The following is a 144179-nucleotide window of genomic DNA, read 5'->3' as shown; positions in this document are numbered from 1 at the left end:
CTTGTGCTGAGTTCCTGGGCTGGTGAGGGATTTTCCACATGCCAGTGCAAGATGGGTAAGAATAGGGTTCCCTCTGCACAAGGGGCCTATTAGCTATGGTGTCTTCTCTATACAAGTATCAATATTCTAGGGCCAAGTTCACAGAACTCTGATCATCTCACCCCCCCCAGGACTTCGGCTGTTAGTTCAGGTTCACTTTCCTGTTACAGATTTCCTCTTCTTTCCTGTCATCTGCTGTGTTTTGCTTCTCCTTGTTCTATTTCTTATTTAGTATGTCTACATTGGAGTGGGGGGGAGGTGGGGCAAGGAGTATGACAGGAAGTCTGAGTGCTGGTTTTATTTTGTTTTTTAGGGTAATATCTCCAATTTTCTCAATTGCTGGTTTTGTTTCTATTTCCTTATTCAATCACCTGAAACTTTTCTTCCTTTTCTCTCTTTCTCTCTTCCTCCCACACTCCCTTTCTTTTTTCTATCCTTCTGTAACACAGTTTGGTGCCCTTCTAGATGGGCACAGGAGTAGAAAGCTGATTAGGATCCAGTTCCTTCTTTTTGCCATTGTGTGTGATGATAACAAGGCTCATGCAAAAAGAGAAAAGGGCTCTTTTGCCTTTAGACACGAACTTTTTCTTGTATTACCATTACTCTCTGATCATCGTCAAGATTCACTGCACACCTATTTGATTCATGGCTAATGTATGCCAGGCATTTTACTAGGCACTTGGGAAACAATGTTAGATGAGTAAGTGTGATTCTGTTCTCATAAACCTTTCTGTTTAACATGAGAAATATATTGAAAACAAACAAACAAACAAAAAAACGTATGCCCCAAATACTTAGAAATCTCAGTGCTTGGCAAGAAAATGTGGAATGATGGTCAGAGACTCACAGTGCATGAGTAGAAACCACTGGGCAGGTGTTCATGGTCAATAAGGATGGTGACAGAGGCCTCTGTGAACCCTCAGAGGGCCCAGTTAAGAGAAGAACCAGGAAGGTCATCTCTACATCTTGATTTGATGGATTTGTGGAGGTTTATCCACTTGCATCATTCTTTTCTCATTGAAACAGTGAATCTGTGGTTAAAAAGCATTCTAAATATAACCCAGTGCCTCGTACATAGGGGCTTGTAGACTGGTGTCCTAAAACACTGGCTCGAAGCAGAGTGCCAGTGGGGATGACAAGAGTGTGAAACTGTGCTCTCCAAATCCCCTCCCTCCCTTCCTTAATTCTTTCCTTCTTTCCTTCACACCCATCCTCTCTTTCTTCCTTTCCTTTTCCCTGGCTTTGTTTTCATAGAGCAAGATCCCAGGAAAGTAGGGGAAGGAAGGGCATTTGCAGAGTTCCCACCTTCTTTTGGGCTCAACAATAGGAAACTCCGAAGGGAGCCGCCTGCCCCAGAGCCTCACAGAGTGACTTTGGTCCCGGTTCCCTGGCCTTTGTCCTGTCTCACCCTTTCTCCTCTGGTTGTTGATCGTTCATTCATTTATCATTCATACCTAGACTATCCCCCAAAAGAATGAGAAGCAGTTTCTTTTCTTATTCAATTTTCCTTCCAACTATTTTCCTTTTCCGTCTTCTTCTTCTGTTCCTAATCATTTCCCTTCCGGCAGGACAATGTCAAGATAATTAAAGGATGCTGGGTCCTGAGCATTTCACTAAAATTGCCTTCTACACAATACAACTCCCCGTATATTCAATGAGATTGCGTGAGAAAATAACTCATCGCATGGCTCAGCTGTTTCAGGGTTCAGATGCAATTTGGCTATCCATCCAAAAGTTGGGATTTTTAATAATAGCTTTTACAAACCACTTGGGTATTCAAAAGTTTAATACATAACAAACAATAAAAATCATACTTGGAAATATGGAAGAGTAGAAATGCTCCAAAATACTCATGTTTGTGTAGAATCTGTGCTCCCTTGGATTTGGTATTGAAATTTGAGAAACACATTTTAAATTCCATTAAGCATATCATGTTTACTTACATTAGTTGTTGTCAAAACACGATTTTGAGAAAATTTGAATTTTTCGTAGTTTCAGTAGCTCACATGTTTCCTTTGCTCTGTGCTGAGTTGGAAAGTCGGACACAGTTTTAACATCTTTTAGGCAAGGAGGGATGGTGGGCTTTGTCGGTTGTTTGGGAGAGGATCAGGAGCAGTAGAAAGAAAGTTGGCCTGGTATCAATTCTAGCCCTTCCCCTGACTGTTACAGTTACTATGAGAAAATGCTTCTCCTGCAGTGGTTATGCAGCCTCTGTTTCCCCATCTGTGAAATGGGAATAACACCTTCCTCAAATTTTGTATTGTTTTGATGATTAAAATAAAATGTTTTCAATTTGCAGATTCCACCTAAGAACCTTCACTCCTGGCATTTAACAAACCTGTGATCTGTGCCAAATACTAGTAGAGGGAGACAGGTGTGTAATGAAGTCTAATATATATATCAATGTAATACACTATCATATAATATTTTCTTATTTATATCTCCGGTTATCCCTTAATATTCCACAATCCCTTTGGTATTGTTGTGCTAGGTTGCCAAGCTTTTTCATTCATTCTTTCATTTTTTTCAACACTTATTGGTTGAACAATGTTATATGTTGGATACTACTTTAGGCAAGACCAAGATCCCTGCCCTTGTTACATTTTCTGTCTAGCAGAGAAGGGAGGCTTGGGAGATGCAAGACCAAATTGCATAGAGGACCATTGTCTGACTTTCCTGAAAGCACGGTGCACCAGGGAAAAGGGAAAGAGATAAAGCCTTTGGAAGAAGCTAGAGAAGAATAGGAAGATAGTTCCCCAGACTAGGAGGGGTTCAGAGTGGCATGGCCTTGGGGTGTGTTGGCTGTCTTTTTTGGTTTCCTGATGTCACTCGAGAAAGACGGTGAGAACTCAGGGTGGAGGTAGTTAGGTTCTGAACACTGGATTCCTCAAGCTTCTCAGAGTCTTGTGTCCCCAGTGTGACCAGAAGCAGCCAAAAAATTCTTTCCAAAGGGACACATCAGTTGGGCCATTTTGCCTTTCATGGGTAAACTGAAAGCCAAACAGTGGTGGGGGCTCTTCCATGATCCTTGGGTGGGAGAGAAAGAAGACCAGCAATAGATTTCTTCCCTGGCCAGTTCTTTGGGTTAAATTCCACTTAGTTCTAAGAAAAAGGAAAGACAAGTAACCTTTGTTGCCTAGCAGATTTATGATTGTGAGTTCATGCAGCACTAAGAGTGTCAATGACTTGTCTGTGGTCACACAGAGGAAAAGGGTCAGAGGTGAGGCAGGAAGGCACATTTTCTCATTCCAGGACAACACATTTCCTCTGCAACATTGTCTTATGAGATCATATAAGGTTTTGTTAATGGGAAACCACATAGCATATGGAAGCAATAGGATTTCAGGACTGATTCAAAATATTTAAAGATACAATGTAACCACAGTTCAGCCCTCAATTGTTAAAGAAAATAGATAGTTCTTTCTGCTTTAGGCAGAACTTTCCAGGGTTTCTCCTGGATTCAGCACATTCTGATAGAGAGAACAGAGAGGGACAATGCCCTTTATTCTACTGCATTAGCTGTATTTTAGAAGAAAGGCAATGACTGGAAATCTCAGGCATTCCATAATCAGGTTCTCTGCATGAAATTATAGGAAAGAGACCATTAGTGCACCAGCTACAGGTAGTCACAATTAGGGGAGATGGGACAACTTCACAGTAATAATATTTTCCACGTTTATAGTACTTGGCCATGTCCAAAGGTATTGCAAGAGAGTGCTTCTCCTGCAGTGGCTACGCATCTAGGTTCGAATTCTTTTCATGAATAGTAGGAGTCAGTACAGCACATTTCCCCCACCCTGCTGAGCATCTACTGGCTGAAGCTACACTTGTGAAAACCTTCACCTATCCCTATGCCTCTCAGAAGTGCTGCTACAAATCCTCTAGCTCTGTCCCCTGCTGAATTCTTGCTGCCAATGCCTTTTGAGGAACCCCGAAGGTCATCTCAATAAATACTGTTAGGCTTAAGATTTCATGTGAATAAGTAAACCCCAAGGGGTGCACAGCAAGTCAGTATAGTGTCTAATACTCACGGTTTCACTGCCATTCGTTGCTTACTTCGTTCCAAAGCAGCGAGGTCTTGTTCAAACAACGTATGTGAATGTGGAAAAGCCAGAACTCTATAGGAATTTGGTCTACTCGTCATCAGTAAACAGAAAACAAGGGTGGCCCTCAGGAAAAGTGGTCTCTGTCCTTACCCTTTATGTTGGGTGTCACAGGAAACTAACAGCAAAAACACCTGCACACCTTCTAGGAGTTTATAATCGAAAACAGATGAGTAGGCGGTGAATGGGGAAGAGGTACCTTTTCTCCAGGGAGCTTTTGGAAAATCACCTCCTTCACAAAGTTTTCCTGAACCAATTACAAATAAAGAGATATTTTTCTACTTCCAATCTACCATTTTATTCTAATGAGCTTTTTTTTTTCATTACGTGGAAATTTCTTGCACTAATACTTTTACAAATTGGAAGTAGGCAATTTGTTTTCAGTGTGCAAGTCCTTATGTATCACCATCTCCAAGATCAGATCAAGAATCCTGCTTGCTTCCCTTCGCAGAACTTCTGCAGCAGCTGCTTTGCTGGAGCGGCAATCCAGCAGACCAGGGAGATGTGCTGGGGCAATGTTTGGAGATTTTGCCATTGTCCCCCATTCTTGCTTCACTCCCGCTGCCCTGCCCATTACTCTCTCGGCTTCAAGAAACACCGTCACTCTGTACTCCCTGACTTGAAATCTTCCTCCCCTGCCTCATTACTCTTAGCCTACGTCATTCCTGTTGGATCTCTGAAGTCAAATCTTTTAGGATGCTTTTGGCTACAAATAACAGAAGATACAACTGTCGTAAGTAAGAGTGTCGTAAGTAAGAGTGTCGTAAGTAAGAGTGATATTTTCTTGTCGGCCGAACAGGGAGCTCAGAGGCAGGGGGGTTTCAGCGCAACACTGAGAACCCAGCTTCTTCTTGCCCTACTGTTCTGACGTCCTCAGGTTGTGGACCTGGTCCCAGCACAGCTCTTGCAGATCAAGGTAACATGGGCAGACAGAAATATCCAATGCATAAGATAGAGGGCCCCTGCTTATATCCCTCTTTCAGGGGCAAGATAAATCTTCTAACCACACTCCTACCCCAGCAGACTTCCAAGGGCAAGGGTTGTGTCATATGTCTGAGCCCAAACCCACCACAACAACTGGACGGAGCTCACGATGATTGACTTCCCTTGAGAAAAAGATCGTGTTCCCTCTGAATCCTGAAGGACAAGGCAGGTGGAAGTTGAACACTATTTGACTTTCTCTTTGACAGAAAGATGATGGCAGGGGAGACTGGTGGTGGGGTAGACCGCTCAGTCCACGAGCCAAGAACCTCATCAGAGCATGAGTGCGGCATGCCGTCCCCTTTTCAGACTTTATTTTGCTGGAGAGACTGCCCTCCCCTTCAGTCAGCCCCGACTCAACAGACACTACATCAGTAGTCTCTCCTCTAAAAAGAAAATTCAACAGTTTCTGACACCACCTGTGATAAGGGAGAGTCAGGGGGATCTTGGATAATTATTCAATTCTAACATTGTAGAAATACCTGGAAATAGAAATGAAAAACTGTCTTTTCGGTAAAGTCCCTTAAACTTTAAGTCACACTCGTACACAGCATAATAGTATATTTATTATGCTCACAAGTTTCCAGGATCTCTCCGGGCTGCTCAGGGTGGTAAAAGGACACCCTGCGGAGAAAGGGTGGCAGGACACCGAGTTCGACCCCATGGGCAGCAGGAAGAGTGTGTCTTCAAAGATTACCTTCAGCATCATTAATTCTGATTTTAGGATCACTCCCATTCAGCCCCCCTCCCCCCTGCTGTCTGAGCTGCTCAGGTATCCGTGTGTCAGAACGGCCCGTAGCTCACTCTCCACAACCATGGGATCTAGAGCCGTGCTCTGATGGTGCAGACGTTACTTGAGTCAGCATGTTGGTGAAAAAACTGACAACAGAGGCCAATGGTCAACTCTGGAGTTGGGATAACGGAGAAACATGCATAGACAGGGCTGCTGGTAGAAGAAAAGAGGGCACTTTAAGGAAAGAGGTAGTGGAATGTGTAGACTTAGGAATCAGCTCTTGGACTTTTCCCCAAAAGCCTATCTTGTGCTCTGAAATAAGACAGTGCTGATGACCAAGTGGCGCATGGGAGCCCTCCAGGGGCTTTGTGCTGTCCAAGTGCCTCTGATGCTGACCTCAGGAGCGGAAGACCTGAGGACCTAAGACAAGGCATCCTGAACAACTCAGCAAGCTATTAGAGAATCACTCTTGGTAGGCGTGCCTAGAGGGTCGCCCTAGGATGTGAGTGGGGGGGAGGGGATGAGAATGGCCCCTGTGGCTTAGCTCCCTTAGGAGCACACGTGGGGAAGCTGGGTCCGTCGTCATACAGTGATCTTTTTGCAATTTCTTTTATCTGAAACCTCACATAGCTTTTGAAGATGTAAATTTGTAAAACGTCATGCTTTATGTATTGCATTTTTGGCATCTACTTTAGTTTTTAAGAATGGATGTTGTCTAATTATGCAGGGGAGCTCTGGATGAGGAAATATACTAAGTGTGCATTAAGTAGACAACTTTAAAAAATGGCACTTGTGCTAAGAAGTGTATTTTCTGGCAAGCAACTAATTTATAATGGTCATAGATAAATGCATTAGTGTATGAAATGCTTGTCTTTATTTATTGATTTGAAGGGGCAGTATTATATTTTTAAATATGTCTTCTTGATTGGGTCTGTTTTCCATCTTTTGCAAAGTTGCTCATATTTTATATCTGTTGACATTCGCTGCACTTAAATGTTGGAAAATGGAGGCAATTTTACAGTAAAAAAATCACCATTAATATGACTCACCCCTTGCTTTCTGGCATCAGGTAAATAGTTGAGAGCAAAACTGCAACTGTGTCATTTTCTCTCACCGCTTCCTGTGTACCCTGTGTTCTTTTAAGTGTGCACATCAGAGGTAGGGAGAACGAGATTAAATGAGCAAATTTACTGCACTCAAAGTGCATAATCCACTACCCTAGATCTTTCTGAGCCAATTTAATTTTTAGCTTTATTCTTGGCCTAATGCAATGTTTTAGTTCATTGCGCTTTTTGGATGTGCAGAAGCAAAGATAATGTGTTACACTACATTCATTTAATGTTTCATCAGGCTTTTTTGGTGTATCTACCTTTTGGTTATTTTAAAATGTTTCATCCTTATCACTGCAGTCATGAAATGCAGCTTCATTAACTGACTGCGGGGCGGTTCCGTGGAGCAGCCTGACGGAAGACGAGGCTCGGCCTCAGCCATCAGCGCCGGGAGGCCTGTCTGCCCAGCAGGTTCGTCCTGCCACCAGCTCCATGGATATCTCCACGCAAAAGAGCAAGTATATTTCTGACTGAGCCTAGAAATTTTACTGGAGGCCCTCCAGACGCAAGACCCGGACAAAGACCCCCTAAAACTCACGTGGGATTTGTGTTCAATGCTAAATGACATCGGGTAGCTTTTCTCCAATAATGGTAACCCTGCGGATACAGTCGGAACGATAGTGTCTCGTGTGTCTCTGCTGCCTTTTGTGTTCATCAGTGCTTGCACACGTAGCCCTTGCTGGTATCCCTCCAAGGGCTGGATGGGCAGCGGGAGAGGCAGCCTTGTGAGCCAAAGCTTGTGCCAAGCACAGACCCGCCCAGAGCTGGATTCTACCCAGGCCGGAGGCAGCCTGCTCTCTCTGAGCCCACACAGGGCAAGCTGCTTGTCACCATCAAAGGTGGTGGAGAAAATTCTCCCGCTTGCTCAGGAACACACCTGGCTAAGCGCTTCTCTGGCCAGAAGAGGTGGTGGGAAGAGACCTAGGGCCTCGTTTCGGTCATTTATTCCGTGTGACATATTTCGCAGCGCAAGATAAGACATTCATTGCCCAGAAAAGCTCAGCAGTTCACAATCAGTAAAAACAAGGGTGTCCAGCTGTAAATGACAATCACGGCACCATGTTTGTCGGATATTAAATGAGCAATGCTGTAAACCAAGGGTTCTGATTGGCTTGGAGGTGTAAGCAAGCCCACTGGAGACACACTTCCCTGTTTAGCACAGCAGCAATAAATAGGGCTCTAGGAGCGGAATGTAAAGATCCACAGGAGCCACAGCCCTCTGCGGTGGGAAGTCCCCCACGGGCTTTACACAGTGGGCACAAAGGAGAGGAAGGGTCTGTAGGAGAGTCCCCTCAGCCCAGGTCTGAGCCCGTCAGAGGAGATCGGAGCCATCAGATGTACTTTGTGTCAGACAGAGCTGTTTCTGCCTGACTGAATCCGAAAATAAACACCTTTGCTCTCTATCATTACTGTTTCATTAACACCTTGGCCAAGTACTTTGGCCAAAGAGACTGGATTTCAGTGTGATGCTAAATTATTCCAGGCCGGTGTGTAGCAGGCCTTGATAATTTCATATCCGCAGTCCCTGTCTCCCAGCCGACATATCCAGGTCCGTCCACACACAACCGTGAATAAGCACTTACAAATTGGAGAGTGTGCACAAAAAAAGAAAGGAGGGAAGAAAAAAAAAAAAGAAGAAGAAGAAGAAGAACCCGGGAAAGCTATTTAGGGCACCATTCCCATCGGGTTTTTCTGCAAAGCAGTTTAACTGTAGTTAGTAAGTGCTCAGTGTAATCTAATAAAAGGCATTTTGCAATATTAAGCAAAAAACATCTGGTACCCAGAATTCCCTGATCATTTTTAACTAGATGCAATATCTCTCTCTTTCTCTTTCTCTTACAGACATGTGAAAAATAGCCTAATAAGGATCCTTGTGGTAAAATCAGATGGAAAACGGGGAGGAAGAGTTCTACCGTCTCCAGCAGCTCATTTGAAGCAGCCCCTGCGAGTTCCACGAGGATAATCAGTGCTGGCCCAGTGCCGCCGGATTATTTTGTATATTCATGAAGCTGCTCATCAGCCGTCAGGAGAATGTGCAGTAATCCTTGGATGAAATAAGGCCAATCAGTGGAATAATGAGGAAGGTAATATCTCCCAAGAGGCCTGGAGTGGGTTTTCATCAAACCCGGCTGTAACTCTCCAACTATTTGCTTTACAAATGCAGCCTTTGATCTTTGATTTGGGGAGAAGAGGGGGAGAGACAGCCATGCTGCCGCACTGTCCGGCTTGCGAGGATAACAAGCTTGCTCTGGAGGAGGACGAGTGGGGAGAACCTGGCTTTTAAGCATCCGTCAGTTCTTGTTAACTAAAACCTCATAGCCTTTTTCCTTACTGTGCCCTGAAATATATTCACTTAGCAGGTCAATTGGCAAGACGCTTTTTTCTTTTCCTAAATCCTCTGTATACTTGTATATGCGGACCGCAAGCTTTCTCGAATCACGAGGCCTGGGGCTGTGGAAACACGGATCTGCTCCGTTTTTTGCCAGAAAGCAATGAAGACCTGCTAGTGAGCGTGGAGAACCATGCCAGAGCTGGGAGAGCCCTAGTGAGTTACACGGGAGGTAGCTCCATTGTTTCGATCGAATTTACTTCATCTTCATCAAGCCAGAAAAGCAAAACTAAAACCACGCAGTGGTGTGAGGGAAATAAACCCCGTAAGGCATTCGTACAGTTTTCCTCTTCAAGACGAGCCAGCCCAGGCAGCAAGGCCAGTAAGCCGCACGCGTCATTGGCCCTGTGTGTGTGTGTGTGTGTGCGTGTGTGTGTGTGTCTGCAGGTTGCCTAGATGTCTCCCACAGATCTCCCGCAAGTCTGGCGACAGAGACATCCTTCTGGTTAGACCAGGGGACGCGTGTGATGGAAAGAGAGTGCCTGATCAGCGTGATCACCATTGTTTCTCTTCTTCTCTCCCCACACCCTCCCTTCTTACTGGGATTCCTGGCCCGTCTCCCTGAAAGTCACCGTGCCTCTCTTGCTACACGCAGACACGGTATACCTCCTCCCACCTTGCAAAAATAAGTTACATTCTTTCCTGTCTTTACGCAGCAATCGAAATAATGATGGCTCGTCTTGGTTGAAGAGACCGGTTAGTTGAATATTGAACACCAGGATTGTAATGCACCTCTGAGTGGTGGAGAAGAAAAGAGACGTCCCTTTCTGATCTGCCTCATTCGACAAATGCATACCCGTTTATCCGCCACACAAAATGTAGGCATCATCCCTCTATCAAACAGAAAATGCCTGGCCACACTCGGTCCTAGCACACGTCTGCTGTTAGGCTTCCCTGGATGGAGAGCCGCAGACATGTACATTTTCAGTAGAGTTCTTAATGAGGAAGATTCTGTTTAAAGTTTATTCTGGATTATTAAGTCTGAAGAATTTCTGTTAAACAAGCTAGTAGCATACCTTGATTATATGTAAAGTAAATCTGATTTCTTAAAAATACATTGTAAATTTTTGCATAGTCTATCATGAAAAACGTTTTATTAATAAGGATTGCTATTAAAAAGAAAGGTAATATATGGGCTCTCCCTAATATGAAAAAAACTAATAAGAAATTGAGGAAAATTTCAGTATATTAAAAGCACTTCTTTGAAAATTAAGTATAATGAGGTGTACAATAAACAAGGTCAAACAAGTTAATTTGAAACGATGAAATGAGGTGAAAAGGAATTAAAGGAGGTTGCTGGAACAGATTTACTCACTTACTGTATGATGATGTCGTTAACGAATGCTCAGACCACATTATGAGCAATTGACATTACCAGCAGCAGAGATGGTCTTTGGACAGGAGAGATTTCCTATTGCTCTCCTCAATGGGTTTATTAATTGTATTCCTGAGCACCTTGGAACAAGGCAGGAGGATTTCCATGAAGAATTTGAAGCCATATTGCCTTTGAAGCCTGGCCTTTCAGGAAGAGGTGACTTCAGGATCTTGCTTTGGATTCCACTGGACTGGGCTTTAGAATGGGACTATTTTAGAAAATGTGAAAGGGCTAAATTGACATTTGATTCGCCCTATTCTGGGATTTTAAACTGTGATGTAAATTAGCTCGAAGCCCGTCTTTCTTCCATTTTCTCTTTTCAAAATGTAATACCGTTAAATGACAGAGATTAATTACTAAAGTAATTATGGTTAGAAAGCAAAGGGACAGTCGTATGAGGCCGTCTTTCTAGAGATGACCAAGTCTTCCTTGACGATTATGCTTCCTTCCCGCAACGATTGTTCTGTGTGGCCAAGTCCGGCACCACAAGGGCACATGGGTGTCGCCTGCTCCCGGGCAGGGGGTACTAGGAGATGATCCCGCGGGGGGGGGGCAGCCTCCCTTCCAGGCGCTCACCTAGGTCTTCCACTTACGGGCAGGCAGCGCCCCCCACCCCCGGTCACCGCCTGTTCTCTGCTCCCTTTGCAGGTCTGGGCTGGGCAGGGCGGACTCTCGGTGTCTCTGGGTCAAGTCCACCCTGAGGTCTTTCTGTCCCTTCCCCCTTTGAGGCTCTCAGGGCAGGAGGACCCCGGGGGGGAGGGCAGGGGATGGGGGCCCCGAGTCCTGCTCTGGGCCCGGCCCAGACGCCGCGCGCGGATCGGCAGCGGCTGACCCGTTTCCCCATGAATCCGAGTGCGACCCCGTGAGATGACCCGAGGAAGAGGCCCCCAGATGACCGACGGATGGTCTCGCGGGTCTCAAGACGCACTGGGCCACCTCGGACCGGGTCCTCTTCGTCGTCTGGGAGCGTCACGGCGGCCGCTGCCCGGGTCGGGGGCCACGCGCGGTCATCGCCGGCCGGAGCGCAGCGGCCGGGGCACCGGCCCGTCCAAGGGGTCCGCCGAGCTGCGCGGCCGCCGCGCCCAGCAGCCCCAGGAGCGCAGGCGGGAGGACCTGCGGGGCCGCGACCCGGACCGGACCGGAGCCGGGCTGGGCCCTCCCGAAGCTGCGGGGCTCGCGGCCTCCCTCCCCCGGCCGCGCTGCCTCCTGGGCCCGCGTGTCCTTCCGGCGGCGCCGGGACCCCCGAGGGCACCCCCTTCGCGACCGCGGCCTGCGGTGGCGCACGCGGGGAGGGCGCGGGAGGCCGGGGCGCGGCGCGGGAGCGCGGCCGAGTCGGGTCGGGCTGCGCCGCCGCCTTCCAGGTGTGGCGCGGCCGTGATTTCATCCGTGAACCATAATCAACTTCCTTAATGAAACCCGTAATTAACATATTATAATTGTGGTAAAGATGATTTTGACAGAAATCATTTTCCATATCTAATACTATGCTAATTTAATCTGTTCCTTACTCCCCGACATGACCTTTAGTGATTAAGTTTCGCGGCAGAATTGTTTTTTTTTTTTTGGATGGATTGATTTATCCACAGTGGTTGAGACCCCTCTCTCGGCACGGCTGTCACTTCTTGCTCCCTTTCAAGGTGTCCCACGGACATCCATGTGCACTGTTCAGGTGCACGGGGAAAGTCGACCTCTAAGTAAGAAGGAAGGGCCGTCGTCTTCCTATGACTCCCAGAAAGCTCATTATCAGCTGACGGATACTTGCAAGGTAATGGCCAGGTGAGCCAAAATCAAAATACTGTATTTCCCCTAAACACTTGACTTATGTTAATTTGAATCCCATGGGTATGGCAAATGTAATTAGTGTAATTAAAATAAGTAAATTCATCAAACTATTTCATTATCCAAGGTAGAATCAAAAGACATAAATACAAATAATGTATTCATGTTGGACCAGAGTTTTCAAATTTATGCTGTGTTTAATGTGCTGCCTTTCAACATAGTTATATTATCTCAAAACTGTCTTAAATGAATCATTTTATAATGACATAGAATATACATGATAACTAAAGAGAAGTGGCTGAAATTTCTTCATTTTTGACATCGTGAAATAGATTTGGATCTTAAAGGGATATAAGTGGCTTAACGAGGATTTAGAACATGCAGAAAGCATGAGACCTATGGCACTTTAGGCAAGTGTTTCTTAAATATTTTCACTTCAACGCATAGTAGGAGAGATGCTGTGAGTTTCACCCAAAACACATATATAAGAAATCCATAAAGAATTAACTAACAGGACATGCTCTGACCTATTCTATTCTATTCTACTCTATTCCATTCCATTCTTCTATTGGTACCTTATCCTAGTCTGTCCTATCTCATTCCATTAAAAAAATGCAGTCAAAGCAAGTAAGTGCATTTAACTATTTTATGAGTCATTCCAGATTATAATCAAAGTCACTGGCTGAAGCAATCAAGTTCCATCATTACCTTCTTCTGGCTTTTGCACACAATTCTGTTACACGTGACTCCGTTCTGGTTGGTTCCTCCAAAGATGATTGAAGGATGTGCATACCCGATTTTGTCACACTTAGGAGGTTATACTCAGAATGCATGGATGAGAAGCTTTTAATTTGGTTCAACTTCATCAGTGCTCACAGGTCTGGATGGTGACAAGTCATTCACATTACTTCCTGCCTTACTTTGCTCTTGTGCGAAATGGACTTAAAATGATAAAATTTGTATGCCATCCTTTTGAGTCATAGCTAAAGAGAGCTACCATTAAAAGAATCAGTTGGATATGCTCAAAATGGGAAAGGAAAACACTTGGAAACTTGAAGTTGTTAATAGTTGCCAAACTTGCTTCATCTACACCATAATTTGGGGGAGCACCAAGAAGTGGTTGAAATAGTTGTGTTAGATGTTCATTGCATTGGCTTTTGCTTATAGAAATTGTACACAAGCTACATTTAGTACCTGAGCTGGTCTACACATACGGAAGATCATCAGCAATTTGGTCAGCCATTTTTAGCTCATTTATGTAACCCTCCTGAAAGTGGAAAACTATATGCTGTTTAATTTTAGACAAAAGGAGTATCTGCAAGTACCTTAAAAAGTGTATCAAAAATTGCAGTTGCAAGTTTGTCTTCTGACTCCCTGTCAGACAAATCGGTGACATTTGGCAGTTCTAAGAACTTGAACTCTCTGACTTCTGTGTAAAGAGAAAGAAGTGAGAATGGCCATGAAAATTGGCCCTTACGAAGGTGGGATTGTATATACCCCATGTATAACCTCCACTCAGGTAGTATTTTTCCCTTTAGTATACAGGGTTGTCAGCTTAGAAGTGTTTCACAGACTTAGGTAGACTTCTACCCTTTAGAACCATGTCCTCGTGGTCTGACCAGTTACGAATGCACACTGTCTGTTTTCATTTTTATTTTAAAAAGAAGTCAAGATTGGATTTAAATAGATCCAAGTTGGAAGATTGGTCTGACAATCTCATCCTTTTCCCCTTAGTTTTGTTGAGAGATAATGGACATATCTCATATATATTCAATAAAAAAAAAAAAAAAGAAAAAAATTCTCCCTGTGATTAGAGCTCTTTGGATCTACTCCTTGAAGAACATTCCTGTACATAGCACATCAGGGTTCCTATAGTCATGTTCTACAGCACATGTCTAGGACTTATTTTTCTAATAACTGTGATTTTGTATTTTTTGACTGTCTTCCTTCCATTCTCCCCCCCCCAACTCATAAGTTGCCTCTTGTAACCACAAACCTGACCTAATTTTCTGATTTCTAAAAAACTAGATTCCGTGCATAAGTGACATCATACAGTAATTGTCTTTCTCTGGCTGACTGGTTTCACTTAGCATAATGCCTTCGAGGTCCAGACCTGTTGCCACAAATAGTAGGATTTCCTCATTAATTTTTTTCTGACTGAATAAGATTCAATTGTATATGTGTACCACAACTTCTTTATCCGTTCATCTATCCATGGACTCTCAGGTTGTTTCCGCGTCTTGGCTATTGTAAATAATTCTTCTTTGAACATGAGGGTGTAGATGTCTTTTCAAGTTACTTTTTTCACTACCTTTTGATATATCCCCAGACTTGGAATTGCTGGATCCTAGGGAAGCTCCTTTATCTATCTATTTATTTATTTATTTATTTATTTATTTATTTATTTATTTTGAGGCATCTCTACCATTTTCCATAGTGGCTGCACCAGTTTGCATTCCCACCAACCGTGCTAAAGGGCTCCCTGTTCTCCTCATCCTCGTTAACATCTGTTTTTTCCTGTGTTGTTAATTTCAGCCATTCTTACGGGTGTGAGGTGACAACTCAGTGTGACTTGTTTGTATTTTCCTAATGGCTAGTAATGTTGAACATCTTTCCCTGTACCCGCTGGCCATTCATATATTTTCTTTCTAGAAATGTTTTATGGAAATGGCTATTTCTAGAATATTTTCTAGAGATGTCTAGAAAAATATTTTCTAGAAATGTCTATTCAGGTATTTCTCCCATTTGTTTAATTTTTTTATGCTATTGAGTTGTATGAGTTCTTTATATATTTTGTATATTAACTGCTTATCAGATATATGGTTTGCAAATTTTTTTCCCATTTCACAGGTTGTCTTTTCATTTGTTGATGGTTTCTTTTGCTGTTCAGAAGCTTTTTAATTTCATATACTCTTACTTACTTATTTTGTTGCTCATGCTTTAGGTGTGATTTTGAAAAAATCATTACGAAGACCCATGCCAAGGAGATTTTCTTCTGTTTTCCTCTAGGAGTTTCATGGTTTCAAGTCTTACATTTAAGTCTTTAATCCACTTTGAACTAATTTTTGTGAGTGGTGTAAGATAATGGTCCAGTTTCATTCTTTTACATATGAATATTCAATTATCTCAGCACATTTATTGAAGAGACTGTCTTTTTTCCATTGACTATTCTTGGCTCCCTTGTCAACTATTAGTTGATGATAGTTTTTTGTCTGGGTTTATGTCTCTGCTCTGAATTCAGATCTGTTGATCCATTTGTCCGGTTTAATGCCAGGACCACACTGTTTTAATTACTGTAGTTTATAGATTAGCTTGACATCAGAAAGGGAGGCCTCTTGATCCATCCTTCCTTTTCAGTATTTCTTTGTTTTTTTTGGGTCTTTTTGACTCCATAAGAATTTGTAGGCTGTTTTTCTATTTCTGTAAAAAAAAGCCATTAAAATGATAGAGATTATGTTGAATCTATGAATGGCCTTTGGTACTATGGACATCTTAATAATATTAATTCTTCCAATCCATGAACATCAGATAATTTTTCCATTTATTTACATCTTCCAAATTGAAGAAATTTCTTCAATTTCTTGCATCAATGTCTTATAGTTTTCAGAGCAGAGGTCTATCATGCCCTTGGTTAAATTTATTCCTAAGTATTTTAGTGGTTTTGATACTATTGTAAATGGGGTCCATTTCATTATTTTTCAGAAAGGTCACTATTAGTGTATAGAAATGCTACTAATTTTTGTATGTTAATTTTGTATCCTGCAACTTTATTGAATTTGTTGATTAGTTTTAGTGGGTTTTTTTGGTGGAGACTTTGGAATTTTCTCTCTATATAAAATATCATCTGCAGACATAGGATAATTTAACTCATTATTTCCATTTCTAATGCATTTTATTTCTTCTTCCTGCTTGAGTGTTCTAGCTAGGGCTTCTACTACTATGGGAGTGGTGAGAGTGGACACCCTTGTCTTAATCCTGATCTCCAAGGAAAAGCTTCCAACCTGTCACCAATAAATACAATGTTAGCTATGGGCTTGTCGTATATGGCTTTTATTATGTTTATGTGTATTCCTTCTATGTCTAATTTATTAAGTCTTTTTTTTTAATCATGAATAGATGTTGAGTTTTTCCAAATGCCTTTTCTGTCTCAATGAAATCATTTGATTCTTTTTTTTCATTCTATCACTGTGACATATATTGATTGATTTGCATATGTTGAACATCCTTACACTCCTGGGATTAATTCCACTTAACCATGTTGAATAACACTTTAATGTGCTGTTGAATTCTGTGTACTAGTATTTTATTGAGAAGTTTTGTATCTGTGTCCATCAGGAATATTGGCCTGCAGTTTTCCTTTCTAGTAGTGTCTTTATCTGGCTTTGGTATCAGAATAATGCTGGCCTTACCAGATGAGTCCAGAAGTGCTGCCTTCTCTTGGAGTTTTTGGAAGAGTTTGAGAAAGATTGGTGTTCACTCTTCTTTAAATGTTTGGTGAAATTCACCAGTAAAGTCATCTTGTCCTGGGTTTTTCTTCATTGGGAGATTTTTGATTATTTATTCAATTTCCTTACTACTAATTGGTCTATTCAGGGTTTTTTTTTTTTTTTTTTATTTCTTCCCAGTTTAGTCTTTACATGTTATATGTTAGAATTTCCCTGCATTTTCTATGTTTTCCAGTTTGTTAGTCTATGGTTGTTCATAGTATCTCTTATGATCCTTTGTATTTCTGTGCTATCAGTTGTAATGTCTCCTTTTTCATTTAGTTTTGTTGATTTGGGTTTTTTTTTTCTCTCTTTCTTTTTTTCCCCTTGTTTAGACTAGCTACTGGATCGTCAATTGTGTTTATCTTTTCAAAGAACTAAATCTTAGTTTGGTCAATCTTTTTAATATTTTTTTATGTTCTTTATTTCATTTACACTACTTAATCTTTATTATTCTCTTCCTGCTTTTTCTAGTTTCTTGTGGTGTAGAGTTAGATTGTTTCTTTAGCGTCTTTCATGCGACTTAATGTAAGTGTTAATTGCTATAAACATCCCTCTAAGAACTACATTTGCAATAGACTATGATTTCTACTATGTTGTGTTTCCATTTTCATTTATCTCAAGAAATTTTTAAATTTCCCCTTTAATTAATTTATTTTTTATTTTTTTATTTTTATTTTTATTTCTTTTCAGCATTCCAGAATTCATTGTTTATGCACCACACCTAGTGCTTCATGCAATACATACCTTCCATAATACCCACCACCAGGCTCACCCAACCCCCACCCCCCACTCCGAAACACTCAGTTTATTTCTCAGAGTCCACAGTTTCTCAGGGTTTGTCTAATTAATTTTTTAAAAGATTTCATTTATTTATTTCACAGACAGATCACAAGTAGGCAGAGAGGCAGGCAGAGAGAGAGTGGGGGAAGCAGGCTCCCCACTGAGCAGAAAGCCCAATGCGGGGCTCCATCCGAGGACCCTGAGAGCATGACCCATGCTGAAGGCTGAAGCTTAAATCACTGAGCCACCAAGCTGCCCCTAATTTTTTGATCCATTTGTTGTTCAGGGGAATGTTGTTTAGTCCTCAGGTTTTCATGAATTTTCCAGTTTTTCTCTTGTTATTGATCTCAAGATTCATGCCACTGTGGTCAGAGAAGATACTAGTTATGATTTCAATCCTCTTGAATTCGATGGCCTAGAATATGGTCTATCCTAGAAAATGTTCGATTTGCACTTGAGAAGAATGTGTATTCTGCTGTTGTTGGATAGAATGTTCTGTATATGCTTGTTAGATACATTTGATCTACAGTGTTGATCAGATCCATTGATTCCTTATTGGTTCTCTGGATGGTCTATCCATTATTAAGAGTGGGGTTATGCATTTTTAGTGATGTGTTTAGTCTAGTTGTATTTAATCCAACTTTTAATAAGATTAAATGCACAGCAGTCATTTTGCTGTTCCCTATGTCTTATGTCTTTTTGTTCCTTTGTACCTTCTTCACTACCTTCTTTTGTGTCAAATATATTTTTTTTAATTGTATCAACTTAATCTCTTTGTTAATTTCCAAAGTGTTTACTTATTTATTGGTTGTTTATGCCTTGTTTTCTTAGTGGTTGCTGTAGAAATTTTCTTATGCAGCTTACTTTATCACAATCTATTTAAAGTTATCACTGCCTTGGGGCGCCTGGGTGGCTCAGTGGGTTAAGCCGCTGCCTTCAGTTCAGGTCATGATCTCAGGGTCCTGGGATCGAGCCCCGCATCAGGCTCTCTGCTCAGCAGGGAGCCTGCTTCCCTCTCTCTCTCTGCCTGCCTCGCCATCTACTTGTGATTTCTCTCTGTCAAATAAATAAATAAAATCTTTAAAAAAAAATAAAGTTATCACTGCCTTAATTCTGATAAAATATAGGCACTGTACTCCAGCATAGCTCCATTTTCTCCCCCCCCTTTGTAGTAGTATTTCACATGCTTTACATCTGTATATGTCATAAAACCAACAGGGTGGTGTTATGGTTTTGCCTTATGCAATCTTATGTTTTTTAAATAAAGTTCTGAAAAGAAAAAAATGCATTTATACCATCTTTTATATTTACTCTCGTTTTTATTATTTCTTGTGTACCTCATTTTTCCCTAGGACTGATGTTACTATCTTGTGCCGTATCCTTACAGTCTGAATGACTCCTGTATTTTTCAAGGGCATGCCTGCTAGCAATAAATGCTCTCAGTTTTTGTTTATCTGAGAATGTCTCTATTTTGCCTTCTATTTTTTTTTTTTTAAAGCAATTCTGGTTTGACCGGGTTTTCTGTCAGCATTTTGAATATGTCACTCCACTGCTTTCTGGTCTCATTGTTTAGGATCATGTGTTAGTTACAGACCTTATTATTGTTCTCCTGACTGTAACGAGACGTCTTTGCTTCCTTGCTGCTCTCAAGATGGTTTTATCTTTGTTTTTGTCCTTCAGCAGTGATGATGTCTCTAGGTGTGTGTCTTTTTTGTTTTGTCCCATTGGGGTTTGTGGAACTTCTTGGATCTGCAGATTCATGTTTCTCATTAAATTCGGGATGTTTCCCGCCATTATTTCTTCAAACACCTTTTCTGCTCCTCTCTCACTCTTCGTGTAGAACTCCCAGCACAAGTACAAGTATAATTGAGCATGTTCTGAAGTTGCTGCGGCTCTGTTCATGCTTCTTAAACCTTAGTTCTTTCAATTCCTTAAATTCTATCATCTCTGTTTGTTCACCTAATTGTTCATTGTGTCCTTCTTCTACCTTCTCAACTCTGTTGTTGAATTTTCCCTTTTAGTTATTGTGCATTTTGACTATAGAATTTTCATTTGGTTCTTTATTTTTTCGATTTTATTTATTTATTTATTTTAAAGAGAGAAAGAGAGAGCACGAGGGCAGGGAGGGACAGAGAGAGAGGGAGAGGGTTAAGCAGACTCTGTGCTGAGCACAGGGGCCAGCATGGGGTTTGATATCATGATCTTGAGATCACGAGATGAATTGAAATCAAGAGTTGGAGGCTTCACTGACTGAGCCACCCAGGTGCCCCAGATCTCCTTCTTTCTTTTTTTTTTTTTTAAGTAAGAGAGTGTGTGGACAAGCAGGGAGTGAACAGGGGAGAGGGAGAGAGAGAAAACTTAAAGCAGGTTCTGTGCTCAGCATGGAGCCTGATATGGGGGCTCAGTCTCATGTCCCTGTAATCATGACCTGAGCTGGAATCAAGTCAGTTGCTTAACTAAATGAGCCCCCCAGCCACTCATTTGGTTCTTTAAAAACAGTATGTGCTTCTCTGCTGAGAGTTTCTATTTGCTTAGTCTTTATCGTTTTATTTTCCTTTAATTTTTTAAAGATAGTTTTTCTTTAACTCCTTGGATGTGCTTATAATACCTAGTTTGAAGTATTTGTCTGCCAAATTCAACATCTGGACGCACTCAAATCAGTTCCTGTTGGTTTGTTTTTTACCCCGAGTACGGGTCCAGCTTGCTTGTTTCTTAGCAGCTCTGTTTTAGTTTTCTCAAACAGCAAACGCTTTAGAAAGCAGATTCTAGCTAGTCTGGATTCTGTGTGCTTTTTCCCCCCCTGAGTTTCTTTTTTTCCCCCTTTCGATTATTTGTGTGATCTTAAACTCTCTCCCCTGTGGTGTGTGGCCACTGATTTTATATTGAGTCTTTATTTATTCTAGTCATTTTTCAGTCTGATCTTATGGGCATACTCTTGTATCTGCACAGTTTAGCGATCAGCCAGTGGTCTGAGCGGAAGTTTTGTTCCAATACCTTGTATTTGTGTGGCTGTCACTCTTGCCACTGGGTCTGTGTGTGATTTGGGCGGCATACTCAGACTTCAGCCACTTCTCCAGTATTTCTCAGCGTTTACATTCTTCTCAGCCCTCATAAGGGTTCCTCACGGTTTATTCCTCATAGTTTATCGTTAACCAGAGATGTGCAGGTCTCCTCTCTTTTCCTTTGTGGACTACTCATTTCTAGGAACCCACTAACTTTCTGCTGATTTGATCTTTTCCCTTATTGGGACTGAAAACTGGAGGTAGAAAAGCTGTGTGCTTCCTCCATTCGCTTTTAAGAAAGTTTGTCGCAATCACTGACAATGCCGCCTTAAACGCTGAGCCTGTGTTCCGAGTCAGCTGCCCTCTTCCCCCAGGGAAAGCTGCTGCTTTTAAAAGTTCTCCCTCTCCTGATAAAACTACTATACTGTGAGCTGAGTGGGTGTGGGGAATGAAAACAGTCTCCGATGAGAGGTCCAGATAGTCCCACAATTCTTACCCAATGTTGGTAGTTTTTCATAATTAAATACTTCTCAATTTATTATTTAAATTTGGTTAATCTCCAGAACCCCAAGTAATTGTCTTATATGTGTTCATACTTATTCATGTGGAGATGACTTGCCAGCCTCTTCACACTGGCATTGCCAGAGTTCCCTCTGTCAAAATCGGATTTAAAGAAGAGTTTGACGGGCCCCTGGGTGGCTCCGTCATTAAGTGTCTGCCTTCGGCTCAGTTGATGATCATAGGGTCATAGGACTGAGGCTTGCATCAGGCTTCCTGCTCCTGCTTCTCCTCTCCCACTCCCTTTGCTTGTGTTCACTCTCTAGCTGCGTCTCTCCCTGTCAAATAAATAAATAAAATATTTTTTTCAAAAAGAAGATTTTTATTATGTCAAAGAAGGAAGGAATGAAACATACTTGTCCAGTTCTACTAAACTTCCTTTCTCAGGTTCTTTTTTCAGGTCACTTCTCTGCGCAACAGCTCAATTGTGGACTTTGTGTGTCAAAACATCACGGTATCCTAATACCTTCCTGGCATTCTAGGAACTCATTCTTTGACGAGGAAAAATGATTTTTCACTTTCCATCGGCACACCTAGGGAGATTGAAACTGCCTCTCACTCAGCCCCACCCATTACGCAGGAAGATAAAATAGGTCAATATTTTCTTCTTTCTTGTAAGTATAGAGAAGCCATAAAGTATGTTATCTTAAGAAACTCCATTACCTACTATCTGGCATAAAGGTTTTATTTTCTTCTTTCATGTTTTTTAAAAAAATTCAGTTGAGATACAAGAGGGATTAAAACGTGTTTTACGGAGTATACATCATAATGCTTATTTAGTGTTGATCTGGCAGGAAAGAAAGGAATGATGCCAAGGGAGATTTGTGTTCTAAAACATGAAGTAATGCTACCATAGGGAAACCAAACATCTATCACACAATTTTATTTATTGTTAAATTAGATCTCAATGAGTATAACTTGTCTGCTCAAAATTAAAAGCAACTAAACTTTTATAGCTTTCCCTATTAGACTTTTCATAGAAGTAAATTGAAAAAATGAGAAAATATGCTTTGTTAGACTATGTATCTTGATTGTGAGTATTCAGGTACGTGGTAAATATAAATAACTCTAGATAGCACACTAGGAGGAAAAGAACTCGGAGAAATTAGGAACAGACATCACATGATCTTTTTTGTTTTTCCTCTGGAATGTCAAAATAAACTAAGAATAATAGAACTTTTCCAAATTTATAAAACAAATAAGTTTCAGTTACAATAAAGAGGGATGAATATGGCTGAGAAGATTCTCGATTTTACATGAGTGTATTTGTGTTTTTCTTGGTTATTCAGGGTTGTCTGAATCTAAAATGTTCATCAACATTTTCTCACTCTCTTCAATGTAAGTTTACTTATAATACTGTAAGGATATACATTTTGGTAAGATTTCCTATTATCATTATTTTTAATAAAAAAAATCATCCTTTTTACTGTGATCTTTTCCTCTGTTAAAACTGAGTTCTATCTTCTCATGAGACTAAGACATATTCTCTTTGAAGGGAGAGCACAAAAAGGTCCAATAAAACTAAACTCAGTTTCCTGGCTTTTGGTTCTAAATGAGGTCTTGAACTCCTTGGCTTTCAATTCCAAGAGCAACCACTTTTGAGAAGGATAATTTTTTGTTTGTTTGTTTTCATCTTCTTCTCTTTAAAAGTTTTTTGAAATTTCAAGAGGAAAGTAGGTATACAGTGGCCGTATGTGGATGATGTAGAAGCCCTTCCACGAAGGGATGAGAAGTTTCTCCATCCTGTGGAGGAGACTTAGAAAGCAAGATGTCCAGGAGACACCCTGAATGGCACCTACCCCTTCAGGGGGTTGGAAACCACAACAGGGTGAGGTGTAAGAGAGGTGGAGAAAGAGCAGAAAGGGCTCCCTCTAATCTGTTCTAACATAAAAGCCAACCCGAAGAGCAATGGCCAGGGCAAAGTTCAGTGTCTTTACAGATGGAAATACCATTCTTTCCACCAAGTTACCCCTTCCACCTTGGTGAAAACAATTCCCCAAGGAAGGAGAAGTTAGCCACTTGATAAAGCCACTCACCATGCAGGCTGCTCTCCAGGGTCTTCTCACCAGCAGGGTGAGAAAGTCTTCCCGAATTGGCTTTTGCATAACGGAGAGAGCCAGGCATGAGATTCTCCCCACGTGTGAGGACATTTCAGGTGAGAATCCGAAATCTTGAGATGGCTATAGATGTCCATCTAGAGTCATAAAAGACACTAGCATTTTAACTTTTGCATTGAGGCAGACACACTGTTGTATACGTAGAACTTCAGAATTTAGGGTTCTTAAGTCATGTTGCTTTATTGACTCTAGGTAAGAGAACATACGATGTAAGTCAAGCAAATATACCATTAACTCATCAGCTGGATGTTCCCTAGAATTGAACAATATAAATGACGAAAGACAATATATGAAAAACTAGTTAACATTTCCTAGAAAGAAAAATGCATGGGCTCTGTATTTCTCAGTTATAAAACATATCATGGAAATTGTGTTTCTAAGTGCCAACTAGTGTGGCTTAATAGCGAGAGCCTGAAGTTTCTTTCTTTTTTAAATAGCTGATAGACGAGGCAAGGGAGATTTATCACTTTTTAATTAAGCTCACGTCAACTCGTGAAGTTTATTTCGGTACAAATCTGTTGACCAAAGTCCTTTTTGAAGAAACTGCCCCTTGTTGAAGCTTAAGTATTCATGGGAAATCTCACAGTGAGCGTGAACTGCTCCTTGGACTGAGCTGCCACATTTCAACCAGAATGACTGCATTCCAGTGCTTCCTATGTGCCCAGCATATTTATGGAAATGAACTTAAGATCAATCTTTGTTATTTTAAAATCTAGAGCAGCAGGTCTCACTGCCCAGAGGGGGGAAAATAAATGCTGAAATAAATCTCTGAGACTCTCAGTTGGACCCCAAACCAGGGTGTACACCCATGACTTGATCACTGCTCCAGACTCAGAATTTAGAGGCTTCTAAACACAACCGACAGTGTCACTGATTATTTGAAAATAAGATTAAAAGGCAGACTGTGGTTCTTATAACCAAAGTTTTCCTTTTAATAACAATCAAGACTTTCGTTAAGCTTTGGAGAGGGAATCTTGATATATCTCCGCTAAGTTGAGGGTGTTAGGGGCAGAAGGAAAATTGCCACTGAGTAGTGGCCCGATTTCAACAGTTTGGAAGCTGATGAAGAATGTGTATTAAATTCAGATCCTAGTCAAGCTCACGCAGATCTAAATGACTCCCACTTACTTTTCAGATGCTACTTGCCCTTTAAAAGGCCGACTCCACTAACGTAAAGATCCAAAACAACAACCTTAGCCTTCGTGAGCTTGAGATGGATGTCAACAGTACATGAGTACATTTGGACCCCATGGAAGAACTGTGGGCAGGAATGAGGGTTTGAGAGACGGCAGCATGCCGTATGTGGTAACTGAAGCCATGAAGGTGAACCAGGGTGCACGGTGGCAGTCAGAGTCCTCTGGGGCTGACAGCGCTTCTGGTGTTGACTCTCACCAGTCTCCTGCGAGCAGGCTCTGCCTCTCCCTCCTGCTCAATGGCCTCCTCTTTGAATGGCCTTGTGTTTTACCTTTGATTCATTCTCATGGTTTCTCTGTACCCATAACCATTTTATCTCTCAAAATTCAGTGCATTTTTCAGTTACCCTTCCACAAGGCAGCTCCTTCAGATACCTCCACCCCACAGGCTGAGGATTTTATTACCTCCCGAATTCCCATGTTGATGCATGCCTTTCCAGCAGCGGTGGGGCAGGTGTTCTGGAGTTGATACTGGACCATAGAGAGGTGGCAGAAGAGGGCCAATGACAGGTGTTACAATGACAGGCTGCAGGTGTTAGCAGGATGTGACTCTGGAAGACGCACATAACCCCAGTGTCTTTCCTCTGATGGACTGAATGTTTCCGTCAGTTCTCCCCGCCGCCTCCATTCTTTCATTGAAACCTAACCTCCAAGGTGATGGCATTAGGAGATGGGGCCTTTGGGAAATGATTAGTTCATGAGGGTGGAGCCCTCGTGGATGGAATCAGTGTCCTTATATGACACCCCAGAGTGCTCCTCACCCCGTCAGCCATGGGAGGACACCGTGAGAAGACTATGAAGGCTATGAACCCAGAGGAAGACCCTCTGCAGACACTGAATTTGCTGGTGTCTGGATCTTGGAGTATGAACCTCCAGAGCTGGGAGAAGTGTCTACAGCCGCAGCCCCAGTCCGTGGTGCTCTGTGACAGCAGACCCAGTCTGTGGCCACTACTATCTGAAACCCCTGTCCTGTGCCCTCTTTGTTGAACGTGGCCCCAAGAAGAGACCACAACAACCTACTCCACTTCCTCTTTTCCAAGTGGATGACAGGCTCTGTGATGTACGCCCACCAACAATTCTCATTTCTGCATGTATATCTTCTAACTTTGTCACCAAAGTCTCCCAGTGTCACCTTTACTGCTCCTTGTTGGACGGCTTCATAGCCTTTCTCTCATCTCGGCCCCTTGTCCTCTGTGTATAAGCCTGCCTCTGGGTAGCTACTGGAGGCTACTTTCTAACAGACGTCTGCATGTGGAAGCCTTTCAAGATGTGCCCACCAGGCACGTCCACCTCTTGCTCTGTCCTAGCTCCTGGGACGTGGAAAGCAATGTCCTGTTGCCACATCTGCCCCCACCTCCTAGGGCCCACAAAGGTGTCACTCCTGGGTCAAATGCTGAGTGTGTTGCACCTGCACAGTAGGCAAGGGCAGGGAGGGGGGAATGGGACTGCACTGGCCGGGGCCATGTCACTAGCCAAAGGGGCCGAGAGCTCCAGGGAGCTTTAGTTATGGGGCAGAAAATGGGGCAAACTAGGTCAGCCTCAGGGTCGGGATGAGGTCAGTGAGGGTTAAATGAAAGCATTTGAGATGGGTGCCTTGGAAGCCATTGGTAGTCTTCAATAAGGGATCAATGGGGCACCGTGATTTCAGAAGAAGGGCTGAGTTGGGAGGGTGAGAGTGAAAACAGCAGGTATCAACTCTTCTTTCAAGAAGCAAGAGGAGGGCGCCTGGGTGGCTCCGTGGGTTAAGCTTCTGCCTTCGGCTCAGGTCACGATCCCAGAACCCTGGGATCGAGTCCCGCATCGGGCTCTCTGCTCAGCGTGGAGCCTGCTTCCTCCTCTCTCTCTCTCTGCCTGCCTCTCTGCCTGCTTGTGATCTCTCTCTGTCAAATAAATAAATAAATTCTTTAAAAAAAAAAAAGAAGCAAGAGGAGAAGCTGAAAAGCAGGGTATAGTTAGAGGGTAAAACAGAATCAAGTGAGGATCCTAAACGATCTTTATTAATAATTTAAAAAGTCAAGATTGGTAAACGGGCAAGGGGAAGGTGATTCCTCTCTCACGGTGCTCGTGGGGTACCTGGGGAGGCTCTGGGCTCTGGGGTCAGCGCATCACGGGGGACGTCGTTATGATCTTGTAGAATCATGACACGCAAACCAGGGTTTTACAGAAAAACAGCATAATTAAAAATGTCCCTCTTATTGCACAATGTTTGCACTATGGTGGAGGCTGGGACCTGGGGACAAGTAAGATCTCTTTGTGGTTGTAATGCGAAACACGGGCTTTTTTAAAATTATTATTATGACTTAGGGCATTTCATTAAAATTGATCAGCCAGGTTAAATGCAGGATTGACTGCTGTGAATTTGTAAATTTACCTTAAAGAAAAACCAATTTGTGTCAAAAAATATCTACAAACAAATCACTCAAGTAACTATTAGAACGTGAATTTCTGTACTATGTGAGTTACGCAGTGGGATAATATTTCTACAGCGTGCCTCTGTGACGAGAGATCTGTCAGTAGCAACGCGGGAGGAGAAGGATGGGGACAAGTGGCTGCCTCAGTCGACTATGATCTTTGGTCCTTTTCACGGAAAATGACATCCATGTCCGTTTGCTCGCCAACATCTGTTCAGTGAGGTCCTGAAACATGGGTAATAGGTACTGAGTGGCGTGTAATTTGGAGATGAACAGCGTTCATTTACTGCTTGCTCTTGAAGTCCGGAGCAGAGGGTAACATCAGACTTAAACCCAAAACACTGTCATCGTCCTACGACAGCAACTCTGCTTTCCTTGACCACGGTGAGAAATGTGCTCCTGCAGATCTTGCTAACATAGTAGATGCAGAAAATGCAAATAAATGTAGAGAGTCGATCCAACCTTATTATTTGCACTAGGCTTTTATTTTAAAGCCTACTTAATTTTCATTTCTATTCTTCAATCTGGATCTTTTTCTCATTCTTGAAACCTACAATCGTTCGGGGGCTCATAATAGGAAGGGAGAACCGTATTAAAAAAAAAAAAAGGACATGGATCTTGTACAAAACTATTAGCATGAGCTTTGTATTTTAAAATATATTTCCTAATATATGAATTTATCACAAATTCTTATATTTTCCAACACATACGTCTGAGACCTGAGTCATATATAAATGGTTTGTTGAAATCTATCACAAACTTTATATTTTGTATAATAATGACATAGATATTCAGTTGATAATTATGTCTATACCAATCTGAGTAATTTTGTCCTATTTGAGATTTGAATTTCTAAAAATTCTTAACATGTTCCTTTTTGGTATTTATCAAGAAAACTGTAAACCCTGGGGATTTCTGATTATCTAAAATAAATTGTGAGGATGAATCTCTTTCCACGAATGTAAATGAAAACCTTGGAGCATAAATAGAACCTGTGTAAAGACTTCGAGAAATGCTAATACATAAGCCCCATGAGGGTGAAGACTATTCCTTCTTTACCAAATGTTCCCGGCAGTGCTCAAGTGTTTATTAAGAGCTCAAAAAAATAGTGTCTCTTTTTGCATGAGATGCCTATCCTTTTATATGCCTTGATTTTATTACTGTTACACTACTCTGAATTTGATTTTTAAGTTATAAATATATATTTTCTTATATGGATATTATATAAATTAATATATACATATTATACAATATATTACATAACATATTCATATATCCATATATAATTAATATATTATGTATATAACTAAATAATATGTACTAAATTATATAGGCATATATAAATGTATATAATTAATATATAATTTATATATTATCACATTATGTTACATTATTCTTTATATATTATTAATTTACATATAAGCAGCTGCAAATATGTGTAATGCAGCTGTAAAGGTACACTTCTGAGTTTCATTTTTATCCAAAACTATCTAATTACTAAGATATAGTATGTCTTTAACTTAATGTACATGTAGTTGTAGCCAAATGGTGGACCTGATCTGAGTCCCTGGGCATGGCCGTTTCCTATCCGAACATTAAAAAGAAATGCTATTGTCTCTCTGCCATTACTGGGCCAAGGGCAGCAGACACCGCGGGCTGCCCACTCCACGTTCACTTCTGCTTCAGTGGGCATGCCAGGACTCTTCCGTGAGAATTTCAGGGGAAGCACCTTCTCGTTCGGCTGTAAGGTTAAATCTTGATCAATCTGTGCCAATCGCGGAGCTCGGAGTCCCTTCATGTAGGTTTAGAAACAGTCATGTCACCTATGTCTGCTGGAGAAACATTTAACAGGGGTTTTGAGAAGGTTTCCCTGCACACAAGCTAACACAAGTTAAACACTTGCTTTGTTTTCCTGGACTGATCCTGTCTGGGTGTGGCTCTGAACAGCTTTTGCAATCCCAGGGGAGCCTGCGTCCCGGGCCAGCATGTTCATGTGGGAGTCTAGGAGATGGAAGGCACCTGGCTGAACCATAGGAATCATCGCCCTGCGGCCTCCGAAGCCTCTTGTCCTAGAAGAAAAGAAACGACTTCTTAGTCTGAGCAGGTTTGAGTCAGGGTTTTCCTTCTGGAGGCTGAAGGATCGTAACCAACACGATACCTGCTGAGAATGATTGCCAACAAGCACACCGACACTGGCACCCAGTCGGGGCTGGTTCCACTTAAGTTACCAAGATGGAAACATCTTGATTACATCTACTGACGACGTCACTGTGGGAAGAAAACATTCAGTGTCCAGAATGATAGACCTAAATTGCATAAAGAGCTTGGGTTGGGGAAAAAAAGTTATAATATGAAAAACTATAATCAACCATATATGGTAGCAGAGGCTTGAAAGCAGCTTAAAGCTGCACATGAACAAGAATTAATGCTGGTTAAAATTTACGATATGCAGAGGATGATTCCAGTTGCTCTGAACCCGAGTAGGCAAGATCACCGAAGCAAGAGGACCGAGGACCCACAGCAAATAAGGGACAGAACTGAAATTTGCCCATACAGAGTTGATTCTGGAGTCGGTGCTTCCAACCATTAAAGAAAGAGCCCCGCAACACCGTACTCAAGGATTGACGGGTCAACCTACTGGCCCCGGAGCGTCGCCACTTGGTCCAGGGGCCATGCTTCCATAAGGTCATTTGCATAGGAGTCGGGCATCCCTTTATGAAAAGCATTGGAATGCATCCAAAACAATGTGATTAAATGAATTTGAAGATTCTTCTTTAATTTCCTGGTTGACCCATTCATTCTTTAGAAGGATGCTCAGCGTGGAGTCTGCTTGTCCCTCTCCCTCCCCCAGCTTGTACTCTCCCTCAAACAAATAAATAAAATAATAAAAAAAAATGAATTTGAAGAGATTAAACATGAAGGGTCACTTATAAGAAAATAAATTGAGAAAATTCAAAGGATTAAGTTAATTTAGGCTAGAAGAAATATACTGTGAGTTTTCAAAAATTTAAAGTTTTGTTGGCAGAAAAATAGTGATCAAATATTCTCCATAATAAGATAAAAGCCATTTTTGAGCTCTTACAATAGGCCAGGCACATATTTTTTATGTAATCATTTGTTTTCCTCCAGGATTCTGACGGTTACTTTATCTTGCGCATTTTTTCCATCTTTGACTCATTTTTGATCACAGTATTATTTATTTCATTTTTATACTACTTATGACATCTTTATTTTAATGTTAATATGCATACATATGTATTTTTTAACATAAGTGTGCTTTTTTTTTGAAGGGTGAATTAAATTTATCAGAATGTTACAGAATTGACTTGCCATATTTAAGAGAAATTGATGGGTTATTCATTATAGAAAAATCCTTATTATTTATTGTGAAATTATTACCTGTTCATTGTAGAAAAAAATAAAAAAGAGAAAAAAGAAGCAAAATAAGGAAAAATTTAAAAGCCCATTTAAGTAAAAAAATTAATCACTGTGGACACCATATACTGATTCAGAAACATAACGATGTGTATATCGAAGTACTGCAAAGACCGACTAGCCTGTGCATTGTTTTTTGTAACCTGCTTTTATACTTAACTAAATTGTAACAATCTTTTCTACTTCAGCAAAATGATTTACAACATATGCTGTACTTCCCGCACGCAAAGTTTCCATCATTTATGTAATCAACCTTCTAATACTGGATACTTGCTTTTCCCTTATTTTCAGTCTTCCTAAAATTTAAATTTACCAAGTACTATACCAAAATTGAGTCTGGTGACCGAATCTTTGGTATGTTCTTAATGAATCCCTGGGTAAAAATTACTATGAAGTCAAATTGAATATATGTTCATAAAACTTTTGATAATTACATGCTTACATAAAGGACATTTGTTTTTCTTTCTTTTGAATTGTCAGTTGATAAATTCTGTCCACTTTTAAAACTAAAGAAGTTGTATTTTTGATTATGAAATGTCTTCATATGTTACAACTAGAAATTCGTTGTCTTACATTACAAATATTTTACCCATTTTGTCTCTAGTGAATTTTGTTTACTGTGCCTTTTGGCAGAGCCAAATCTATTGAACATTTCCTTAATTATTTCATGCTTTTTTTTTAGTAAAAGCTTCCCAATGCCAAGTGTCCCCGGTGGGAGCATATTGCGTGTTGAGGAACACTCCTCTGGTGTGGCTGTGGCCGAGGTTGACTGAGCGAGGGGGACGTGGGAGGAGACAGGGTCCAGTACCTATTGTGGGTGGTGGCAAACCATGCCGAGGTCAAGACTCTGGGTAGTTTTAGGGCCAGGGTGCAGACCACAGGGCAGGTGTGCTGAGAGCGAGCAGAGGGGGGCACACACAGCTGGTTCAGAGCATCCCAGCCACTGGGGAAAGGGATGTGGCTTGTGCAGGATAATGACCATGGAGCTTCAGAGAGCAATGGAGACAACAGGATTTTTTGTAGGTCAGGTATGGGATGTAAGGGAGGGAAGAGCCAGAATGGCTCTGAGGGTTCGGTTCACTGATGGGTGGTAAGGGTGAGCTGAGCGTTTACTGGCAGGGTGAGCATGAGGGCAGGCTTGATCTGAAAACAGGGACCATGGTGTGCGATGTTCTAAACTCGAGATGCCTGTGAGGTTCTCGTTGGGGAGTTGAGTAGGCAGGTGGATGTAAGAATGATCATTTATAAGGTTAATTCAGCGGATAACTGAGAAAATTGATTGTGTGGATGTGATGGGCAACTTTGAAAAGACAAATTTCAGAAGAGGCCAGAAGTAAAAGTGGGTTCCAGAGAGACACCGGAGACAGCCAGGATAAGCATCTCTTCCGAAGAGCTTTAAAACAAAGCAACAGTTGGAGGGGTTGTGCGTCAAGAGACTTGTGGGTCTTTTTCTAAAATAGGAGAAATAATAGCATCTTTGTATGTTAATATGGGCAATCCACTGGAAAGGAAAAAAAATTTATCATGCGAGAGAGGAAGGGGACAGTGACTGGCACCCACCCAAGTGGGAAGGGCCGCAGTGGGAGAACGGAGAGGCCAGCCTTGGCTAGCACATCTCTCCTCACAGTGGGGAAAGCTGTGTAGGGACCCAGACGAAGGCGACTGGGGATCTGCGGCAACGGCCCTTCTCTTTTCTAAATGAGGTTGGACACACGGCCATCCTCTGAGAACCGGCGCCGGATAGGAGGAGTCAGAGCTTTGAGGAGAAGCTAAGACAGGCAGCAGGCATCGGACAGAGGAGACAGTGTGTGGACAAAGGGAACACAGTGTGACCCTCGGGCTGGATGAAAGGCCCAGTGGGATGAGGAATCATGAGTTCAAAGTGAAACCAACAGTAGGGTTCTGTGTTTTCCCCCAGTCCCTGCCATGGCAGGTGAGGGAGCCAGCTGGATTGACGTAGGTTGGCTTTCCCAGGAAAGAATAATAAAACAGCTGTGGGGCAAACGGATCTTGGGTGTGTGACAGCACATGGCGGTGATAGCTCATGGCACCACGAGGGATGAGGAGGGCCGTGAGAGTATGGCAGAATGTGGAAACAGACGCTTGTGTGTGCATCACGGTCAGGCCCCAGCATCGCAGGAGGCAGGAGGCGGTGGGCTGATGCCCAAGGCAGTGAGGGACTCTGAGGGCTCTGCTTCCTCTGCGCCTGATGCGGTTGCTGGGTTTGCTGTTACACTCCGTTCTCTCCGCTGCATGAGAGTCCGCGTGGGTCAGCGCGCCATCCACCGCGCTAGTCCGGTCTCCTTTTGCCTTCCTCACCTCCCCTCCTGTCCGTCCTGGGCGTTCTGCTGTGGACTCCAGGTGTGCTGAGAGTTGAGTCCCAGTGCCCTGCTCCCCTGCTCCCCAGCCTGCCCTTGGCCCACTCCACCTCTGTCTGTCATCCCCCCTACGTGGGAGGTCCTCCACCATGGCCAGGTGACTTTGCGGGTTTTCAGGAGGAAGAGTCAGATAGCATCTCTGCTTGCGTCTTCCTTTTTTCCACTCCAGACATCTCTACTAGACTCTGGAGACCCCAGAGCTTTCTTTTGTTAAGGCAGATAGATGGCTCCTTCCCTACTTTTCAGAATGAATATTGGTCATCCCGGTAGCGTTCTGAGAGTATATTACACACCTGTGCTTATCTCACCCGAATCTTCATTGTTAAAGTTCTCAGAAAATACAGTCCATACTGACTGCCCATCCTCAATCCAACATAAATTCCTTTTTTCCCTGTGATTTTACTTAAACTCTTCTCCAGAATGACCCATGTCTACCATATTAGCTATGCTCAAGCCAGGATCCAGAATACATAAGCCATATCCAGTTATCAATCATATTTTTTAAAGATGAAACACAGTGCAGTGTGTAACATGCACGTTTGTTCAGTGTTAATGCCCAAATTCTCCATCTATTGCAAGGCCTAAGATACAGAACTGACCATTTACTACACTTGGAGGTTCTTCTCATCCTCTAAATTTGAAGTATAGACTGTAGTAGATCTTTATTTTTTAGAGAGAGTGCACTTGGGGGAGGAGGATCAAAGGGAGAGAGAGAGGGAGAGAGAGAATCTTAGGCAGGTTCCACGCCCAGCACAGAGTCTGACCTGGGGCTTGATCTCATGACTCTGAGATCATGACCTGAGCCAAAATCAGGAGTCAGTCACTTAACTGACTGAGCCATCCAGGTGTCCTGGAGCTGCAGTAGATCTTGATGCATCAAAATAGTTGATTTCACAAATATGGCATAGATGAGTCCTGTCCTAACAGCAGTGCACGAGACAAAGCCTCTGAGGAATTTGGATTTCTCTACTAGTCGCCTAGTGAAGACAGGTAGCTAAACAAGCGCCGCTCAGGTGACCTCAACATTTAATGACATCAAGAGTACGCACATTTATTCCTTCCACACACAATTCCGAAGTGGGAAGTTCAGGTTAACTGGGCAAGTCTGCCCCTCAAGTTCGTTCAGGGACCCAGGATCCCTTCTGTCCTCTGCTCGGTCATCTCTTACACCAGCAGAGGCAGGCAGGAAGCAGGGTAGGGAGGACGGAAGGAAAGGAGGGAGGGAGGGAGGACATGGTGCTCAAGTCTCGGTCCCTGAGTCAAGAGAGGGCACGCCCTGCTTGCGTCCGCAGTCCCTCCACGACGACGCGGGCCGGGCGTGCTGACCTACCGAGCTGGGAGAGAAGTTGGGGAATGCAGTCTAGCTCCCAATGACGTATTAGAAGGCTAAGATCATATCACCATTGGGAAAGGGAGAAGGATTTCAGAAGGCAGCTACCAGTCTTCTCCCGAGTGAGCAACTTCGGCAGTAGTCTGCTTGTAGAAAGGGAGGAGAACAACCAAGTCCATTTTAGATGGACTCAATAGAGCAACATTCCTAAAAAATAATGGCATTATGGTCCTCTGCAAGGGTCTGCCTCTTCTAAATGTCAGTGCTCTTGTCTTTAAGATGTGCGAAGACCATCCAGCCTGGGGCAAGCCGAATCGGTTACTATTTAAAAACGCTATGGTACCAAAAACAGTGGAAAGGGACATTTAGCTACCAGGAAAATTGGGCTAAAAGAAGCTGCTGTTACTATCCTAATGTCAAAATCTCTCACAGAGAAGAGAAACAAGGTAGAAAAAAAGGTGATAATTGGGAAGTTGATCTGATGCTTCCAAGATCTCTTCTGGAATGAGGTTTCTTCTTCTTTTTTTTTTAACTTTTTTTTTTTTTAAGATTTTATTTATTTATTTGACAGACAGAGATCACAAGTAGGCAGAGAGGCAGGCAGAGAGAGAGGGGGAAGCAGGCTTCCTGCTGAGCAGAGAGCCCGATGCAGGGCTTGATCCCAGGACCCTGAGATCATGACCTGAGCCAAAGGCAGACCTTAACCATTGAGCCACCCAAGCACCCCTGGAATGAGGTTTCTATGAAAAATAATAATTATTTCAACATATCCATAACCAATATTGATTGAGCTTCTACGGGGGGCCACAGGCTTTGCTAGGGGCTGAGCACACAGTGGTCGGACGGGACTCTACCTCCAAGTTTGCTTTCTGTCCCTTCACGAAGCATTTATTTTCAACCACATTTCCTATGTGCTTTAATGATGCAATCCCCTGCACCTGAGGACATTTCAGATTTTATTTCCTTCTGCTGGCTCAGGGGACTGTTGGTGTTTAGCTATTTGGTAAGTGGATCATCACAGGACAGTCTAAAATAGAAACTAAATCTCTTTCTTTCTTTCTTTCTTTCTTTCTTTCTTTCTTTCTTTCTTTCTTTCTTTCTTTCTTTCTTTCTTTCTTCCCTTTGCAAAAGTCTGTCTGTGCTTTAGAAGTTTTCTTAGAAAAATAGGAAGAAAATAATGTGTTTAATGCCCAATTAGAGAATGCAGTCTAGAATCAAGTGCTGAATATAGATAACCAAAGGAGTTGGACAATTTATTTAATCTTTCATCTTGATCTACAGGGCTCGAGGGGGCTGAGAAATACCTTAAAAATGCACAGAGCATAGAAAGTACGACTTTTACATGAAATGCGATTTTCAAAATCACAGTTTTTTCCTTGCTTTCTACCAATGTTTATGTTTGAAGATCATCCTTACTATTTACCACACCAAGACAAAATAAGGGAAAAGAGTGGAGAACTCCTGAAGCACATGCCCTGAATTCAGTTACCGGCAGTTATGTAAGGAAAAACAACAGTGAGAGAAACCGCGTGGGAAATTCAAAGCTTCTATTTCATCAGTCAAATCACAGGGATCATAAATTCTTTTTGCCTTTTTTTTTTTTTAACACACTTCCAGGAAGAAATGGGCATAGTGGGCAAATAAATAAAACATTTTGAAACTTTATTTTCTTAATAAAAAGACTCCATTACAGGTACAATTTTTGAAACTACTCTTTTGTATTATTTTATATTAAAATGCACTATGATTAAAATTGACAGTAAGTTTTCAAGACGCTTCAGAAATACATAGACATTTTATGTGAAGGCTCACTGAAAAGGTTTGTAGAAGGAGAACCTGGGGTTCATTCGTACAGCAATTTAACGGAGACCTCCAAACACAAAAATGCCGACCCGTCAGTCTCGGGATAGACGTAGCTTTCCTGGAGGCCTGCGGAAAAAGGCAACTGGTCCAGCTCTTCACTAAACTCACTTTTAGTATAACCTCCTGAGGGCAGAGGCATCTGTCTGCCTCGTTCACCACTGGGTGCTTGAGGTCAGCCACAGCTATTGGCACATAATAAACTCTCAATAAATATTTGCTGAGTGAACACATGAATTACACATTCAGAAAAGACGTGGAGCCTCATTAGAAGAGACGTCACCAGGATGGATGTTCCTGGAAGGACTGTGTGGGCGCCGGGCCACCTGCAGAAGCACAGCGCCGGTGCCCGGCAGGAGCGCGGCAAACCTTCCTTCCGAGCAGATGCAGCCTTTGGCAATATTGGGAGGTGACTTTTATACGTGTCCTTTGCCGTTTCTTAAATTAAGGTGTAATTTCCATATAATGAAAGGTACATACCTTGCGTGTTTGGTTCCCTGAATGTTGACCATTAGATCCACTCCTGAAACTACCAGACAAAACCAGGTCCAGAGCATCTCCAGCACATGCCGTAATTCCTTTGTGTTCCTTTCCAGGAGTGCCCTACGCCCACCCCGCAGCCCGCACGCAGCGGCTTTCCTGAGCTCTGTCGCCGGAGAGCAGGCGCTTGTCTGCTTCAGATGAAGGGAAACAAGCAGCCTGTGTGCTCTGTGCTCCTTCCCTTGACGCAGAACGCCGGTTTTGAGATTCGGCTGTGTATTTGCATGTATCAGTAGTTCATTCCTTTTTATCACTGACTGGCATCCCGCTGTATGAACACACCGTACATTATTTACCTATTCTCTTCTTGAGAGACGTGTTGTCACTTCCAGTCTGGGGCTATTTTGAATAAGACCGCCAAGGATATTCTTGTACAAGTCTCTTAGGATTCCCAGACCTAATTCCAACATCAGGGATGGGAAGGTCGCCCCCTCCTCAATAACAAGAAACTCTTGGACACGAGCAGTGCGTCTGAGAATCCAACTCAGTTCTGACGCTCTCTATCCAGAAACAGCACCAAATCCCATAGACGAGAGGTTCTGCCCTAGAGGACCATCCCTCTACTCCCCACTTCAGACCCTAGTCACAAGTCCAGCCTGTTACCCATGCCCCTGCTTGACCTCCTGGCATTTGGTTTGTTTGCTACAGAAGATGACAGAACTCAGAGAAACACTGACGCTAGCCAGTCTGTTGAAGAAAATGCTAAGGGATATGAATCAACAGCCACAGCAAGGGATGCCAAGGGCAAGTTCCTGAACAAAGGAGCTAGTTCCTGGTGGACTCGGGCCCTGCTTGATGACCCATAGAGAGCAAATGCAGAAGCTCTCTGAAAACAAACGACAAACAAACAAACAAACAACACATGGCTGTCCTCTGCGGTTTTTGTGGAGGCTGCGTTGCAAAGTTGTGACGGCTTAAGTCACTGGTTCTTGGCTGATTCACCCTCTCAACCCCTCTCCCCTCCCTGGACAAGAGGTGGGAATGAAGGTTCGAAACTCCAATCACATGGCTGGTCCTCCCGGCCGCCAGGCCACCCTTGGGTGGGTCCAAAAGTCACCTTCATTAATCACAAGACACCTAGTTCACTTTACTGGCTCTCAAGGGTTTTCAAGAAGTGTGGATGAAGGCCAAATGCGTGAGATGTATTTTGGTTTTCTGAATGACAACATGTTTATTTCTTATAAGTCAGTGTGCAATAAAGTTTTACTGTAGCATGTATTTCCATTTCTTTGGGGGTAAATACTTAGGAATGGATCCCAGAGCGGGTACAGATCTGTGTTTACCCTTGTAGGAACTGGGAAGCAAAATGATCCCTCCTTTCAACACTCCCTCTAGAAGCGTGCGGCGCAGCACTCTACGCCCTGCCCACATTTGGTATTACCAACCTTTTTCATTGTAACCACACTCGTGGGTGTGATAGGGTATTTCATTGTGGAACTCACTTTTATTTCTCTGATGATTAATGATGCGATATTTAATGGATCAGTCATTCACGTATGTTCTATTGTTAAGTGTCTGTTCAAGTCTGATTTTTATTGGGTTGTCTTTTTATTATTGATTTGTAGGAGTTGTTTGTATATTCTGGGTGCTAGTATTTTGTCAGTTATATGTACCACAATATTTTTTTCCCTTACAGGTCGGAGAAAAGCAGCCAATAATAGGCTTTCAGAGATGACATTCTCATTTTTATAATCTTAGACAATGGTTTCCAAATCTTAGGGACTATGGCAAAGCTTTCACCATACCAAAATGTAAAGAGAAATAACACCGATTGTAATGAGTGTTCATGAGGTTAAATTTAATTACTTGAAGGGACTGACTCTGGGCTTATGTCTATCCTATTGTTGTTGTTGAAATGACCTTTCTGTAATGAAATATTGGTTGTAGTAGATGGTAGGTTTGTTTGGTTTAATTTTAATATGACTATTTTATATTCTTGCTTTGCATACGTTACTGAATATGTTTTGCAAATGTCACTGTTTCCCAAGTCGGGGAAGTGCAGCTCTAACCCAAGTCATGACTTAAGGTGGACGTTTCAGATCAAATTAGGGGTAACAGTAATGCCCCTGGCGGAGGCATCTGGAGCCATGCAAAGGTTTTCTCCCCCACTTAAATCTATGTGTTTGATGCAAGATCTCCTAGTGGTGTTCCACCAAAGAAATCAGGACACATCGTTATAATGCATTTGGCATTTTCCCTTTTGCTAATATATATGTCTTGCCTGAAACCAGAGTCTTGCCAAGTCAGAAAAACAGCATCTATTGCTTCCATCCATTTTCCCAGGCACGTGATTTTGATACGGAGGGAAATCTGATTAGTCTAAGAGTTTACTCACCATATAAAAGAGACCACTTATTTTTCAGTACAGTGCTAATTTCTAGGAGGCTATAATGAGATTTTTGTTATTAAGAAATAATCAATTCATTTAATAAAGTCTAAAAAGCATATAAAATAGGGCACTTGCTGAAAATAGAAGTTGTTTAACTTTCCAGATTTTACCATTTTGGTACAGAAGAAGGCTTTGCATTATTATGATAAATCTGTCAATAAAAGCTACTTAATTTGCTACCTTAATTGATTGAGAAAAATTTGGTTAAGTCAGATGCTTAACACTAAGTATGTAGAAAAAAAAATATATAATTCAGGTCATGGGAAGTGATTTTACTATTATATTATGTATATACATATACAATATATATAAAAATCCCTGAATGTATCTTATTCCCTTTTGTGAGATAAGTTCACAATTTTATTAGTCTTTTAATGTCATTCTGATCCCTCATTTAGAATCTAATGAATTTGATAGTTCTTGCCATCATAGGTTCCTATGTGACCGAAATGAGAAACGAAAAGTGTTCCCAGGGAGTTGGGTTTTAGTGATTTCCTTTCTCTCCAAGTCTGCATGGTTTTCTCTCGCATTGACAAAGATACCAGAGTTTAGAAATGCCATGAGCCACAATTGAGGATTTTACGATTAAGGAGTAATTGGAGTCAATTATCTGAGAAGGTCCTTCAGGAAGATGGTGGTGGTGGTGATATGGCGGTAACAATGGCAGTTACCCCTCTGGAGAGTGTACAGTGAGCCAGGCACTGTGGTGAGTGCTTTACGTGCATTAACTCATCAATCCCCGAAACAGCCCTGTGAGGTCTTAAGAATGGAAAGTGGTAATTCATACGGAACCGGGTGAATAACCTGGGAACTTCATGTGCCAGAGCAAATCTCTCAACTCTGGCTGTTGGTTGACTCACCCGGGAAATGTGGAAAAAATGTAGATGCCTGAGTCACTGCTGGAGGTTGCAAAGGAACTGACCTGGGGTGGGGCCTGGGCTTTGGTATTCGTTTTGGAAAGCAGCCAGCTGATCTCTGTGCACTGCCGAAGCTGAGAATGACTACTCCAGAGCAGGTCTTTCACTTCGTGAGATTATGTGTCTTAGGGAAATCACTTGACCTCTCTGAGCATCATCTGGAAAATAAAGGCAAGTGCTGCCCTTCTGAACTCTCAAGTCAGGTATGTTTTGAAAAAGCTATAAATTATTGTTTGCTAATGCCTTTAAAAAGATTGAATGGTAATTATATTAAGTATTGTCATTAACTGTGAACAATGCCAGCGTGAAATGAAGAAGAGATGTAAAAATTTATTGACTTTGCTAGTTTGACATGATGTCATAATAAACCCATCCCTGTACAATACCTGGAAAAATAATCTCTGTAGTTACTTTCATTCTACATGATGGAATTCACTAGAGGTACTGTAGAAGGTAGGACATTGTATTTTGACACATCTACGAAGAATGGAACACTTTATCAGTTCCTGGGTCTCAGGGATTCACGGGGCAAAACTTTTCTTTTCTTTGTTCTACCCTTAGCAATCTATCTAGTTCTGGGAAGGGACCCAGAAGACATAAATTTAAATACAGAAGAATATATACATAAGATAATGGAACAGCTGCCAACCAATATTTTTCCAGAACAGAGCTCCAGCTTCATGCCCAATTACATGGTCCAAAATCATTATAATAAAGTTGATAATCAGAGTGGGAAAAAGTAACAAAAAATTAAGATAATCTTTTATTTGCATGACTCACATTCAACTTCAGTGACATATGATCAAAAGCACATGTATAGGGACGCCTGGGTGGCTCAGTTGGTTAAGCACCTGCCTTCGGCTCAGGTCATGATCCCAGCGTCCTGGGATCGAGTCCCACATCGGGCTCCTTGCTCCGCAGGGAGCCTGCTTCTCCCTCTGACTCTTCCTTCCACTCTGTCTGCCTGTGCTCGTTCTCACTCACTCTCTCTCTGACAAATAAATAAAAAATTAAAAAAAAAAAAAAAGCACATGTATATGGAGAGTCCTTTATGAGCCTCATTGTTTTGAATAATGAATGTTTGAAAATAGGATCTTATGGAAATCATACTGACTATGCACACACAAGTCCTTCATAACTCCAAAATGTAAGGTAGGCTGTAGAATGCCTGGTAGAGGAATTTGGCTTTCAGGAGCTTCAAGAAATAAAAGGCAACAAATAAACAGCATCGCTGGGAGAGCCATGAGGAAGAATTTTGAATTAATGGTAAAGTTTGTGCCTTTGGAATTTTTTCAAAAGTCCACAGAGACCATGGATATTAGAAAATTTCATTTACTAGAAACATTTATTATATTATTAGATATAAAAATATATGCACTACTTAAACAAATGTAAGTATATTTTATTACGTATTATTTTGTTAATTATAGAAATTTAAAATCCCTACTCATTTTTAAAACCCACATGTTAATCACTGCGTATTACTCTTCTGATTTGGTGTGTACAACAATTTCAGAACTTGCACATCAAGAAGGAAAAAGAAGGGATGCCTGGCTGGCTGGGTCAGTCACGCATCTGACTTTGGCGCAGCTCAGGATCTCAGGGTCCTGGGATCAAGCTCCTTCTGCTTGTCCCTCTTCCTCTCCCCCTCCCCCACTCCTGCTCTCTCTATCTCTCTCAAATAAATACATAAAATCTTTTTTTTTAAAGAAAGGAAAGAGAAAAGTTCTTACTTTGATAACCCTAGAAAGAAAGGACCCTTCTTTCTGAGTGCGAGGCCAAGGATGGGTTACTTCCTGTCTTCTAAATTCAGACACAAATACATTCATGATGCAGAGTACAAGTAAAACATTTTCTTTTCATTTAAATGTGTTTATAAATTGCATGAAATGATTCAAGCTTGTAACATTCCTTTGGCAAACATTGGCAGATACAGACTTTTGTCGTATAAATCAGTTGCAGTCTGAGCCAAAGACTTTCTCTCTCTCGCACATATTTGACAGGAGTGTACACAAGAGCTAAACAATGCCAAGACTAATATTGTTTTAAATAGATATATGCTACTTTTAAAAGGGAAGGAAATAAATGTCAAATTGGGGCTGTTGGATCGCGAGTAAGTCAGACCGCACTCAGGAGACGGAACGCAACGTTGTTCTTCCAATCCGTTTCCACACCCTGATTGATAACTATTGACTTCCCCATCAGCCTTTCAGAGAGCTCCAGCTAAATCCACGGGCTCCCATTCTTCCCCAGAGGCCAGTTCGCTGTGCCTCCTGCTCCCTCCCAGGAGGGCGTCGCCTCGGTCCCTCAGAGCTGTCCCCACGGCCTGCCTCTCTCTCCTCCTTTCCCGCTCCTCTGACACCCCTACCTGTCTTTGTGTTTTCCCTCCCTGCTCCCGAACTGCCCAGTCTCCTTCTACCTCCGCTGCTGGTGGGCAGGGACTCTCTCTGGGCCACTGCCCTGATCTCCACGGTTTGGGCAACCATCCTGTGTTTCAGTCTTGGTGCTACCACAGCAACAGAACTGTATCATTTGCCCTTCTGCACAGCAGACGTCCCAACCCAAGGTGACGGCAGGGCTTCGGAAACCCCTGGGGGAGGCTTCCAGCTTCCGGTGTTGCCAGCAGTGCTCGGCCCTCCTTGGTGGCCCGGTCCTGTCGCTTCCTTGTCATCAAGTGGACTTCTGTCTCCGTGTGCCTCTGACTTCCTGTAGGACGGCACCGCATGCTGGGTGCTCTTGACACTTCGGAAACGATGGGACGAGTCAAACAGTAATAAAGGCTGAGTACGGCAAGCCAGAGGCCTCCCCGGCAACTTACAGAGGGACTCTTGTGTCCTTCACCCACTGGGCAGGAAGCCTGGGACTTCATCACAAGAGTAGGGGGTCCCTGGGAAGGTGGAACTATTGACCTCAGCAAGTCTGTTGGCCGAGGTCAGGGCCCTGGGTGGGAAGGAGTGGACCCGGAGGTTGGATCCGAATATCCGCACTGATGCGCTCCGAAGTCTTGTACTCTGGAGTGCAAGAACCCTGGTCCTCTGAGTGCAGAACTCCTGACCGTCTCTGCTCTCCCGTCACCCAACAACATGGGGCCTGACAGATGTGACCCACGGGTCAGCCCCTTCTCTCCTCCTGGACAGAAACAGTAACTGGGGATGAGTCATACCTCACTGGCTGGGGAACGGTTGGCCTGGTAACAGAGGAAAGGGACGTGTCTGCATAGGAGCAGGGGACCCAGAAAACGTGTGGCCCTGGGGAGTGGGTAAGTGCGTGAGTGAGTCAGTTTTGAGGCTGCAGGTTCAAGACTTGGGAAGGTGGGCAACATGTAGGGTAACCAAAGTTCATCAATGTGGGACCCTCCTTCAAATGCAGGATTTAAATCTTGGCAAGACCTGGGAGATGATGCCACCATGCTGCTAATAATGCTTTTCAGAGGCCCAGGGAGGGCCGTGGCCCACACAAAGCGAAGTAGACCTGCTGGGACCGGGAGGCGTTGGTGAACAAAGGGACTCTACAGAACCTCCCCGCAGTCGGCTCACGAGAGTTAATGTGCAAAGCGACGTCAGTCCCTTGGAGGAGTACGTGTGTGTTCTGTGTGTGTGCATGTGTGTGCAGGCGTGTGTGGTGTGTGTGCCGCACGTGAGAGCGTATGGAAGAGTGGGCACCACACGCAGGCACATGAGTGTGCATGGTGTGCGGACTGTGTGTGAGCGTGTGCGCTGTGTGTGGAAGTGCGTGAGAGAGTACATGTGAATCTGTGTGGTGTGCACCGTGCATATGAGAGCCTGTGTGACAGTGTGTGAGTACACGTGGGGGTATGATGGAATCTAGTTGTAAGTCCCCAGACGGCATGCTCCACACGGATGGGGGGTCGTCTGAAAGCTTCTGCGTGTGTATTTGCTTTACTGGCTGGTGGTCCAACCACAGGACCGTGAAGCCTGCCTTCCTTCCCTTTCAGAGGAGGGGACTTTGTGGTGGGGTGTACAGAAACGGGTCCCAGTCACCTAAAACTGGGATAAAGGGATATTTATTATCTTTTCTGAAACACATCTTGGCATCTCTCTCTCTCTCTCTCTCTCTTTTTTTTTTTTTTGACATAGACTACTTTTCGAGTACTTTTAAGTCCTACCCAGACTGAGAGGGTGAGGCAGGGATCGCCCATCCTGCCCTGCCCCCACACATGCATATGCTTCCTTACCGGCAATGTTCCCCCAGGAATGGTACACTTGTTATAATCGATGACTCTGCTTTGACACATCATTATCCCCCGAAGTCCCTACTTGACATCAGGGTTCACTCTTGGTGTTGCGGGTTTTGAGCGACGTATAATGCCGTGTGTCGCCCATCACCGCATCACACAAGAGCTCCCCTGCCCTAGAACCCGCTGTGCCCCGCTGATCCATCTTCTCGTTCCTCTAGACCCTGGCAACCACTTATTCTTTTATTGCCTCCATCGCTCTGCCTTTCCAGATTGTTGTATAGTTGGAACACACAGCATGGCGCCTTTTCAGCCCGGCTTCCTTCACTAAGTAATATCTGCATACCTTTGTAGTCTCCTCTGCTACTACTCCCTGCTTCACAATTTAAACTTCAGCAGTTGCAAATGTGGACAGTTTTTCACACACAACACTGTGTGTGTCTGTGTGTCGGCTCACCCTGCCTCCCTGGCTTGAAAACTCTGTCTCTCCATTCTTAGCTTGGCGAAGAACTCTTTCTCTCGATTCACCTTTGAGACACTGTCATTTCCTAGGAGCCATCTCTGGCCACGCTCCCTTTCCTGGAGTTATAATTTCCCTCTTCAACCTGCTCACAATGCTCGATGCACGTTTTCTCATTGTATCTCATGCAGTTGACTACGGCTTAAGGTCTGTGTCCTCTTATAGCCTACGTGCAGCTACCTTCACCTTCCTGCACAGTATCGGGCACCCAGGAGGAAAAGGAGCAACATTTCTACAACGTAGTCATAGGCCATGAGCATCGGCCGTAAGAAATGACAAGGAACCACACCCGGTCATCCAGAGGGGACACAGAAAGAACTGGCACCATCCCAACATGTGGCTTGATGGGGTTTCTACACATTAGCTCTCACTCCCCCAACCAGAATGGGATGTGAGGACACATGAAGAAGCAGGGGTGCAGGTAGTTGTCTTAGTTGGCTTGAGAGAAGAGCAAAACTCGCCAGCCTGAAGCAGGACATGTCCCTCTGAGGCTGAACAGTAGCAGGTCAGTTAACGCTGGGAGGAGAGCGCCAGATGTGGAGACGGGCAGATGTTTGGGAGAGCATCTTGTTAGAAGGTCAGAAAGGGAAAGGGCATCAGTCTTCCCACGGGGGCAGTGGGGACTACTGGCCCCGGGATCTGCTAAAGTGATCGACTGCGACCCCAAACTGATGGAGAAAGTTCCCGACATCATTCGCATTATTTACCGACACACCTTTAACGGCTACTGAACATTTTATATAGGGCTTGGTCATTGGTTATTTAGCCCTTTATTTCCTATTAAATATTTGTATCTAGTTTGGTAATTGTAGTAAAATAATACCACCAAGAGCTCATTTGTATGTACATGGCTTTGTTTTCCCGTTTCCATAAACTCAATAATTAGAAGTAAAATTACTGGGCCAAAAAGTAAAACCACTTTTTTAACCTCTTTAAGCTTTTTAGTGTGTAAAACACTAATGTGATTCATAAGTCAAAAAAATATATGAAAGGGTACATTGAAAGGATGCTCACTGTGTGCCCGCGCCCTCCCCCATCTCCATCCACCTTGTAAGCAATCATATTACTTAATTTGTGACCAGTTTTTCTTGTGCTTTTTTCAAAATAATGTGAAATACATACCCACATATTACATATGTAATTGTATGACATATAATAATAAAAGTTGCATATATTTTTTCTTCCTCTTCCTTACACAAAAATTAACATGGTATATACACTATTTTATATCTTGATTTTTCACTTATTTTTTCATAAAGACCTTCCTCATTTTTAAAGGCTGCAAGCTATTCTATTATGTAGTTGTATCATAATTTATTCAATTTTTATTTCGCTATTGATGCTCATTTGGATTGAGTCGGTCTTTTGCCTTTATGAATAAAGATGCAATAAACCATCTTGTTATTATGCCGTGTGTCGCCCATCACCGCATCACACAAGAGCTCCCCTGCCCTAGAACCATCTGAGTAGGTTCCTAAGAAGAAGACTACTGGGTCCAAAGATAAATGCACGTGTAATATTGTTAGATATCTCAAACTCTCTTCCATGCAGCTTATGCCATTTTTTTTTATATGAGAGTTCCTGTTTCCCTTTAGCTTTGCCAACAGAATGTGTTGTTAAAACCCTATGAACACTTTTAATCCACATAACCAGATTTACTTCCCCAAATCTATCAATTTGTATCCTAATGATCTAGTGGGTATCTCAAAAACGGGATCTCAAACTCTGACATTCTGGATATCTTCTGGGGAGAGACAAAGAGAATGAAGGTCCTTGTCATATGAAGAAGACAGATTCCTCTTGCATTTGGGGGTGGGGCAATTTTCCGTCATTTGAGGGTTGTCACCTTTGCAGTAAGTTTAGTACCAGTGGACTCTTCCCTATAAACACTAATCATTAAGACCATCAAGAACCTCAGTTCAGCACACAGTTGCTCTCTGAACATGTTTAAAACTGGTCAGGTGCCAAATGCAAGCAGAGATAGGCAGCTCCTGGGATTAATAGGTTTTAGCGCCACATAATAACAATTTCCCCAAATGAAGACTTGCCCGGGTTGGAATGATCTCTCTGAGAGGATGGTGGGCTCCATCTTGGGAGGTAGAAATGAGAGCTCCGTGGCCATTCCTCCAGAGCACAGGGAACAGAATCACCACGTGCAACAACATGTTGGACTGGCTGATTCTGCTCATAGTATGCTTTTTCATAAAGCAATCCATTTGTTTTTTCAGAGACACTCTCTGGAACTTTCAGTGCTGTGAGGTCCTCTCCCTCTTCAACATGTGTGACATTTGACGTCTGGTCCGCACCTGAGCCTGTCCTGTGAAAACACACTCACGCTTCGTACTTTTCTATTAGGAAACAGAAAAACTTGGCACTTGTCTAAATACTGAGTTTTCTAAGAATGAATTTGAATTTTCATACAAATAAGAAAAAATCATATTGGGATATTTCTAGTGACTAAAGCAACAAATCAAACAGTATGTATTGCTGTCTTCTATGTGAAAAACATGTACACAGGCTTTCTGAAAACCACAGCTAACTTACAGTGGAAATATCTAGTCAAAGTAAAGCTGGTCTCATCTCCCAGGATTTTACATATGCCATTGCATTCTACCTGGCAAGACGAATAGCAAATAGAATTGTCACCCTAAAACTTGAAAAGCAAACCTTGATATAAGGATCTGCCCCAACGGATTAAGTCCCATATTTAAATGGACTCAGGTGTTGTTCTCCTGTAGTTGGACGCTTTCTTCCTTTCCCAAAGTAAAAAATGGAGCAATTAAAGAAAAACTAAAATATTTCTAGCACTTAACCTTTTGTCTGTGAGGGGGGGCTTCCTAATTTTATTTTATTACTTTTATTCCAAATATACCATAAACCTAAAATTAATTACAACAATTACATAAGTTATTTGAAAATACATAATTCCAATAATTTCAGTGGTTGTATATTGAACGGATCCATATTGTCCACATACTGTTTGCCAGCCAGTAAGTCGGGAGAGAAGACAATGAAGCCACCGGAATACGGAGAGCATCTGCTCAGATGCCCACCAGGCACCATCTCCCCCTCAGTGCTGGAGGCTTCCCTGTCTGGACTAACACATCCTACTGGGCAACAGGGACAGCCAAGTGTCCCAATAGGGAAGGGCCAGTCTACCAAAACACCTGGCAACGGGAAAGCCAGACTTCAATAAAAACAAAAAGATTCATCTGAGGATGAAAAACAGCAGAGAGAAATGTGGAAAGCAAAGCACTTCCATGCTGATTCCACCCCTGTGAGGCCCTGGACAATCACTTTTCCTCTCTGGGTCCATAAGGATTCTCTTCTCTAAAATGAGGAGACCCATGGGTGCTTGGATGGCTCATTCATTAAGCATCTACCTGTGGCTCAGGTCATGATCCCAGGGTCCTAGAATTGAGCCCTGCATCAGGGCTCCCTGCTCAGTGGAGAGTCTGCTTCTCCCTCTCCCACTCCCCCTGTTTGTGTTCCCTCTCTCACTTTGTCTCCCTCTGTCAAATAAATAAATAAAATCTTTTTTTAAAAATGAAATAAAATGAGGAGACCTCTTCCAGATTCACATTTCTGTAATTGACTCCATGCTTTTGTGATTTACTTGACTGCAATAAGTTTCTTTTCTTGCTCTGGAGTTGTGGGTACTGTCTGAAAGCTTCACAGGATCTATTCTACTAGGAAAGAACTCCAAGATATTTAAGACTATCTTTGTTCCTGGCAACCTAAGGGTGATATCAGACAAGACTTTAGACCTCATCAGAGGTAGTTCAGACCAGAAAAGTCTTGGGAGAGCATTTTCCATCACACCACATGATCTTGATCTTCCCTTCAGAGGCCCTCATTCTTGGCTCTTCATAGTAGATCCAGCCTAGGCATTACACTCTGCCAGAGCCCAACCCAGTGGGGAGTTAAGTGAGTATGGTCCTTCTAGAGCAGATAGGAACCCATACCTGAGGGGTCTAGTAGATGGGAAGCACATCAGAAAGACCCAGGGTTACTGAACAAAGCAGAAGAAAGAAGTTCTGAGAGCTGAGGAAGAAAGTTTGTAGAATGAGAGTGGAGTGGATGTGGGTAGAGGGAAGCAGTAGAAAACTGCTCTTCAATGTTTTGTTGTTTCATGGTAATGGGAACACCATGTGTGTTGCCCACAAAAACTGTGTGTAGACTTAGAATGACAGAAAGAGAGGGACTTGGCCCCATGATCACTGCCATTTTTACTGAAACAGCAGTAACTGGGGTTAATCTCACAAAGCAGTGTCCTTTTCACCAAGGTCTTGAAACATCAAGGGTAAGGAAGACGTAGAGGTCCTAAGTTGTGCAAAATATTTCTTTCACACCTCATAGTTTTCCTGAGAATCACGGAACTTAGGATCCCAAAGACAACCCAGAGGCAGTTCATTCAAACCCTTATCTTGTAGTTGAAGAAAAAAGAGTCACACTGAGGTTTGATGCTTGTGGGGAAAACACCCAGGAACAGAACTTAACCCTTTGCCTCAGCAGGCCCTGGTTTCAAGCACAAAGTCTTGCTTCATGGACATGGCTTGTGTCTTCTGTAAGGAGTCCTAGTGTAGGGATGTGGCTCCCCATTTCATTATGATCACTGTTAGAAATAAAATCTTTTGTCTATTTTTTAAGGTTATTTTTAGCCTCTGGAACCAAACTGTGAGATTCACAGGGACAAAGAGAACTCAATCAGCGTTCATGTTAAAAAAAAGATCTCTAGATTTCCATTAATTCAAAGTAAGTTTTGGTTGTTTACACTGACTACATAACCATTCTCCCTTAAATAAACCACTTTTAGCTCCATTTAGAAACATGTAAGTTATACTTCAGACCTCTCTATACCAAGAGTAAAGCAGTCTAATTCTTGAACTTTAGTTTCCAAACATGCAAGTCAATAGTTAGGGTGAAGCTTTCAGTACCAAATCTGAATTATAACCTGAAAAGCCTGGTGGTGGGTACTGAGGAGGGCACGTATTGCACTGAGCACTGAGTGTGGTAAATAAGCAACGAATCTTGGAACACTGAGAAAATAAAATAAAATATTTTAAAAATACATTTAAAAATTAAAATAAATAAAGAAATAAAAACATGTGAACATGTGTTCTACCAGTTACCAAGGGTTGTTTTAGGAATCAGGGTGTACATTTTCATGGACAGACTTACATTCCAACAATCCTCTATGTTCACAAATTATTTGCTCCACATTTCACCTCTCCTCAAAGCCATAACCCTAACTCCCAGAAATGACTTGGAAATATCACAATTTGGGGACGCCTGGGTGGCTCAGTCCGTTAAGTATCAGACTCTTGATTTTAGCTCAGGTCTTGATCTTGGGGTTGAGATTGAGCCCCTCATTGGGCTCTGAGGTGAGTGTGGAGCTTGCTTGAGGTTCTCTCTCCCTCTGACCGCCCCCCCCACAACCCAGTTGGCTCTTTCTTTCTAAAAAAGAAAAAGAAAAAGGAAAAAAAATGCAATTTGACATTCCTTGACTTTCTCTGTGCTGTGTCTTGGCGGTAGCCTGCCCCCTTCCTGAGCTGACGCGCAGCCACGTTTCCCTTCTCATGACAGTCCTTTGACAGGATCTGCGCTGCCACTGGCGTGAGTCCTGCTTTGTGTCTCCAGCCACTGTAGAACCTTAGTCAATAAGTGTTCAATACAAATATTGGTGATGGTTTATGGGGTGCTGATTCATAAAGGACTGGAGCCAACCATATCGAGCCCTTTTCATGATTTGCATTCCTGGTCACTTAGTAAATAATAGCATTTATCTAAAAAGAAAGTCTAAAATTTAAATGCAGAAGCAATGAGTTCTTGGAAGGGAGTCGATCAAGCATTGAAATGAACGTAACTATAAAGTAGATTTAATCACCTTAAAGATCCTATTCTAAGTAGGAGAAAGAAGGAAAAAGGCCTACTGAACAGACATAGGAAGTTTGTACTCGTTGGAAAGCCGTGTGTTGATTGACAGGAGCTTCAGGACTGCATACACTTTTCGGAGAAAGGTCGAGAATTATATTGGTTTTCTGAGGGTCACATAATATATTAGAGGAACAGATCCTATAGCGGTATCCTTTAAATTGGATTTGTAACTCCCAAGGGAACTTATGGGTAAACATCTTTAAATGTAAACAAAGTCAGAGGAGAGAAAAAGGGTCCCAGGTCTCCCGTCCATTCCACCTCAACTCCAGAACCCATTCCACCTCAACTCCAGAACCCTCCGTGTGGCTTCTTTTCTCCTCCTCACCTCCCACCCTAGTTAACCAAATGAAACATTCAGTCTTCAAGTCTATACATACATTTTTAAGTGAATATAACAAAATTGCCAGGTACTTGGGAGCTGAAGTCAGAAGCTCATGGCTAATAGGAGATCCTGTATTACCGAGGCTTGTGCTCATTCCTTTACAAATAAGATAACGGTGGAGATTTTTTAAAAGATAGAAACACTGTCTTCATTTAAAATCCAGGATGGAAAAGATTAGAACAGGAACAACAACCCCCAGGACACCACTACACAAATCACACAACCCTAGAGCCTCCTAGCGAACAGTCTATGAAAGAGCAAATCACACCCAGATAGAGCATCGTCCATGAATAGGAGACCAACATTTAGTTTCCAGAGGGATGTGACTGAATGAGCGTAGGGGCAAAGGAAGAATGAAGAGAGATCATGGTATGGATGCCAACGACAAACGACTCACGGTGAACAGAAGTGAAGTGCAGGGAACATTCTGGAAGGTCTTGTTCTTGCCCAGGCATTGCTTGTCTGTGGAGTGGAGTTAGCTGATTTTGTTCTAGGACATGAATGGATATCCCTGTGTGCTTTAAAGAGTTTAATTCACCTGCTGACAAGATGCCCTGACAGCTGTTTCCTCAGCTGGACTCTGTTTTCTGTGTATTTGCATAAGAAATGAAACCACCCCCTTTTGATAGGCATTCAGCATTTTGTTTTAATGCTAATTTGCTGCCTGACCTTTTGCTTCATAAACTAAGAATACTTAGCGCTCACAAACATTTGGGAGTAAAATGTTTTAGAGCTAGATCATAATCCATCCTAAGATTGTCTTTCTAGAATAACAAAAACAATTTCCTTGTGACCCAGCATGGATGTCCACAGATATTTCTGTTCCCTAAAAATCTGAAGTGGTAAAAGGAGATTGTCCATTAAAGAGGAAGAGAGATTCAGATGTGAAGCAGTTTGCCTTAGATAACAGTAACATCCAGCGGAATTTTGCACGACTGCATTTTCAATAAGCAGTATACAATCTCATTTGGATTTTTTTTTTCTGCCATACAAATTGCTGGATAATCAGTTTTGTCATTTTTTTTTCTTTGGAATTATGTTAATCTAGACATACATCTGAGAGGAAAAATTGTTTTGTACGGAAAGCAGTGATGGTTCATGATCAAGGAGGAAACCGCAAGTTAAATTCCTAAATATTGCAAATGGACACCACAGAATGAGGACATGCGTTAGCAGCCAACAAGCAGTCTCAGTAATTGGGGATTTAGTGACAATTTCAGTGTCCAGTTTTTCTCATCTCGAGGAATATAGGTGTTTCCACGTAGTACGTCCGGTTTAAACAGGAATTTTTAATCAAAAATTTGCTCACCCTCAGTGTACTATGGCAAAGTCAGTTTACTGAACCCTAAAATTGGGATTTGACCAGCTGATCTCACAGCCCATGCCACTGTGACAAGTCTAGGGAGAAAACTCTGGGGTCGACTTGGAACCAAGGCTGGAGAGAATTGTCCGGAACAGAAAAAGCAGATCTTTCCCCCAGGAGGAGGCTGGCAACCCACGATACCATGTGTAACAAACCCAGTCACTTCCCAAAAAATCCAGACTCACTCTGAAACCCAGAGAAACTTGAGAAAGTCACACATCCAGTAAGCAGAGGGTCTGAAGTTGGGATTCAAATGTAAACTGTCTGGCTCTGTGGTCTTCACCAGTCTCAACCCACCTGTGGAGCTGGTGGTTCAGCTGCACCCCAAGATGGCACCGGTTTTCCAGGCAGAGGTGACTAGGGGCCAGGTGGGAGGTCGCCTACGCAGGGCCCATCCTTCTTTACCACATTTCCACTCTTGCAAACCCTGCCCCATATTCTAATACTTGAGAGAAAACGGCCCTTTGGCCAGCAGTCTCTAAGTAGAACCCTCAATTCTCATCTTTACGTAGAGGCTGAAAACAGGATGCCATCCGCTCCAGGGCAACAAAGCCGTAGGGGGGGCCAAGGCTCTGGGGCCCCAGAAACATCACCAGGACCCCCGACTCTTCCTTCCTCCCAGACATCCAAGAATGGGCCATAAACACAATGATGTGGCTGAGAAAAATTCTTTCTCTTTATGAAACAGAAGAGCAGAGAATATTAATGAATACAGTAGAACAGAATAGAAAATCCAGTATTTATCATCTCGTGTCATATGTATGGTAAATAAACTGCAGTTGTGTTTTGTTTTACGCATAAATATACAATCCTCCGTGACATTACATGTATTTCTAACTGTGGGTGAAGTTAGAGAACCAGGCCAAGAGAAATTCAAAGTGCTGTTCCTTTGGGAAGGGGTAAAAAAGAGAATAATGGGTGTGTAGAAGAACAAGAGACCGATGCACAGAGATCGTGCGTTCATGTTTGTACTCAGGAAAACATCTGCAATGGGCAGCATTAGAGTCGGGGGTAAGAACAGCCAAGAACTACATCAAGTTAAAATAAAGAATGATTTTATTTTGAATAAGATCATATATAAACTACATATAAGTCCTATCAATCTGTACAGACCCATGGTTTAAATGAATAAATTTTTTAGGAGTGAAACATTCACAAATGGACTAGGTTCGGTCCTTGAAACCTGTTTTGCTTTTAACCCATGTTGTCTATGGGATGCGGCATCGCTCAAGAACAACAGGAGGCTCTTACGTGATGCCATGAAGAACCGCGTGTGTGGGAACAGCAGGAGTGAACACACGGTGTGCTCCCTCCCCTGTGCTCAGGCATCAGAGCCTGGAATAGACCTCATTGCTTCGGGACCGCTGCACCTGGGGTGGCCACCAAAGGCGGAGGTGTGACTCGGCAGGAAATGATTCACCTTAGGCCTTTCTGGGTCATCATTTCCACAACAAAGACACACAGTACAACACAGGGTTGAAGCTGGCCAGCAAGGAGACAGCAGCTGGGTGGTTTGGTTTCTTGGCATTGGGTCTCGGGTTCCATCCTTGTGTGTCCCTGGTATCTCCCCTCTCCCCTCACTCTGTGGCTCCCCCTGCTCACCCCGTGTGCTCTGCAGGGCCCAGGTAAACCAGATGCGGGTAGGAAAGATGGGGTGGGGGGTAGCTGAAGGGGGGGTAAAGAAAGGAAGGACAAGAGCTCCTCTTCTTGGGGCTGTCACGGGTGTAAACTCCTGGCAGCAAAGTGGGACTTACAGTGCTCGCTGTGACACAATGAATGTTGACAAGACAGGCTGTTGATGTGTTCATTTGCATACAGATGTGCACACCCTTCCTTCACGTTCTACTCGGTGGGCCTGGCGTGAAGGCCCGGGACACTCAGAGAGTACAGCTCAATCCAGTCAGCGAGGCTGCCAAACATCTCCACAAGGGGGAAGTGGCATTTTGTGTTTGAAAGAAGAATTTAAGAAAGAGAGATGGTATAAACACAAACAAAGCACAAGATTCTGTGCAGTCACGTTTCCTCATAGCAAGTGTGGGCAATGTTACGAGCCCATCACCAGTGACCTTGGATGCAGGAGACCGGAAGGCCAGGAGGAAACGCTAGGTCATCCTAGTTCCATCATGTAGGAACCACATCTCACCGGTTAAGAACTGATTTACTCATCAAGTTCTGGCAACGAGCATATCTTTGTTAGTGGTTCTCTGGGCTCCATGACTTGAAGGAACAACAGAGATCAATCCCTCTTGCCAACAGTAACCTTCTTTTCAAAGTTGTGTGTTTCACTGTTTGGGTCTGCTGCATGGTAGGTATTTGTTTCAAAGACACGGAGATTCTAGTTACGACGGAATGAGTTATACCATCTTCGGAGTGTCGGAAATGCACACCTCTGCACACCACAAGTAGAACTGCAAGTTTGAGACCTGTCTGTTGGTTTCTGGATTTCATTTTAAACTCATCAGGAAGAACCTGAGTGGAAGAATTTAGGTATATTACCAGAAAAAAATTGACAAGGACAATAAATGTCAAAACCATTAACTCAGGGAGAACATAATGGATATGAGTGATGTATGCTTTGCGAAGAGAGACGTAATAACAGTTACGATCTGTTCTCTTCCTTAGACTTTGACACGCACTCTGTCAGTATTACAGAAATATTAATCGCCAGCAGCAAAAATAGTGTCCACTCTCTCTATAAGATGTTTTAATCTGAAAGCTCACTGTTGGTGAGACAGCAGCTACACGGACGACATCACACCTCTCTTTGTCACACAGCATCTCTAACGTCTAGGGTCATGGGCAAGCTGGTGGCTCAGGCCCCACACTGTGCCAACCCCGTGGAGGTCTCAGCCCTGACCACGCACCCGGCATCCAGGCTTCTTCTGCCTGTGGATGTTGGGGCCGGGACTCCCTGGGTCTAGACTGAGCTCCAGAAGGCTCCCTGGAAGGATAGTTCCCTCCCATCAGGCAGCCACTACTATTTATAAAAACAGTATTGTGTTGATAGGGTTCCTTACTTCTGACTGAAGCATTTTCTAGAACATCTGGTTGGTTACACTTTACATAAATTAACAGACTGTCAGCCCCTCTTGACAGTTACCTGTTTACTTTCACTTCATTAAGTGCCATTTTTCAGAAATAACACAAGATATATGAAACACAACATGTAATTAAGCAAAACAATACAAATAAACGTAACTGATCGTAATGAGAACGGGAAGGAAAAAATGCGCCGAGCCGAGAGGCGGGGAGTTGACGAGGACTTGGCTTTCGCAGGTTAACTGGAAGGTCGTGGCAATGGACTGGGGCGTCTGCGAGCCGCTGTGCTGTGATGCACGCAGCGCTTTATCTGGAAGAGATGGGACGTCTTCCATTTGAAATGCATTCCTCAGCTGGGGCCAAGTGCCCCTTGTTTCATGTGGGAAAGTCAAGGTGAAAACAGACGAAATACCAGGGAACACCTGTGAAGACCCAAGGGAGGAGGACGGCAGGGGGGCTGAGCTGCCCAGGGACTGTGAAGCCACAAGGTTCTGGGACCACTGACCGGCTGCCGCCCCCAGGGAGGTCCCGGTAACCCAGGCCAGTGCTGCGTCCCATACCACCAAGTCATGTCAGCCTCGCGGGGTCACCCCGTCTCAGACCTTTCCTCTTCTCCAAGATGGCTGTTCTCTTCGACCTCATCTCCACTCGTGTGTCTGTAGAGAAGCTGGTTTCTGATCAGTTGCTGCACCACGTACGGGGGATTGCAAACACCCCCCAGGCCATGAGTTCAGAGGCCGGCTCTTTATTGTTTTGGGTTTTATCTCATCTGTCCATCAATCATCTATCTATCATCTATCACCTGTCTGTCACCCACCTCTCTATTTGTCATCTATCTACCTCTATGTCTATCGTCTCTCTATCATTATTTATCCATCTACAATCTCTCGTCTATCACCTGTCTATCACCCCCCATCTGTCTTCTCTCTGCCCCTCCATCTATGCATCTACCATTTATCTATTGTCTGTCTATCTATCATATGTGTATCTATTCTCCATCTGTCCATCATCCATCTAGTACTTCGCATCTACCCATCTATCTCTCCATCATCATCTCCACCACTTTTCAGTGTGAACCCTGGGCCGATGGGGAGGAGAATAAAATAATCCTATCTTATCTTCTATAATTAGCAATAGTTATAAATCTATCTCCTGTTATAGTCCTACCAAAAATCATGTTTGAATTATTTAATTCTATCAGTGCTGAATATACATTACTGTCAACAGACTCTATCATTTTTTTCTCACAATATACATAATACATCTCATTTTTCCCCCTCAATATATTGTCATTCTTCTGCTAAGTATGTCAATCACAATTTCTTTCAACCGCTCCTACTTCATGGGCCAATATCTCTGAGGTATGCAGCCGCGGGAGAAAGAGAATCTATTTCTAACAGGTTTGGGGGAAATGGGGCTCCATAGGCACACTCACATTTCATTACATAAATGAAAGTAAAGTGTTAGGCAAATACACCCAAACTGAAAATTATTTAACTCAATGAGAAAGTGCAAAATTTACACTCTGTATTTTCTGGTCTATTTTCACTTTCCAGATGAACTTTTTTCCCCCAATAACAGTGCTAATAGACTTGCCAGATTTGATACATAAAGGTTGTTAAATGAGAAAACGGAAAAACAAAACCAGCTAAAATAGATGAGATTATCCCCCAGCAGCCTGGATCTGTGTGTGGCTTTCCAGGAGAATGACAACTTTACGGCCTTTAAAATACCAGGAAGCCTTTGGCAAACTAAGTTGGCCAGAAAAGGCATGTAAATTAAATACTTAATGTGTGTGAAAGAGAAAACTAGGCATTTTCAACTGCACAGAGATGAAACATTTTCGTGTGGCCAAGAATGAGAAATAGAAACCGAGGGACTCCGAAAGCCTGGAAGTAGTAGGACACGTAGAACAGAAGGCTGCTGGCCCCCATGTATAAAAGTCTTCCACAAATCTGAGAAAATTGTTCACATGAGCAGGTACTTTATAAGGACCAAGACACTCACAGACAGGCGCTAACTTTGCCGTGAGTTCTGGAAATGGCGATGAAAGCACTAATGACATCAGGCCAGCCCTCAGTAAGGAGAGCCCTCCACGTCTTCCTCGGGCCAGGAAAGAGGTGCTCACAGACAGCCAGGGGACTGAGAAGTGGCACAGACTTCTCGAAAAGAAGCTTGGAAATATTTCTTAAAATTGAATATACAAAGGCTCTTGGAATCAGCAATTTCCTATCAGGAATCTCTCCTGGAGGGACACTACGTGAGGAGACATTCTCGGGTTGGAGCACAACACGGCTTACGGTGGAGAAAGGATTGGAGCCAGAGGGAGGTGGGGAGCAGACCATCACCAGGAGCCACGGGGGACACCAGGAGCCGTTCGGCCGTGCCACCGACGGCTCCATTGCGTTCCACTGTGCCAACTCGAGTATCTGTAAGTGGGAAGGGGGAGATGCTGAGTCTGGGGCAGGATATTGTACCTTTTTTTTGGGAAGTGACCGCATGTTCACATAGAAAGGGCTGAAGAAGGCCACGGGTCAGATGTGGATGCAGGCTGTGGTGGGGTGAGGGCTCTGCAGAAGGGGGGCCAGTGCAAGGGACTCTTCTCTTCTGGATTATTCCACTGGTGTAGCAGGGACATGGGCCTTATATAACTTCCGTAATTCAGACACAAAGACTAGAAATAAATGAAATACATCGGCAAGAAGCAGTATGGGGAGAGAAGCTAAAAAGCAGGTAACACTCCGTCCTTTCTTAGGAAAAGGGAGATGACACGGGGCCCCACAAAGAAGAAGGGACCCGCACTCCCGTCCACCTGCCCATTCCACGCACTCCTGTCCACCTGCCCATTCCAGAAGCCTTTGGAAAATGCCGTGAGCTTGACTTCAGACGGAAGCCTGAGCTGGGTCTGTCTGAAGATGCAGGTCCATCAGGAAGCAGGCCTGTTGCGGGCTGGAGAGGCAAGCTCCCGAGCTCTGGACCGATCGTGTGTCCTCTTTAACAGAGAACGGGTACACATCCTCTGGTTGGTTTCTTTAGTTATTTTAAACCCATTTGTCTCCCTCAGATCAACTCTAGCTCCGCACTCACGGTGTCCATTCGCTGGGGCGCGACCCCACACCACGGACCAGGCTGAGCCTGTGCTTCCTGGCTCCCGTGGCAGCTCTGGCTACGCGTCGGTGTCTCCGCCTCTGTCCTTGGCCTCTCAAGTGCACTTTATCTTTTTGTGGCTTGCATCACGCGGGAGTGCTCAGCTTTGTTTGGACAGTTTGCTCCGAGAGTCCCTCGTGCTTTCTCCCAGTCTCCCGGGGACCCCTCAGAGCTCAGACCGACCCGAGCGTGCCTTCCTCAGACTCTGGGTGTCGGGGAGGATCATCATGGGATACGAACGCTCACATTTCAGTTGAATGAGGCTTGTGTTTCTGGGGACTCCCTGAGTCAATGTGATGATACAGGGCAAGAAGAGTAGCCGGCAGGGGGTTTTGCTGAAGTGAGGGGGCCTCTCGTGCTGTCTGCTTGGCTGACACAGACTGGGGACCCCCACCTTAGCCTAACCCATGAGGAAGAGGGTGGGTCCACTGGGTCCCTGGTGATTTGGTCTAAATGACTGATTTTTTACAATGCTGATTAAACTGGGGCACTTTCCTTGAATTGATTGGTGGTTTTGGAATTGTGCAGACGAAACCACAATCACATCCTGTGTGGTTGTCCCCAGGCTCCTGCCGATGCTGACCTCAGCTCATGCCAAGGAGCTTTGGCAATTGGAACTATGTAGACGACAGAACACAGAGCAGAATCCTGGGGATCCAGGTAAACAGACAAGAGTCAAGCAGCCAAGGAAAAGAAAAATTAAAAAAAAAAAAAAAAAGATAAGAGTATGAGGGCTCAGCACAATTCTCGAGGGATCCAGTGACGTTGAGACCGTAGTTGTGAAATGATGCATCTAGAGTCTGAAGGTGAGTACGGAGCAGCAGGAAATACCTTCTCTGACAATTTGTTCATTCCAAAAATATTTTTGAGCACCTACGGTATGCCAATTTTGTAACGTAAAATTTGGGTCCTGATGATCTCAAAGAGATGGGGGTCTTATGCATTGAATCTAAAACTGTTTTGTTTTGTTTTGTTTTGCATAAAGATAATAGCGGTGCTCACAAACATAAAAAAGTAAGGCATCCTTCTTTTTGTCTTCATTTTTTCCTTTTAAATGAACAGCTTGCAGGTATAACTCTGGGCACCTTTAGTCTGAGCTGCCTTGGGATGGGTCCCCATGAGATTCATTTTAAGTTAGGCTGAGCTCAAGTTGGAATCTCGTGACCCCCTTCTCTCAGATGGAGAGTGATACCCATCTGCCTTCAGAACCAGTCCGTCAGGGTTCAACGCAAATCCCTTTGCAACCTCTAACGGGCACTGCCATATTTTCCAAGTGGAAAAATAATGTTTCAGAAAAATTAAGTAACTTAATTAGCCACACATTTATAAGGCACCGAGCTAAAAATATGAACTCAGGTCCACTGGGCTGTGAGACTGTGTATTTGTGTGTGTGGATGTTTGCACATCCTTATACAGTTGACCGGGGTCAATGCAGGGGTGAGGGACACTGACCCCCTAGCACAGTCAGAAATCTAGGTGTAATTTGCAGCAGTGTGGATGGAACTACTGGGTGTTATCCTAAGCAAAAGAAGTCCGTCAGAGAGAGACAAACACCATATGATTTCACTCATACGTGGAATATAAGAAACAAAACATGAACACAGGGGAAGGGAAGGAAAACTAAGTAAGATGAAAACAGAGAGGGAGGCAAACCATAAGAGACTTAACTATAGCAAACAAACTGGGGGTTGCTGGAGGGGAGGTTGGGTGTGGGGGAGGGGTAACTGAGTGATGGCTTTAAGGGGGGCACTTGATGGAATGAGCACCGGGTGTTATATGTAGCTGATGAATCTCTAAATTTTGCCCCTGAAATTAATAATACACCATATGTTAACAACATTGAATTTAAATTAGAATTTTTTTTTTAAATCTAGGTATAACTTTTGCCTCTCCCCGAATTTACTAATAGCCTACGGTTGACTAGAAACCTCACCCACTACAGTCAACACATATTTTGTATGGTATATGTATTATATACTATATTCTTACAATAAAGTAAGTTAGAGGAAAGTCCTAAGGAAAAGAAAATACATTTATCGTACTGTACTGTGCTTATAAAATTATTCCAAGTATAAGTGGACCCATTCGGTTCAAACCCATGTTGTTGAAGGGTCAGCTGCATCTGTGTATGTCTCTGTGGAAGTAGACATCAGCTAAACATCACCACCTCTCTCAACAGTGCAAAATATCAACAAAATCTCACTTTAAAAATATGTATTTTAGGGTTCCCGGGTGGTTCAGTTGGAAAAGCGTCTGCCTTCAGGTCATGACCCCAGGATCCTGGGACTGAGTCAGGCATCAGGCTCCCTGCTTGACGGGAAGTCTGCTTCTCCCTCTCCCTCTGCCCCTCCTCCCCTGCTTGTGCGTGCTCGCTCTCTCTCTCTCTCTCTCTCACATGTGCACAAAAATAAATAAAATTTTGAAAAAAAAAAAGAGTTAAAACACAAATATATAAATAAATAAATAAAAATGTGTAGAGGTTACTGCCTACATTCTCCTCTAGGATTCTGATGGATTCCTGCCTCGCGTTGAGGTCTTTTATCCATTTCGAGTTTATCTTTGTGTACGGTGTAAGAGAATGGTCGAGTTTCATTCTTCTACATATAGCTGTCCAGTTTTCCCAGCACCATTTATTGAAGAGACTGTCTTTTTTCCACTGTATATTTTTTCCCGTTTTGTCGAAGATTATTTGACCATAGAGTTGAGGGTCCATATTTGGGCCCTCTGCTCTGTTCCACTGGTCTGTGTGTCTGTTTTTTGCCAGTGCCATGCTGTCTTGGTGATCACAGCAGAATCCTGTGGAGAACATAGGCAGTAACTTCTTTGACACTGGCCACAGCAACTTCTTTCAAGCTATGTCTCCAAAGGCAAAGGAAACAAAAGTGAAAATAAATTTTTGGGACTTCACCAAGATCAAAAGCTTCTGCACAGCAAAGGAAAAAGTCAACAAAACAAAGAGGCAACCCACAGAATGGGAGAGATATTCGCAAATAACAATATAGAAAAAAGGCTGATATCCAGGATCTATAAAGATCTCCTCAAACTTAACACACACAAAACAGATAATCATGTCAAAAAATAGGCAGAAGACATGAACAGACACTTCTCCAATGAAGACATACAAAGGGCTAACAGACACATGAAAAAATGTTCATCATCACCGGCCATCAGGGAGATTCAAATCAAAACCACATTGAGAAACCACCTTACACCAGTTAGAATGGCCAAAATTAACAAAACAGTAAACAACATGTGTTAGAGAGGATGTGGAGAAAAGGGAAGCCTCTTATACTGTTGGTGGGAATGCAAGTTGGTGCAGACACTTTGGAGAACAGTGTGAAGAGTCCTTAAGAAATTAAAAATACAGGTTCCCTATGACCCTGCAATTGCACTTCTGTGTATTTGCCCCAAAGATACAGATGTAGTGAAGAGAAGGGCCATCCGTACCCCTAATGTTCATAGCAGCAATGGTCACGGTCACCAAACTGTGGAAAGAGCCCAGATGCCCTTCAACAGACAAATGGATAAAGAAGATGTGGTCCACATATACTATGGAGTATGATGCCTCCGTCAGAAAGGATGAATACCCAACTTTTGTAGCAACATGGATGGGACTGGAAGAGATTATGCTGAGTGAAATAAGTCAAGCAGAGAGAGTCAATTATCATATGGTTTCACTTACTTGTGGAGCATAAGGAATAACACAGAGGACATGGAGAGATGGAGAGGAGAAGGGAGTTGAGGGAAATTGGTGGGGGAGATGAACCGTGAGAGACAGGACTCTGAAAAACAGTATGAGGGTTTTGGATGGGCAGGGGGTGGGAGGTTGGGTGAGCCTGGTGGTGGGTATTATGGAGGGCACCTTTTGCATGGAGCACTGAGTATGGTGCATAAGCAATGAATTCTGGAGCACTGTAAAGAAATTTAAAAAATAAAAAATAAATTTAAAAAATGTGTACTTTGAATTCAAGACAGTTTAATAAGCAAAGTGACTAAAAATGTATTGAACTAACACCTGGTTTTCCAAAAAAGAAAACTCAAAAACTTACAATGGAATAAAAAGTGAGAGATTTCTATGGCTTCAAGCAGCGATAGCAATGATAATGGTAGAGAGGATGGGAAATACTTACAGAATAGAGAACTTCTTTCTTATGTCAGTCTTGGTATTTGGAGTTTGGCAGAAGTTATTTAAATTATTTTTTTTTTAATGGTGCCAATATTTTTAGTTGAAAACAATTGTTCTCACCAGGAATAGCATTTTCATGGTGGGTAAGCATGACCTTATTGGCATGCCCATTAGGATTTGGAAGCATTTATTTATAGAAGCAAGGTTAAAGGATGGCTAGATAAACTACAATAATATTATTGGTAATAAACTTTAAGTTTATTATAGTTTAATTTCATTTTGCCCCAGAAGCAAGGTATATTGTCAATGGAAGAGAAATGTACTCATTCGGCAAAGATTTAGTGAATGTCCAACAAAACACTGTGGGAATTAGAGAATGAATTTAGCAGCCAAACTATAAGTGAAATTTTGAGCTGAATCTATCAGGAGAATTGGAGATGGCGGATTTGCATACACACATATGAAAGTTTTGAGGTATTTACTCTAATTGGGGGTGGAACTGAAACCCTAGTCTCACCATTCACTTTATGCTTCACCTTGAGCAAATTACCTCCCTTTTGTGTGCGTCTGTTTCTTCACCTGTAGAATGAAGTAGATGGCAGGAGTATTTACCTCATGGGATTGCTGGCAGGACTAATTGAATTGAACACAAAGGTTCTCCATGACAGTCTAGCATTGAGTTAGGATTGAGGGTTTAACTCCCACTAGGTCATCAGATGCTTTTTCCATGTTTTGGGGGATGATCCTATAGATTGTCTCCTTTGGGATGCTAATATGGCAAATTATCTTAATAGACTCCCTAGCCATGGTGAAGAAGCCAGCATTTCCAGAATAAACTCAGTTTGAGAATAGCACCTCATCTTATTTTATGTCTGCTGCATGACCTTGGCTGTAATGTGACTGAGAATATTTGCAAGTGGAGAAGACTGTGGAGTAGACTGTGGAGAAGACTGAGTGAACATTCGCCCTTCCTCTCCTCACACTCACCAGGCTTGAGATTTGGGAAGTGTTTGCTCTTTGTGGGCCAGTGCCTTTGTTCATTTTCCTCCAGAGGATTTTAAAGTATTGACTTAATTTTTAAAAATATTATAGAAGGGCCATTTTTTATTTCCTCCTGAGTCATTTATACGTTCATAGGAAATTGTTCATTTTGCTGAACTTTCAAATGTGTAGGCATAAAGTCGGTCATAATATTTTCTGATTTTTAAAAATCTGTTGTTATCTGTAATTCCAACACTCTTTGTACCTAATCTTGTTTATTAGTGTCTCCTATGTCCTTCTGAGTCTTAATTATTTTGGGCAATGAAGCCAACTTTTAACTTTGTTACCCCATTCCACTATATTTGCTGATTTTCTTCTTTTATTGATTTATGCTCCTAATTATTTTATCCTTCCATTTTCATTGGATTATCTTCTTAGTATTTTAATATCTTTCAAAAATAAATTGAATCAATACTCCACTCTTCTTTTATAACATAAAATCTTAAGATTACACATTTCTCTAAGCATGGTGTTAAGCAAAATTGCACATTGGATATGTAGTATTTTTGTTATCTTTTGCTTGGAAGTGTTTTATAATTACCACTTTGGTTATTCTTTCTGTTTTGTTTTTTTGTTTTGGACCACTTTGATTATTCTTGATTTTTTAAAAAATTTTCTAAATGTAAGTTTTAAACGCTTTTTTTAATGATTAACTTGTAACTTAATTACTGATGATTTAAAAACATGGTCTATATTAACTACTCATTCTGTGAAATTTGTTAGGACTTGCATTATGGCCTTGAAAAAGTTCCATTTTATATTTGAGAAGACCATATATTGTCTAAAGGTCAAGTAAAGGAGTGTCTGTATATCCATTAATTCATATTTGTTAATTGTGTGCTTCTTCTGTATCCTTACCAATAACTGAATCAGTTATAATAAATCTTTCCACTATGATTATGGATTTGTCGATTCCTTCCTTAAAATCTGAGAAGTTTTCTTTGTGTAACTCAATACTTTTCATCAGATATATATGCATACAGAATTATGTGCTTTTGTTGAATTTATTTTTTTGTCATTAAGCAGTAACTTTCTTTCTTTTTAATAATGTCTTTATTTTAAGATGTTATTTTTTCTTACTCCAACTTTTTGTTGTTTAATATATTTTTCTATCTTTTTACTGTTGACATTTCTATGTCCTTATGTTTTAACTGCACAGTTGTTAAGCACACACACACACACCACATAATATTTGCCATAATTGGCAAGTTTAGGTCATTTACATTTATTGTTATTACACATGTATTTCTATCATTTTATTATGTGGTTTCTTTTTGTTTTGCTTTTTTTTTTTTCTTTTGCTTCTTTACTTCTGCTTTGTAGCCCACCCTTGATTTACACATTTGGCTCTGTTATCTTCCCCAGTTCAGTGCTCTCCTGGCTGGATTTGTAAAATGTTACTTTCAGTTGAGAAATTCTCCATTTGATAGATATTGCATGGTCTACCTGCCTATTTCTATAGACTATAACTGTATTAAAAAATTTATCTTTAAAATATTCTTTGTGCTCCAATGAAGTAAGTGTCTTTGTTCTTTTTCAAAATGGTTTTCAGTATTTTGGGGTTTACATTCTCCCAGATCAATTTAATAAGTAGCTGTTAATTTTGATAAAGAACCTCCTTCAGTCCCGTCCATGTTAATACAAAAGTTGGGTATTCATTCTTTCTGATGGAGGCATAATAATCCATAGTATATATGGACCACATCTTCTTTATCCATTTGTTGAAGGGCATCTTGGTTCTTTCCATAGTTTGGTGAGTGTGCCCATTGCTGCTATGAACATTGAGATACAGAGGGCTCTTCTTTTCAAGACATCTGTATCTTTGGGGCAAATACACAGAAGTGCAATTGCAGGGTCATTGGTAAGCTCTATTTTTAATTTCTCAAGGAATCTCCACACTGTTCTCCAAAGTGTCTGCACCAACTTGCATTCCCACCAACAGTGTAAGAGGGTTCCCCTTTCTCCACATCCTCTCCAACACATGTTGTTTACTGTTTTGTTAATTTTGGCTATTCTAACTGGTGTAAGGTGGTAATTCAATGTGTTTTTAAATGTGATATAGCTACCCATATTTTCTAAGTATTTTTAATGTAGTTCAAGAATGTTTTATAGCTTTTTTTTCATAAATATCTTGCACATATACAAGTTATGATTTGTTAATATCTATTTGTTTTGATTAAAATTATCTTCACATTTTAAGTTTTATTAGCATATATTTATTTTTTACATTCACCAGTATAGACATCTGAGTTTATTCTACGGAATACATGTTTAGTCTTTGTTTAATCCTTCAACAGCTTTCTGTTCCTGTTTTATACCATATTTTTGCCAAATTTTGTATTTTATCTTTTAGGAGTAATTTTTAGAGATACATGGATACATGATAGACAGATTGACTTTGCATTAAGAATTGTTCTATATTTCAGGACGCCTGGGTGGCTCAGTGGGTTAAGCAGCTGCCTTCGGCTCAGGTCATAATCCCAGCGTCCTGGGATCGAGTCCCACATCGGGCTCTTTGATCAGTGGGGAGCCTGCTTCTCCCTCTGCTTCTGCCTGCCATTCTGTCTGCCTGTGCTCGCTCTCCCCGCCCCTCTCTCTCTGATAAATAAATAAATAAATAATCTAAAAAAAATTGTTATATATTTCAATCTATTTTGTACCATGGGTTATACCCCTTTTCTTACTGTTGTCTAACCTCATTATTTTTTTAATAATAGTTTTGATTGGTTTGCTTATTTTATTGGATTTTAAATAAAACTGAACTTCTGGAAAAATCTGATTTTTCAGATTTTTCAGCCATTAAAAGGTATGTCATCATTAAAACTGGTCAAGTTAACCAATTTTTTTTTAAATGTAAAAGCTTGCTAATCCATTTTCTTATGTTAGTGACTTACAGTGATGTATTTTCCCCCACGTCTGGATTTTTTTTTTTTTTTTTTTTTTTTTTGGACTTCCACAAGTCTTGACAGAGGACATCTTCCTTATTACTCATTTCTGGTTTCTGATTTCTCTTACAATTTTTGTAACCCAACAATAATTTTTAAAAGATTTTATTTATAAATAAAATCTTTAAAAAAAAAAGGGGGGGGTGCCTGGATGGCTCAGTGGGTTAAGCCTCTGCCTTTGGCTCAGGTCATGATCCCAGGGTCCAGGGATCGAGCCCCGCATGGGGCTCCTTGCTCAGCAGGGAGGCTGCTTCCCTCTCTCTCTCTGCCTGCCTTTCTGGCCACTACTGATCTCTCTCTCTGTGTCAAATAAATAAAATCTTTAAAAGAACAAAGATTTTATTTATTTGTCAGAGAGAGAAAACATAAGCAAGGGGACCAGCAGCAGGCAGAGGGAGAAGCAGACTCCCTGCTGAGCAGGGAACCCAATGCAATGTGGGGCTGGGATCATGACCTGAGTGGAAGGCAGATGCTTAACCAACTGAGGCACCCCGGTGCCCTCCGCCACCAAGAATCATTTTGAAGTGAAAATTTAATATCTGAACGATTACATTTCAATAGTCAGTCTTTTGCCATTAATTTTTAAGTTATTCGGCTTTTGCTTTTGTTTCCTCAACTTCATGTTTCATTTTGACGTTGGCTTTTCCTTATGTCTGGTGGATTTTTTGTGTACTCTTATTTGCATTTGAGGTTGCTAATTAATTTTAAAATGCTCTGTAAGTGTTTGCATGGGTGACATTTGGCCAAAAACAGGGCACATAACCTTCCCTGAGGCCTGTCCAGTGTGAGGATGCCAGATGAGTTAGCCACACAGATGGGCTCTGCTGTCCTGAACAGACTAACCTGAGGACTTCCTGTGTCTTGGGGTTACCTCTTCAACAAACCAAGAACCAACATGCATCGCTTTCATCCAGGACAAGGGAAAATCGATAGCAACGGATCAAACTTGCTGGCTATTTCCCTTTAAATATCTTTTTAGTTGCCTTGGTTTCTGTCTGCTTGTCTTAGGTATAGAACAACCTTAAGATCTTTCCCATTTTGTATATGAGTTCAACTTATCTTGGGCTGTCTATTATTTTTCTCAATGAGATAGCTAACTGCTACCTATTTTTTTTTACAGATATTGTATGGCTTCTGGTCCTCTGAGGATTCCATGTCTTAGTTTCTTACTCCTTAGTACAATTGTACATTTGTACACACATATATCTTTTGTATTTCCCACAGATATTTGACCAAGAAAGAAAAGCTGCCTACAGTCCTGGTCAGCCATCTTGAACTAGAACAAGGGACTCTTTGAAACCATACCATACCACCAAAATGCACACACAGAAGTGAGGGAAGTTCTTGAAACAATAATCCAAATCTCCACCTATATATGCCACAAAACTAAGAGCAAAATGACCCCAAAGTTAGCAGAAGGAAAGAAATAATAAAGACGTGAGCAGAATTCAATAGAAAAACAATAGAGAGCATCAATGAAGCAAAAGCTGGTTCTTAAAAAATGTCAATGAAATTGATGAACCTCTAGAAATACTGACAAAAAAAGAAAAGGAGAAGACACAAAATACCGGCATTAAGAACGCAGGGTAGAATTTCACTACGGATCCTGCAGCCATTAAAAGATATAACAGAACATTCTAACAACTGGTGCTCATAATTCACAATGTAGAAGCAATGGACCAGTTCCTTCAGAATCACAAACTACTGAGACTCCATCAATATGAGATAAATAACCTGACCTATGGCTTCCATCAGGTCATCAGAGTCAACATCAACAGTGATGAGTTGTGTTGCCAGCATATAACCTTGATGCAACGTGTAGCAAATAACACCTCTGTGGTCTTCCCCTCCAAAGCCTGTCTTCAGTCCAACCGGAATCAAACGTTAGGCAATCCCAAGTTGAGATGTTAGCAGTAGGGTCTTGGAAGCTACTTTGAGAACACATATTTTTTTTTTAACAAATTTATATAGAAATATTAATCTTTTGCTACATTTATTTTTCCCATCTTTCTTTTTATTCCTGTTGTTGATTTGGGGTCTTCCAATAAATTTCTGTAACAATTTATCTGTCCCATATGGTTCATCTAACCTGTACTTTTTTCCCACTAAGGGCTTACTTTAGATAACCGTCTATAACTTACATACTATAACATCAACTAAATAGATCTGCTGATATCTCTCTTATTTTCAGATCTTCCCAAATCTCTGCAGCTTGTTAGAGTGCATCATTAACCACCAAGCCAACCCATCGGAAACCTTCTGCTCTCCCGTATACATTCAGCTGACTGTAGATTTTCTACCTTATGGAAGGATACAATGCAAATCCAAAAGTCCTTAGTAGAACACCTATAATACAGTAAGTTATAGTTTGAAATTGAATATCAACTTTAAAATTTTATATTTTTTCTATAATAAGCTTCTCAGCATTGGGATAGCATATTTGTTAGTCCATATATTTGTACACCATTGTTGACCAATCATTCTTTGCATTTCAACTGTCTTTCTGCACCCAGCAACATTAAATAAATGTCTGGGCAATTAGCTAATGTGGAGAATGTGAGGTACTAGATAGTATTAAGAAAGCAAAGAAGGGGAGGACCTAGGTGGCTCAGTGGGTTAAGCCTCTGCCTTCGGCTCAGGTCATGATCTCAGGGTCCTGGGATCAAGCCCCAAATTGGGCTCTCTGCTCAGTGGGGAGCCTGCCTCCCCCTCCCCCTCCGTCTGCCTCTCTGCCTACTTGTGATCTCTCTCTCTGTCAAATAAATAAATAAAATCTTTAAAAAGAAAAAAAGAAAAGAAAGAGAAAAACAAAGCCAACAAGGGCACCTGGGCGGCTCGGTCAGTTAAGGGTCCAACTCTTGACTCTTGATTTCAGCTCAGGTCATGAACTCAGGGTCATGAAATCCTTCCAGAGTTGGGCTCTGCCCTCAGTGCAGAATATACTAAAGATTCCCTTTCTCCCTCTCCCTCTGCTCCCGCCTTCCTCTCTAAAATTAATTAATTAATGAATGAAAAAGAAAAAGAAAGGAAGCTAACAACTCCGTCTAACATGCTGAGACCATACATATTACTTGAGGCTTGATGAATGAGCTGCCTGTCCCCTTTCTGCATGTGCCTCCTCGGAACAGGTGTGTGAGGACGTTGTCTGTGACCTTTCACCGGGGGGGGGGGGGTTTGCATCTTTCTTTCCAGGCACCTGCCATCTCACCCACCCACACGAGTCCTCTGTCTTCTCCTTCTCGGCAAACCCCAGTCCTTCACTGTTCAAGTCTTCTCTCATCTCCCTGTCTTCTAATAAAAGAAAAGTTTATTCTGTGGTATCCGTCCTTGTTTTTACCATATTCTGCCAATTTTTCATAATGTTACGTACTGAAACACAAATGAAAACAGTAAGCCCTCCAAACAGTGTCGATAAAACGTCTGGGTGGCTGAGTCCATCCTCTCTCCACATGTGTGTCTCGGCCACATGCTGTTGGGGCTCAGTGGTGATCCGTCTGCCTTCATAAGCATCTGACCTGGTTATTGGTTAGCCGGGAGAGAAATTCTCCGCAGAGAAATCTCCACAAACTCCTGCCTAATGACTACTCAAAAGCTTTTTTTAGTTCAATATTTTATCTTGCTCCAAATATCTACACGGTGGGAATAGGCAGCTAAACCAAATCCAAACTCCTGTTTTTGTCTCCAAGACTGCTCCTTCCCCTGTAGTCTTCTGAATGCATTGCAAGACATTCCCTCAACTGCTCAAGCCAAAATCCTGGGAGTCAGACCTGACTCTTCTCTGTCATATCCATGATCGACCTGCCAGCCAGTCCCACAGGTGCTGCTTTCTGTCCCAAGCATACCATCACTCAGCCATGGTGCGAGCCTCCATCCTCTCCAGCCAAGGACTGTGAGAACATCCTGCTCTTGTCTCCTCTGTGGTCTATTGTCTGTAGAGAAGCCACAGGGGCCCTTTCAAAACGGAAGCTGTATCATGCCGTATCACCCATGTACTGTAAAGGCTCCAAAGTGCTTTAAACGTGGGCGAGATGGCCAGAATCGCGTCTACATCATCAGCCTCACTCTTGCAGGCGTCCCTCTGGCTCTCACTGCTCCTGCCACACAACTATCTCGTGATTCCTTGAACACCGCAAGCTTGTTCCCACCCCGGGATAGAGAAATGTGCCAACCAACATGGTCTCTACCTTCATGAGAACTTGCACAAATTATCTGGCCATATGGAGATAACCGTTCCATAGAGTTTTTGTAAATGTTCATTTAATCAATGTTGATAAAGCACCTCACAGAGTCATTTACACAGTATAGGAAATTAAAAATATATATTAGTTCTTCAATGCTCAGATGATTAATTTTAATTGTTCTTGCTATAAAAGAAATCACTGATGTGTATAACTTTAGCAATGTTACATACTTTTTTTTTTTATAAATGCTAAATTGCTTTCTTATTTGCTAGATTTTGCCTTTGATTTTGATGGCAGTAATTCTGTTTAACTCTATTGTATCTGCTCTTATCATCTTCCCACCCATTTCCCCACCTGAAGCTTCAGCTTTTAGACCCACCTGAATTTATGCATGTTTTTCCACTATATAGGTAAACAATTTTCAATATTTTTGCATTTATTTTGATAGCCATGCCTTATAACAAGTATTAATAATTAATTTTGTGCATTCAAATATTTTCTTACAAATAATGTAAAAGTAAATGTATTATCTCCCATCAGTAGTTATGAGGTTGAGTAATTCTCTTTCTTCCCATCTTACGGTCCATATTCTCCGTATTCCCAAGTTTGTCCTCATCACTGATTTGACTTTTGGCAATGAAAAGTTTGATTTCTATTGCACCATTTTTTCTCCTCTTTTTTCCATCAAGCTTCTGGTTCCCTGATTTTGTTTTTATTTTCTATTTATATCTTATTGCATCTCTGCCCCCTCATTTTTTTTTTTTAAGTAGGTTCCATTCTGTCGCTCTCGACCCGCAAGAACGACCCGCAGACGAGGTGAGTGGCAAACTTCTTTATTGTCAATCTTCAGTCCCGGGACCCCGAACACCGATTATAGCCCCAAGTTATAGGATACAGTGGATAGAAAGTAACCAATCACCATACAACACGACTAATATGACACCCAATCAGAAGGGACACAGATGACTTCAACCCAGATCATGCGGGGAGCTCGTGCCTACCGACGTGAGCCCCCAAAACTTATTGTTCACTCTGTTTTTGTGCCGTTCCCATGGTCCCTGGTTAATCTTATACTAGTCCCGATACTTCAGTACAGGTTGTGCGTTGCCTGGAGCGCTCCCACATAAACATTCACCTGCCCTTCTCCTCAAGCCTCGCCTAGTACGTGACTCCCAGCTTCTGCTGCATGGCTCTCCACACCATTCTTCTTTAACTTTGCCATATGGGCATGATTCTTTTGAGGACACCCATCGCACGTCTTCTAAATTCTTACCTTTTGTGTGTAGAACACCATTTTCAGTAGTTACATGTCATATATTACTGAAATTGACTGAGGTCAGGTATCATCACAGAATCGACAGGCCGAGTGGCAGGGGACAGAGAAGGATGCAGCATTTACACAAGTGCCCGCCTCGTGTTGGCACCCCCGTGTGTGGGGCCAGTCCAGTGGCAGTGCTCCTCAGGTCAAATCATCTTGGGAACTGGTCACATGGTAGCAGACACTAATGAGCCAGCACAGCTGGGAACAAGTGGTGTCTGACTCAGGATAAAGATGGGTGGGTAGTTGTACTAAGGTAGAGTAAGTAATTCTGGAAAAATCTCAGGCCCACTTGAAGTGAGTCCCTCCTGCTGCATTTGGTGACCCAGACACATGACCCTGTGTCCATCTAAGAAAGGTGGCATTGTTGAATTCTAGGGAGAATCTCCTTGTAAGCAGCATTTTCTAACAGGTAGCAATGCTGGATTTTTCTCTTCCTTCTGGGTCATCTCATCTCCAGTCACCCCAAGCCCTGGGGTTTCCCAGGGACTCCAGTCTGCCTTGGCCACCTGCCGGTCAGTGAAGCAGGACTGCAGAAGAGACCGGGGAGCTCTCCCAAGAAGGACTGACTCACTGCAGGTCTTCTAGGAGCTCTCCAGCTGTGTGACCGCAGAGGGGCTGGGGTGACCCGAGACCGGGATACCCACATTCACGTCATCCAGTGTTTCGTCCCACCCTAAAGCTCAGAAGCTCCTTCCTTCCAGCCTGCCCGCCATCCCTGCCGAAAATGTCAGCATCTTACGAGGATGGATCTTGGCAACAACTGCTTGTCAACATTGAGGGAGACTGCCTCCGTCTCCTCTCCGATTGGCTGACAGTGTGGAAGTCGCTACAGTAGCGAACAGACTTCTCATGCTGACAGATGGGCCAAGGTTATTTCATTTTGAGTCTGTTTTGTTTAGAATTTATGTTGACAAAAAGGACAGAAAAGATTTCCTGGAAACAGGGAGCTGTTTGTTGTGTTTCACGAGATGCCTGAAAGGCACAAGATTTCCTTCAGCTTCAACCCAGAGGCGATCACACCGCCTGAGGCCCATCAGCAGGCACAGTCTGGCATCTCCAAATGCAAATCAAGCCCCAAGACTGACAAAGAAAAGACAGAAAATGGATATTCTATTAGTTCCGAAAAAGCCCAAAGTCATATTTACAAATAAGGTTTTTGATGATGTCGGGAGAAACTTTTTATTTATTTATTTTTTTCAGCAAAATGGAAAAGCGTTAAGTTCTTCTCTAAGCAAATGGCAGAGCAGTCCTCAGGACAGGACCACTCCTGCCACAGCCTGCGGTGGCCTGTGTGCCACTGCTCACGTGTGCAGGAAACCCACGTGGACCCATTACATCATGAGAAGGGGTTTCTCACCTGAACTGGGACTGCCAACAGGAAAATTATTTCCAGGGTCAGTGATTTACTATTTGGTTGACAAGATTAAGTTTATGCAATAAGGGAGAAGGTGGGGGCAGGAGGGAAGAGCAAGGTGCCTCAGTTACACCGTGGCTAAGGCAATGCTCCGTTACTTTCAGTTATTGTTGGCGGTGATTATTTTTATTGTAAATACACATTTTTATCCATTGTTTATTCCATTTTTATGACCTGGGTAATTTGTCATTGTTTTTGTCATCAATATCTGAATGTTTTTTTTGCAAACTCTTTGTGTTTCTTTTTTACAGTTTTGGAGATATTTATTGGAAATTTCTGATAGAGACCTTTTAAGGTTTAGGACATAAACATGAAGGTGCTTAGCCTTTACTTCCTTCGCTACTTTTAATTTACAGATTGCGTAATCACTTGCTTGTGAGGTTCCCATCACTTCTGTATCACAGCAGTTATTTATCATTTGCCAAATTCAACCCTGAGCAAAAGCTTCCCTCATGATTTTTCCAAGTTTTTTTTTTTCTCTTCCAGAAAAATAAACAGCATAGTAAGAAAAATGTTTTTCTTTTTCAGTAGAATGAGAATTTTTTTTTTCATCCAATTCCTGGACAGTTGGAATCCCCTTTCATTCCCATGACATCCACTGCCAGATTCGTGCTCTGTGCTCCCTTTTAATTATTATCCATTTTCTCCTTCTGGGGGAGGGATGGACATTATCTTTGAACTTCTGTATTTTAGAGGACCATTCCATTCTCTACACAAACTTCCCTACTGCTAGTCTGTTTTTAATTTGTTCATTTGACAATGTTTTTTTTAAAAATTTTAAATCTTTTTATTTTGCCCTTTAACTTTGAATTAATTATATAACTGTGTGTCATTTTAAGAATTCAAAGCACAAGGGGCACCTGAATGTCTCAGTTGGTTAAGCATCTGCCTTCAGATCAGGTCAGGATCCCAGGGTCCTGGGATCCAGTCCTATATCAGGCTCTTTGCTCAGTGGGAAGTCTCCTTCTCCCTCTGGCCCTCCCCCTGTTTGTGCTCTCTCTCTCTCTCCTGTTCCCTCTCTCATTTAAATAAATAAAAAAAATAGAGAGAACTCATACCACAAGACTCATATGCCCTTCTCTCACTACCCCCAGGGATAACAACTTACAACGCCGTAGCATAGTATCACAGCCAGGAAATCAGCATTTATGCAACCCACCAGCCCCCTTTAAATTCCACCAGTTTCATATGCACCCATTTGAGAGTGTGTGTGTGTGTGTGTGTGTGTGTGTGCATTTGGTTCCAGGAGCAGCTTTGTGTGACCAACACCACAGTCCAAATATATAGAAGTTTCATGACATGGATCCTTCTGTTCCCTTTTCTAACCCCGGTGGTTTCCTCCCACTCTGTCCCTAAACCCTGGTAACACTAGCCTCCAGTCTGTCCCTATAGTGTTGTCATTTCAAATGCTGTGTAAGGGGAATCACGTGGAATGCCATCTTTGAACACTCTGACACCCTTTGACCCTGGCCACATGGTCCTTGTGCTCATGGGAATAAGTTCTTGTTCTTGAGCCGACCTTTTCAACATGCCTGCTTCCAACTTGATCTCTTCAGCTCTGAGGAGACTTACTCCTGCTCAGTTACTGCTCCCTGCCAAAGGACTCATATTTTGCCCCTGGAACCCGAAGGTCTTGTTTTTAGCAATTTTCTGCTCTGACCACAGCTTTTGAGTTTTGCCCCTCGGCTCACTGCAGACACCCCCACCCTTCATAATGACTTGGAAAGCTTCTGAACTCTGCGCTAGGATAGAAAATGGACTGCTTTTCAGTTTAGAGTGGGGAAGAGTTGCATACGAGGCCAGAGACGTGGGCAGGACCTCAACATGGCCTGAGAAGCTTAGGTTACCTGGGGTCAGAAACAGCTCCCCAGATAATGATGGTCAGTACTTCGAGTACTTTTCAAAGGGGCCCCTATGACCCTCTAGGTACCATGGTGGACACATTCCCACAACTCATTCATTTAATGTGCACAACATCTCCTTGGGCAGGTATATCAGGTCCTTGAACTCCTTGTTCACAGAGATTAAGTGACTTTTCTCCAGTTGTGCGAGGATGGAGAAGGGCTAGAATTTGCCATCAAGGTAGGAGGCCCCTCTTCAGAACAACCTGACGTAGGAACACAACCAATCCCCTTGTATATAAAGTTTAGGAGTTTCTGCAGTAACATGTAATATATTCTCGTCTTTCCCTTCATTGGGATATTTTCTTTTTAGGCTTCTTCTAATTAAGAGTCTTTTAGCACACATTTATGTGAGATCTATAGTACATACTGTATTATGCTAAAATTCATTTCATTTACACTTCACCTATAACTTTTTAAAATTCCTCTTTGTCTATGTTATTTCTCCCTTAGAATCTCTCCCATCACTCTTTGTTTTATGCCACACCAATATGTTATTTCCAACACAATATCTAGCTTCCCACCGCACACCTAACATGAAACTTAGAGCCCTTTCGGCAAACTCTGATGTTGGCCTCCTAAGACCTGCATCACCCGCCGTCCAACAAACCACCATTCAAGTGTCAGGGGCACCAACCCAGAAAGTGCCGCGCTTTTGCTGTTACTTTTTTTTTTTCTTTTAAGATTTATTTATTTATTTGAGAGAAAGAAATCACAAGTAGGCAGAGAGGCATTGGGGGTGGTGATGCAGGCTCCCCGCCAAGCAGAGACCCCGAGTCAGGACTTGATCCCAGGACCCTGAGATCATGACCTGAGCTGAAGGCAGAGTTTCAACCTGCTGAGCCTCGGGCGCCCCTCTGGCTTTTACTTTTAACCCAGCTATGCATAGTCTATGCTTTTTTTTTTCTCTTTCAAAGTCAAAAAAAGAAGTTTCAGGATTTTTAAAGGTCTCATTTATTCTCACATGAATTGGCGGAAATGAGTAACATTCACATGTGTGATGAATCTCTGGCAGTCCCTCCACCAACCCCCGGGAGAGAGAACCCCTCATTATCCACGTCAGGATGAGGCCCGCTGTCTTCAGACCCCTCATAGGCAATCGCCAGGCTCCTGCTCCTGGGATGCTTAACTGGGTCTACTGAACTCAGGCGTACTTGTGGGTTTTTCTTCCCTGGAGGTCTGTGAGATGTTCGGGGTTTTCATAAGGAACAGTTCTGTTTTGGGGGACAAAAGCATGATAGATTATTTTTGTTGAATCCCGAGTTTCCACTTACTAATCTTTTGACAGGATTTTTGCATCCTCACCGCTTTAAAAAAGAATGTTTGGACAGTTTTTCCTGGACGTTTTTCTCTATTCTAAATAGGAAACCTTCATCAGCTCTAACAGAGAGGGAGAGAAAGAATGTCCCCACTCTTCCCTTCTAAGTGGGAGTCCAGGCGGCTAAGACAGCCGGTTGTGTTGATCTCAGACAGGTGGTGTGCCCGAACTTCTGGCTGATGGAGTAGCCCCGTGTGGGATCGAAGGTTGATCGGAATCTTCCTCCTTTACAAGAACTTCTCCTCTGGTACATCGGCTCCCCTTCGTGCAGCTGTCTGTGGGGTTTCTGGCAAACCTGAGTTTGAGTTGGCCTGATGGCTCCACTTCCTCTCAAGACAGTTTTGTTGCATTTCTGGATATTAAACATTAGCCAAAAAAAAAAAAAAAATCACCTCGGCTGGGTGTGCAGCCAGCTGTCCACTTAGACCAGCACAGACCACGCACGAAGAAGTCATTTCCCTCCATCCTCTCAGTGCTTTTCCTGCTGGCTGGCTGTCCCCAGGCCCTGGAGAGACTGAACAGGAGATTTAGCTTCTTAATCAGTGACATGATATGATTACTATGAACAGTAGTTCAGCATCAAATTCTGTAATCACTAGAGTGTCAACATTTGTCATTTCAGGGAAAAAGAAAGAAAAAGTTATGAAGCTTTGGGTAAATACCTGCTGTAACCACCATCTACTGGAAATATGAAGGCTGGTTTCTGAAAATAATTAAAAGAGAAAAAAATAAAAAACTCCGGTAAGCCCTTGAGGTGTATGAAACAGAATATCTAAGCTTATGAGCCACACTGTAACTTTTAAAAGTTGTTCTTTTAGTTGATCTCAATTTTATTCCGTGCTCTGGATAATACGGAGTCAGAAACTTCCTCGAAGTCTAACATGAAATAATCAGATGGGCAGTGTATTGTACAAGTCTTGTAAGAAGAAAATAGAAAGCTTTTTTAGCTTCCTTTTTATTGGTCTGATTTTTAAACCCTTGGGTGTGTCAAGAAGTAGAATTCCAGTGAGTGCCGGAAAACCTCTGAACACCGTCCTTCCTCTTGTCAATTACTTTAGGGCAGTATGAGATGGATAGAAACGTATCTGTTTGATTTTGTTCTTTCTCTTTCCCCGGGATTTTCTGACTTTCCTGGTTATTCAACTGAGCACAAATTGCTGTTCATAAAGATACTCTGCCATGATTCCTGATTTGCTGGCTGTCATGCCCATTAATACCCAACTAGGCTGTCAGGCTGTCACTCCTTGTTGTTGTCACGATTTGTTTCATAGATGGTACTTGATTCAAGAGGGAGATGGGGGAGAGAGAGAAAACCCCTCTGTGGTCCTGTTTCTTCTTGGGAAGTACACAGGAGTAATACAAAACATGAGGGAAAAACACACGCACTACTTTCATCCCTAACAATTAATTACCCAGCACATCTCTTAGATATATTTTTAAGAGGAACACACACCCTTCTTGGAACTTGAAATGTGGTGGAATTCAGATCAGCTCTCAGAGACATTCCCGAGCACAGTGCTCAAGTTGCTTCCTCTGACATAGCCCAGAGCACATTCTCCAAACGAAGAGAAACCCCCATTGCTCAGAGCACACGGCTCACGGTGCTGTTATTAGGCACCGGAGGGTGGCATGTTGGCAAGCCATTCTGAGAAGGAAGTTCTACTTCTCTGAGAGCTCAAGATGCGGAATGTCTAGTGAGGTTTAATTGCAGTGCCATTGCTCATTCCGGTTTGGGGCAGGGTTTTAGTCTGCCTTTAAAGAACGGTGGTGTTGAGTGACAGCACAGAATCTGTCACCAGCAACCCTCCTGCCCTGTGCGGGTGCCTCTCCAGTTCTGCCCCATCCCCTGCTTAGCAGGAATCTCCCTGCTCCTGAGAGGATGGGAGGAGGCAAGCTTCTCTTTCATGACCTTTCTTTCCACATGGGGTAAGAGGTCCTGCCCACAGCTGGATGCGTTTGTGAAAGTGCCAGAGCGTTGGTGGAGGTGGAACTGGCAGCCCCTGGATTCACCCTCAACTCCGCTGCCCTCCGTGTGAGAGTTCCTCCTGCTCCTTCCTTTAGCTGTCTCTCTCCATGCCACCACACATCTCCCCTTGAATGGAGAGCACTTCTCTATAGAACCCCCAGTTGTTCTATAGTGTCTAGTCCCTCTTCAATAACAGAGTCCTGGGTATTGTCTTTGAGTCTGTGTTTCTACTCAGAAGAAACCAATGAAGACTCCCAATAAGGGTCCTTCCATCAGCGTCCTCACAGACCCACCCATCCTTTGCTTGAATCTCCTCAGTGAGAGCCTCACTCTGGAAGGGCTGCTTCCACGGGCGAGACACTCAGAGGTTCCTCCTTGTGGAACTGTTAGCCCTGTGGACAGTGACCACAGGAAGACTTCAGATGTCTTGTTTTAAGCCTCTCTCCTACAGGCTAGACATCTTCACCTCTAAACCTCTCTAATTATCTCACCAGATCTGTTGTAAAATGAAATTTCCAGATTGAAAACCGTATTCTAGGTGTGACAGACTTAGCATAGAATACGTGCCAAACCTCCTTCCTATAATCTTTATACTTCGTCCCATTTACAAATCTAAATTAGTTTTCTTTTTCTTTCTTTCTTTATTCTCCCCCAGCTACAGTGTACCATTGGATAACATGTACTTCATAGTCAACTTAGATGCACTGAATATCTATTATGAATGTAAAAAATTTAGTCATTTAGATGCTTGGCACTCAATATCAGGTATTCAAATCTCACAGATGTTTGGGACTAATTTTCCAGTTGATATGGAAATTTTGTCATGTTACTTTACCCCAGAGTTTGCAATAATTTGAAAGAATGAAAACTTAAAGATTAGTTTCTAAAAGTAATTAAATAAGGGCGCGTTGGTGGCTCAGTCATTGAGCGTCTGCCTTCAGCTCAGGTCATGATCCCAGGGTCCTCAGTTCGAGCCTCACATCAGGCTCTCTGCTCAGCAGGAAGCCTGCTTCTCCTTCTCCCACTCTCCCTGCTTGCATTCCTGCTCTCACAATCTCTCTCTCAAGTAAATAAATAAAATCTTTAAAAATATAAATAAAAGAAATGGAATATATAGTGAATTAGAAATTAAGCTTATACTATAAAAAATTGCTAGTAACTAAAGCAGTGAAATTTCCATGCTTTCTGGAATAATAGCCATAACTTTTGTATCACAGAGCATGTGACCAGTCACATGGCAAGTGCATTTGCATGAAAGCAGTGGTTTATGCAATTCGGGGTCTACCTGCAGTAAACAACCCCCTTCTGCCTAGCTTTGAAGTACGTAGCCAGAATAAAAGGGAATAAGCCACAGCAAATATTATAAAAACAGATTAAAATCCTTGAGGTATAAAACACAACTTCAAGAAGAAAACATAAAAGAATATTTTTATTAGTTTTAAATAGGGAAAAAATCTCTTAAACAGAACACAGAAAAGGGCTTAACTATTTAAAAAGGTTGTTAAATTACATGTTGTTGACATTAAGACCTCTTATTTAGCAAAAGGCATCATTAATGGAGTCAAAAGCCATGCCACAGACTGGGGGAATATGTTTGTAATACATCTATCCAAAAAACGGCACTTCACAAAAAAAAAAAAATATTTCAATGAACTCACACTAAGGCATTTGCTGTCTTTAGTCATCTTGAGAAAGCAAGGTCGAACAATAAGATGCTACTATAGTACAGAGTCTGGGCAAGGATACGAAGCAAGGGGCATTCTCATATATTTCTGGTGAGAGGATACATTGTTACAAAAACTGTGGGAAATATTATGCAGTAGAAACTAAAACTGAATGTGTACTTACATTGCAACTCAAGTACCCATGCCTAGGTAGTGTACAACAGAAACATGTAGAAACATCTCACAGACATGATGCTCGGTGAAAGAATCTCACTGGAGAAGCATATAAACTGATGATGTCATTTATAGGGAGTTGGTAACAGACAAAACTATTTTCTGATTTTTTAAATCTGAAGGGTGGGTGTCTTGGGAGGTTATTGATTGAGAAAAGGCAGAAGGGTACTGGAATGTTCTAAGACTTAATATCAGTGGGGCTCTGTAGATATGTATCTATCATTTATCTATCTATGTCTATGTATACAATTTATCAAGTACTATTTTTAAATTCATGCATCTTGTATTAGGTCATATTCTAATAAACAGGTAAAACAAATGGGTTATGAAAGGCAGGAAACCCTCTCTTAACTAAAGAAAAACCAATAGAGGCACAGGCAGAGATTGGCTGCCAAAGGAGGAAGGTCAGAAACATCAGGAAGCAGGACCCCTTGGACTCAGGCACACAGAGTCTGCTGAAGATCAAGAACAGACAAGAGCTCTGCCAGCCAGAAGTCAGTAACTGTGACTGGGGGAAATCTGTAAACGCCAGCTGTAAACTGGTAGATTTTTATCTAAATATAGTTATGCTAATAACTATATTAAATGTAAGTGAACTAAATATACCAATTAAAGATAGATATTCTCAGTTCGAATAAAAAAGAAATAGTCAACTATGTATTGTCTTCAGATATCTACTTGAAATACCAGGCTACAGATAGGTTAAAGTAAAAGGACATGAAAACGTTATTCCTTGTTAACACTAATGAAAAGAAAGTGTGGTTTTCTTAATATTGTGTGAAGTAAACTTCAAAAAAAGGAAGATGTCTTGCTGTAAAGGAGCACAATATATAATGATAAAAGAGCCAATCTACCAAAATAAATAAATAAATAAATAAATAAACAAACAACAATCCTAAAGGGCTACACATCTAACAACAGGGTTATGAAATACAGAAAGAACAGACTTAGAGACTGAAAGAAGGAACAGAAAATACAAAATTGTAAATAGATTTCTGATTTCAACATCAAGATGTAAGGAGTTTCTAAGTCATCACATCACCTCGAATGTTACAGCAAGAAAAACCTGAACAAACTGAAAATTTACAAGTTTCATGCATTGCTGATGGGACCCTACAGCCACTCTGGAAAATAATCTGACAATTTCTTAGGCAGTTAGACATAAAATTACCTTATAATCCACAAATCCCAGTCCTAGATCTTATCCCCAAAGAAAGAAGACTTAATGTTCATATGAATACCTGTACACAAATGTCTAGAGCAGAATTATTCATAATCACTTGAACAGGAGACAATCCAAATATCTTTTAACTGATGAGTGGGTAACCAAACTGTGGAACATCTACAATGAAGTACTAGCCAGTAGTAAATAACAAACTACTACTACTATAATAAGGACAAGTTTTAAATGCATTTGAAATGTGAAAGAAGCCAGACCCAAAAGGCTACATGTTAAGTGACATTCTATAAAAATTAAACTATAGAAATAGACCAGTGTTTCCCAGGGATTGGGGCCCCAGTGATCGGTCATCACAAATGTTCACAAGGAAAGTTTCAGGAATAAAGAAATGTTCTGTATATTGATTGTGGTGGTGATTATATGGCTATTCTCATTTTTTAAAAACTAATAAAACTGGGAAACAATATGGAGTTTCCTCAAGAAGTTAAAAATAGAGATGTCCTGTGATCCAGCAATTGCACTACTGGGTATTTGACCTAAAGATAGAGATGTAGTGAAAAGAAGGGGCACCGCAATATTCATAGCAGCAATGGCCACAGTCACCAAACTATGGAAGGAGCTGAGATGTCCATCAACAGATTAGTGGATAAAAAGATGTGGATCATATATACAATGGAATATTACTCAGCCATCAGACATGATGAATATCTACCATGTACATCAACATGGATGGAACTGGAGGGTATTATGCTAAGTGGAATCAGTCAATCAGAGAAGGACAGCTATCATGTGGTTTCACTCATACGGTAGAATATAAGCAATAGTGCAGAGGACCATACGGGACGGGAGGGGAGGGAAATTGAATGGTAGAAAATCAGAGAGAGAGACAAACCATGAGAGCCTCTTGACTCCAGGAGACAAGCTGAGGATTGCTGGAGGGGAGGGGGGGGGGGCAGGGTGACTGGGGGATGGGTAGAAGAAGTGCATGTGGTGTGATGAGCACTGGGTGTCACACACAACTAACGGATTATGGAACATCATGTCAAAAACTAATGATATACTATATGTTGACTAATTGAATTTAAATAAAAAATAAAAGGAAAAGGAGCGTGAGTCTCATCTTTGCGTGGGACCTGGAGTTTTTTATTGACAATTGTGGGGTGGCACATGTGTCCTCTCAAGCATCCAGGAACTGGTCAGAACAAGGACAGGGTCCAGGTGTCCATCATACATCACTTTATTCCCTGGAGCCGGGAGGTCTTGGTGTCCAGATGTCTAGCTCCAGTAGTCTGGAATACGCACATGATGACCCCGCCCAGGCACTGCTTAGATGTTATCTGTCATGATCGAAGTCTCCGAAGAGACCCTGAATGCCTTGCCCTTATGAAGAGGATATACATTAAGGCGGGTGTAAGGTGAGGGTGCAGGTCCTGGCAAGAATAGAAGCAGGAAAGGCAGCAAAAAGCAGATTTTCACGGAACCCTTCTGTTTCCCCATTTCAAAATGCTACAAAAAACCATACGAGGAAGAATGGTCTTGATATTAGTAGGATGGATAAAAGCTCAGACTTTTTGGAAGTCAGTGTGCTTATGCATGAATTCCAGCTCTGACGGTTAACTGCGTGATCTTAGATAAGTTACTTGTTTTCTCTGTGTCTCTTGTTTTTTCATCTGTAAGACAGGGTTAATAGCAGCCTTTCATGAGTTAACACGTGTACACTTCTTAGAACAGAGCTGATGTGTATTAAGTGCCATGCAGGTACTTTCCATAAAATGAAAAATGGCATGCCTTAAACAACTAATGACATGTAGAAAAAGAAATCAATTTGACCTTGATGTTTTAAACATCCTTTTTCAAGGGGCACAGATTTAGTGAAATAGGCTCACATTTTTTTCTTCACCAGTCCAAACTATCTGGTCTTGAAATAAACAATATTATATAGTTCTAACAATGAGGTTTAATATTGCCTTCCTCAATTTTTTGAAAGAGCCCATGGACAGATGAGAAGATAATAAAAATTATAGTAACTCAATAAAATGTAATGGGAGAGCCCACTAAATTTGGAGGTAAAGGAATTAGGGACAGCTTAGAATTTCTGGACCCTGCCTCCAAATACAATCACATTGGGGTTTAGGCATTTAACATACAAATTTTCAGGGGGACATGACCAGTCCATGATAGTATATAATATACATTAGAGTGTTAGCCACCAGAATAATTAAGAATACTATGTTAAAAAAGAAAAAAAAAAAAGAATAGGGGTGCCTAGCTGGCCCAGTCAGTTAAACCTTCAGCTCTCAGTTTTGACTCAGGTCATGATCCCAGGACGCTGGGACCCAGCTCCCTGTTGGGCTCTGGACTCTGGACTCAGAGTCCTCTGTGCTCGCAGGGAGTCTGCTGGTCTCCCTCGCTCTCTGCCTGCTTTCTCACTCTCTCAAGTACAGAAGTCTTTTTTAAAAGTCTAGTATTTTAATATTAGGAATGGACAGTAAGAAAGGGACTGGAAATAGAACAAATGAACGATTTATTTTTAATGTAATTACTTATCATATTGTTGGAATTATTTTTAGCTACATACACATATGATTTCAAAAATAAAAAGAAATATACTTTGAGAAACATCCCAAATACTGGTTGTTTATATTGTGCTAAGTAACATCCTTATTCCAACCAGGGTTATTTTTCGGGATTGAAATCATTGTCACGGGACTTTATTAAGCGAATAAAAAGAGAAAAAAAAAAAAACCTCATGCATCTTTATAGGAAAATATAGTTTTAAATGTTATTTTCTTTTGTTTTTAAAAACACATTTTCCTCTTAAAGTTTTTAATAATTAAGTCTTTATAAAGGAAAGGAAATAAGATGTTGCCATAATTGAAATGTAAGAAAACTTCAAACACAGAGGTTGTTTTTTATGATTCCTAAGGGGAAAATCTGATAGTTATTTAGACCAAGAATCTGAATAACAATGATGTGTGCATAGCTTTAAAAATAATTTGTTGGTGGCTGTTACAGTTTAAACCAGTAACTTCTTACTTCTTTGTAAGGTAAATAGCTTTTTTGACTTCCAAATTGCAAGGACAACTTAGGGTCAAGATCAGGTGTCTGGCTGATATGAAATAAACAAGACTGTCAAAATGGCAGAAGAATGGCACGCACCTGCCCTAGATACCGACACAACCACCTATTTCTGGAAGCACTTGGACTCCAGGGAGTGCTCAGAGGGTCCAGAGGCTACTTAGTCAACCAGCCAGTTCTGGAGTTAGTTAATTTTGGAATTCATAATTCAATGCACATACAGCTGGTGTTTGAAGCCAGGAGATCTTTAAACTGTCTCTCTACCAGGAACTTTCAGTCCTAGCTCTTCATGGGAAGACAGAAGCACTTCTTTTAGAAACAGAAGGAAAAAGAGGCCAAGGTTAAACCGTGTGCTGGGAAGGTGATGATGATGAGCAGGGGGAGATCAGGCGGGCAGACGGGGCTTTGTCTGGACGGCATGTGCACGGGGCCGTTGGGCTCCTATTTGAGTCACAATTGCTGAAAATGGCTCTTCACTGTGGTTGCTGCTCTCCGCCCCTCTCATTCACCAGAGCATAGAACTAAAGAACAGAAAACCTGATGACCTTCTAATTACCGGCGAAGGATGCTCCGTGTGAGCTATCATCTACCCTCATATTTTAGAGAGGCAGCATAGTCTTAACATTGTCTTCATTTTTAACTTTCCCCTTGAACCAGCGTGAAGAGTTATCTCTGCCGACAATTCCTAGCAGTCTACTCGAAGATCTATTGGTCCCATAGTATTTTCTAAATATCAATGTTTAGTTAATGGAGTGATACTGCAACAGGTCTCCCCTATTAAATTGCATCTAATGGCATTGTGGGGACTGTCAGTTTCTATAAGTGTGTATCCCCACCCTTCCTTTATCACAAGAATATATGTTAATTTTGGAGTTTCGGGGGCAATTACAGCAACCAGCAGATGCTCTAGCCGCCCATCAAAGTCCTAGCATGGAAGTTCCCGCCTTCTCACACGACAGGTCCATTGCCTCATAGACTGCAAAGCCAACAGCATGATGACCTCCAAGGTGATGGCATCACCAGGCCAAATGAAGTTTTTCACCAAACCACCACTTTGCATAAGCATTCCGAACTTCACTGAAAGCATAGATAAAGAAGGAACTTCATAAGAAAAGAAGACATCTGTTGCCTCCCGTGTCTTGGCGTCTTACATTGCCAGGTTCCTGTGGATAGCTTTTGGTCCACTCAGATTTCTGGGACAGGCAGAAATCTTCCCAGTGAGCTCTTTAGAGTGTGAACATCAGAACTTCAATAGCCATATTACGAGGTAATAAATATGATACCAATGTGGGTCATTTCTTGAAATACCTATCCTTCACATGGTAAAACACTGTGGTGGCTACCGTCAAATCAAATTGAAGGGAGGGAAAAAAAACCAAAAAAACAAAAAACAAACACATATCTTCAAATAACAACCAACTACAAAAGTTATTTCTTAGCGAAGAAAGGGACCGAATTGCTGGGATTCCCTCAGGTTTTATTATGAGCGTCCATTTCCGGGTTTTGTTACACTTTATTGCCTCAAAACATGAATGCATCTGTCTCCAATGATGCTTATTTTTTCCAGCCATTTCCCACTGCATTAGTGACAAAAACCCATCCAATGGCACCCATTCTATTTCAGTTTTATCACATCACTATACTCAGAAGGGCTGAATGCAATTTTTAAAAATAAAATAAAACAATGATTTTTGCCATCTGAAACCTGCTTTGAAGACTCCTGTGAAAATATGGTGGCGGAATGATGCAGGTCGATGGGAGAATGAAAACACCTCCACTTCAAAAACTTCTGCCTGTTGAAATATAAAATACCACAGGTTAAAAAGCAATTTCCCACACAAACCCCAAGGTTAAAGAGAAATTTGGATTGACTCTGAAACTTGCAAATATTGCTCCCCAAGTGTGACTTCCTTCTCAGTCTCTCTTTATGGCATTCTTTGCAATGCAAAGGTTTTTAATTTTGAATATTGGGGAATTCAATTTATAGATGATTTTTCTCTTATGGTATCTTGCTGTTGGTGTCATATTAAAACTCTGCTTACCTTTGTGGTTATAAAGAGTTTCTTTAATGGATGATTCTGAAAGTATATAATTTTATGTTTTATATTTAGACCTATGATCCATTCTGAGTTAATTTGTTTAAAGTGTAAGGTTTAGGTTGATGTTCATTTCCGTGTATTTAGAGGTGCAAATGTCTCAGCAACATTGGGAAGAAAACTGTCCTTCTCCACTGAACTGTCTTGTGTCTTTGTCTGCATCATTAGACCATGTCTGGGTGGGGCTACTTACCTTCCGTTCTCCTGCCCGGGTCTGTGTGTTGTTTTATCAGTTCTACACTGTTTTTACAACTGCAGCTTTAGAGCACCCCTTAATATCCGACATGCTTGCCTCCCAGTTGACTCTTTTTAAAAGTACTTGAGCTGTTCTAGTTCCTTTACATTTCCACCCACACTTTAGAATCTGCTGGTAAATATCTACAAAGAATCCCCACTTGGATTTTGTTGGTGATTGCAACGAACCTGCTGTATATCACTTTGCAGAGAGTTCACACGGTGGCTGTGTTGCATCTTCCAAAGTGTGAACACGGTCTCTTCCTTCTGTTTTAGGATCTTCATTCCCTATTGGGAACATTTTTTTTTTTCAGTTTTCACAATATATTTCCTACACATAATTTTGTTATGCTTATAACCTAAATATTCTGTTCAGAGTAGAGATATTATAAATGTTACTCTTCTCTAAATTAATATTCCCTGTTGTTTACTGATTTTTTATAGAAATAAAATTGATTTTTTTATGCTGACCTTGTAGTCTGTGTCCTACTATTGTTCTCTCTCCACTTAGTACTGAGTTGTTCCTGTAATTGTCAGAGTTTGTGTAGATGTCCTTTATTAAATTAAGGGATTTCTCCTCTATTCTTACTTTTCTGAGGTTTTTTATAATAAGTGGATATTGACAGCTTTTTGTGCATCTACTGAGATAGTCACACCAGTTTTCTTTCGGTGTGTTGGTACATTGTACAGTGATGGTACATTACATTGACATTTTAATGTTACTCATATCTGGTAATACTTGAAGGTTGAAACAGCACTACTTTTTTGGGGTGAATCCCTTTAGGTCATGATGTATTACCATCCTCTAAAGCAGGAGAGTTTTTTTGCAAGACTGTAACACAATACTACAAAGTATTCACATTGATTGTGAAACAGTCTAGTAATCTTAATCAGATTCTCCTAGTCTTAATAGTACCCATACACCTTGTATGCAATTGTGGTTTGCATATTCCTTGTATACAGTTTTATCAGATATGCAGCCTGCATGCACACACCATCACGGGCAAGACACTGAGCTGTGTCATGGCTACAAGGATGCCTCAGGTGCCCCTTCTACCACCATGCTGGTTTCCCCGCACTCAGGATTTCTCCTGCTTCCCCGCCTCATCCTGAATCTTTGGCAACAGCTAATCGGGTCTCATCTCTGGAATATTGTCATTCCAAGAAAGCTCCATAAATGGAGTCAGTCATATGGCATGTAACCTTTCGAGATGGGTTTTTTCCCCAGTGAGTATAATTCCTTTGAGATTCATCTAAGTCATGTGCGCCAACAGCTCACTCTCTCTTGCGGCTGCCTGGTCCTCCACGCCCCACCCATCCTGTGGTTTGCTTAGCTGTTCAACCATTGAATGACATCTGGGTTGTTGTCAGTTTTTAGCTACTCTAATAAAGCTGCTATGAACATTCACGTACAAGTGTTCGTGTGAGCATAAGATTTCATTTTTCTGGAATAAATCCCCAAGAGTGCAACTGCTGGGTTTCGTGGTAGTTTCATGTTTTAAAAGCAACTGGCAAACTGTTTTCTGTAGAGGTTGTATCACTTTACATACGACCAGCAATGCAGGAATGATCCAGCTTCTCCTTGCCAACATTTGCTAATGTCACTATTTTTTATTTTATCCATTTTGATAGGTGTGTAGCGATATCTCATTGTGGTTTTAATTTGCATTTCCCTGATGGCTAATGATGTTGAGCATCTTTTCATGTGCTTATTTGCCATCTGTCTATTCTCCTCCGTAAAATGTCTCTTCACATGTTTTGCCCATTTTCTAATTGAGTTTTTGTGTGTGTGTGATTATTGAGTTTTGAGAGTTCTTTATCAGTTCTAGATACAGATACTTTATGGGATACGTGGCTTCCCACCAGTGTGTCGCTGCCATTTCATTCTCTGCTGGGGTATTGCAAGGCTCTGATGCTCAAGACTCCAGGGAGAAAGGACCTTTTCTGGGTCCCACCTCTCATTAGCCGGGAGACTAGAACCCTGGACTTGGTCCTCTTTCTCTATAGCGTGGGTGTCCTAAGATGTCTTGCTTCTCTCTCCTCTCATCCTTAGCCAGACTGCTTTAACTATTCACTTTACAGAACTTTCGTTTGGTTGCTTCTTGCACCATTTCCAGGCTTTAGCAGGAAAGCATAGAGAAAGGAGTTTATGCTGTCTTGTCTGGACTGGAGCAGGTCATCCCCATTTAAAGTGATGGGTTAGGTTAAAATCTGCCAACTTAATAGTTGTTTTCTACTTCTTCCATAGTTCTTTGTTTCCTTATTCCCAACTTTTCTTCCTTTTCTTGGGTTAATTAAAAAGTTTTTATGATTCTTCTTATCTCCCCTACTGATTTACTATTTATATCTTTCTTTTTTTTTTTTTTAATGTGTTTGTCAACTCAGCAGAGTCTACTTTCAAATACTATACTCTGCGTGTCGGGTAACAACCTGAAAGCAGCGTATTTCCCATTATTGTCTACATCCTTCATTCCTCTCAGTGTGTGATCACAACTCTCCCAGGTAAGCACGTAACAAATCTTTCTTCTTGAAGGTGTCCATTTCTCCTTCCATTATGGGTAAGTTGTCTGGTCTGTATCTTTAGTTCTCCAATGGATTAAAAAGAAATTTATGAATTTGAAGTTAGTTTAGATTTTTTCATTATAAGTTTGGGAGAAACCTTCTTTCCCATTCATTGTATCCCCATGCAGAAGTTCTGGTCTTTAAATGTGAAGCTCTTTCATGATGTATTTCTCTGATTGTGTCATGTTGGATTCGATTGCTAAAATCCATATCCATCAGGTATGCTGAGATGTAGATTTCTTTCTTATAACTTTGTTCATTTGGTTTTGGAATCAACTTCATGCTGACCTCATAAAATGAACAGGGAAGTATTCCCTACTCTTCTATTTTCTGCAATATTTTTGAGGGATTATTATTTTTTACCATAATGTTGGGTTGAATTTACTAGTGCATCCATTTGGATCTGGGGTTTTGTAAAGGTAAATATATTTTTTAAAGATTTTATTTATTTATTTGACAGAGAGAGACAGAGATCACAAGTAGGCAGAGAGGCAGGCAGAAATGAGGGGGTGGAAGCAGATTCCCTGCTGAGCAGAGAGCCCCATGTCCTCCATGCTATGTGTTGTGCTACACAAATAAGTGAAACCATATGATAATTGACTCTCTCTGCTTGACTTATTTCACTCAGCATATTTTGAAGTATTTATCCATTTCACCTAATTTGGAAATGTTATCAACATAAAGTTTTTCATAATTTTTATCTTATTATTTTCTTACTCTTATCCTAAATGTAGGATATCTAGCAATGTCCTCTCCTGTATCTCTGACATTGTCTTGTTATTGATGTTATTATTATTATGTAATTTCTGTAGTGTTTGTAGTAATGCTCCTTTATTAATTCCTGACATTGTAATTTGTGTCTTAGTTCCATTTTGTCTGGTTTATTGTGACTGAATATGTTTCAATTTTCTTTTCATAAACCCAGATTTTGATTTTATTGATTTGTTGGTCCATTGTCAAATTTATTTATCTTTTCTCTTTATAATTTACCCACTTCTCTTTACATAAGGTTTAATTTGTCCTTTCTTTTTTCAGCTTTCTTGGGTTATAATTGACATATAATATTGTGTAAGTTTAATTGTCTGACCCGTTGACTTAATACATGTATAAATAGTGAAATGATCACCACAGTAAGGTTAGTTAAGGTTTATCTTAATGTGGAAGCTCAGGTAATTGATTTGAGGTTCTTCTTTTATAACATGAACATTTAGTACCATACATTTTTCTCAGAGTGTTGTTGCAACTGCAAACTGCATTTTGAAATGCTGGTTTTTACTTAATTCAGCTTAAACTATTTTCTAATTTACCTTGTGATTTCTTCTTTGGCCCACAAATTATTCTGATGTATGTTATTTCATCTGCAGATACTTAGGGATTTTTCACATATCTTTTCGTTGTTAGTTTCTGGTTCAATTCTGTTTTGATCAGAGAAAATAATTTGTATTATTTCAGTCTTTTAAAAGTGACTTATTCTCATTTTTATGGCCAATATTAGTCATTTGTAATTGTGGAAAGATAAAGCTTAGCTGGATTTTCCACTGTTCCTGACACTCTTCATATACCTTGAAAATTTCATCTGTAGTCATGGGTCTGGCTAATTGCTGTGATCCACAAAGATAATAAAAAGTTCTCTTATCTTTCAAGATGTCAAATAGTGACTGCCCAATAGTGACATTTGTCCAGGGTGAAGGAAGCCCAGCACACTGGAGACATCTCTATGTGATAAGTAAGACCCTACATACATAGGGCTGCTGGTTAATGGGAGAGATTTATTACTCACCAAAGGACTGAGGTAAGGACAGGACCTTCTAGAATGGACAAGAGTAGTTACCTCTTCTCACTTAAAGAACAGGAATATCCTATTATTCTTGTTCTTCACTGTGCTGGTTTCCTAGAGCTACTGTAATAAAATTGTGGCTTAGGACAATAGAAATATGTCCTCATGATTCTAGGAAAAGAAGGTTTGAAATTGAGGTAGGGTAGCACTCCATCTGAAGGCTTCTGGGGAGAATATGGTTTGTGGCTCCACTGAAATTCTTTGGTTTACCACAGTCTATGTCTTCATCCTCATAATCTCCCTCTGTGTCTGTGCCCTTCACTTCTTATATTGACTCTAGCCACATTGGCTTAGCGCCCACCCTAGTGACCTTTTCTTAACTTGATCATCTCTTGAAAGGCCCCATTTCCAAATGAGATTGCATTAGCAGGTACCAGAGGCTAGGACTATAATATATCTTTTATTTCAAATAAAATAAATAAATTTATTAATTTTAAACAAAATTAAACCCATAACAGATGACTGCTAGAAATGTCAAATTTAACATGTCCATACTGAAATTCTAATATGTCCAACTGAAATATCTGCTGTCAAACTCCCTCTTGTCTTTTGATGTCAAGTTCACCTACCAATTACCCAGATCAAACATCTTGGAGTCATCTCTGACTATCCTCTTTTTCTCATAACACATGATCAATATCTAAGAAATCTTGGTTTTCTGACCACTTCTGTTGTCACTGCTTTGGTTCAAGAGATCATATTTATAATTGTTTTATAATATTACATTGTATTCCTGTACTATACCTTATATGACAGTATCCTAATGGTTAATTTTTGCTCCAAATGTTCATTATCATAAATGGCATTGTGACAATAATTCTCATGCAAACATCTTTCTACACTTACATAATTATCTCCTCTAAAAATCAAATCGTAGAAGTTGCAGTCAACTTACAATTTGTTCAAGTGCCTTTCAAAAAGTTGTACAAACTGGTTCCTTTCAAATGATCTGTCAATTCATAACTAAGATAAACTTCTTTACCTTCTGATATGGGTGTTGGTTTTTGAGAAAAGTTGAGCTATTTGTTTCTTCTGTTTACTTTAAACTAATATTTATTGTATGACCACCAGAAACCAAGCGCTGTTGTAGACACAGGTTCCTGCCTTCCTGAAGCTTAAATTCTAGTTGGGAAGACAGATTATAAATAACACACATAGTAAACAAATGAGTTATATAGTATATTAGAACGTGATATCCACTGTGTCCAAGATTCTGTTCCTGAAACGTGTTAATATGTAAATAATACATATACATGTGTATTCTCTGAAGAAAGAGAAGCTGTCTCTAACATGCTCCTTACCTCCTTCTGAGCTCTCAGAATTGCCTTTAACATCCTTATGTCTACCAACAGTCTCTTCAAGGGAATTTGTGCTTTTCCTATTACTCCCCTCAAATTAATTTTCACCTTCTAAACATTATCCAATTCCACAGGCTTTCAATATGTTTTAGTATTTGTTATGTCAGCACCCCATTCTGGGTACCAAATTGTGTCTCAGTTAGGGAACTACCAGAAATCCAGAACCAGCAGTGTGTGCGCACACTATAAACAAAGACGGAGAGGGCAGCTGTGAGGCTCACACAATCGTGGGAGCTGCCTATCCAGTGAGGAACCTTCAAGTCAGGCAGTGGGTAGGTAACTCATGCAGAGTGAGGCTGTAGTGGAGCAAGGATTTCTTCTTCAACGCAACCTCAGTTTTACTAGTAAATCCTTTCCTCTGACTGGATGATATGCACCTGCATTATCAGGGGTGATCTCCCTTACTTAAAGCTGGCTGAAAAATAACTTCACAGAAATGCCTGGGTTTGGGTTTGATTGAGTAACTGGGCACTACAGCCTGGCCAAGTTGTCATGTAAAACCAACTACCACACTCACACACTGGCAGTTTGTGTGGGAAGAATTCTCATCAGTTTTTATTGTGTTGCCTTAGAGGTAAAAATTAGGGGCAAAAGGGGGCCATCAGACTTATTATTTACTGTGAGGCATTTAATCAGAAATCTGTCTCTGTTCCAGAATGCCTCATGTGTGAATTCAAGATAAAATTAACAAAGATGAATATTAAAAACCCAACAGTAATCTAATAATAAAACTATAAATTTTAAAGGAAAGTTTTACTAGTTTAATTAAATGTTACAATTTTTGAGAACACCTTCCAAAACATGCATCAATAATTTATTGCTATAACTCAGTTCAGTGTCTCAACATCTGTTGACTGTGGATAAAATTCTTCTGTACTCACTAGATTGTTAATATAAAATTACACTGTATGGTGTTTATTACCCAGTTGTGGAAACCATCAAATTGACTATATGAGGTACTTTGGCTTCTTCATTCATGTCTTTTATCAACTTACTTTTGGAGTTCTTTTTATTGAGTTCCTATTTTTATTAAACTCTGTCATGATGGGAAGAACATAGATATTTGTTGCTATTTCTCGATCTTTTTCCCTCAACAGAGTTCTTACTATAGGTTTTATTTTATTCACCGACTAATTGATTAATTATTTTTAATATATTTTTATTTTATTTTGACCTTGAGGATGTAGCAGTGACTGTATCAAATAGGATCCTGTACTTCTGGAATTTAAACTCTTGTCTTGAGAGACAGATGACCAGCCAGAGAGTACATCCCTTTGACTATCTTAGAGAAGCCCTTTTCGCCCAGCCTGGAGTCACTGCAAGCTCAGTGAACTGATCTTGAAACGCACCTGCTATGCAGGAGGGCAGGCTCAGAAGACCTTCCTGATGAGGCTGACGTCCTGCAGTTGTAAAAGGGAACTCTTTCCTGAGGAGTTTTGTCCCTTGGTTTTACCCAGGACCACTTTTTCCAAGGTACAGAATATTATGAGAAGTCTTACGATTTAATCAACTCATAGTTTACATTCTGCTTTCTGGAGATCTGGATAGAATTAAAGTGTTCACTTTGATTTGAATATTTAATTTCTTATCTACTACTCTCCCATTTACTTGAATTGTTGATGATGGCAATTTTCCACCTAGTCTTTAATTCTATGTATCAGTTTGCCTCTTTATATTTAATTTGTACGCATACACTTTGCCCCTTTGTGTCCATTTTTCCTAGGTGTTGCATGAGTAACATTCTAGGAGCATGTTTCATTCTGCCCTCTACCTGAAAATCTGGCCCTTAATGTGAAACAGTTACCTTAATGTCTCCTAGAACAAAATTCCTTGATATTCTCTAATGAATGATCCTTTTTGTCTTCCTACGGTGTCCATGGGCATTCAAACAGATGATGCTATCTGTCAGCTTCACACAACCATATCTGTAGGCTCCAGATGAGTATCTGAAATCAATAGGGATGGAATCGTGGTAATTAAATTATAGCACTTACATATAATTACACTTATGTAAAAAATATCCACCCCTGCTCGTAGCTGCTCCTGAATATGATAGACATAAATCTTTGCAAATGATCTCTTTGGGGGTGGGGAGGAGAAAGAGCGTTAATCTTTAAAATTATGCCGGGAAAAATTAGGATACTGGAACTATTTCACTTCAGAGAAACCATTTGATTCAAAGTCCAGCTTTGAACAGGTTCTTTTTAGTAATTTTTATCTTTGAAAATTAATTTTGATGCAGTTCTTTCTGCAAAGCTTCATGATGAAGAACTGATCTCTGGAGATGTTATGTACGGGGGCTGAGGAAGGCCGGACCCACACAATCAGGGCCGCAGGTTACATACCCTGCATCACTGGGAGCGCACATCACGTTGGGCACCTGGTAAGCATTTAATCAATGAACGGATGCTTGTTTGAATAAGTTGATTAATTAATTAACACCAAAAAAGAGTTCTGTTCTCCCCAGCATTCAGTAACGTGGCCCAGACGGTTACTTGGAGTTACACCAGATGTGCTATAAGGTGTATTTTCTCCTTTTGGGTTTAAGAAATAAGACACTCAAAGTTTTTGTTGTCAATTATATTACACCAAATTCGCTCTTTTGTTCAGCAAATATTTGCTCATTTTATTGCAATTTGCTTTTTCTGCTTCTCATATGGGTGACCAATCCAAAGTTTATTTATGTAGGTCCCAAACAGTCAATGATATATGTTCCCTAAATAGTAAATGTCCAACCATATTTGTCCACATGGAGTTAGAGATGATGGGGGTGGGGTGGGGGGCAAAACCAGGAGCCTGCTATTGACATGAGTTAGCCAGTGATCCAGACTGAAAAAAAAGTATCTATGGATACGCCACAGCCTCTGCCATCCCAAACCAGAGCAAAATGGAAGCTGCACACCTCCAAATCCTTTAAAATGCCATGACTTAGATAGCCCAGTTGATGCTTTTTCCTCCAGAAATACTGGGGAACTAGTAGTCATTTCCTTTTAGGAATTTCCAAAAAAAGAGCATCTTGTTTATGGTGATTTGACTTAGAGTTCAATTTTCAATAGCTATAAAATTGGAATAATACTAATACTATCTACATTATGCCTATGATAGGGAAAAAGAATAGGTACAAAAAATGCTTTAAAATGGTAAATTTTTAAATTAGTGATTTAACAAAATAGGTATATAAAGTACTATAGAAATATAAAATATTATTATGATAGCTATCATCATCATAACTTTGTCAAAAGCCTATTTTTCTTATTTTCCACTGACATGGGAAATTTATTAGTCAAAAATAATAAATTTATATGTGAAACATACCAGAGAGGTAAAGGCATATGGAGAACTGGGTGTGGTGCATAAATCTTGGAACATGAAAAAAATTAAATTAAGGTGTTAAAAAATAAATAAATAAAGAATTAACCATGCATATACTCAACTTAGTTTAGTAGCTTCTAACTCATAGTTACAAATGTGTCACAGATAATGTCTGCATCTACATGATATCAAAAAATTTGCAACTTTCAATTATTTAGCCATATGGCCTTCTGTCCATGAAACACAAATTTTTCAGTCACCATCTATGGAGACACATTTGGACCCTACACCGTTGCCATTGAAGTAAGTGAGAAAAATTATTTGCTGCTTTGTAATCATTCTGGCTATTGGGAGAAAAGATGTATAAAACGAGAGAGCCATTACCTACTTGGAATTTCACGTTTCAAGAAACTGTTGGTGTAATAAAGAAAAAGGATCTGGGAGATGCAGCTGTGAATAAAAATTGAAGTCTTCCCACAACGGCAGATGTACATCACACACGTCCCTCCTGGAGCCTGCATCTTCGCATCCCAGGAAAGTGTGACTTAACACTGCCCTTCTCGGAGACAAAGGACCAGGAGTCCTTTCCGGATGCAAGACATGTTACAACTCTGCTGGTCTCCATCTTCCCACCAGGGCTGATGGGAGACGCATATTAGCCCCACAAAAAGCCACGTTTTCTTGTTTGTTTCTCCCCACTCCGAGTTTGCTGTCATGTGCTGATAATTTAACCGCAAGGGTATCCCAGGACCAGCCCCAGTGCAAACAACCCCGCCTAACTTTCTTTTCTTTTACCATAGCAGTCCTCACTCACTCGTCGGGTTGTTACTAATCATGCTCACTTCTAAAGATAATTTAGTTTTAATACATTGTCAGTGCAGTTCTCCGGGGTGCATAAAAGGCAACCCGTCTTGTGAATATCTGCTTAGTGCCACTTCCTGATTCTGGAGCAGCTTTCTAATGTTTCTGCTTTTAGCCAAGGGATGCGACCCAAATATGGATGTGTAAAGGACACCTTGATCAGTGTTGTAACTTCCAAATGTCTTTGGGGTCACTGCATTTAAAATGGTGCTGAAGAGTCATGGCTGCATATCATCTGCTTTAGGGCTCTTCTGTTGGCGTCTTCTTGAGTTCTTACGGAGCCCGTGCTGCCAGAGACGAGGCTCTCTGCTCTGGGGAAAGGCAGGAGCATGGATATTTCAGAGAACCAGAAAGCCTCTCTGAGATGCTCATAAAGCCACCGCTGTAAAAATGGTCTGCAATTTAAGGCACTTAGCTGGGCTCCCACCAACTTCCTATTTGCTTAGGCATGTGGAATAAAATTTATTGTGTCTAGAAAGCACCATTAATGCTTCAATACTAGACTGAGGCACACAAAATCGCTTTTTTGTGTGTGAGTAGAAATGAGATCCAATATTAGCTGTTCTGTATGGTTCAGCCTAATACTTGGGAATATGTTATCTCCCCACTGCCCCGCCAACAACTTCTCCATAGAAATGGAGATTAGTGCCTGACAATACAAAGGATATTAACATTCTGATTTGCCCACATAATAGTAAATTGGCACATTTCCTTTAAGAAGCTCTGCCTAAAAGCTGGCTTTTGTAGGAGGTGTTTGGAGTAGGTAGACCAGTTCATGAATAATCTTTAGTGACTAAAGCAAAATAACTTCTTTCCCCCTCACAAATTAGAAGTTTCAATAAAGTCTGGTGGGTAAATTATCCTATTTGCTCTATTCCAAGATTTGTCTGTGAAATATAGACCTCTCTGTGGATATAAGAGAAGAATGTGAGAAGAAATTTGACCCTTGTTCCCTCAGATAGACACACATATTGATTGCAGAAGAATCTTGATTTTAGCGCCATTAAGCTAATCCAGTGAGGGACTAGATGAAAACATTTGTAACGGCCTACTATGAATACGTGTATGACAGGTTCAAAGACAGAGGAGCATTTGGAATAAAATTTAATAGGTCAAAGAGCCACATTGGTTGGTGTTTATATATTTAGGAATATTTCATACTCTTCCACCTAAGACATTTTCCCCCAGAAATGAAATGTGCATCTTGTTGTCAGGAAGCATATCAATTGAAGCTAAAATGAACTTTTGTTATCCAGGCTTTGAAGGAGTAAGGGTGAAGTGGTGTGGGCAGAAAGTCTGTGCTTTGAGAAAAGATGCAACCAAGAGTAAGAAAAATCACCCTGAAAACCAAGCTAATTGAGATGGGAGGTAGGCCCGTTAGATACTTCTGTTAAGTGCACACAGCTGGTTCAAGGCTGAAGTAAACAATGGACACACAGTGGAAGTGAAGTTGTATGTCGTTGGTAGACCTCTTGATGCCCGATCCCATGAGGGAGAGAAAAGGAGGACACCTTTAGGTAAGGTCCAGTTAGATGGTTCTAGATGATGTCTATTACAGATAAAATAATTACAATTAGAAATAAATCTGGTTGATTAATTAGAATTTGTCCTTTTCAGATTAAACATATGAAGAACAAAATACTATTAATATGAGATATGGATGCATTTCAAATCTCAGTGAGCCTCTATGGTGAAGAAAGTCATAAAGCTGTTCTCCTCCATTGTCAAATCCTATGGCTTCATCACCAAACACCTGGTGGCTGCCACTCAGAACTTGTGAAATAGGTTAAGGCTTGGTTTATCCAACATATTTTTTCTCCTTTAAATGGATGACCTGAAATCTTTTCTGTTAAGTTATATTCATTTCTGATCAGTACCCACCCTTCATTTTCTGTACCTGTGGATCTGGGAGATACATTCTCATGATGTAACATCATTCTCCCCAGAGACAGAGAGTCCTCTTTGTGTTCACTATCTGGTCACACTTCTACTTTTTGGCCTGGAATTCTCACAGCTCTTAACTTGACGTACCACACAATCAGTCTTTCCGTGACATGATATGGGACCATCCCTGAACATTTTGTGAAGTTTCAGAGACATGGAAGCATGCCATGCTCATGAAAGGATCATTTGGATTTATTTTTGAATCAATCATTGCACATGTTATTCATGATCTGTTTCTGATGCATTAAAATATTTATTTTGAAGGTTTACTGTGAGCCAATGGCCCCCTCTTCTAGAACAGTCCACACCGACCAGGAAAATGCAGCTGTTTCAGGTAGTGTCACTAGTGGTTGATTATGTGTGTCACCATAAACTATGTTTATAAATTATGTTTATTGTGTTATAATTAGCACTAACAGTGCATAATACCAATAAGGTTGTTAAATATGTAAATAATAAATAATAGCAATATTAATGCCACCAAGGAGCAGTGCTCAATAGCATCATGTCTACTCAATCAGCTTAGGGCCACATTTCTCATCATTTTACAGGGAAGACATGGAACGGAGCCAGTCATTGGTTTAATGAACACACAGCAGAGTGCAGAGGTTGAATGTAGCCTTGCTTAATGGCTGGGAAAATAAGACCTGCAGGTTGTTTTTCTAAGAAATGGGGAAATGCTGCACCATGTATCTGGTTTCATAAGGCAGCGAATTTTTGGAAATTTGAAAAGTGGATTGAGGATGGGGAAAAGACCTATTTACCTTTTCATTTACAATGATATCTGTTAAAATTTCCCAACACAGCTGCCCCTACATTTCCACTAAATGCCTATGAGAATATAGAAAAGAATATGGCAATCCTAAAGCACCACAAACATAAGGACTTTCAGACAATTTACAGACTGACTCTTGGAAAACGTTTCTTCTGGCTTTCTGCCTGTGAAGCTGGATTAGAGAACATGCTTGATGGGTAGACCCTAGGGATCTCAGGTGTCCTCATCCACCAGCTTACCAGGCTGCAAATGGGAAGCCAATCATGTGAGCAAGAGTGGACCTTGGGGTAGATCTGCATAGACCATTCCTTTGTTTGGTGACAAAATCTCTGCAAGAAATGAGAAATGGAATATTCTGAATATGAAAAAGAAAAGGCAGCATACTAAAATATATTTTTAGTGAGAAATAAAATTAATTTTAGAAAATTCTTTGACATCTTTTCAGTAGTATAGTCATATAGCGGGAGTGGAATGTCAAAGCTGGAAGATTGAATCCACCAGGACTTGATGAATGGGATACAAGAAAGGGTGGAAAGAGTGCAAGAGGCCAAAAACACAACACCAGAGTGAACATTTACGCTTCGGGCAGCACATGTCGGAAATGTCAGAGCCGGAAAATTGAATTGTTAGTATGAGGGTAACTTTGAGAGCCTGCTCAGGAGGGGAAAACAGAGGAAAAAAAAAACAAAAAATTTTAGGAGTGGAAAAGTCTCAGAACTGACAAGATGCTCAGACTAAAACAAAAGAAATGAGGAAATCTGTCAAAGGCACAGCTGAGGAAACATTTCTGGACTGAACTAAGAGCTGGTTGTGTTGATCACCATGTCACTAGGTCCCATTCATATCAAGGTCCATTATGAAAGGTCTGATCCCTTTCATAATTCACCACTCTTTAATAACGAGCCAAGGACAAAAACAGAAATTTTAAGAAAGTACTCAAAACATAAACAAAGACCAACATGTCAAACAATTACAAAGAATGTTGGAGGAAAAAGAGATTGAGATGGAAGAAAATTTGAGAAACAAATTACTGATATCCTTAGGGAGGTACAAGAACATATTCTATTCATGAAACAAGAGCAGGGTGTAATAAGAACAGAACATTCTGAAGTTGGAAGATCTCTGTTGAAAATTACTTACTATCATAGCAGTAGATAAGACTTTAGTGAGTGCATTAAAAAATAAATCTGAAAATAATTTCAAAATGTCAGGGTAAACACACACACCCACACGAGAAAACTGAGAGAAAACTATGGCAAGATTAGTGGGGAGTCCAGGATCTGCCCTGTCAGAGTAAGTCTTCACTTCTACAGTGAAGTCCCAGTAGTGGTGGTGGTGGGGGCGGGTATTTGAAAGGAAATGAACCAAGAAACATATATATTTTAAATTTCTCTGAATTAAAGACGTGAGTTTCTGTTTTGAATGGGTGCACCGTGTACCTATCACTATGGATGAAAACAACCTCACAACAAGACAAAGAATCATGAAATTTAGAAAAACAGGAACAAAGAAAAGACACAATTATAGAAGGAGAAAAAAATGTGACTCGTGCAAAAATTCAGGAATGAGAAATGCATCGTACTTTTCCATAGCAACTTGGGATGCTAAAATTAATGGACAATTACCTCAAATTGCCAGGGAAAATTACTTCCAACCCAGGATTCTGTACTCATTAAACTACTAATCAAGTATGAGATAAAGATGAATACATTTTAAATCATGCAATATCTCAAAAAGTAGCACAGTGGACTTGAGAAATCTTTGGCCATTTCAATAAAGTAATGACAATGGTAAAGAATGAAAACATTAATTTAAAAAATGTCAACCAAAAAACAAAAGATAAAATAGGGCAGGCACTCAATTTGTTTTCTAAGTCTGGCATATAGCTTATATCAAAACCAATTGAAAATACTACCACAATAAAAGAGAAAGAATTAAGCAGTCATTTTGCTTATAAACATGACTCAGAAATTCTACAGTGAGCTTTAAAAAATAAAATGCAACACTGACTTCCAATAATAATCATTCTTAACCAAGTAGGATTCATTTGGAGTACAAAAATGTTAATTATTGGCAGTTTGTTGACATGGTGATCAGATGATTAGGCCTATTTAAAAGGCCATAGAGTCATGCAAATGTATTTGTTAGTGGTCTCACCAGCCTGCTGACCACTCCAGCAGCTGCCTCTCTGACCTCACATCCTTCTCCCCGCCCTCAGCTCGGCCACCCTGTCCCCCATGCTCCCACCTGGGGGCTCTGTCTTAGTGCTCTCCTGGTTCAGATGTCCTTTTCCTCCACGAACTTGGTCTGACTTCCAGTGGTAGCCTCCAAGTTCATCTTGCTTGAGTGCTGAGACATCCACCCCTCCCAGGTCCCACACACATCACCCAGTCTCTAATCACTCCTGGCTTGCTGGTTGGAACGACTTGCTGACCCTGACCCACATCTCCAGATACTTGGAATCAGGACTTCTACTTTGTTCCCTACACGTATCCCAAATCTGTTTTACCTCCATTAAAAAATAATTTCCTCATAGGTCTACAGAAGTGCGTTTCGGTGGTATTCCTTCTGCGTGTTTGTTTTCTTGTTATTCACTCTCCGATGAGGCAGCCAGTTGCCTTTTTCTCTGGAGAAAGACCTAACGGACTTCCTAGGACCAGTGGGCAGCCGGCTGTGCTCAAGATTGGCATGTTCATTGAAAGGGGTCTCTCCCTGTTGACACATCTTACCTAGACCTTCCTTGTTATCTGAATGCCAAAGGGAGTTCTTCCACTGAAGACAACGCTCATTGTCAGACCTGCAGCTACTTTCGTAGCTACTTGCATTCTTTCTCTACTTTTGGACCAGGCTAGACTATCAAAGGACTCCCTCATATAAACCAAAGAAACAGAACATTCGCTTACTTCAATGTGTTTTTCTAGATGTGTTTCGCAATGCCAAAGGCCTAGACACAGTGGCATATTGTATAGCTCGGGGTTTCCTGCTGGCCCTGAAGGTGAGTGAGCGCTCCTAAGAAAGTAGCTGTTTGCAAGGCTGGGTGCACCCAGAGCTTGGGTTTAACTTGAGATGGTTAAATACTGCTACCATGTATGGATGCTGACTTGTGTCCTGATAACTAATAGCTTCTCTTTTATCAGCTGCCTTTATTCCCACTCTATCCCAACCTCAAAAGCCAGGGACACATGTGACAACAGATGAAAAGAACAACAGGAAAAAGTTAGTGAGTAATGCACCTAGCTGTTTCCTCAGATGATCTTATTTCTACTTTAAATGGGTCACTCTTAAACCCAAAGAGAAAACGCTTGATCAATGTCTAAAGGACTCCAGGGAAGGAGTCCTTTAAAACTCTGGGAGTCCTAGAAAGTAATGTTGGAGGCAAGTGAGGGCTTCGTGGGGTAAGTACTACAGAGATTCGCATGATATCAATGTGACAAAGGAAACAAGTCACTGATGAGGGTGGCCACCCTCCCACAGCCTCAGGGGGGAGTCTTTACCCTTTTCGGGCATCCAAAATCACATCCTTGAGGTCAACGCCACCACGTGCCTTTAAACCTGACCTATGCCCCACAAATCTTAGCCGCACGTCAGCTGCCCAGATCTCTCTCTTGAATTGCGGGCTTACACCGAGCCACCAGTTCAGAATTCCAGAAGAAACATCCGATGCCACCACCTTCCCCTGCCAAGCAAAGAGCAGACTACATCACTCCTGATGCCCAGGGTTGACTCCTGAGGGGCACTCTTGTCTCATTCCCTCCCCCAGCCCTTCATGTCTGACGCACCAGCAAACCCTCCCCCAGAATGCCCAGCATGTAACCAGCTACAAGCACTTCTCCCCGGGAAAGTCAGATCCTCATGCAAAGTGCCAGACACATCCTCACGGTGGTGCGTCCGGCCCTATGCATTTGCCCCGCCCTTCTCTAGCGGCCACAATTCCCCGCTTCGCCTCACTCCTGCCTCTGTGTCCATCCTGGTTTCCATCTGTTTCTTGACTTTGTCTGGCATGCTCCTCAGGGCCTCTGCTTTGGCTGCTCCGTCTGACGGGGACACCCTTCACCAGGAACCTGCGTGCTCCAAGCTAGGGTCCTCAGAGTCCCCTGCCCCCCCGTTTAACACTGCACCTCCTTCCCTCATCCCTGCAAACACAACCCCTTCCTTGTCTCACCTTTTCCAAAGCGCTGGCCACCTTCTAACATATGATATCATTTTTTCACTTATATTTTATTTACTTAGTATTTAGCACCACACAGAACGTAAGCTCTGTAAGGAAAGTGATTACCTCCTGTGTTTCCTCTTTTCCCTGACAGACCCCAGAACATTCCAGACAGTGCCTGGTTCATAGTAGATGCTCGATGTCTTATTAATGACTGAGTGCATTTTTGGTCCTAAGGTTTGTATTTTAAATAACAGCATTTTCATCATCTTCAGCACAAAGATTCTCAGACAGGAAAATATTATGACTAGAAAACAACCTACCCAGTGTGCGTGAAATTGGGACTTGAAGAAACTGCTGCTGGTAGAAAAGAGGATGCGATAGGACCAGGATGGAAGGGTTCGCAGCAGGGCCCCCTGTGAGTTGAGCCAACTTGCTTCTAAGGCACCTGTCCTGTCCCCTGACCATGTCCTGTGTGTGGGCCGCGTCGTGTTATCTACTGTGGTAAGTTTGTAAGCTCTTGTAAAACAGGACATGGCTCTATTCTGGTTGTGTATATTTTTTTAAATTAAAAAATTAAAAAATTTAAATTAAAAAATTTATTTATTACTTATTTTAGAGAGGAGAGGGACAGAGAGAGAGCATCTCAAGTCGACTCCACCCCCAGCACAGACGCCAAAGCAGGACTTGATCCCATGACCCTGAGACCATGATCTGAGCTGAAACCGAGAGTCAGCCCCTCAACCCACTGAGCCACCCAGGCTCCCCGCTGCTTGCATGTTCTAATCCCATCTGGATATTCTATGTTCCTCACGAGGTCCCTCTCCTTTGTTTTGTTTTCACTCACATGTTTGCTTGTTTCGCTCCTACAAATGTGAAAGCAGAAGGTTCTAGATGCCCTCAGCCAATGTTACAGGCATTGACCTAGAGCCCTGAGAGAGCGGAGCAGACCCCTCACCCCATGCTACACCCACTGAGCATGCCGGGCAGTGAGCTGATGAGGACACTGAACTTCCAAGAAAACTCCTTTTATGTTTCCCACTCATTGGTTTAGAAAACATTTTGATTTTTCTCCCACAGACCAGATGCTAGGCTAGTTGTTGGGGACACAGATAAAATTCTAGATTCTGGGCACCTGATTGGCTCAGTCAGTTAAATATCTGCCTTTGGCTCAGGTCATGATCTCAGGGTTCTGAGATCGAGCCTCAAGTCAGGCTTCCTGCTCAGCGGGGAATCTGCTTCTCTCTCTCCCTCTGCCCCTCTCCCAGCTCATGCTCCCTCTCTCTTTCTTTCTCTGGGTCAGCTAAATAAATAAAATCTTAAAAAAAAAAAGTTAGATTCTACCCTCTGAAATGTTGCTTTTCTTCCTTCCAGACCACAACATATCAGGTAAAGGAACTCCTGGGCAGAGAGAATGTGGGCTAGTATCTTGACCCTAGAAAGAAGTAAAAGGGAAAATCCTTTTAGAAACAGACCCAATAAATCAGAACTATCAGCTGCCCGGTGTTGTTTGCTGTCCAGGCACACACATGAGAGTTTTCTAGGACGTCACTGAATTCGATGCTGTGGAGAACCAAAGCAAGAAATCTAGGTTCTACATACTCCATTGGGGAAGGCAGGAATGCAGAGCATAGATTTTAGAAATAATCCCACCTCCCACTGTTTTGGGGTTTCCCCTCCCTGGAGCTGTCTCAACGCCACCAGGTGGGGAAGGAGCATCCTGAAAGCTAGAACTCCCTCTTGTTGTTGTTCAGAGGTTCAATATCTTGACTCCAAAGTTTCTGAATCATCTTGTTTTGAAAATAATTTCAAAGTCTCAGAAATATCTATTTTTGTTAAAAATTTTGAACAAACAGTTTAAGGAGCCATTATAATTAGATCTTTTTCCTTTCACAGAAACTCCTTTCTAATTCACAAGCATTAACCATGTCAGTTCCCAACAAGGCTAGTACTTTCACAGCCATAAAGTGAAAAGTGTTTTCAGCCTAATGGAGAGGTTGCTGCTCTATGTGGGACAACCTGTGGAATGTTTTGCCCCATATGTTTTGGATCTTTTTTTCCCGAGACTGTACTAGAAATTTATCAGCTGAAAGTAAGCTGGTCATAAACAGCATGATGGCTAGCTGTGTCTGGAAATGTGTGCTCAGAGCTGCGAGGCTCAGGATCTCCGCTGACCTCATGGAAATCGGGGACTTGTGAAGTCAAACCCTCCATCGTGCCTCAGTTCGCTGAGGCGCCGCGGCCTTCCGCCTCCGGAAGGGTTCCTGGTCACTGGGGCATGGCGCAGGACCTCCTTTTTGCCTATCACTCACGGCACATCACCACTTCCACAGGGAAGCAAATGTTAATATCTCTGAAGTTGTTTGAACCATCCAAGAAGGTCAAAGTTGGGATAATTACAGCTACACGACTAATGTTCAGATGCTCACATTCCCAGATGAATCCGTAACGAGCTCTATGTGATGGAAGTATCACATGATTCCTGTGTTTGCCAGTTTGCAGTGTCATTCCAGATGGCAAATACAAAAATAGCATGAAAAATTTCCTCCTGAAATGCACTCTTTGAAAGTGTTCTGTTAGCCCGATAACAGATCAAGATGTTCCAACATTTCAATTCTCATGAGCATAAGCGATATGCCCTCCTCTTAAAAAAAAAAAAAAAAGTCCAGATTATTAAAATGCTTCATTACAACAAATTGCTGGTTGCTATTAATGTCTTTACTGGCTGTTCACGGAAGTTCTCTCTCCCACCCCTAAGGAAATATCCCCCATGCTTTATTCCTAGGAGCTGCATTCATTATAGTAGGAGGATCTCCAGAGCAATCGAAACGTAAAGGTCTCCGTTGTTAACACAAAAGTGGAACTGCTTAAATTTGATTACCTTGTTTAATGAAGTGTCGCATTTATTTACAAGATGACATGATGAATCACATTACGGTTACCATAAATCAGCTTATAAAAATGGACAAATCGTTCAATAAAGTGATGCATTTACAAATTTGAAATGAGGAGATTTGAAACCATTCTGATATTTCCTACATTAAAAAAAAAAAATCAGCCTAGGAATTAAACTTGATGATTTGATTCTGAAAATATTTTCTGCTCTTCCATCACGGAGGCCCCACATTCTGTCTTGGCCTCGATTTGCATCTTGCAGTAGCTGGGAACCTCCTCCCCTTCAACCTTCTCCACATCAGCATCTGCTGCTTCAGCCCTCAGGCTCCGCGGTTCCCCCGGGCTTGGGGAAAATCACCCTGTCGCCTTACAACTGGACAGGATTGCCTGCGGCTTGGGCTACTCTTGTTCAGACTTTTTTTTTTTTTTTTTTTAAATCTGTTGGGTGGGAAACGATGAGTAACCCCTGGGATCACAGGGCCAATGCCCTCATCTGCCTGGAATGAATTCAGATCTGTATTCACCCTGGGCTTCCCCAGGGAAAAAGCAAAGTCTCTGATGTGTAGAAACAGCGTGTGAAGTTGAAGGACGGCCGGGGCTGGGGCTTCCTCCTCGTTAGACCTGCTCTGGGCCACAGAGCTGGGGCCGTGCGAGGAAGCCAGGCCAGACTGCAGGGGACACTGGTGTGGATAGCTGTCCACTTTACCAAATCCCATGGTTTCTGAATCTGCGTTTTTCCGGAGAGGACTGGGGTGAGGGAGAAGGAGCCTCCAACCTAACCAGGCTGAAAGATTCAAAGTGACAAGATGCGCTCCCAAGCTGACACTCTGTGATTCACACATTTGCAAAATAGGATCTCTTCTTTGGGATCCATAAACGAAATGTTGCACCGAGAGGAAGGAAGAAAAGTGGTAAAAATGTATTTATTGCTTATTGTTTGTCACAACCCACCATGGACAGGGAGCGACTGGCGCCCTTCAAACGGGCTTCCCCATGTGAGCTAGACCCGCCTCATCCGGCTTCATCCAAGGACAGGACAACGGATTTCCAGTTTGGGTTAGAAGACTCCTTTTCATAAAGCCAGCCCTATTACTAACCGTGTGACTTGGACAAGTGACTGGTTTTCTCATCTTCAGGTGAGGGATGCGGACACCTGACTTTTCAAGACCGCAGTGAAGGTTCAATGAGAAAAGAAACTCAGATTGCTGGACGCAGCCAGTCACCGGTTCAGTGAGAATCCTTCCCTCCCCGCTGTGTTCTCTGTCCTGTTGGAATCTACAGAAGGTCTCCTTTGCCAGCGTGTCCCTTGAACACATCATACAGACACACACACAGTCATGCAAGCCACATTTATGCGTTTTTTGTGTATTGAAAAGCGAATTCTAATTGGCTACGCTTTTAATGTATTTTGAGTGTGACCCATAGGGAAAAAGAGAAGTCGTGCTTAAATCTAAGCCTCTAGGAAGAGAGTTTACAGAGTTCTTGATTTCTGTTGCAAAAGGTAAACATGAGCTTCAGATTCTGCCTGGATTTTCTCACCAGGCAAACAGATAAGCTAAAGCTCAGTCCCTGGGGCCTGGGTCGAAGGGAAAGAAAAAGGAAGAGGAAATTTGAAGCTGTTTTGGACTTTTCAACAGGACCGAAATCTCCATTTCCAGGAGGGGTTTGGGTCGGAAGTCGGTGGAGTGAACGGGGGAGACCCAGCGGGCTGACCCGGAGGCTGAGAGCCGGAGCGCCCCGGGGGTCTCCGGACAGCGAGGACTCGGGGGCCAGAACCGCTCCGGGCTGCGGACCCGGCGCCGAGCCTGCGGCAGGCCGGTCCGGCCCGTGGGCAGCGGCCCCCGGAGAGCCGCCCCGCCGCCGGCCCCGCGCGGTGTCCACTCGGGCCCGCAGAGGAGCGCGTCCGGCCGCGTCGGAGGCCCGGCCACCACGGCGGAACCGCACCGCGCCGTCCCTTCGGCTCTTCGGGAACGCGGGAACGCGGGAACGTCCGCCGCGCGCAGCCGAGAAGCCGGAAGATGTTCCCAAACCCGCACGTCCACCTCCCGCCTCCTGCTCAGAGAGACCGCGCGCTTCGGCCGCGGGAACCGCACGGCACCAGCGCTCGGGTCCCGGGGACGCGCGTGCGGCTCCCCCTCCGCTCTGGCCGCCCGCACCCCTGCCGGCGCTCGGGGCGCCGCGTCCACGGCCGGGTCCGCGCTGGGCAGAGGGCTGTGGGGACGCGTGCGCGGGGCACCAGGTGCGGGAGGGCAGGGGGACCCCGCGCCCACATCGGCCCGCAGCCTGCCGCATCGGCCCGCAGCCTGCCGCATCGGCCCGCAGCCTGCCGCACCGGCCCCGCATCCTGCCGCACCGGCCCCGCAGCCTGCCGCGTCCGCCCCGCAGCCTGCCGCACCGGCCCCGCAGCCTGCCGCGTCCGCCCCGCAGCCTGCCGCGTCCGCCCCGCAGCCTGCCGCGTCCGCCCCGCATCCTGCCGCGTCCGCCCCGCAGCCTGCCACATCGACCCCGCAGCCTGCCGCGTCCGCCCCGCAGCCTGCCGCACCGCCCCGCATCCTGCCGCACCACCCCGCAGCCTGCCGCGTCCGCCCCGCAGCCTGCCGCACCGCCCCGCAGCCTGCCACATCGACCCCGCAGCCTGCCGCGTCCGCCCCGCAGCCTGCCGCACCGCCCCGCAGCCTGCCACGTCGGCCCCGCAGCCTGCCGCGTCTGCGCGAGGAGCCCTGAGTGACAGGTGGACGCGGCCGCCGCGTCGGCCGCCAAGATGCTAGGAGGCCATGGTAACAATCGCGCATCTCCAGGGAGCCCGGCTGCTCGCTCCTCACCATCAGACATGAAAGAAGCAATTTCAGGGGCCAGGAACGCATCTCTGATAAAAGAAAACGTCCCGGCTTCCGTGGCACTGGAGTTTGCCCCAAAGCAATAGCTTTGATATGTTTTTTTTTTTTTTTTCAGTGTCTTTCTTTATGTTTACAATTAATCCGTGATTATCTACAAAAAATCTTTTGGCCTATAGGGTGCTGGTAGAAAAGAATTGGTTTCTTTCTTTAAAAAACATTTTTTATTGACTTGAATATCATCTGTAATAACATTTACATAGTGCTTTATCGTTTGCAAAGAACTTTCACACACAGGACCTGATTTCAGTTCCGTTCACTTAATCCTCACACAAACATAGGAGGGAGGAATTACAAGATTATCTCTGTTCTGTAATGAATAATATTAAGTTCCATTCAAAGGGACTGCTGAACATGGACTTATCCCCTGAACGTCTCTTGACATCCTTCTGATGAAATTCTCCCGCCGCCCGACCTGTCTGTTGGAAGCAGGGGAGAGTCGGCAGGATGGTTAGAAGGCCCTGAGGTGTGGGAGGCCGTCTCCGATTCTTCCACGAAGGGCTGTTCACAGAAACACACAGGAGGGTGATGGGAGGAAGTGGAAGCCGGGCTCTCTGCTCTGGTTTCCTCCTTAATGTTCTTTCTTTTGCTGGAATCTTCTTTGCATCTCAGAATCCATGATTCCTAGAGAGCGAATTTACATAAGCAAAGCCATCAGCATTGGTCATAACTCCGCGCTCCACAGGCTTTCAAGTATAAAGCACTGTAAAGTTCTATTTGCCCAAGTCTGTTCGTATATACACACGGCTCCCCGGCACCGTCACTCTATGAGGCCCATGTTCTTCCTGAGTTACAATCCGAAGCTTCCAACTCTGGCGACAAAGAAAGCCAGAGTCCTCGTCCAGGGGCACCTCGGATTCCGGAGATGCTGTGGTTACCGAGAGCGCCGGGCAGCAGGTAGCCCCAAGCCGACCCGCTCCCTGGTCGCCCGGTCCTCCACAGCACCTCTACTCTAGCCCCGAACCAGCACGGGCCAGGAGGGGAGGACGAGGCGCTCTGTCAGCCTGCCGGGGGACATGTGCACCTGCTGGCCGACCCCACGTCCTTCGAAGAGTCAATCTAGTGGAGCCAAATGGGGAGAACATTCTCTCAGGCATCCGAGATACATTTAAGTCCTGATATTTGGGGACATGGTGGTGGGATCCTATTCCCAAGTGTAGAAGAAGTGCGCAACTAGTTAAAAATTCTGTGATTCTTTGCTTTGACTACGGATGAAACAGTGGTAACCCGGAGGAGAATCTTCGGACGAACATGGGCAGATCTCCCTGGGCTGCCTCCCTCTTTTCTCCAGGCAAGCCCTCATAAGTGCACAGGTTTACTCTCCCGGGGCAAGGGAGCAGAGCGCAAGACCGTGATGAGGGGTTTGGGTGCTCCTTACAAGGCATATGATGACGCATTTAATTAAATGACACTGGAGGAATTAGTTTTTCTCCTAAGCTTAGCTCCTCTACAGGGGATGTTTTCCTTATTCTGCGAGGCTGGTCTGGAGAAACAGAGCAGCGGAGGTGCGAGCAGTGGCAGGAACGAAGTCTGGGAGGAGCTAGGGAGTAGGGCTCATGCCTGCTATCCCCAGGAAAAGCCAGGAAAGCAGGCCTGACCACAGCCCCTGCTCTCAGGAAGCCCCCTCAAGAGGACCAGCGCTCACCCTAGGATCCATTCCACTGAAGCCTCCCTAGTCAACAAGTCCAGAGTTCTAACGCTGGGCACGGCTCAGGTGGCGATGCCCTTAGAAGGCAAGAGGAGGCCCGTGGTGGGGGTTGAGTTGGGCTCTTATCAGGGGCTGACCTAGCCGTTAATCTCTCAGGGATGCCTGGAGCTGTCCCCTCGCTGATGTCACAGGGGGCCCGGGCTCCCATGCCAGTGCCACTGACCCTCCCTTCCCGGTCTCTCCCCGGATGCTCCGGGCTTCCTTCACTCGGGTCGGCCTGGCTGGACTCCCTCCACCCCACACACCTCTCTCACATATTTTTCGGGACTCTCACAATGATCTTTCCTTTTGATTTTCATCCTGCTCTCATTTAACCTTCTAACTCTGGGAGGAAGAAAGAATTTAGAAAATTTAAAATAAGACAATTAATAATGTTTGCTATCTGTGTTGTTTGGAAAATGTCCAAAGGAGTTGGAATGGGGTGAGGACGAAGAGTTCTGCCCAGGGAGCAGCCAGCTCCGGCACCTCCCACGTGTCCAGGGTCGCAAGGGACAAGCAGCCTCCTTGGCTCCCAGTTTCTCCATTTGCAGCCGGGAGCAGCAGCAGTGCCCACCTCGAAGGGCTGACGGGCAGCTCAGGCCAGGACGCACAAGCCGGGTGCCTGGTCAGCTCTGGAACGCCGGCTCCTCTCACTCCGAGTGTTGGCCCTGCAGCTTGCATCTTCCTTAGGGAAATCTGAAGGCCGGCAGACGCTGCCAAGTGCACCGGGCTCAGCCCAGACAGACATGGAGCCCACCCGAGTACCCAAAGCTAGAGTCCGCATGACACACTGTGTGCCTGGTGTGGAGCAGATCACGTGTATCGATTCAAAACGATGGTTAAATCCAAGGCAACACACTATACGGAAGGGAAACATTCAAAATGTCAAAACGATCCGTATTTTTGGGTTTGGGGGACTTTACGTCACTCTCCCTTTAGGTTGATTAAGATGGCAAACATCCAGTTTTGCACATCCTGTTGCTTTTATTGAATTAAAAGAAAAAGAAACCGCAAAGTGAAAGTGATCCTTTCTTTCTTTTCTTGTTTCCTCCTGCTGGAAACTTCCTCTCACCAAGATCCACTTGGGAAATTTTCATTCCAGGAATTTCTTATGAAGTTGCAAGAGACAAATTAGGTGATTTGAATAAGTTAATATTGTATCTGCTGCTTTGGAGCCCACAGTACGCGGCGTGAGTCACGCACGCTTCTTGCCCTGTGGGGCATGCGGGACATCATTAGCTGCGATTTTGTAAAACATTTACAGACGCTTAACCAAGAGGCCGTTCTAGAAGCCCGGGCCGCCTGGAAAGAAGCAGTTGGCTGATCAGAGACGGGGATGCCGAGTCATCCTCTGCGTTAGTCCGCGCGGTGACGGGGGCCCTCGGATGGGAAACGGAGCAGCCCCACGTTACGAAAGCACACAGCCTTACTACGGCCCGGAGGGCAAACTCGGGCTACTTCAGGGTTGTTTCGTGACACACAAGCAGGACAGATTGAACAGTTTTTCCAGTTTGAAACTACGATGCATTCACTCAGGTCTGCAGATCTGGCCCCGCGGACCCCATTCCTGATGGCTGAGGGGCTTTCTTCTTTCTGAGGACAAGAAGGCGTTAATTCAGCATCTTGGTTACTCTTCCTTTTGCCCATCTGTGCCTCCTTCTTGGTTTACAGCCCTCCCCGCCCCCACAACACACACTCCTCTGGAGAGGTTGGGGTCTTGCCGTGTTGAAGGGAGAATATTTCAGGAGAGCCCATTTCCCTGTAGGTCACATAAAAGGAACAACATTTACTCTCTGCAGTGAGATTGTTTCAAAGCCCTAACCTGGCAAGTCCCCTCCATTGACCCAGTGTCCCCACATGGTCAGCAGCTCAGGAGTGGATGGGGTCGAAGATTCACAGACTCATGGAGCTGACCCCTCCTCCCTCCGCACCTCGCACAGCATGGAAGTGACTTTGTGCAAATACACCAGCACATCCACAGGTACCGGCACAAGATGGGGGCCCTCCTGGGAGCCCAGTCTGAGGTTTCCGTGGCAACCATGGCGGCCGCCCGAGTAAAAGAGCTTCAGCATCCCTGCTAACGCCCTCGCAGGACCTCCATGTTGACAAAAACCTACAGCACTGAGATGGCAGTTCGGGGAAGAGAGGCAAAACATGTTGTAGGACAGGACCTGCGGATGTTCCCACCCCGGGCAGAAGGGGCCCGAGGGAACCGTGATGGGCCGCCTCACAAAGTGCATGGGCATTTACAGTGACGTGCGACAGAAGGATAAAATCACTATGTCCTGAGATGCTCCAACTCAACTTAACAGAAGCCTCAGACACAGGCAGCCCTGTGCCTCACTACGGGCTGCGAGCACACCTATAGACTAGAACCTGCTCTGTGGGGCTGTTAGCATTCAGGTGCTTCCCTCGTGGAAAACGCATCTTCTATTCCCACTCTGGCTGCTGGAAGGGGGGCCTTCACGGAGACCCCTCTTTTCCCCCGGGGCAAGCGACCCCCCGGCAAATCCAGACAATAGAAGGACCATGGCAAATGCTGGAGAAATTATCTTCAACCCCCTGGGAAAGAGGAGCGCTTCCCCGGACCCCAGAGCTGCGGCCCTGTCAGGTCGTCTGGCCCCCTTTCTCCCCCTGCCTCCCCCGTCCCCCACGTCTACCTCGCGGGCTGGGGCTCTTTCTCTCTATGGTTCCCTCCCTCCCTGCCTCCGCTCCCCATCAACACGCCTCCCGTCCAGTTTTATGTTACTGTCTTCCAACTAACCAGGCAGCGATGCTTTTAAAGATGGGCTGATTTATGGAAAGAAATAAAAACAATCCAAGGGATAATAACAAACAGATTGGCGAGATGGAGGAATTATTAAGGACCGAAGCCCAGGCAGGGTTTTGTGCCATTACACAGGGATCGCCCCTCTGCCTGGAAGTCTCCGCGTGGGCCCTGGGCCCTCTTCCGCTCTCTCTTCCCCCTCTCCTCTTTTATTTTCTCCCTTTTTTTCCTTTTCAAAACAAAAATAGGAAGAAAATGACCCACAAAACAGAGCTTTAATGTATATGTTTGTCCATGTTTTATAGAGGGGAAAAAAAAACAAAAAACGCAGGGCATTGTGTGGGAGAGGCTGCTCTGTGGCGAATCGACAAGGGTTTATTATTCTGAGCAGCACTCAATCAAATGTGGCCCTCTGAACGGAGAGTAATGTTGGCGAATCATCCTGGGGGCTTTTCTTCTGTGTGTGAGTGGTACCCATCTGTCAGCTGTCAATGCCAGGGAGAGATATACGGGGCTGTCACTTCTCGTCAACCAGCGTTTGTGAAGTCTTTTGCAGCTGCTTCACAACACATCCTGTCCTCACGGAAGGCCGGGGAGGGCTCGCAGACCATCGGGCTGGCCAGGCTGCGGGGAGAGAGAGATGTCGGGGTTGCTCTGGGATAACAGCGTCGTCTCATCAAAGGCACAAGTACAAGCCCCATTTGTTTCCTTAAAGGGGGTGGGGGTGGGGGGAGGAATTGATAAAACAAAAACAAAACAAAACACACACACACACACAAAAACCCTCCTAGGAGGTAATGTGACTACACTCTGTCTCCAGGGGGTCCACACAGGTTGTGGTCCTGGGGCCTGGGAAACCTGTAATAGCAAACACAATTTACATCCCAGTAAATGAATATGTTCAAGGTAGAGATCATGATCCGTATTTTTTTAAATCAGCAGAATAAAAAGAGGACCTAAGTTTTTTATGGCCTCCCCAAGATAAATTATATTAGACAAAGATTATGCATATGCATAAAAGTTTGCATAATGGAATATATGCTTAATATGTGTTTGTGATGTGAGAATGACCATCGTGAACCACGGACATGCCCGTACTGTAATAATGTGGATGTTAAAAAACTGGGTTAATTTTTATATGGAAACACTCTATTAATCATGACTCTGGTGCTCCAGTGGACATTTCAATATGTTTATTTATAGGGTGACTTTCACTTAATTGAATTATTTTAAACTAAGCTCGGTTTTGGTTTTGTGGTCCGCTGTCTACAGGAAGTTCTTTGTACAACACCTACCTCAGCACAACTGCCTTTCCTAACCATTAATTCACTCATGGATACGCAGCCAGAAATAAAATGGGGAATTTCAATGCACTCTTTTGTTTGCTTCTGGTTTTAACGTATCGCACAATTTGGTTATGCTTCAGTTTCCTGTGGGTTGGATGCAGCTCTCATTTAAAAAGAAGTGGATATTTTGGGCTTCCGTATATCATAGATTCTTATTTTAAAGAAGAAAGGGACAGGGGACTTCTTGGGAAAACGAAGAATTAACCGATGGGAGAGTCAGCGGCATGCTGAGGAGAGGAAAGGAGACAGAGTTGGGGGAGACTGCATGGAAGGGAAGTTAAGGCTGCACCCAGGGACGTGAGGACCACTGGGCATCTTGGCTAAAATATTTTGGGGTGATAGCTGAGGATGTAAAGCTTCTGTCCCTGTCCTATAAACACGCACCCACCGTGTACCGACTGGTGAGGAGGCGATTCAGGCCAGAGAAGAGAACTCATGGACGGTACTTGCTATGGTCTTCCGTCTGATTCCAGGGGACCCGGAAAGATAAATTTGAGGTCACAGTTTCTGTATTCAGAGGAGTTATAATTGGGGTGTGAAGAAGCATGTAAATAAGAAAAGTTAAACAAACCAAGAACTTACGGAGTGTTTGCATACCGTTTAAGAAAGCAAGTAATATCATGCAATTTTTGTCTTAACTGAATGGATCAGAGCAACAATTGCTGGATATGTTTACGAGGTAGAGAGATCCCTTCCAGTCAAAGTAACAAGTAAATCCCGGGCCTGGCGGGATGAGTGGGACGCATTAGGCAGAATGAAGGCAGGAAAGCAGTTTAGGCATGTTTTTGTTCCCTATGGCTGCCGTAACAAATTACCAGAAACTGGAAGGCTAAAAACACAAATTTATTACCTCTAGTTCTGGTGGCCGGAAATTCTAAAATCAGGATGCATGCAGGGCCCGGCTCCTTCTGGTGTTCTTGTGGAGAACGGTCACCTTGCCTCCCCAGACTCCGGAGTCGGCCTGCTCTCTCAGGCTCACGGCTGCTCTCTCAATGGGCTGCAGGGGTGCAGTGGGCGTCTCTGCAAGCCCCTCTCTTCTCTGCTTCTGTCTTAGTGTCTTCTCCCTCTGCTCTCCGAGGATTTGCCCACTTAGACAGCCCAGGATAATCTTCCCATCTTAGGGCCCTTCACGTCACCCCATCTGTCAAGTCCTTTCTGCCCAATAAAGTGACCGACCTGCAGATTCAGAGAATTGAGGCACAGCAGTCGTTGGTGGGAAGCTGTCGGGCTGGAGCTAAGGGATGAGGAGAAAAGTGCTAACAACATTGGGACCGAATTCTAGGGATTGTTGAATTCCAGACACAGAATAAGGTGACCGTACAGAGGTAGGTTTCAGTTCATGTGAGGGAAAATTTTCTATTAAAGAAAGCAGTGTAGGGGTAGAGAGGGAATTTCTCTGACGTCAGAGACATTGAAGCAAATATGGGTGACATGCCTGGATAGAATTTTAAGGTTCTCCCAAATCTGTGATTTCACGGTACCTTTGTTATCATGAAACTGACACCTGCAAGAGGAGGCTAAATTCGGAAGCACGCACTTGCAGGACTGAGGGGGATCTACCCGTCTCTCTTTCTGTTAATCTCATTAGAACGATAAAATAGATCATGAACAATAACACTGTGTGGTATGCGTATTGTCACTAAAGAAAGAAAGGCAGGGATTGTTTTTAGATCTAGAAGTGTCTGAGCAAACTTTGACATAGTTTGACAGCTGTTTCCTCTCACATTAAGTGAACCTCAAGCAGCACAAGGTACAATTGAAATGATGCAGGATCCCATCAACCACTTTGACCTTTTGGTATTTGGTTGCTGCACTCATTTTTCAGACGCAAATGAATCAAGCAAGAAAATTCAAAGGGACAAATCAGGGAAACTGAATCTTGCACACAGATTGGTCATGACTCCCGAACAGAGCGGAAACAAAAGCAGCCCTAGGTTTTGCAGCCTCGGCTCTAGGCATCATGGAATCCGTGTTCTGCAAGGGTATGTCCTTCAGGGACCCTCAGAGGAGGTACTGGTGTGCCGCCTCCATTCACAAAGGAAAATTAACGGGATTACAACAGATTGCCTTATAAAAGTTATTCTTTCCTGAGGGGCACAAAAGAAATGGCTTCTGTGGAAGTAGAGAAGGATGAGGAGGGGGTGATGCCGGTTATCATGACCAAGAAGCCCAGGAGGCAAGGGGATCTTTATAAACTTAGTTACTCTCAAGGATAGAAAGCATAAGCCCAAGTAAATTGGATCTAAAGAAGCCTGTTTCCCACCAGGTACTGAAGAGGGCATTCTTCGGACCAGAGCAGCAGAGAATGATGGCTTCTCTCATACTATTTTGAAGTCACCAGATCACGCAATGTTTAAACAACTCATCGCCATTAACAATTGCTTCTCTTCCTCCCTCTCTCCCCATTTCTCTCCCTCCCTCTTTTTTCCTTACCCTTTATATTGCAACTTTGGGGAAACACGCCCTTATATCCCATCTTTCCTTGTCTCTCTTCAGATCATAGTTCCAACTTGCTAAGATCCAAGAAGAATGCAGTAAAAGTGAGAGGTGGGTCTAGAATCAGATGAGAGTTATCAGCAGCTCCCACTGACAGGAGACTGGGTTTTAGAAGTTTTGAGTTTCGTGACATATGTGTGCACACAATGATTCTAGACCGGTGGGTATCTGGACACTGCTAAAATGCCTTGTGTGAAGAATATCGGGTCCTCACTGCCTTTAACTTACAATAAACCAAAGTTTGTGTGTTAGCAGAACACATACGACTGGATATTCTTTGAATCTTAAGCATGAGGGGATAGTCAGCAAGTTGCAAATCTTTAGCACAAAAAGTCATAAACTATAATGAGATGCAAGCTTGGGTTGAAAAGAAAAACACAGCAAAATATGTTTTGTGTATTGACATTTTTATTAGAAAAATATAACTAAAAGTACAAAATTGACAGGGATAAAATTTTCCAACCAGCAGTGGCACAATTATTGCTTGGAGATCTTGTCAAACATCAGGAGACCATTAAGAAGCAGGCCTAGTCATCACACACCAAGGAAAACAAATTCACAAAAAAATACCTTGTCAGGGTAAATTCCTTTCTGCTCCAGATACCAAGCATCTAACAATTTTCTCCCCAGGGGAGGTAATGAAGTGAATGCATTAGAATAACAATAATAATAATTCCTATGGTTGTAAATTATTTCAGTTTTATCCAAATTTTCTAATTCCCAATTAGATGAGGGGAGCTACAAGAAGTCCTGAGAGAGGATGCAAAAAGACCCAGGGAAAGATCAACCACACATCACTGAATTTGATGCTTCTCTTCTCTGTGGACATGTTCCTCTGGAGAAGGGTAGTACACAACAGGATTTTCTTCTGTGGCTTACCTAAACCCATCCTCTTCCCATCATGGAGTGTGTGTGTGCACTCGAGTGCTGAGCACGGGTGAGGATGGGAACTATTTCAATTATGGTCTGACCTTCTTTGGGATCTTTAAAACTTGACCAATCCAAGGGTCCAGAGACAGAGACCAAGCTGATGGGGAGCAGAACTCCAAGGCCATCCCACTGCACTTCAGATAAGATAAGATGCAGTCACCTAACCTGGGGTTGGCAACCTCTCACATGCTTACCTCACTTTCTTTTCCAAAATCAAGATTCAATCATTCAAGGCTTTGGGTATGCTTCTGAAACATACCAAACTCATTGCCACCAAGGGACTTCACTATGGCAAGGTCAGTCTTCTGGGACTCTCAGTGGTTCTTTCACATCTTAGCTTTCACTTGTGCTTCATAGGACTTTATTCATTCTGCCATTCAGATCTCAGCCTAATGTCATCTCCACGTTAGGACTCCCACTTCTGGCCAGGATGGACTCACAGAGATTGTTTTAATCTTCCTACCTGGCTTGGAACAATTTTTAAAAAAAATAGACCAAATTAAAGAATAGAATTAAGTATATATTTACAGAATTCTTTTTAAAGAAACTGGATCAGGCAACAGAAGACAAAGGTTTTTGAGAGACAGGAAATAAGAGAACCTCAACTTCTGTCCTCTATTCTCTATTGCCTAGAGAGAGTTTCCAGACCATGGTGCATAGAGGGAGAATTGAGGAAGAACCAGACAGATGCTCTGAATTAAGGAGAGAAGATGAAATTTAGGGGAGAGCGAACCAATCAGATTCACAAAACAAAGTTTCAGAGAAGAGAATTTCACAGGGAGAATCTGAGAGATCAGCAGAAGGCCCCCTCATATATTTATCGAAGTACTCATCAACACATGTATATAAAGAAACTAGTTCAACTTGAGAGACAAACCATCAAAAAGTATTAGAGAGATGGATAAATTGTATATCACAAAAAATTCAAAACATTTGAGCTTCAAATGACACCATTACGAAAATGAAGACAAGAAATAGACTAAGAAAATATTTTCAAAATGTATCTGATGAGGGGCACCTGGGTGGCTCAGTGGGTTAAGCCTCTGCTTTCAGCCCCAGTAGTGATCTTGGGGTCCTGGATCAAGCCCCACATGGGGCTCTCTAATCAACGGGGAGCCTGGTTCCCCCTTCCACACCCGTGATCTCTCTATCAAATGAATAAATAAAATAAATGATAAATAAAATATCTATCTATCCATCTATAACTATATATCTATATCTATATCTATATCTATATCTATATCTGTATCTGTATCTGTATCTGTATCTGTATCTGTATCTGTATCTGTATCTATATCTACATATTTGATGAAACATTTGTATCCAGACTACACACACACAACAAAATGAAAACAACAACACAAAACACTCCTAGGGGTGCCTGGGTGGCTCAGTGGGTTAAAGCCGCTGCCTTCAGCTCAGGTCATGATCTCAGGTTCTGAGACTGAGCCCCACATCTGGCTCTCTGCTCGGCGAGGAGCCTGCTTCCTCCTCTCTCTGCCTGCCTCTCTGCCTACTTGTGATCTCCATCTGTCAAATAAATAAATAAAATCTTAAAAAAAAAAAAACGCTCCTAAATAATATGACAACAAACAACTCAATTAAAAAATGTAGGCGAACTATTTCTATAGATATTTCACCAAAGAAGATATATGAATTGTTAGTGAGTACAAGATCAACATTGCGTTAGGGAAATGCAAATTAAAAATGCAATGCAATACCATTTCACACTCACTAGAATGACCACAGTAAAGGACACACAATAAAAAATTTTGGCAAGGATTAGAGAAACAGGTACATTTATATATTACTTGTGAGAATTGTAACCACATTGGAAAACCATTTGGAAATTTCTTCAAAAGTTAAATATGAATTTGTGCAATGACTCAGCAATTCCATTCATAAGTATATACTCAAGAGACATGAAAACACAAAACTACACAAAGGCTTCCACATGAGTGTTATTAGCAACTGTCTATAGGAAAATAAATTAGTAGATGTCTGAGGAAGGGACCTAAGGTTAACAGCAAATGGGCATGAAGCATCTTATTAGTATGATGAAAATATTCTAAACTGACTTGTGGTTATGGTTTCACAACTTGGTAAATTAAGTAAAAATCATTCAGTTGTATACCTGAAATGGGTAAACTATATTAATATATTAAAAATATATATTAGATGGAAAATATACATTATTAGTGGGAACAGTACCATTATTCACACAGGGCCAAGCATAGTGCCTTTTCTCACCAGTAAGCCTGAAATTTGTTATAAATAATAGAGCATTGGATAGACTAATCACAATAGTTTTTCCCCAGAAGCTGAGAATAATTAGCCCTATGCTAGGCACTCCTATGATACTAACTAAAAAGTATTAAAAGCAAGACCTGAAAGGGAGAAAAAAAAAACCTATTTCCATATAACTTATAAATAGCACTTGAGAACAAAGGTCAAAAATATGTTTGGGAATAGAAAGACATACAATACCAAACTAGGGAAAATTCACAATGTCTGGCTGTCACCCAAACAAAGATGAGCAGGTATACAAAAAAGGAAGCAGGAAAATACAAGGCATGTAACAATTTTTAGAAATCAACTAGTAGAAACTTATCCAGAAATTTTAGATCCAGAGATATTAGAATTTGAAGTTACAATAGTTTTATTCTGAATATTAAAACAATGAAACCAATCATAGATGACATAAAAAATGATCCAAATTGAATTCTGAAAGATGAAACCTACAGTGGATGAGATGAAAATACACTAAATGAGCTCAATAGTTGATTAGCTGTTGTGGAAGAATGTGAAGATATAGTAATAAAACTGTGAAAATGAAACACATAAAGAAATATGATTTTTTTAAGTGAAACTGTGAGCTTTGAACTGTAGAACTTTAATGGCTGAGAATTTTCCAAATTTGATTTTAAAAGAAAAACACTATAAATCTGCAAGTGCATGAAGCTCCCAGGATTCCAATCATAAGAAACATGAAGAAAACAGCACCAAGGTGCATCCTAATAAACTTACTCAAAACCAATTCTAAAAAGAGAATTTTTTTTTAATTTTTTATTTTTTATTAACATATATTTTTATCCCCAGGGGTACAGGTCTGTGAATCACCAGGTTTACACACTTCACAGCACTCACCAAAGCACATACCAAGGGAAAGGACATGCTAATTACAAACAAACAAAAATAAGGACTCCTCCAGAATTCTTGTCAGAAACGATGCAATAGAGAAGATAGTGGAATAGCATCTAAAGTATTGAAAGAAAAACAAAATTATCAATCCAGAGTTCTATAGCCAGTAAAAATATCTTTCAAAAAGGAAGGTAAAATTATGATGTTTTTCAAAAGTACACAAGTTGTCTAGATTAGCAGCTCATCAATATAGCTATAGATTATCACCAATAGAACCATGGTAAAAGGAATGTGAAATGAAGAAGGAAGATGTCAGGTGGAAGGAAAATGATACCAGTTAAAATTATCAATCTGCACAAAAGAATGAAGAGCTTTGGAAATGATAAAGCAATGTTTTTTCTTACACGTGAAATGGTGCACCACTTAGAGGCAAACAGTGTAAACAAAGGAGAAAACTGGAATAATAAAATACAATTGATTTGAAAAAAGAGACAAAATAGGAAAAGGGAAACAAAGAATGGATGAAACAAATTGAAAAATCAACTTTAGAATTGAGATTCAGTGAGTAGAACAGTTTCTGCTTTTTTCACCCCTTTTATCCTCAGGAGCATTTGGTAGTACCTTGTGTAGTTCAGTAAATGTTTACTGAATAAATAAAGGGATACATGGATGGATGAATAATTGAAAACAAACAAGGCACCAGGAAGGATTTTTTAAAAAGTTCTGGGAGCAAAATAAAAAGGATATTTTTGGTATGAATCAAATTAAAAGTAAGGTAGGAGTTTGCCCAACAAGCAGGGGGCTGGAGGGAGAGACGTCCAGAAATTTCACTTAGCAAATGGAACTTCCGGGCTGTCTGAATATTTTCATAGCTGCTTTTATAGTGCTTTGGCAAAGAGAACTTAAGTACTATTTTCCTAAAGCAATACACAATGTAAGGACAATTGGTATTGAGAATCATAAAGTTCAGAGTCTTCATGGAAATGCTCCCCCTTTGTAGGAAAATCTCCTTGCACTCTTTTTTTGCATCTGGCACCCAAGTTTTCTCAGCTTCTACAGAACAATGATTTCATTGACCTAAAGCTTCCCCAGCTAGGATCTTGGAGTTTCTTATCTGCATGGCATGCATGTACTGTGGTGATAAACACAGCATGGAGAAAATTTAAACGTTGCAAACTAAATTAAGTCATGAGAAAATCTCTCAAGGGTTTGTATAAATCTCATAAACAAGTAGTAGTTACAAAAAGGGCTGAGAGTCCTATACTTAAGAAATCTCAAACAAACCCCAATTCAGCTGTAAATTGGCCTGATCACCCAGGAAGACCTACTGTTCCTTCAAAATGCCTTTGACAATCTTCCCAAAGGACCACTGAAAATCTCTTCTTAAACATAGCCTTTTATTGTATTGATAGTAGTGGTCTGAAGGAAAATGGGCAAATACATATAAAAACGCGTGTGTTTATATACATATAGATATGTTTGTAGACATGCATGCACAGTGCGTTATTATTCACAACAATTGTGTTTCATAAAGTTTCTGCAAACACTGACTCAGTGAATACTGAACCCATTGTTCTGGGGGAAAATATTTATTATGTTTATATTTATTTTTATTTTATACACATTTAATATATTTATGTATATATAATATTCTATAATAATACAGAGAGACCATATATAATCTTCATTTCTAAGAATTTTTTTTCTAACATTTTTCATTTCTAATATCTAGCATCTCTTCCAAGAGCTCTTTCATTTCTCCTTTCTAGTCTTCCTTTCTAGAGGCAATTAGAGTTTAAAAGTTTTTAAAATATTGCAAAATATTTCCACACAACTTTCGTCTTATGTGAAAAATGATCATTTTCTAATTAGTGACATCTACTTTCTGGTTAGTGATATTTGTCTAATATTACATTTTTTTTGCCATTTTTTTTCTTAAATGGCTTTGCCACAGTGCTATGGCAGCTCAACTTTTACTATCCATCATGAGGGAAAGAAACACTTGGTTTTCCTTCAGTAGTTATGCACAGGGGGTTCCTTTGTGTGGAAAGCACAGGGTAGGGCTAGGATGGTTTCTGCAGGGCAGCCCTCCAAGATTCCCCCACAGCGTCTCCTGGTCTCCTCTGCTCCACCCCATTCCTTTTCCCGCAAGGAGTCCCCCTCCTTCTCTGCTTCTCGGAGTCCTGGCACCCTTTGTTACAAATGAGCCACATGGAATGCTTTCAGCTTCAAGCTGAGCTCTTGACCTTCAGGAAGGCTCTCTCTGCTGACGTTTCCCGAGACCCACCTCCGGACCTGCTGCTCCCTTCCACTGTCCCTTCTCTGGCTTTCTTCCTCCACTCAGCTGCTTGTGGTAAGTCTTTTGCATAAACCAGAGATGATGTTGTATTTGCCTCCTGGTTTCACTGAAAATAGAGTATGTGCAGTTTTTCTTTTCTTCTCTCTTCTTTTCTTTTCTTCTTGTCCTTTTTTATTCTTTAGTGTGATTTGTAGAAAAATGTAGCCATGACTGTACACTTACTACTTTTAATAATTACATTAAAAATGACATGTCTACAGAGTCTACCCCAGGCCTTTGACTCCACAACTTACATTTTAGAACTGGCCTTCATTTTTCCGGAAGGTCACCATGGTTAAGGCTTGGATTCCTCTTCTTACCACAAATCTATTGCTGTTGGGCCCCAGTGTTACTTGCGTCCTTTTTCTTCCTTTGTTCCTGGCTACCTTCTGGGCCTGCTCCTTGAAGAATGGTTGGCCTTGTGTCCTCATGAACTCACCCAGAAGTCTCTTACAGCATGATGGTTCTCTGTTGGGCTAAGGAGAGTCCTTACTTCCTGTTTCTAACACTTCCCACTGCATTCTTTTTCAAGATACAGGCAGTGTCGCAATAAGAATAATGGTCCCCAGGGACGTCCACATCCTAATCCTTGAAATCTGAATATGTTACCATAAACACTAAAAGGGTTTTGCAGATGTGGTTAAATTAAGGATCTTGAGATGGAGAAATCATTCTGGATTACCTGGGCAGGATCCCTATAAAAGGGAGGTCGTATATGGAGATGGGGGGGCGGGATTTAAAGGTGCTGCTCTGCTGGTTTCGAAACTGGAGAAAGGGGCTGTGAGCCAATGAATGCAGGTGGCTTCTAGAAGGTGAAAAAGGCAAGAAACAGATTTTTCCCCTGGAGTTTCCAGAAAGAACGAAGGCCTGCCCACACCTAGTTTTTAGCCCAATGAGAGTTCTGACTCTCCACATAACCTTAAGTCAATAAATACGTGTTGTACCAACTGGCGATTTTTATGGCTGCTGTTGGAAACTCAGTGTCCTGTTTTTGTAGAAGACAGTGCTGTCGTAGTCAGCAATCTAGGTGATCAAAATCTTTTTGTTTTCCTAAATTATTCTCTACCCTTGTTTTATTTCGTATGGCCCTTCACACTTCCACCATAGCTGGAAGAACTGTTGAGCACAGGATGTTACAGGCAGCTGATGAATCACTAAATTCTAACCCTGAAATTAATAATTCAGTACATGTTAACTAAATGAAATTTAAATAAAGAATTTTTTAAAAAGCTATGAATGTTTACAACCAGACAAAAAAGAGTTTTAATGGCAAATATATTTTATTTAAAAATTAATACCATGTTTCCTCACCAAGTCATTTTCCTTATTCAGACTAAACATTCTTGGTTTTCTAATCTAGTCTTCATGTGACATCTTTCAGACCTTTTATCAGTATCCTCTTGAAAATTTTTAGCTTGTCAATGTTTCACTTACAGTTGAGTTATCGGAACCAATAGACACCAAAATATGACCTCACTGAGGAGTAATAGTAATAATAGTAATAATAATAATAATGGCTTTGATTTAATGAGTGCTCTCTATGTGTGAGGGATTGTCCTAAATTGTTCATTAACAGATCCACTAATTTCAATTTCTCAGATATCCTATAAGTACTGTAATTAGCCTTATTCCAAAGACCAGGAAACAGAGGCACAGTGTGTCAAGTAATCTGCTTGTTGTCATATGGCTGGAAAGCGAAACGTAACTCCAGATGGCTTTACTCTAGAAACTATGTTCTTAACAACCCTGCTAGGACTATGTACTGACCCATTTCTGTTCTATTTAAATTAATATTGATGGAATATTTCATAGTGTTAAGAAATAAAATGCACATTTAAAAGAAGCCTCTGTCCTGCAAAAGACAGAATAAAGAAGCAAAAGGCAAATGGAGCCGAATGGAGAGAGAGACTAGTCAGTGTGAGAAGAAAGTTTTAGAGGAAATTTAATGGAGAGCCACAGAGAGAAAGGAAGAGATATTGCATCAATGAAAATATAGACAAGATGCTCTAAAAGGAGGATAATTACTGAACATGAGCTCTTATGAATAAAAAATTTAATAACTGAAATAAAAATTAAGTTGAAAGGTTGAAAGATAAATCAAGGATATCTCCCTAGAAGTAGAACAAAAACACAGAGATGGACAATGTGAGATAAGGAATAATATGAAAAATAGAAGAGAATTAATCCACGAGGACTAATATCTAGCTAACAAGAGTTTAAAAAAATTCAGCACTGAAGAACATGTAAATCCAGATTAATTGGTTCCATGAATACTAGGCACAATGTTGGAATAAAGAATAAGAAGAGAAATTCCTAAAGAATAAAACTCCAGGCAAGAAGAGAAATTCCTAAATGCTTTTATGGAAGATTCAGATTAAACCTGGCAACATAGCAAGTCAAGAGGGTCAAAACAGCATCCTACTTCTCAACTTCAATTTCTGTGCTCAGTCAAATTGCCAGCAAATGAAGGAGAAAATAACGATATCTTCAGATATGTACAATCTTATAAAATGTACTTCCTATGTATTTGTTTTCAAGAAGTTTATAGGAAAAAGTGCTCTGCCCAAACAGTGGAATAAACCAAGAAAGAGAATGGCATGGGGACCAGTACAGAAAGGGAATTAATGAAATTACTAAAAAGGCCAATCACATGATGACAGGTGCACAAGCAAGCCTAGACAATATAGTCCAGACTGGAAAGCGGAGGTGGATGGCTCAAGGTGGGTTGTCAAAGATAGATCACAAGGGACAGACATTCTGGAAAAAGAACACTGATAGTTTATAATAAAATTCCTTTGAGAATTTTTAGCTGGAGAGTCACAAAGAAACTAAGTGAATGAGAAAAGAAAGCAAAGATTAACTCCTGGAAAAAACTAAAAGTTATAGGAGATAGGAAGTACAAATAAAGCACCCCACTAGGCTCAGCAATAAATAGTATTTTCATAGTCATGGTAATGCAAGTTCAGACATTGTTATGGATTTAGCAATAAAATTAGGATAGAATTATATTTGGGTCTATGTGGGGAGGAGAACATTTTTAAATCTTAATGCCTTTATCTACCATAATACAAAGTCAACAAAGTCTAAAATTAATGCATCAGGTAACAGTGCATCGTATTATTTAGAAATGTGGAGGTGACTATCAGAGGTAACAACCGATGGAGTTGAGAGTAGAAACTATTGAAAAGTGGAAAGAGACAAGATGGGGACCAACTCGGGACAACTATGACTGCAAATATTGAAGACTAGCAGAATTTTTTTCTAAAACACAACTGACACACAGCCCTGTGTAAGTTTAAGACGTACAGCATAATGCCATGACCTGCATATGTTGTGAAATGATTCTCACAATAGGTTTAAGTTTCGTTAACATCCATCATCTTATACAGATACAAAGAAGAAGGAGGAGGAGGAGGAGGAGGGGGAGAAAAAAAATGAGAATCTTGGGATTGACCCTCTTAACAACTTTCAAATAGACCATGTGTCATTTAAAAAATATTTAAAAGAATAAGGAACAATATTAAGTCAAAAAAGAAAATATCAAAGCATCTGAACGTTGTAAGCTTCTTGTTGCATGTTTGACCAAGCGTATCGGACACTGAAGCATTTTACAGTCCTATAGATTGTAATCATCGCATTTGACATACATTGTGAGTGTTATCATACTTTTTGTATTTTTTTAAAATATTTTATTTATTTATTCAACAGACAGAGATCACAAGCAGGCAGAGAGGCAGGCAGAGAGGGGGCAGGGGAAGCAGGCTCCCTGCTGAGCAGAGAGCCCGATGCGGGACTCGATCCCAGGACCCTGAGATCATGACCTGAGCTGAAGGCAGAGGCTTAACCCACTGAGCCACCCAGGCGCCCCTATTTTTTGTATATTTTAACAGATGAGAAAAGAGTAACCTCTAGAAATTTACATTGTTGACGTGCTAGTAAAAAGGAACAATTTTTTCAATGCTTATTTATCAAGTGATATCTTTTTCTATGAACTCCCTGTTATTCTTCTGCCTATTGGACACTTCCATGTTTCTCAATAACCAGAAAGGATCTTCCAGGCATAAGGATGAATGGCTCACTGGCCATTCCTTACCCATCAGTAATTTTTTAAAATTTACATTCTCACAATTTAAAACATTTTTTATGTAAACAAAACTTTCCTTTTCTTCTCTTCTCTGGTACACTGTACCCAGAGAGTAAATAAACATGTACCGAGAAGTGAAAAGAAGCAAGAACCATTAAACACCAAGGTCCTAAGGTGTTCCAAAAAGAACTCGAGCTTCCTTCCAAGTGTGCTCCGAGGAAATCTGAGTGCTGGGTGTTATATGCACTGATGAGTCACTAAATTCTACCTCTGAAACGAATAATGCACTACATGTTAACCTAATTGAATTTAAGTTTAAAAAAAAAGAAAATTAAAAGAATGCATGTGACAGAGTGAGACAGACTGAGTTCTTGGGTCCACTTACTTGAGTGAATCTTCATAGACAAACCACTAGGATTCAGGAACCAGGATAATAATAATCACTCACTAACACTGATGGAGGACTTATTAAGAGCCAGGCATTAATCCAAGAGATTCACATGCATTATCTCATCAGTAGAAGAAACTAGAACAATGATCCTGAACTTCTTGTGCCATACAACCTATGTGCAGAGAGGTCAGGATGGTGGTCAAGTCATGATGTGTGCATTTGAAATAAAACCGTGAACTATTGATCATTCCATCTGAGACAGAAAGAATAATTGTTTAAGTAATAAAATCAAGGAAAAACATTCTTTGTAGTTTTCCATGACATTGTTTCCAAAAAGACAGCAGACATTTTAAGAATATTTAAGAATATTGCCATTAAATGGATGGAATATTCCCAATCCTCAGTTGTTCGGTTCTCTATCACTTTGTTTGCTTATTTGGAATTTGTTTTCTCATTCCTAGAGTATAAACATCACATAACCCCCACCCCCAATGAATTGTAACAGAATCAACTTTTCTGGGTGTGAGATCCCTCTAGCTGTACCTCTGCTTTTCTGTTGATAATCAATAAATTTGGGGTCACACCTATCTCAGTCATGGTAAGATGAGAAAATACTGGGCGTGAACGCACTTCTCTTTGAACGTGAGCACGTGTGGAGAGTCTTGCTAGCTCCTTCGCGTGGGAGCAGGTGTGCAAGACACCCACGGAGAGGCCGGCTACGGCTCCTGTGCTCGTGCTCCCCTTCAGCAAGACGGGGACCCCATCGTGGTCCCTCTCCCAGCTCTTCAGTGACACACCAGCATTATTCTGTTCCTTCCCACAGAAGTCCTACTTCTGCCCTTGGTTTCCCACATCTGACTCTATACTCCACGTCAGCCCATTTGCCCACCCAGGACTGCAAAGTTCTGTTCCCTGAGTCCTTCATGCCTTCAGCTCTTGCCTCTCCTGCCTCCGTCAAGGCCTTATTTAGGGAGGGCTCATCTGGCAACCAGTTCTCGTTAACTATTAAAGAGTGATAGTGACTCAATCGGTTGTTCTCCATTACACATTTGCATTGCAACAGGTGTATTCAAAACCTTGACCCTAAGGCCAGGCTTTACATGGAGGGACCAGCACACAGGTCTGATTTCCTCAGCCTAAAAAGGAGTCACATCCTCTCCATGGACACTCCACGGCCGATGGTAGTCGGTGGCCAGAGGACAGTTTGTTGACCTGAAATAGTGCCATTTCCAGGAGCTACTGACACTGCTGTTTACAGTGGTCATGGACAACTACTGCTCATGGGGCCCTCTGGGAAGAGGACATTGTCTACAAGGGTTGAAATTATGGAGGAGGATCACTTTTCATCACATAGCACTCCAGGGTCCTAGGGATTCCAGGTCTGGCTAATTTTTATATTTCTCTGAATTGGCTCATGATTGGTGTTTGACTCAAGCTTTTATACTAGAAAGCAAAATACTAATACTTTAAAAAATACTGCTATTATATATATATATATATTATTTTTTGTATTTTGAGAGAGAGAGAGAAGGGGGAGAAGGCAGAGAGAGAGGGAGAGAGACAGAATCTTAAGCAGGCTCCACGCCCAGTACAGAGCTCATGACCCCGAGATCATGACCTAAACTGAAATCAAGAGCTAGATGCTCAACCATCTGAGTCACCCAGGCTCCCCTAAAAATATTGCTATTATAATGACTTTATGATAATATATACTAGTCAATTAGTTGATAACATAGCCAATTATACTAATTCATGTAACAGCTATATAACATGGATGTTAAATATAATTTGAATAATTGTCCTATTTAATTTTTGTAATTTAATCATATAATTAATATCATATAGTATATAATTATTGCATGACTAATATAACATAATTAATTAACTTATATAATAAATAAATCGATATACTTTATTTAAAAAATCAAGTATAAGCCCAGACATAGCTATAGATAGTATTGATAAATTTCCCTCAAATAAGCCTTTGCTCATTCAGCATTTCAATGAAGCGACTGATAGGAATTCCTTCAAAACATGCTTTTGTTGAAGCTGTTTGCCTACACGCATGAGGAGATTCCCTCGCTTCTCTCGTATTGGAGAACTGTCCAATGAGTTGTTTGACTGACTTGACTTTCAAAAATCAAATGAGGTGGTCCCACTGATTAGAGGCAAGCCAATTCTTATGTACAAGCGGTACTCTGAAGTTCAGAGACAGCCACATTCAGATGGCCCTGGGTCTGGGCTGTCCGTGACCTATGTATGTGACAGCCGATGACAGGCCCCAACATCCCACGCGAGCCTCTGGCTGGCTCTGCCTCGGTTGACCAGCTGACCCATCTCTAACCAGATGCACAGCACAAGCACACTGAGAGCTTAGGAAACTTAGTTAATATTTAAAACATTTTGATGCCCAGATAAATGGAGATTCAAGTTGTCACCAATTAGTAGGAAAAGACTAATTATTATACAGACCTGTGATCTTTTATAAGTAGAAATACTAAAGGAGTCTAAAACCTATCACATTTCACGGAACAGCAGATGGCCTGCATTAGATCCCTAGGACATAAGCGTGTGGGCATCTCTGTAGGTACAGATATGGAAATAGGTATAGGTAGAGATCACTAAAGAGGACGTTTTTAAAGGGCTGTTGAAGGAGGGGAAGAGAGATCAAAAAACACAATGTGGATGTCATTCTACTCGTGCTCTCTCGTCCTGTCTATAGAAACAAATACTGTTTTCTGTCCCAGGCTTTTCACTCCTTGGGAATATGTTTAAGTTTGCGTGTAACAGCACATTCATCGTTCAGGCAATGCTGCTGCCCGAGTCCTTGCTCCAGGTGCGGCGCTCCGAGACCGTGATCAATGCCCTGTGGGTTCTTCAGGAGCTCACCACTCAGGGCAACAAGACAGATGCACGTGTGCCTAAGGGCCGTTATCCTGCACCCCAAATTTCTGCCTTAGCATACGCTCCACACAGTCCCATCGGTGTCCTTGGGGAGGAGCAGGCTAAGAGTCTCCCCCTCAGCTGTGCTCCTTCCCAGACCACGGCTGCCTCCGTGCTCATCAGCTGCTGAATGCCGCCGGGCTCCCTGCACGACGCCGCGGGCCGGGCCCCCTCGTGCGCATCTTCTCACGATAGAACTGCTTCTAGAGGTCCTTCCTCCAATGCCCTCTTCGTGTCCCCCCACACGCAAAGGTCCCTTTCCCACAGACTGTCTGGGTCTCACTTCTTCACAACGTTGTATGATTTCACATACTCTGTGAAAGGTTTGGGAAGAAACTAAAGGTACTTAGCCTAGGAGAAATATGCCAGCTATGAAGGGCTCTTCCCAAAGGCCAAAGGAAGCTTACGGAAGAACAGTGCAAATCTTTCTGACCCTCTCGACCATTTCTCCCAGAAAGAAACCTGAAAGACACCCATGTCCTTCACAAAGGCAAAGGAGCTTCAAGCATGGTACATATACACACAAAGGCGTGCACATACACTTCCTGTGATTTTTGTTCGGTGTGGGCTGGGAACTAGGGACAGTAAGAGAAAGTGTGCTGAGTGGCGGAATAATTCAGTGTGTCAAGAAACACTGAAACTTATGCAAACCTCGGAGCTTTCCTGGACTCAGCAGCAAGACCTGGTATCTTTGCACTTTTGTCCAACAGTTACCAATGAGTCACAAATAACAACCGAGGTAGATTACTTTGTCACAAGTGGTTATCTGTGGCAGAGACACCTGCGTTGGCAAGATGGAGCCTCTCTCACTCAGAATGCAGTGCAAAGGCCCTGCACGGTCTGGGAGGAGGGAGGCATGGCCTGAGGAAGCCACACTCGTCTCCCCACAGAGTACAGACTCATCGATCTAGGTTTTAATTCAGCTTCACTCTCCCGCTACTGTGGAGTCGCACGAAGCGTGCTTCTGTCTGACACAGGGTGGCTGGCTGCGGATGCTGCACATGGTGGAGTCCATGAGGGAGGCCCTGTTTGTGCGCCGCGTCTCCCCTAGTCACAGGGGAGCATCTCCAGATCTTGTTTAATTTTCCTTTCTCTTTAGAGAATTATCCAGTCACCTGGTTTTGTTCCTGACCTCTGTGCTCCGTTGGCTGACTGCCTCCGTTCACAGACAATAGGAGGATTTGTTTCTCTAAATTGTTTGGTTAGAAAAAGAAAAGAAAGTGAGAAGGCGTCCCCTCAGAGAGGGAGGTGCAGGTGAGGTTGCCAAGCCCGTGACCTCCGAGTGGTTCCAGGTCCGTGGGGCTCTGGGAATGACCCGGGCGAGACGTTTCAACAGTTAAAAGTACTTTTAGGTGACTTTAAAACGAAGCCAAAGAATAAATCTAATAGAAACAAGGAAAGGAGAACTTTGATTCTGGTTCTTGAAATGGGAATAAAATTGCTTCCTGAAAAAGCCTGAAAAAGTTGTTAATCATCCCTTTTCAGTCATGATGTTTAGCAGGGCCTCAAGTGCCTGCCTAAGAAATAGTCCCATTGGCTTGAGTGACCTAAACCAGCCGTAAATCCTTACACACTTCCTACATGTCTCACCGGCCTGCAAGATTTTAAAATAACGTCCTTGCTTGACAACTCCTCCGCAATTAGGCCGCAGGACCACGTGCACCCCGCTGAAGCCTTCAACCCCCCCGGTCCTTCTCTCCCGACTCCCCTGGCCCCCTCTCCCTTTAACTGTATGTTTTATGCATCCCCTGCAGTCTCCACAGGGCTGACGTTCTCAGTGGCCAAGAGTTTCCGAAACTGGAATCCAGAGAAGTCATTCAAAACCTACTCTCAGTGGGAGTCCGAGAAAGATTCTTCAAAGGATGCGTTGGGTCCCAGCGCACCTTTGTCCTACCAGCGTGTCTTGAATGAAGAATATCCTGACCTACTTGTGCTGATGGGACACGCTAAAAGCCAGTTTTAGACAGATAAAACTGAAGTAGCGTATGGATGCATAATACATCAGTTCATTTACCCAGACCTTTGATTGGCTTTTATTGTGCATCTACTATGGGGATAAGCATGGGTTACCATGCTGTGCAACAGATACAAGCTATATATCTCCACCTGCCTTTCAGGTATTTCAAATCTGGTAATGAGGACAAGTTAGGGATCTGAATAACCATATTATGAAATAGAAGAGTTTAAAGAGAGCCCCAGAGTGTTCTTCGGAGAATGGGACTGGATTCAACTGGAGAGTAGGAAGAGTCTTCATACAGGAGTGGAGTTTCCTCCCAAGAAAGGACCTCTTAAGAACTGGAAAGAACCAAGATGCCCTTCAACGGATGAATGGATAAGGAAGATGTGGTCCAAATACAGTATGGAGTATGATGCCTCCATCAGAAAGGACGAATACCCAACTTTTGTAGCAACATGGACGGGACTGGAGGAGATGATGCTGAGTGAAATAAGTCAAGCAGAGAGAGTCAGTTATCATATGGTTTCACTTATTTGTGGAGCATAAGGAATAACACGGAGGACAAGGGGAAATGGAGAGGAGAAGGGAGTTGGGGTAAATTGGAAGGGGAGGTGAACCATGAGAGACTGTGGACTCTGAAAAACAGTCTGAGGGGTTTGCTGAAAAGAAAAAAAATAAAGGGTGCTGCACAGCACTTAGATCATCCAAAAAAAAAAAAAAAAAAAAGAATCACGAGGGCTCCGGCAGCTAGAGATTCGGTGAGCGGTCACGCCGCACAGATGAGAATGGTGCCTGGAAGGCCAGTAATGTGGAGAGGCGGCTGCGCTTTGGGGAGATGTCCCGACACGTCGCCGTGCTGTGGGGGGGTATTTTATGTTTCCAAAGACCCAGATCTGTCTGTGTGAGCTCCCAGTTTGCTGTGGGACATGAACAAAAAATGAAGACTGTTTCGCATCTGTACGCGGCTCACAGAAGAGGGCGCCGAGCACGCAGGAAGGACGAGTTCTGAAGGATGAGCACTTCCTACCCGCCCAGACGGGCTCCAGGAGCAGAGTTCCTACAGAGATACGGACCGGGGAAGGGTGTATTCCACAGAGCAGACTGTAAGCTCTGGTGGCCCGAGCCACGAGGTCAGCCAGCAGGGTGAGGACAGAGAGGAAACCGGATAACCAGATCAGAGTCAGATGGGGAGGAACCCGCAATGCCAAGGAAAGGAATTTGAGGTTGTCTACTAAACCACAAAGTCTACTCAACAAGGAAGGGAGATGATCCCAGAAAATTATAGGACCAAATGCTCTTCTCTTTAACAAACATAAAACAGAACCTCCTTTACTGAAGTCTGTGGGATAACACTGAGTAGACAACAATATGAATCTAAGTAATCTGGTTTATAAAGTAGTTTTTAAATTTTTGATCATGGTCAAGTACAAGGACAGCCCTGAGCTGTTACAGGACCCACCAGGACACCAGCGTCTGCATTGTTCATTGCCAGGCCCCAGGTGTTTAATTAATACTTGTTGAAAAAGTGATGGAAACATCTGACAAAGAAATGAAACAATGAAAGTGACCCCAAAACAATTTGAATATTTACGAATGACGGAACAGCGAGAAAGATCAATGCTCTTCTGGCTGTGGATAGACACACTCTGGACACGAGAGGTATCACGGTGGGTCTTCTGCAGGGAGGAGAGCATCAGCCCGACATGCTGCCTTCGCCTCTGGTGAGCGCCTGAACTCAGTGATAATGAAGATAAGAGATCCCAAAGTCAGAGCGAAACAGAAGATACCACACCTGCTGTCCACTCTCGCTGTGGATTTTCAAGAAAGCGACACACCAGGGAAACGAGCAGGGAGAGGTCACAAGTATGGCCACGGGCCCCCCGGCTCCACGACAGGAGGGGACGCAGGTGAAGAAGCCACAAGCGGCACCGGATCAATACTGAGGAGTTCATTAATGGGCTTAGCAAAGGGATATATAAATACACGCCAGTATCAAGGAAGACAATGTCAGAAATCCTGTCATCTGCTAAAAATAGATGTGACCTCTTAGAGGCGACAGACCACATACCTGATGTCGTGGTTCCCAGCACTGGGCCTTGGCAGGCGAGTAGGGACCCGCTAGACAAGGAGAACCGCCCGTGAATTCACTGTGGGGCTCACTGTGGTGGGTGCGCCCGTCCCCCACCTCCAGGGTGTGAAGATGGCGTGGAGCGCCGGACACCGCCTCCCACCCCCCGAGGGGACCGCGGAGGCAGCTCGCCCCCCAGCCCCGCCTGCCAGACCAGCCTGGGGACAGTAAGACGGGAATGCTCTGTTTCATCGCTACGCTTTATTTTTCTTTGTATTCTTTCGTGGCTTCTTCGTGTGCTCACGAAAATGAGAGCCCAGCGGCTCTGGGGACAGGTGGAAGGGTGGCCCGGCAGGTGCCACAGGCCCCTCCACGGAGGCCCTGCCAGGTGCCTGGGCTGTGCCTGCCGCACCTCGGAGCTGACCCCAGTGCTTCCCGCCGTCCCAGGATGGCTGCCCGTCCGGGACGCAGACTGCTGGCCGGGGCCAGAAGCCACTCTGGGCTTGAGCACAGGCCCCGGGATGGGGTCGCGGGATTGATGCCTACGGACACTTAGGTTTCCCGGGGATCGTACTCCCGCTGATACAGCAATGTGGAGGCTTGAACCCCGTGGTTCACCCCAGAACAGGTCTCACCCCAGGGACTTCTGATCCCTGATCCTGGCGGTATCACTCGGCTCTCTGAATGCAGTCCTGCCTTGTGGGAAAGCAGTGCCAGCGTGGGTCACACTTGTCCCGGCCCAGAATCCATCACCTGGGCCACCTCCCCACCCCCCGTTAGCACAACATCCTTTAAGCCAATGCTTTCCTCTTACCATTTCCATGACGGAATCATTTCATCTGTAATAATTTTCCGTCGGAGGCTGGAGAGGAGGCTGCTGGAGCTTTATCTGCTGTTTAAACAGGCACGGTCGAAAGAGACCATTTTTCTTTGTGTTTGAAACCAACGGGAGGACGAGAAGGCCCCATAAATACAGCCAATCAGGAGTATTTTATATCTACTGCTGCAATGAGAGAGCCCACCTGTAACAGAAAAGAAGAGGGATGCAAAGAAATAAGAAGGAAAAAAAAAAGAAGTAAAGGAAGAAAGATTTAGGGCAAGAAAGGAGCAGGGCTGCTCCCTCATGTTGCAACGCCCCTGTAGTTTATAGCAAGCTCGTGCTGGGGACCGTCGGAGCCATCCGTCAAGGGCTCTACGCCACTCACATCACGCCCATTATGAGCTGGGGTGTGCGTGTGCGCGCGCGTGTGCGTGTGCACCGGGGAGCGTGTGTGAGGACGGAGACGCTGCTTTCTTATGCATTTCGCAGGGAGCCACGCTGGCCTGGAGATGACCTGCCACACGATTTTTAAATTATCTCTGTGCGCGCTCTGCTTGTTTTGGAAACGCTCTAAATAAAAATAATGGACTGTCTTTTAATAAGTCTCATTGTGAGGATTCCACATATCAAACCACGCAGGGCAGCTGGGAGGCAGACACCGGGCATGTGTGATCTCCTGGAAGAGAGACAAATGGTGTTGCGGGGAGCTCCATCTAGGGACCGCTGACAAGAAAATGGCATTCGGAAACCGACGCATCTGTCAGGCTGGGGGATATTGGCACCTGTCATGCCATCTCAGTCATGACTTTTAATAAAGCTGCTTTCCCTTAGGTAAAATTGGAACTTGACTGTAATATTAGCTGCAAGCACGTCTTGTTTTCCCCTTCAGAGCGCTTTGGTACGTGAGGAGGTTCAAATGAATCTTCAGACTGAAGTAATGATGTTTACCAGCTCTTTCCCCCGCCCCTGGCTCCCCCGAACTCCGGATTTGAAAAAGATGTTGCATGGAGTTTTTTTTCTCCCCCTTCCTTTCTTTCTTTTGCAAAATGTCTCCTTTTGCCAACTAATGCTGCTTTTCATATTTATTTTCATCTCACTCGCTTCCTCTCCCAACCCCCCCCTCCCCCGCCGCCTCCTCCCCCTCCTCCCCTCTCCGATGGGGTTGTTGTTTGAGTGAATTTAGCCCGGGGAAGTATGTATAGCATAAAAACCGGGTTGGGATTTGTTGGCTGTCAGTCAATAAATCAGTCAGAGTTTAATTACCAGGGAAGTGATGGGGTGTGGCGACAGGCATCAGCTCTGGTGGAGAGCATTTCTTCTGGGGGAAATGCTGTGAAAACCCCAAAACTGAGGTAACTGTGTGTGTGTGTGTGTGTGTTGTGCACACGCGCACACATGTGGGCACGTTGGATGTGAGAAGAGTAAGAGGCAAAATCAAGAAGCAGAAGTTAGGGGTGCGTATGCCGAAGAAAACGAAAAGTTAGGGATGTCTGTCGCTGCACACAACCCGGCAAAGTTTTGTCTCGGGACAGCGGGAGTTTCCAGAGTCGGCTTAATCCTATGTTCTTGAGTCAAAGTCTGTGCATTGTTTGAAACAGCAGCAGCCGAGGGCTGCGTGATTCGTGTGTTAATGTATATTCATTTCTTTGTTTCACATTAAAAGCATTTTCTTAGTCATCTACCAAATTCATAAAGAAACCTCTAAACTGAAAACCTTGCACTCCTCCCCCAGAAAACGTCAGAGAGGATTATAGGTGAGAACTGAGGGAATGTGTAAAATGGGGTTTCCCGACGTGGGAGCTGAGCGGGTTTCCCCACGGTTCATATTTCCACTGGCCTTCGGCATCTTTTCCGTCCCCCGCCCCCCAAGCCAGCATTTCCAGGCCAGCTCCAGGTTGAGTGACCCTAAACTAGAAATCTGGGATTTTTGTTCTATTCTCTCTCTCTCTCTCTTTTTTCCCCCAAAGGTAGTTCACAATGAGCATGGATGCTATCTTCGACTCTCAGCAGCGCTCTCTCCCACCTGTCCTGCGCCATGAAGCCGCGTGTGGAACTGCTGAAGGCTACTCTGACCAACAGGATGTTCTGTTTTCCCTTAGCCGGTCTCCGGCGGCGCTCTGCTTGCTCATGTGAAACCGTTTGTCCGATTTAAGGAATTGTGGGACTCTTCGGGCATAATGAGCTTGTGCTTGGGGGGGCGTACTTCCTGTGGAGGGACATAACCTAGGACGGCGGGGGAGACCTAATTCCACGGGATTTGCCAAGTTATCCCGGATCTTGTCCTCCTCGCTGGAATTCCTTTAGGATTTTGTCATTACAAAGCCGTGGTGGTCACCCACCGAGTTCAGGAGCGTGAGATTTGGATACATGGATCATAAAGGTTTCAGGCAGAAAATGAAGCAGGATGAGTTTCAAAGCCATGGGAAAGGAATTCTGCACATCACCAAAATCACCAGGCTTTGGCGTCTGCCAATGCCTCTTTGTGAAGAAAATGTTGGGCATCTCACCCACAATCTTAGCGGCAAAGAGCAGCCACACCACTTTAAATTGCTATTAAGAAACAAAATGAAAGACCAAAGCAAAACAAAGCAGAAACCTCTATCACCTGGTGAGAAAACTGCCCGTGGCCTGAATCCTGGAGACATGCAAACGAGAGCCAGAACCCCTGCCCTTCTCGGCTCTGCGTCAGATCCTTCCTTGGCCTCGGTTTACCCAGCGTACAACTCAAACGCCGAAGCTCTGGGGCCCAGTAAATTCCTCCATGGCTTCAGTCCAGGTAGCAAGTGATCAATTTCCATAAACTAGAGAATGAGCAGGCTTTGTGTAAGTGTCCCTTGAAATGAAGTTTACGACCTCTCCGGTGTGTATCGGATAGCCCACCGAGCCTGTCGAGCCCATAAAACATGTCACCAGCCCCCTGGACGTGTCGGGTGGAGGAACCAGAGTCTTTCCTGGGGACATTCCCTTTCTGAACAGCTCACCCTCTATTAACATCCATTAAGTCCAAACCTGATGGAATATTTTAAACAGAGGAACTATTATTAGAAGAAATAATAGTGGTCTTGTTTTAGAGGAGAAAGGAAGACATAAGATCAGAAGGTGGACGCAATAAACTAGATGCTACTTCAGATGAGCCTAAAGGAGCTTCAGGCCAAGGGTTCGACATCCCACAGTGGCAAAACATAAATGTTTTATGGCCCCAACAGTATTCTTTCCTGCCACAAAGCCGTGTCTAAAGGGAAGACACAGATAATCATCCATCCTCTGTCAAGGTAAATCTAAATATGGCCTCAAAAGTAAAAAGGAAAGTGGGCCGCTCATTTAATCTCTGGGTGTCTGTTCAGAATGATAATTCTCCTATATCTTCAAATAAGAGCGAAACTGGAAGAGTCATTAAGTGTGTAGTTTTTACTGCTTCCCAGCAATCGACACCATGGGGACATGTACTGTGGTGGTTTTTTGTACAAATCCTTCATTTTGCTGTTCTGGTTAAAATGACCCTTGGACTGCAGAACAAAAGGGGAAATTAGGCTACATCTCTATATCATCCTCTTTTTAAAGATCTTCAGGAAAGGGGTTTCCACAAATTACACCCTATCATAGTGCTCTACAGTCCGTCACCACTTCATATCCCACAGTGCTGTACCATCATTCATTTCCTCTTGTTCCATTAAAAGAGAGAGGAAAGACCTCACTTACCTGCTGCATTTCTGCTTTTCATAGGGCAGCTCACCGGGGCAGGATAAAGGACCTCCAGAGGATAGAGGTGGACATCCCTGCCGGTGAGGCATCCCTGAGCCAAGCTTGCCCTGTCCCACAAGCTCCCCTGTGCCCCTCGCACCCATACGGTTGAGAGCACGTGCTCATTCACTCATTCAGAGAGCCCGTCCACACATTTCAAGTGAAGACCACCCTCTGCCCCAGGGAAAATACAGCTATCAACAAGAAAGGTGAGACCCCCCCCCACGTTAAAAGAGCCAATGTTCTCATGGGGACAGACTTAAACACATAAACAAACAAAACCCATCTGATGTGATGAGTGCCACGTGGAAAATGAAAATAGCGTGGTGTGCTAGACGTGGTGTTTTTGGTCAGGAAAGGTCTCTGTGAAGAGAAGACACGTAGGTGATGGAAGCAGATGCTAGACGTGGTGTTTTTGGTCAGGAAAGGTCTCTGTGAAGAGAAGACACGTAGGTGATGGGAGCAGATGCTAGACGTGGTGTTTTTGGTCAGGAAAGGTCTCTGTGAAGAGAAGACACGTAGGTGATGGAAGCAGATGCTAGACGTGGTGTTTTTGGTCAGGAAAGGTCTCTGTGAAGAGAAGACACGTAGGTGATGGAAGCAGATGCTAGACGTGGTGTTTTTGGTCAGGAAAGGTCTCTGTGAAGAGAAGACACGTAGGTGATGGAAGCAGATGCTAGACGTGGTGTTTTTGGTCAGGAAAGGTCTCTGTGAAGAGAAGACACGTAAGTGATGGAAGCAGACGAGCAGAGGTGGTGGCAAGAACGTTTCAGGGAGAGCAGGCGACTTGGAGGTTCGGGAAATGAAATGGGAGCTGATGTTTTTGGAGCGTAATGATTGAGGGAGGCATGGGAGGAGGTGAGTCAGAGCGGCAGGCAGGGGGAAGATGGCCGTGCGCGGTCTTGTCCCCGTGGCAGCGGTTCACACTTCTTTCCAGGCTTAAAAGGAAGCCCCTGGAAGATTTCAGAGTGGAGACTGGCATGGTTTGGTTTGATAGGAGTTTTAAAAAGATCTGTAGTCTCTCTTTAAGTGGCCAAAAGTAGTAACAGGGAAACCAAAGAAGGGAAGAGTCCAGCAATAGTCCAGCCAAGAGATGGCTTGTGGCTTGGGGCTTGATGGTAGAAAGGAGACAAGGCGACGACTGGAAGAGATCCAGGACACACGCTGAAGTCGAGTCAGTAGGAATTCCTGATGGACTGGGTGCTGCTGGGAGACAGAGAAGCATCTCCTTCATTACAACCAGGCTCTGCTATGTGAGAAATAACACCAAAATCTTAGTGGCCTAGGACAACCCAGATTTACTCCTCCCTCATGCCCCATTCCATGTATGTCAGCCAGGGTTTTGTCCATATCGTTCCTGCTCAAAGGCTGAAACTCCTCACCTGGCATGTGGCTGGTTGTTGAATTAGGATTGAAAGCACATTGACCGCCATGCACTGACCTGTAAATGCTTCCAGGCTTTGGGGACACCCATCCCCTCTGTTCACAGCTCATTGGCTAGGACAAGTCACTTGGTCAAAGGGACACAGAAGTGGTTAATTTCTAGGGAGATAGTAGAGAGAGACTGCATACTGGGGAATAGGGTTGGTGTAAACCAGAAGATGTATCAAGGGCAATCCCTAGATTGCTGATGTGAGCAGTAGGCGAGATACTGCTGCCACTCCTTGGCAGTGGGCAGATGAGGCCGGAGCTCTGGCAGTTCTTCACGATGATTCTAGATGTTCAACACCTGTCTTACGAGAGCTTTCCAGGCCACCCCTTTTCTAAATTCTCTGGACCCATGACTGGCAAATAATACACATTTGATGACGTTATGATGGAGTTCAGGAACCAAAGACTAAGAATAAATCATTAAGCTGTTTGGTTGACTTTCCAAAGGTGGCAAACAATCACACTTTCACACTTCCTGTCTGAAGCCAGTCCAGAAGTCCACAGTTAAGTGTGTGTTATAAGCAAGGTCCCAGGCTCACGGACTGACTGACACATGAGCTGCTAGCAGCTACGGATTTTTCCAGGCCACGATTCGGCTGTCTTCAAGTTTTGTACTTTGGCTCCTGACATCCGCATAAATTGTGGAAACTTATTCCAATGCTTAAGATTAACTACCTGAATGCCAGTATTCAGTTCTCAGAGTTTGAGTTAGATGAGCTAAGGAAGGGACATGGGTCGGCGAAGGCATTTGGACTCAATCTTACCAACCACTGAAGGTACTGACCATTTTGGAGTAAAGGGTTCGCATAAACCATATACTGACTAGAAACTCCTGAGGCCCAGCGCTGTATTCCTTGAGTCTGAGAATACCCAGCAGAGATCAGAGTTGTGGACACACATAGGCATACAACAATCGTGTGCTCTACGAATTACTGGGCAAATGAATGAACACAGGATGACTGAGGCTGAAAACTTAATGCTGTGACAGTAGCAGGTTTAATTGAGGGAGGTACACACTTGTGGAGGAAAAAAATTGGCACTGTTGGAAAAGTATAGGGGTGAATTTATAAGACTCTCATAGCTGTTGACAAATGTCCAAATACTGTCTATCTCAGTTCAGTGAATTACTGGCTAAAGAGGAGCGATATTTAAAATTGCAACTCAATAGTCCTCCTCGTTCAATGTCAGTGTAACTAGTTATAAAGATACAGAGCAAGACTTAAAGAAATAACTCATAAAATATTAGTATAAAGAGATATATAAATAAAATTATGTCATCAGAATTACTAAAACCATGACTACCTATGCAGTAGTAACCTTGAATCCCAACACCATATAATTTGATCTAATGAAAACATTTATTAAGTATAATGTTAACAGGCATAGAGTTTTCAAACCCTTTAAAATCTGTAATATAAATTAAGATACAGGCTCAAGAGGCCTGAAACACGTTTTTGGTATATAAGAATAACAAAATCCAGCCAATTTTCTATTGGCGTATTGACATGGAGCTGTCTACTTACAAGAACAGAACCACAACTCGAGCTAGCTTAGAGGAACACATGCACCGTAGGAATAAACCATAGGCAAGGCAGGGCACAGCTGAAAAGCTGTGTGTGGTTGAGCTTTGGGGATGGCTGAGATGAGGGACTCAAACACCATCAGCTTCTCTTACTGTCTCCAACCCAAGGCTGCTCCTCTCTGTATGTCAAATCCTTTTGTTTATACTATGGACCCAGCTTCTTTCGGTCTTAGAAGTCATGGCAGCCAACAGCCAACAGCCCTAGTCTATTACATCTCCATCCCACAGGGAGCTCAACCCCTTTCCTATGCTCTACCTGTCGAACCAAGATACTCATCATCTGCCAGCTAGAGATGGAAGGGAATATGATTGACAGCTTTCATGCAAACCACAGAGCTGCGGCTCTTGGCCAGCAGGTAGGAGCACCTCTTCTAAAGAATAGAGCAATGACACTCATTCTTCTGCCCTCTCCGTGTGCTATAAACCTTCAGGAGGCTGCTGCCCTCCCTACTGACTGTGCAGGGCTTGTCCGTTGCTTTTCGCCCAGGTGTATGGGTGAGAGAATGAGGGTGTATTACTGAGGGCAGCCATGCCAATGTACCCCAGACTGGGGCTTAAACAAAAGAGATTGATTCTCTCAGAGATCTGGGCTCTGGAAGTTCTAGATCATGGTGTTGGCGGGGTTGGTTCCTTCAGAGGTTGGGAGGGAGAGTCTGCTTGAGGCCTCTCTCCCTGGTGGTTT

The sequence above is a fragment of the Mustela nivalis genome (genome assembly GCF_964662115.1).
Source record: "Mustela nivalis genome assembly, chromosome: 14".
In the NCBI taxonomy this organism is placed as follows: domain Eukaryota; kingdom Metazoa; phylum Chordata; class Mammalia; order Carnivora; family Mustelidae; genus Mustela; species Mustela nivalis.
This window is presented reverse-complemented; position numbering follows the sequence as displayed.